This window comes from Hyaena hyaena, unplaced genomic scaffold (assembly GCF_003009895.1).
Source record: "Hyaena hyaena isolate Hyena2069 unplaced genomic scaffold, ASM300989v1 scaffold_545, whole genome shotgun sequence".
NCBI classification, from domain to species: Eukaryota; Metazoa; Chordata; class Mammalia; order Carnivora; family Hyaenidae; genus Hyaena; species Hyaena hyaena.
Window position 1 is genome coordinate 1,214,497 of NW_024081178.1, and position 142,615 is coordinate 1,357,111.

Below are 142,615 nucleotides of genomic sequence, written 5' to 3' on the forward strand. Positions count from 1 at the left end.
AGCGCACAGGCCCGTCTGTTTGGCAGGCTGGCTCGACAGGTGAGGTAGGAAAGGTTAACTGTAGGCGATCACGTGCGCCCCGTCCCTGGCGAGAGGCTGCTAACTGCGCGGAGCGCGGGCACCGAGCTGACCGCTAGTCCCGCTGAGTTCAGGTCTCCGTCGACGCATCAAAGCGTAGAGCCGTTGCCACTTTTCTAAAACACAGGAGTGACCCTTCGGCAATAAAAGCAAGGGGAAATCAGTTGCCGGATAGGTCCCAAGTGAGCAGCATTACCCTACACACCGCACACGGCCCCCCTCGCGCCCCAGGCAGCTTCCCGCCGCATCCCTGCTGCAGGGGAGAGTCGCCGGGCTGGGCAGCGGTCTCCTCGCCTCCTCACTTCCAGGACACGTGTCTCCTCTGCTCTCCAGCACCCGCCACCCACCCCGGGGGTGGCCTCCTTGCTGTCATCGTCCCAGGAGGCACATTGTCATCGACGTCCTCCCCTCTCCTCCCCCCCTTCCTCCTCACCCTCCTCATCCCTGTCACCGCATCAGATCCCATGCCAGACGCCTTCATATGCGATAGGCATCACCTGCTCGCTGGCGCTTTGGGCAGGGGGGCTGCTCCCGCGTGGCCGGCTTTACCGTCATCCCCGTCCCGCAGGTAAGGGACCAGCGTGCAGAGCCCCCGTCGTAACAAGGAGGCCGTTCATAAAACCAAGTTAAAACCACATCCACTGTGTATCTTCCATCGAACAAATGACCAAAATCACAAGCCGTTCACAAAGAGGACCTACGTGCAGGTAGCAAAAGACTTAAAAAACGCCCATCTGTACGGTAACTGAATGACTTCCCATCAAAAGGAATGGAAACGGACGGTCTGCACGTGCTGACATGAACGGGTTACGGTCAGGAGCTGCCAGAGGCCGCTGGTGGCGGGGCGTGCACGCCAAGGTGTGCGCGCAGAGGCAGGCCCAGGGCCGTTCGCTACCACCTGGGCTGCTTCCCATGCAAATAAACTTCTCATAATTCAGTGAATCGGGCGTTCGATTGAAATAAGTGACCGTTACCAACCTGTCCCTGTGACTCGGTCAAATTTTAAAATATTCACTAAAAAATAAAAACGAACAAACTTTCCTCAAAGGAAAATTTCAATATGAGAAGAAAGGCAATATGAATTATGGTGCATTGAGTAAACGGGTTAATCCTTGTATCTGTGTCATTACTATGAGTGTGGAAGGATGGTCAAGTGTACATGTGCTGTTGTGATGGGGAAAAACAGCTGTGCACAAGTTGCCATTTCTGTAAAAATACGATGATGATAAATTAAGAATTCAACAAGAAAATAAGCTTCCTCTCTCTCATTCCTATTCAATAGGAGTTCCTCAATACAGGGTTGTTAGCAAATTATGGTTTGTTTTGTTTTGTTTTGTTTTTTTATTCTTCACAAAACTATCTGTTGCTTAAGAAGTTACCAGTCAGGGGCAGCTGGACGCTCAGTCAGTTAAGCATCTGACTTCAGCTCAGGTCATGATCTTGCATTTTGTGGGTTTGAACCCCACACTGGGCTCTGTGCTGACAGCTCAGAGCCTGGAGCTGCTTCGGACTCTGTCTCCCTCTCTCTCTGACCCTCCCTCTCTGTCTTTCTGTTTCTCTGTCTCTGTCTCTCTAAAAAATAACTAAACATTTGGGGCGCCTGGGTGGCTTAGTCGGTTGAGCGTCCGACTTTCGCTTAGGTCATGATCTCGCGGTTCATGGGTTCGAGCCCCGCGTCGGGCTCTGTGCTGACTGCCAGCTCAGAGCCTGGAGCCTGTTTCAGTCTGTGTCTCCCTCTCTCTCTGACCCTCCCCTGCTCACGCTGTCTCTCTCTCTCTCTCTCCTAGAAATAAATAAAAATATTTTAAAAAATAACTAAACATTAAAAACAAATTTTTTTTAAAGATACCAGTCAATAGGGCACCCAGGTGGCTCATTTGGTTGAGCGTCTGACTCTTGATCTCAGCTCAGGTCATGATCTCACAGTTCATGAGATCAAGCCCTGCATCGGGCTCTGCACTGACAGTGAGGAGCCTGCTTGAGATTCTCTTTCACCCTCTAGCTCTGCCCCTCCCTGCTCATGCTCATGCTCCCTCTCTCTCAAAATAAATAAACATGAAAAAAATTTAAAGAGGAAGTTACCATGAATTGAGGAAACGGATGAACTTTGAACATACTCTATCCATCTCCTGCTGACACATCACCTGGTCTCAGCCTCTCGATGAAGACGCGACAACAGTGTGCGATTCCACCAACAGCGACTCGATAAATTCTTTCCTGGGTTACCTCATCTTGCCCCTCCTCAACCTCACTCATAAAGCTGAGTTTACTCTGACCTTGACTAGACGTTGGTGTGGCCCTCTAGTTAGAAATCATTGACCTATTTGTTTGCCTGCTGGGAAAGGGCCCCTCTCTGCACAGTAAGATGAATTCACATCCAGAATCCGCTCAGGCTCTGGGCCATTCCGGTCCCGGGGGACGGGAAAGCCGGAAGCCATACTCAGCGCATCTTCTGGCATCTTCTGTGCCCTGTGGCCCCGTTACCTGAGTTGGAGCTTTGTCCTCGGGCTCTTCACAACCCACCACGGCCACCGGGCTCTGCCGGTACGTCCCTCCATTAACTGCCTACCTAGGACCCTTCCACGGAAGCTCCCACGTCCTCCACCGCCCTGTGACGTCTCTCTCATCACCACTCCGGGAGGTCCGGGACGGGGATCAGCTCTTCCCCACCCTCGAGCCCCACGCCCCGGACCTCCCGTCCAGAGCCCCGGTGGACGCTGCTGATGCCAACTGCTTCCTGGAATCCCACCTGCTGTGCGGCCGTCCTTCCTGGGTCACTAAATCTTACCTGCCTGGTTTGACATCATTCCGTTACCAGCCGTTGGGTCTGTTCCCTGTAATGGGTGGAGGAACAGTAAATCCTAGCCCTTCTCACTTGGCACAAAGCTTGGAGGCCATTAATTCCTTCGTGCCTGGCGAGAGCTCAGACTACACTACAGATCTGTTTCAGGAAATCCATGTTTTGCGTGTTGCCGTGTGTCCTCTCATAAAACTTGCAGAGTCAGAGCAAGAGCAATATGGACGTCCAAGAATCACTGAATGTTTTAAAGTTAAAATCAAGCTAAGGAGCAGTGAAGTAGAATGTTTTCGAAACCCCAGCCTTAGCAAATATACTTCCGTAATATCCAGGGAGGTCGGGTTCTTCCTGAGAACCCTCCCTCTTCTCAGAGCTCTGCCTCAAATGTGAGGGTGGGCTACGGGGAGATGGGGTCCGGCCTTGTCCAGCATCCACCCCCAGGGTCCTCCCACACTGCAAGTGGCATCACGCACCCGTGTTGAAACCCACCCCTGCTCACCCAAGTTCTCTGCACCTGCTCATCCCTTAAACAGGTGCCTTTCGGGTTCACAGTGATGAGGAGAACTGTCCTCAGTCAAGGAACTGGGAAGGAAGTCCAAGTATCTCCAGAACAAAGACCGACCATCAGGGAACCTGAGGGCCGTGGTGGGCATGTCCCTGCGGCCCTGCGGGTCAGGGTGCAGCCTGGGAGGGTCAGGGCAGAGGCCCAGGGAGCTCCTGTCTGGATCCAAGGGCAGCACAGCTCACAGAGACCCAGTGTTTGCTCGCAAGAGAGCTGTCACGGCCACTGCGGTGTCTCCTTACTCCATCCTCCTGAAAAGAAGAGCGGCAGGTGCCCTGGGCCACCCCCCAAGTCTCTCTGAGGGGTGACTGCCTCTGAGTCAGCAAACAGCGACTCCCACTTGAAAGCTGGTCAAACTAGTTGATGGACCGGAGAAAGAAAGTCAGGTGACCAGGTCCTCTGAGCTCGGAGAGCTACAGGAGAGCAGCACGTGGGGCCCAGGGGCCACGCGGGGAAGCGGTGGTTACGGGTGGGCCCCCTCAGCCCCGACCCAGCTGGCTGGGGGGTATCTGCAGGGAAGGGGGCCACCCTGAGCGCTGCAACCATGGGAGGCAGCCCAGGGAAGGGTCTCTACAGAGACAGTGAGGGAGGGGCCTCTCCCCGCCCACGTGGGGGCCCAGAACCGGGACTGTATGGGGAAACCCCGGGCTTGCTGAGGCCAAGGTGTTTGACGGACACCCAGCCCCTTGACTGACGGACCCAGGGGCTCTCCGACCTGGTGCTGCAGCCTGAAGGGTGTCTGTGGACCACACGAGCTCGCGGGGATGCGGGACAGCTCAGGGCGGACCTGCGCCCAGACAGCACACGTGCAGGGTTCAAGTCCGCACCTGGCTGCAAGCGGGTAGGGAGCCATTCGTACAAACAGATGCACGTGTTCTGTTTGTGGGAAAATGTTTATTCAAAGGCCTCAAGTTATTCTTAAAGTGGGACGGACCATAACAGGCCTCGAGCACACGCCCTGTGGAGGTTCTGCTGAGCTGCACTCTTTCTTTGAGAGCTCTGTGCTTTTCCTGTCTTTTCTCCCTCTTATCACTTCACCTTTCACATCCCGGGGAGGAAGGCCTTCCACTCCGCACTGCGGGCAGGCCGGGACCCGCGCTGCGGGGGCGAAGAGGCTTCCCGGAACTCCAGTTCCGCCGGGACTTGCCCGTCAACCCGCTCTGCAGGGTGGTGTTGTGCAGAAGTCCGGAGCGCCTCTGTGGACACTTCTCTCAGACTGGGGACCAGGCTCCCTGGCAGAGCCTGCGAAGATGGCACCCAAGGCCCAGGGGGAAACGGACACAGATTCATAAAGAGGTAAAAAGACCTGCAGGCGCCGACAGCACAGCAAGCGAGTGGAGGAAAACGGTGCCTTCCCTTCCTGCTTCCTGCCTCTGCAGCGGAGGACTCGTTCCACGTGGATTCGGGGCACTTAGACTGCAGTCCAAGGGGTCGCCGTCCAGTGCTTTCATCTAATTAAACACACACCAGGACGGCCGAGACCAAAGCCGCTTGCCCTTTGTCTCCTTCCCCAGCACGTCCCAACCTCAGCATCTGCAGAATCCCCTCGGTATTTTCTTAAGACTTGCTCCAGTTTCCTTGTGGTCTCTGGGTTCCCCTGAGCTCAGAGATAAACTCGTTTCCATACTTCACCCCCACACGAGTTCACACCATGGCACTCACGTCTGTGTGCTGGCTTTCAAAATCATAATGTGCCCTCTTTATTTTCTCGTTGACCCAACTTCCCTTAGCTTCATGCCATTGTGCTGTGCAAGCTCTTGGAAACTACCTTGAAACAGTTTAGAAATGAGAGACAGGATAGATTGACTGGCAGGCTGCTTGTTTGGTAGATGACAGATTAGGTGTTTGGACGGCCAGGCAGACAGAAGGATGGATAGATAGATGATAGATAGATAGATAGATAGATAGATAGATAGATAGATAGATAGATGATAGATAGATAGATGATAGATAGATAGATAGATAGGTAGATAGATAGATAGATGATAGGTAGATAGATAGATAGATGATAGATAGATCGATAGATAGATAGATAGATAGATAGATTAGACGGATCAGTAGATGGCTAGATAGACAGAAGGAATGACAGACACACAGACTGGATAGATGGATGGATGGATGGATGGATGGATGAGATAGAGAGAGGAAAGGTTAAGAAAGTATTATTCTTCCACATGGAAGAATATAAGTCACAATCTTAACACTGATATGATCGCCTGGTTGGAGGGCTGAAAAAGAGAATTAAGAGAAGCAACTGGCATAAAAATGATAAGGGGTTTGCTTTTTTCCCACTTTCTAGTATTTGATGTTTTGCAATGAGCACTTCTATTTTCAATACTTGAAATATGACAGCTCCCTGTGAGGCTCAGTCAATTAAGTGTCGAACTCTTGATTTCGGCTCAGGTCACGATCTCACGGTTTATGGGTTTGAGTTCTGCATCAGGCTCTGCACTGATGGTGCCGGAGTCTGCTGGGGAGTCTCTCTCTGCCCCTCCTCTACTCTCTTTCTCTCTCTCAAAAATAAACATTTTTTAAATGCAAATAGAAATATATATGCTCTGTAAATGTAAATACAAAATAAGTGAAGCATTAGAAATATAAATAAATATAAGGTAAATAGAGGGTTGATATAAAGCACGTCCCTAAATCTTATAGACAAAATGCCATGAAGGCCTCACCAAGGTACATTCGCACCAACAGGGTGAAGGGACCCCCTTATCGACACGCTCACCAGCACTGTTGATAACCTGACTTCTGATCTGCTGTAACACGTCTCAAAAGAGACCTTGATTATAGACTCACTTTATATTTGGAAGATAGAAACATAAATAGATCATCTAAGATTTGAGGCAGAGCAGAAAGAGAACTACAATGGCTTTTAACCCACTCCTCACAGAAAACTTTAGAGATTTGTGGTTTCCTGCAGAACATTAACAGCATAATCATTCATTATTTTTGTTAATTACTTGACTTTTGCTTGCTTGGTAGTCATGATTTATGATAAATGATAGAGTCCATAAGATTTTTTTAAGTAAAATATAGTAATAATTTAGCAATAGATATATTTATATATTTGGTGGGTACCTTGATTTATTTTTTTTATTTTTTTTAAATTTTTTAATGTTTTATTTATTTCTGAGAGAGAAGAGAGACAGCGTGAGCAGGGGAGGGTCAGAGAGAGAGGGAGATACAGAATGTGAAACAGGCTCCAGGCTCTGAGCTGTCAGCACAGAGCCTGATGCGGGGCTCGAACCCACAAACTATGAGATCATGACCTGAGCTGAAGTCAGACACTTAACCGACTGAGCCACCCAGGTGCCCCTGATTTATTTTTAAATAATGAAAAATAGGGATATCTATAGGAAAAATGTGATCCATGCAATAAATAACTAGACAAATAAACATATAAACAAACAAAACATAGGATCTAAAAATGGTGCAAACAGACTTCTCACGTCCGTATTTTCTCCTAATAGCTCCATTTACATGTACTTTGACATAAGCTTCCTATACAAAATTTGATACCTTTGAGATACTATTTTAAAGAACGTATTTTTACAGCAGTTATACAATCTGTCAAAATACCACTTTATTTAAGGAACAGGAATTACACTGGATTGCAGAGAGTAACATAAAAGAAAGAGGCATTTGCTTTTTTAAAAGGTGATTATCCAAAAGTTCTGAGGCCAAATGCAGAGTCCTAACACACTGGGGGATTAGGTAACTTTGGCTCTCACAAACTACCCCTGGACTGAGGGGTATTTATAGAATACTGAGTTACATAAGACACGCAGATATAAATTTAATTAGGAAAGAACGCTGACAGCCGCATTCTGTCCGTCGGATCTGGCCGGACACCTGCGTGTGCTGGGTCACTCGCGCCGCGTTGCGTAAGCTTCTTCCGGACGTGCCAACCATGCCCACACCCCTGCCCCGCTGCCAGAACCCTGGCACAAAGTGTCTGACGCACAGCATCTCTTCATTAGCCTCAACCCAGGCTCGTGGCTTCTCTAAAAATAAAGGTACACCACCCCCGCCCTTGGGTGTGCGATGACAGCACCAGGCAGAGGCAGGGCCTCAGGACGGCTCGCACTTCCCAAAAGACAGAAATCAGATTCCTTTTAAGAAGGATGAACGTCTGCTCTAGGTGCATACGCTTCTCCTTATGGAAAATTGAACTAAGAAGATGTCAGTGCACAGTAACTCTCGGCTTCTCGGAAACGGGTGAAATAGAGTTCAGCGAAAAGAAGTAGAACAAAGTGTCGTCTGAAGTTGACAGAGTTGGAAAGTTCTGCAGGGGTGATGTCCAGGGGAATAGGGGACAGGGGCAAATAGCCACTGGTTTCCAGACCACGTTGGCCACACCTCTGCTCTGTGAACTGGGTCAAGTCATCTTCTAACTGCATAATAACTGTGCAAAGAGTTAGCACCTTGATTTCACAAATGGGGAGGTGAAGCCAGTGAGCATAGAGGTAATTTCCTTCAAGGCCTTAGCACCTGGATGAGGACGTAACTGGTTACAGCTTAGATCCCCTACTATCCGCACACCTTGTGATGAACGCAACACATTTTGTGCTGTTGTCATTGGGAACTTGAAACAGAAAACAGCAGGTTGGGGCCATGGTCTGTAAACTGGGATTGCTTTCTCTCCAGCGGCCAACAAGATGTGAAGACAGACCACGTTCTAGAAGGTTCCAGAAACAGTCCACCCTAACTGTTCACAGATACGTCTTTTTTTTTTTTTTTTAATGTTTTATTTATTTCTAGGAGAGAGAGAGAGAGAGACAGCGTGAGCGGGGGAGGGTCAGAGAGAGAGGGAGTCACAGACTGAAACAGGCTCCAGGCTCTGAGCTGGCAGTCAGCACAGAGCCCGACGCGGGGCTCAAACCCACAAACCGCGAGATCATGACCTAAGTGAAAGTCGGACGCTTAACCGACTAAGCCACCCAGGCGCCCCTGTTCACAGATACGTCTTGCACACCAAGTAGAACAGTGGAGGTCAGCACTGTTTACAACATCCCTGTATAACCACTTTCCTGTCACCCCACCAAAAATGAAATAGAAGATACCCTGTAACCATCAGAGACCACAAGGAAGCTATTTGCCCTGGGGTCTGGGAAAAGGCCAGGAGAATTATGTGGTCTGTGAGACCTTCCAAAGGGTATCGGCATATTTGCTGAGCAAAGTGTGGTGCCAACTTCAACAACAAATAAATAAGCCAAGATCTCGTCTTCGTTATGCCTCAAAAATGGCAAACTTTTATAACATGGCAACTTTCTCACTTTTATAAATTTAAGAGCACTTCCTGGGGATTTGGGATATAGACGGCATAAAAGCCATGATTCTCTCTTGCTCACGCTACCACGCGGAGAGCTATGGCGGACCTGGCGGAGCCACTTTACAATGTGTTTTTCACTGTGGAGGAAAGGTTTTGGATGCTTTCCTGTTTCCATGCGGAAGCTGCGAGGGTCAGAAAATGATATAAATTCCACTTCTCTTTGTGAACTTAAAAATGATCTGAAATAACTTATCCCAAAAAAGTAAAGAAGAGCATTTTCTCAATATCCAGCCTGTGCCCAGATTTCCTTTTCCGCCTGTCCTTTCTGCCTCTCCTGCGTTGCACACCCTCCCCTACGGCTGACGGACCACGTCCGGGGCCACTGCCTCGCCAGGCGCCCGACAGCTGTCCCGGAGTCACCGCTTCCCCGCCTGTGCCCCCAGGGCACCGGGCCCGCACGTGGCACACCTGCCGTACTACTTCCTCGAGGCTCAGCTGCCCCGGCTGCTCCGGAGGGAGGCTGCGTCGTCCTGAATCTGTGGCAGCGAGGAGGCAGCGGGGAGGCCGCCGGCTGCCGGGCTGGGAAGGTACAGGGGGTGTTGAGCTCACTGGCACCCGCAGCCCAGGAACAGCAAGTGGCAGCGTGGCCTCCCGCGGCCCTCCCTCCCTGCCCCGCGAGAAACGGCAGGGGGAGAGGAATGCGGAAGCCCAGCCTCGGGGGCCTCTGGTCCCCATGGTGCAGTGAGGGAGGGCGACCCTACAGGCTCAGGAGGCCACTTTCCCTGGACCCTGGGAGGGCTCGTGGCGGGCAGTGCGGTGCTGTCCCCATGCCCTGGGGTGCACGCCCTGCGCAAGCAGTGCCCTGGGGAGACCAGCCCTGACCAGTACCCCCAGGACCGTGAAGCCGCCATGCTGGGGGGCGTTGCGGACTAGGCCCTCCTTGCTCGCAGCTGATGTCGTAATGGGCGTGCCTGGGGAACGTTCTAGCGTGTGTGCTCAGCTCCTGGAAGGGCTGGAGAATTGTTCCTCCTCTTTGGACCTGCTTGCCCGAATCAGCCTTGGCTCCTTGGGCTGCAACAGGCTTAAAGTTAATGAAATAGGGTAAATCAGCTTCTAAGAATATTAGAAACAGGAGAGAGATCATCAATCAATTTTTGACTGATTAGATCAATTGCTCCTAATGGTGTCTCTCGGTGTTTTAATTAAACACAACACCAAGGTCCTCCGCCGGGGGTGGGGGTGGGGGTGTGTGTGAGGGAACCAGAGGGAAAGATTCTGCAGGCCCCTGAAAACCAGGGACAGAAATTTGAAGAAGTTTCTATTCCCAGATGGTCTCGTATGAATAGTCGTGTTTTCAGGTAAAGGTCAGACACAAAGTTTATACGGCCGGGGGTCAAGATGAGGGTCAGGGAAGAGAGAGCTTGCCCTGGGCCAGGCGGGGGTGGGTGGCCTCGTGACGGTCCTGCACCCTGACAAGGTGGCTTCAGAAACCCCTGGGAATGCCCAGAAATGCTGTCCGGCATCTTCCCAGGATGAAGACATGTACCCAGGGGCCCGGGGACAGCATAATCTCCCTGCTTCTCTACGAGCCAAGGCGCTCGGCAAACATAACCTTTGTTTTAATCTGTCCATCATTCTCAGCATGCAAGTGTCTGTGAGATCAAATCTCACCAACTGGGCAAAATCAGGTAGCAGTTTAATGGGACAGAAAATGAAGTTGTCACCGTTGACAGGTGAGTAATACGACTCCACTGACAGAGCTCTCGGTGAATATGTTTCCTGTCTGATGTCCCAGGGGCGTGAAAGGGGGTTAGTGAATGTGTGGGGGTCAAGGCTGTGCTGGTGAGAGTCCTCTCTGAGCGTCCGTCCAGCACCTCAGGGGAGGAAGCCAAGGTGCTCCCGTGCCCGATGACACTGCCGTCCCCTTGGGGCCTCCGATCCCAACCTCTGCACTCTGTCCACACCTGCACAGCGGCCAGCGTTACCTACACAGCAAAAACACAGAATGCAGGCAGGAAGCGAAAGCCAGCACTCACAGAGACACTTGGGGGCACTTTCTTCTTCTGAAGTGAAGAAGGGGGCATCTGGGTGGCTCCGTCGGGTGGTAAAGCATCCAACTTTGGTTTAGGTCATGATCCTGGGGTTCGTGTTCAAGCCTCGTGTCGAGTGCTCGCTTCGGCAGCACATACACTCAAGCCTTGTGTCGAGCTCAGAACCTGGAGCCTGCTTCGGATCCTGTCTCCCTCTCTCTCTGCCTCTCTCTCTTTCTCTCAAAAATAAACATTAATTTTAAAAAAAAAAAAAAAAAAAAGGAGGAAACTTTGTGTTTCCAATTAGTTTCCTCATTTCACCGTTTGTTTCTTGGTGACTGAGTCCCCCACTAGGGACAATAATAAAATCATTAGGCTTTCAAGTTTCTTTGTTTTAGTAAAAAGCGGTACCTCAGCCAGTGGGAAATACACGGGTTATGGTGTTTGGCTGCAGGAATTAGAAGGAAACAGCTGTATTCTTTGGTCCATGGGGCTGGAAGATTCTAAGCAGCCTTTTTGTTGTCTGTATATGTGGGTTTGGGGGGTTGTTTGGATTTTGCCTTCTTTCTGGTAAGACAGGCTGTTCAGAGATCTATGCGCACGTGCTGGGCTCCTGGGCGCTGGTTGATGCCCACACGCGTCCTCAGTGGTGGTGGCCCTTTGGTGCAGGGAAAGACAACAGTCACCGGCATATTCCTATTTCCTGAAGGATGAGGAGAAAGTTCTGAACTTATCTTCACCTTATTTATAATGGGGAAGGTGTTGCCTCGGTGTTTCTGCTCCCCCTCCCCCACTAAAAACAGCAAGAGAAAAAGGTCCCTAAGCCTTGGGCCAGCAGCTGTCCTTTAGGGAATCTTCTTTCTGTGGCCGCAAAAGGGAAATGTTATTTATTTCTTCTCCTCCATAAGCACATAGGTGTTAAAGTTTCAGGGAACATATGCTATTTGTATTAGTTGAAGAAATCTGTTGAAAATCAACTCAGAGCAAGGAAATGAAGTCAGGTGCTGCTGCAATACTACTTTTCCATGACACACAGGCAGGCGGCTCTCACCCGGAGAGTGCAGGCCTCGCAACGTGGGGAGCAGAGGGGAGCCAGGAGGGCTCCTGAGGACGTGCCCGGCTCCTGAGGCGGGACGCTTTCCCAGAGGAGTCCCTAGAAAAGCACTGGGTCCGTCCGGCTTCTCAGCAGACGGGAGGAGTGGGGCTCGGTGGAGTCACGAACCCGGAGGGAGCAGTGACCTTCCTCTTCCAAGAGCAGCCTCTCTGCGTCCGCCCCCCATGGAGGGAAAAGCCACGCAGACACGCCAGCCACCCCAGCGGCATTCACCGGGCTTTCACCCCCACAGGCGCCTCTTTGTTCTAGGCTTTTCCCTTCCCTTCTTTCTGCCTGTACAGCCTGTTGTCACGTGGAGTGAGCTGAGGTCAATCATGTTCGCTGCAGACCAGCTTCCTGGGAGTGTGAACAGAAGACCCCAAGTCTAAGAGCACAGACACATCGAAATATTTAGGTTTAAAGGTTCTGCTTACTTGGGGCAACTAGCGACTTATTTCTTCAAGTGGAACGAAGGCCTTGGACTCTCCTATCAGGATAATGATTCATAAGGCAACGTTGCCAAGGATCCTGTTGGGTGACAGACACCAAGTTGAGTGTTAAACAAAGGCCGTCCAATGGGTCCCACATAAGCCAGAAGGACCGGTGACACAGCCCCGGTTTACAGAAGAAGGTAGAACTGACTCCATCTGGCTAAGAAGTGGGGTCCAGGCCAAAGCTCGGTCTTCAATCACCAGTATCGGCACCCGTTCGTGGAGATCAACGGTTTCCTCCCGTGATTCACATTATCGTGTTGTGCTGTGCATGCAACTCATGTTCTTTGTCAAGGTAAGAGAGAAGGTTCACTGCCAATCTGCACAGGAGGAGTTGAGTGCAGTCGAGAACCAGGCAAGCGGGCCACTGGCCGCCGTCCTCCCCGCCCCGGGGTCTGACCGGGGAGCGCTGGCCGACCAAATTACCAAGGACACGCCCTCGGGGAACACGTTCAAGCATTGAGTGTCTGTAGCAGGCGCATTCAAGGAAGAATAGCTGAGTATCAGAGAGGTTCGTCTTCTCAGCCTCCACGGCAAATAGTGAACTCACAAGTTAAAAACACCTTGAGGGAATATCTGAGTCTGAACTGAGGGCAAAGACATGTTGATTGAGCAGCAGAGATGCAACAATAATCAATTTGGGGAACAGAAAAATTACCCCCCGAGGACCACGCCCTCCTGCTCCCTGCAGACAAACGATTCCGCTCACACATGGCATCTTCCAATGATGGGCAGTATCACTGGGACACAGGAAGGTGCAGCATCTACAGAAAATACCACTCGCAGCTTAGTAGTTCCAGAAAATTCCAGGGATGACTTCTGCCATGTTTGCACATGACCTCACTGATCTCACAGGAGCTCCGTACCTGCTGGCCCATTTTACATGAGGTACTATTGGTCAGTCAGTTTTTCTTTCATACCCTCAAAAGCTAACATATGGTTTACTCTAACTTAAAATATATATTCATTCTGAGAGATTCCCATTTGATCATTATGACAAAATATGTAAAAAATAAACCATAAAATTGAGCTAAATAGGGTAGAAGAAAAATAAACGTTATCAGCAGAAAAGTTAAAGACTGTGAGGGGCGCCTGCGGGGCTCAGTCGGTTAAGCATCCAACTTCGACTCAGGTCATGATCTCACGGCTCATGAGTTTGAGCCCCGCATCGGGCTCTGTGCTGACAGCTCAGAGCCTGGAGCTGCTTCAGATTCTGTATTTCTCTTTCTCTCTGACCCCGCCCCACCCCGCTCCTGTTCTGTCTCTCTCTCAAAAATAACGTTAAAAAAAATTTTTTAAAACAACCAAAAAAGACCACGTGTGCTTCCTTAGACGTGGGTGAAGACACTGACGCTGAGGCCCTAGTTACTAATTATTTTTATTTTCCCAGGTATTATTGATACAAATTGTAGAAATCAAAGGTGCACAAGTCGATGCTTATATGGGGACATTATGGACTAACGGACACACCACACTGATTAGCACGTCCACCCCTCCACAGTCATCACGTTCTTTCTTATTTTTTCTTTCTCTTGTCCTTGTTCATTTATTTATTTATTTGGTGAGTAGTTCTTAAAGTTTAAATGGCTATTTATTTATAAAGAAACCAATTTCTGCGCGACCATATCGTCAGGCCTGGATGGGACACTTGACTGCGATTTGAGGGGAAATCTCATTTCCTCGGCCAGATTGAACCGAGGCTACGCTGTTGTAGAAACGCTGCTGGCTGACTTGAATATAGAAATAGAAACGAAGTATGTTCTCAGGGGAACAGAACACGGTTCATATCATGTAGAGGGAAGGACAGTGTCGCCTCAGGGCCATAGACCCCAAACCGGAATAAGTCGTGTGTGTGGAAGGAACAGTGTTCCCCTGCCCCCCGCCCTGTCACCAGAGGGAGCAGAATTGCTGCTGTGATCTGGGGTGTCCATGGCCCGGGGAAGGGCACACAGAGAAACGGGCCTGAATTCTCAGATTTTTAAAGCGCTGGTGGGGAGGCCTCCACGTGGGGATCTTTTCAGGCAGGAAGTCCAGCAACATTAGGCAGAAGTCATTGCAAGGAAATATGGCTCATCCAGAGCAGTGATATCAGGGGCCAAAAGAGCGGTCGAGGGGAGAATTCTCTAAAGGTCCAACATATTTTCTCAGCGCCGTCTGTCCTTCCGAACTGAGAGAACCAAGGAGGCTCTGGCATCTTCCCAGGCGCCTCTCAGGAACTGCAACAAGAATGTGGGACGACACACGTGTACAAGAAAGGGGACACAGTCAGTGTCAAGATGGCTAAGAACACATACGTCCTTCGAGGAACGGAGAATGGGAAATAAAGTATGGGATCGGCACTCTGCCCTCAGATTCGATCAATGTCATAAAAAGACGAGGAAAAAACTGGATCCAGGAAAAAGGGATAGTATAAAGCTGCTTCGACTTCTTAAAGAGTCAAACATGGCTCCGTGGACAAAGGCACGGCCCGAGCTGGGTCCTTCATAAACAGAAGAGGGTAGAAAGAGAGAAGAGGAACGTTTCAGGTGACAAGAGGAATGTTTCAGCTCAAGGAAGTTCCAGAAGAGAAACGGCTGGGGGTGACCAGACAAAGATAAAACCATTTTTGCCAGAATAGAACATAGAGAAGCAGAAGCCACACGCGAGTCCTGAAGCCGAGCCAGGCTACTGTGAGCCGCGGGTGCATAGAAGGGCACGATGGAGGCCAGGCTCAAGGAAGCGGAATTCAAACCTCCAGGCAAAAGGGAGTTCCGCAAAGGTTTTTTTTTTGTTTTGTTTTGTTTTTTATATTTTTATTTATTTCTAGGGGAGAGAGAGAGACAGTGTGAGCGGGGGAGGGTCAGAGAGAGAGGGAGTCACAGACTGAAACAGGCTCCAGGCTCTGAACTGGCAGTCAGCACAGAGCCCAACATGGGGCTCGAACCCACAAACCACAAGATCATGACCTAAGCGAAAGTCGGACGCTTAACCGACTAAGCCACCCAGGCGCCCCCCGCAAAGGTTTTTGAACAAGGGATTTTCTTCATCACGGCTTCGCTTGAGGAGGAGCGACCCCGTGGAAGGATAGCAGAGAGTCGGTAAGAGGTCTTCAGAGCCTGAACTAGGCCTGCAGCAAAAAGGCCTGAAATGAGAATTTGGATTATATATGAGAGAGTCATTCTTCTCCATAGTCTCTCCCTCTTACAGATCCCAGCTCCCATTCCAGAATGTGCCAGGGCTTCAAGGGCGAGAAGTCCCTTTCACAGATGGCGTTCATCAATACAGAAGTCAAATATTAAGAAGGAAACAGACTCACAAGTAAAATCATTTAATTAAATAGCGTGAAGTCTGAGAAGTTTATATGAAAACCACCACTTTCTTAAGTTGTGTCTTAGACACGTCTGGGGTTAAAGGAAGCTCGTAGCACACGTTGCTACTAAAGTCATGTTACAGACTAGAAAATAACCTACGATTCACAGGACTTCCACAGACACTACCTCCCCGCATTGGGGAATCTGTGTGTGAGTGACGATGTGCGCTGCCCAACCTCTAAGCTCATTGTGTAATTAAAATCACAACTTCACATATCCTCTTTATATAAACACTCTTGAGGCCCCCCCATTTGAGAAACATGGTGCACAAGGATATTACAGAAAAATGCCTTCTACAAACACCTAGAAATACTTTTGCTATTTTTTTTTTTAATTCAAAGGACCGTGAAATCCATGTTAGCAGGAGGGGTGAGCCCGGGAAGGCAGGGAAGATGCACTGACGACAGAGGACCTTAGGGATCAAAAGCTGTGCGTCAAAACAGACAGGATCAAAAGCTGTGGGTCAGCACAACACACCTACGAGAATGGCTCCAAAGCCAGAACACTGACAACACCAAGTGCCAGCGAGGACATGGAGAAGCAGGAACTCCTGCTCACTGCTGATGGGGATGCAAGATGGCGCGACCACTCTGGAAGACAAGGATATTACAGTTTGGTGGTTTCTTACAAAACTGAACATACTCTTTCCTATAACCCAGCAACCGTGCTCCTTGGTATTCACCCAAAGGAGCTGAAAACTTATGTTCACATACAAAACCTGCCCACGGATGTTCACAGCAGCTTTATCGTAACTGCCAAAGCTTGGAAGCAACCAAGAGGCCCTTCAGCAGGTGATGGGTAAATGAACTGTGGTCCATCCAGACATGGGATATTCTTTAGTGCTAAAAAGAAGGGGGCCATCAAGCCATGATAAGGCATGGAGGAATCGTATATACATATTACTTAGTGAAAAAAGCCAAAATGAAAAGGCTACATACCATATGGGTCCAACGGTATGATATTCTAAAAAGTCAAAATTATGGAGACAGTGAAAAGATCAGGCGCTTCTAGGCATGGAGAATGCCGAGGGAGGGATGGACAGGTGGGTTTAGGAGGCAGTGAAATGATTCTTCATGACACTATAATGGTGCACACATGTCATTTTACATTTGTCCAAACCCATAGAACAAACAACACCAAGAGTGACTCTAATATAAACCGTGGACTCTGGGTGATGACGATGTGTCCGTGTGGGTTCATTGATGGTAACAAATGCACCATCTGGGGTGAGGATGCTGATGGTGGGGACATCTGTCTCTCTCTCTCTCAAGTATAAATATGTAAAAATTTTTAAAAATAATAAAATCTAAGAGGAAATTAGAATATAAGTATTGTAGGGAGTATAGATAAAATACTGACAAAGTCAACAATCACTTGGGATCTTCAAAGGGACACGAACAATTTGTGGCAACTAAGACAAAAGAACTTGGTTCGCCTGACAAGCGGTATCTGCGGAAAAGTCACCAGGAGCGTTACGTAGCCCAACATCAGGGACACGGGCCGTGCACGCCTGCTACTCCCCCTTCTCCCCTGTGCAACTGTCCCGGAGGGTTTAACCTGCCAGTGCATGAAGGAAAGTGAAATTTGTGAGAATCATAAGGGAAAGAAAGGAAATTGTTGTAATCTGCAGGCAATACAGTTCTGAACACAGAAAATCAGAGCACATCTACACAGCAGGCAGCACACGGAGAGGAGAGAGACAGTTATAACACACTTCCGTAGCCATCGGCCACGTCACATTGTGTCATATCAAATGTTTACAAGAAGACAGAGCAATAGGAGCGCCATATGCCGCTGATCACAGCGACAATCATTTCAGGGAGCAGTGTGACGACGGCCATGAAGCGGGCGGTGCGTAGTCCCTACACCACACACACCCAGTCCACTTCCACGCACATATTGTAGAAAACCCATAAATAGTTACAGTTTCATTATTGAAGATATTCGTTCAATACAGTTCACAATATCAAAGATTACAAACACCCTAATTATCCTGTACTAGGAAAATGTAGAGCTATAGACAAAGAATAAAAATGGGCATGAGAATTTCCAGTGACATTAGGATGTGGTTAACTCTGGAGCAGGAGAGGGGAGAAGGCTGGGCAGTGGGCTTCAGATCCAGCATCTAAGTGGTGTGTGTGTGTGTGTGTGAGCGCGCACGCGCGCACGGGCGCCTGATATACAATGTTCTGAAGTGTTGTGAATGTTTTAAATTTTTAATTATAAAACAATGAAACTAAAATAGACCTGTGCAGTGTAAACACGAAAGGAAAGAAGGGGTGGAGGGAGGGAAAACAGAGCAGAGTAACCCATCCACAAGTAACCGTGATTATCCCTTAACATTCACGAAGAGCATCATGACTCTTGATCTGGTTATGCAGACACGGACACGGCTCAACTTGTTTGATAAATTACAATATACATCTAGGTCTTCTGTAACACACACAGGGGCTGAATTATAAAACACGGCTAACAAGATGTTTTCTCAACCAACTCTAGTAACACAAAGTGGAATGATGAGGAAGTACCTAGCGGAGCCCCTATGTAGTTTGCCGCAACTTATTTATACTTTGCTTAATATCCGAGGAGCACCTGCCGTGTGCCGGGCGTGATTCTCGGGGCTGAAGGTGAAACAGTGAATTACCATGGGGTTCTGCCTTTGTGGGGCTGCCGTGTATGGAAGGTTTGGGCTTCCTGTGTCAACTGCTCACATGCTTCCAAAGTGGGCTTTCGACTTACTGGGAATCGGAGTGAGTGCAAATATTTCTCCTGTGATCTTGTTCACATTTATTATTTTGCTTAGGAAACCCCCACTCACCGATAATTCCATATATAAACTATTTTGGTGCCAAACTAGATTATTTTGCTAAAGGGATCCAAAACACTAAGATTTTACCAGCTTTGTGTATCAGTCAATGAAATGAATTCTTTCTGGAAAAATGCAACATTTACCCTTTTTATTGTTGTTTGCAAATGTCTAGTGAACAGCTATGATCTGTGATTTGTGCTCAATGACAGAAGAGCAAAATAATTCCTTGTGGGCACAGGTGCTTCTTGAAGTGGTGATGGGAAAAATGGATGAATGAATGAATGAATGAATGAGTGGTATAACGACTACTTGCATAGAGCCAGGACATAATTTTTCAAATGATTATAAAGCAATGGTGTAGGGATGGAAAATATTTTAAAACCATCCTTTCACTCAGGTAGCCTTGTTGATAAGTAGGAGCACTTGTTTTTTCTTCTTCTTCTCTTAATCTTTAGCAGGAGAGCATGGAAGTATGTGCCTGTGAGTTTTCTTCCATTGGGCAAAAGTAAAGATCATTCTTTTTATAGCTGAATAATATTCTATGGTGCGTATGTAGCACATCTTCTTTATCCATTCATCCAACCAGGGACGCTTGGGCCTGTTTCCATAATTTGCTTATCATAAATAATGCTGCTATAAACATAGGTGTACATGTATTTCTTTAAATTAGTGTTTTTGTACTGGGTGGGGGAATACTCAGGAAGCCTGGGGGGCTCAGTCAGTTAACCACCCGACTCTTGGTTTCTGCTCATGTCATGATCCCACAGTTCATGGTTTCGAGCCCCACATCAGGCTCTGCACTGACAGTGTGGAGCCTGCTTGGGATTCTGTCTACTTCTCTCTCTCTCTGCCTCTCCCCTGCTTGCACACATAAGCTGTCTCTTTCTCTCTCAAAATAAATAAATAAGTTTAAAAAAATCATGAAATCTTGCCATTTGCAGCAACATGGACAGAGCTAGAGAGGATCATGTTAAGTGAAATAGGCCAGAGAAAGAAAATACCATATGATTTCACTCATACGTGGAGTTGAAGAAACAAAACAGGCAAAGGAGAAAGAGACATCCTGAGCAGACTCCACATCGACACGAGAGACACGCGTGCTGACGTCCTAATGTGTTGGCTGTGACGAGGACTTGTGGAACCCTCCAGAACCCTCTGGACTGCTGGCCCCACCAAACGAACAACCCCAGGAATGTGTTGGAGGCGCACCTTTTTGGAAAGCCCCACACGCAGGATGCCACGGAGTGTCCTTGACGGGCAGGAACAGGCTCCTGAATGGGGCTCAGTGCGAGATCTGCCGACCCTGCTCCCCAAGGGGGAGCCGACCGGTGCAAGGTTGTGCAGCGAATCTCTCTCAGGGCGGGGGCTGGAGCCAAATGCTGTGTCTTCCCCGCTGTACTCTGTGCCGGTCTTTGTGTGATGGGGATGAGGTGAGAAGGGAAAGAAATCTCTGTGCTCCTGGAGAAGTAGACTAACATCTCGAATGAGATAAAAGCAGGTGAATTAATGTAACGACGAGTGAGATCAGGCCCGGAAAGCAGACGTGATATATCGGGAGGGGCGGGGGGGAGGTGGGGGGGCAGGTGGGACAGGCCTTTCGGTGTCGTAAAGCTGAATCAGGCGGCATCACTGGTCTCCATGGTAATCTGTAATGTGACCCTTTAATGTGCCTCCTCTGTATTCCCACCTGCTTGAGTATCATCGAGGCTCTACAGGTAAAATGATGCTTAAATGGACCCAATCTGTCTTGAAGCCAGTGAAAAATGAGATCATCACATGAAATCTTTCTTCCCATCACTGAACTATATCTCAAAAGAGCAATTAAATTAAAACCAAGAAATAGTGAAGGCACACAGTTAACCAAGCTTGCTCTCCATAAAAGACGGGGTGACGGCACTCCCTGGCGGCTCCCCAAGCTACTTCGGCCAAACACCCATAAGGAAGGTGCCCCTGAACGTCAGGAGCCAGCACGGCCGCTGAGCAAACGCGGAAGGACACGCAAGGACACGCTGGTGGGCGTGCTCCGTGACGGCCCAGAAACCCCTCGGCTCACACCCTCCAACCCCAACGGAAGTTCTGTGACATCAGAGGCTTCCTGGGAGAAATGTCCACACCGTATGATTTCCCGCTTTGAAAAATGAGCGAACTGGCTGCATCTGACATGCCTCTTTGAAACATGGAATATTTAAAATTCATCCCCCAAACCTAATGTATAGATATGTCACATGTTTTGATGACTTCCCTTATGTCACAAGAGCCTTGTAATATCTCACTAGGTGTGTCTTGTTCCTTCTAATGTGTATCACGTGAAGATTAAGAGGCTGTATTATTGCCTTCAAAATGACCTGCTATTTCCTGGAAACACTCATTTGCCAGACCTGTCCTTGTCACTGGGTGAGTATAATGCCTTCAATAATCTTCCATCCACTAAGTGAGGTGTTTGCATCAAGAAGATGGATCTGGGCTGGCCCACGCAGACAGGCCGCCTTCCGGAACCTGTTCTCTGAGTGCCATCTAGAGGTTGCACGGGACCTGAAAACGTCTCCACGTTCATTTAATTGGGTCCTAACACGGTTTCGTGAGGCTGGGAACAGATGCCTCTAAGGGCGCTACCATCATGTAACCTCCCTCCCAGTGGGGGCCGACAGGCACTCAGCGGGGGGCCAGCCTGGCTGGGGTGGTGGGGGGGAGGCTGAACCCCAGTCTGCTCTCTCCCAGCGGGAACGGACAGACGCTCAGCGGGGGGCCAGCCTGGCTGGGGTGGGTGGGGGGGAGGCTGAACCCCAGTCTGCTCTCTCCCAGTGGGAACGGACAGATGCTCAGCGGGGTCCAGCCTGTCTGGGGCGGGTGGGGGGCTGACCCCCAGTGTGGGGCAGGCTCTGCGGTGGAAACAGCACAGAAAACTCGCCAGCGAACCTCCCGCGTCCCTCAAGCTTGCACCTCAAAGGCGCGGAGGAGCCGGCCTTGGAGAGGCCTCTTCAGAGCCCCCTCTCCAGCACACGGGTGCGGGGGGTGGGGTGGGCTGTTACGGCTGCAGGTGCTTCTGGCGGAGCCCACACACTGGCCATCCTCATGGCCCGCGGGCCTAGAAAGCGCCACCCAACCTCCTGCCACCAGGAGGCCACGGCGGCCACGATAGCACTGGCCACGGCGGCAGGAGTCACGGAGGAGATCTTGCCCACCAGGCGGGGGGTTCCACGTTGAACTGCGTGTGGGGGTGTGTCAGGGCGGGTGCACTGGAATAGGGGGGGGCGCCCTGCTTAGGCCGAAGCCGTTCGTGTTACGTGTGCTGCTGTTTCAACACAGGCGATGGAGACGTGCATCTGACGTCTTCCTATTTCAAGGGTGGCCGCTGATCTGCCGAAAATCCCATTGTCTGCTGCTGGGCAACAAAGCCCTAATTCTGATGGAAACGCGGTGCAATCCCATCTCTCCAAGAGCCACGTTCTTTAAGGGAAAGTTTACAGACTAAGTGTAAAGACAGGAGAAAAGCATCTCTCAGTAGTTCTGCGTCTACACAGAGCGGCCCCTGAAGGACGGGAAGAGAACTCCTAACCCAGAGGAACACTCCCCTGAAGGAAACGGTAAAGAACAGCCTACAATTCTCAGGGAAATCACGAAAAGGATGATTGATAAAAGGCAACAAAGTGTGGATGGGGAGAAAGAAGAAAAATTCAAGTTAAAAATAATCTAGGTTAAATATTAAATATTAGACATTAATACTAGTAGTGCTAGGCATAATAAATGCATTTATGTAGCACCTGCTGTATACCAGGAACACGACCTGTGCTCACGGGTGTTCCGAAGGAGCCCTGGGCTGCTCCTGCCGCCCCCCCCCCCAACAGCTGAAGAATGAGGCGCAGGGAGACGAGGACTGTCCCCAGCTCCCAGGGCGTCATCACCAGGCCGGCACTTGAACCTCACAGCTCGGGAGTCTGGGCCCTCGGCAGCCTTGGGGGGCTGGCGGACATCAGCTGAGCACTGCAGACAGACCCCGTCCAGGGGTAAGAACAGAAGGTGGCCGGCGTGTGCCGCCTTCCTCTCGTGAGGCTGCCAACTTCTCCTTTGGGGGCCGCCTCCCTCGCCTCTTGAGCCGAAAGGTGAGTTAATGCCAGTCCACTGGGAACAAACCACGTTGGTCTGACCGGTCACAGGCGCCCTGCACACGCACCCCCAACCTGTTTGGAAGCCCCTCTTGGTAGAAATTCCTCCAAGCCAGAACCCCGGAATGGAAGAAAAGCTTTCTGTGAAGCACTCGGGTGATGGACTCCCCATCGACATACGCACAAACCTACCTTTATTTAGTTAATAAATCATTTGAAGCCTTTACTAAAAAAAAAAAAAAAAAAACTTTATAGCAAGTACCCACCCGCTAATGAAACACTCTGGGTACCTTTTGCTGCAAATGCGCATCTGTTCATTCGTTTAATGCCGTGCGCGTACTTTCTATGAAATTTAATTTCTAAATCTATTTATGGTTTTTAATTTTCCAAGTCATTAACGTTCACATGTGGACTCCCACTGCGCTCCACGGTTAAGACGTTTCATAGGGAGGGGAAGTACATGTTTTGCTGAAAACGTACGAGGCGCGTACTGAATGAGGTGCGTAGGAAATCCAATCGCTAGCAACGGTAGCTGTGTCCCTCTCGGCCATCAGCGTAAATCCCCAGAATGTGTTTCCTTCTCCAAAACCAGCAGGCAGCCCTGAACCACTGTAAGAGATGGGATTCCCGGTGATGACTCTTAATTAAGAAGCTAGCGGGGGTCCCTCTGGGAGCAACGGGTTTGTGCAAAGGGCCTGCGGTCCCCTTTGTTTCTCTGCGGTGCACCTCGGCGATCGGGGCGCATGTGACGTAAGAGGAGTGGCACTAAACGCGGCAAGAGGAAGTGGCGCGTCCCCGTCCCAGGGTCTCTGCCCACAGCACGTTCTACTTTTGCCAACAGGCCCTTCCGACGCAGAAACCAAACCAAACAAACACACGAGAAACCGCGATCCCGGAAAGGAGTCTCCAGCTCCCTTCCTGACTCACGCCCTTTGACTCTGGCCGCACCTGAGAGCGGGGAGGAGGAAGTTAAGAAGTGAATTATTTCTTAAAAAATAGGATATGAGCAATCTTAAAATTTAATTTTCAGAAGAGCAGAATTTTTCTGTTCTCCCATGAGTTGACAGGTTAGCACAAACTCCCCCTGCCCCGGTTTTAGGAGACAGAATCGACGGGTGACATCCCGTAAGGCATACGAGGTGCCGTTCAATATGTTGCAAGACTAGTACACTGCGGCGTCACGTCGCATAATTACGATTGCGATTTGTGGTGAGAGCTCATCGGCTCAGCCGTCTTAACAACGGCCCGGACACGGTCCCACGGGGCCCACGGGGCCCCCGGAGCTCACTGCTCTTAGAGCTTGCAGTGTGTTTCCTCTGGCCCACGCCTCCTGTTCCCTAGCCACCCCTGCTAGTGGGCGTTCGGCCCTCTGCTCTGGTGAACTCCCCGTATTACATTCCACGTGTGAACAAAACCACACAGTCCTTCCCTTCCTCCGACTTACCTCGTTTAGGACAATGTCCTCAAGGCCCATGCGTGTTGTCTCCAATGGCAGGGTTTCCCTCCTTTCTGTGGCTGAGTAATATTCCGTTGTGTGTGTGTGTGTGTGTGTGCTTGTGCACATCTTCTCTCTCCACTCATCCATCAACGGACACTTAGGTTGCTTCCACTGTGAATGGAGAAACGCGGCATGGACGTGGGGGCACGGGTGTAACGTGGCATGAACGTGGGGTGCAGGTGTAACGTGGCGTGGACGTGGGGGTGCAGTTGTCTCTCCAGGCAGTAACTGCATTTTCTGTGCAGAGACGCCCACAAGCGTGAACATCCGTCGAGTGACAGGCAGCTGGAAGGAACGTGGGAAGCTGCAAGAAAGCGTGCTGTGCGTGGCTGTGCCCTAACTGGCCTTGTCTCAGCTTTGGGAGCTGACGACTGGTGACATCAGTGGCCTGACGAACACAGGTTGTAAATGCGGGGTCACCCTTCAGCCGTCCCCAGCCCCACGCGCCCGCCCTGCTCGCCTCTCAGGCCGCGCCTGCTTCTGCGGCTGAGTTAGGGGACCTGTATCTGACTGTTCTCGAGAGGTAGACGGCTGACGAATCTCAAAGCCCCACTTCTACCCCAATCACGTTTCATGATCACACGAATCCTAAATTCACTCTTTCTGTAACTGAGCTCTCAGAACACAGACCCCACACCTCATGAAAGGCATCGTTTCCTCCATTTTTACAGATAAAAGGAAACAAGGCTTCAAGAGGCCAGTGACTCACCCATAATGAGAAAGCCGCGCGCCGGCCGAGCGGGGACGCAGGGCGGGATGCGTGGACACCGCACACCTGGCTGTGCTGGCGCGGGCGCGGTCGTCAGCCAGCACCGCAGGTGGGAGCGGGGCAGGTGGTGTCCGGGCCCCGTGTCTTTCCCAGGGCGACGAGCTATGAAAGGAGGCCGCATGGGCCCTGACGTCACCTTTTCAGGGGACCTCTCAACTCGCAACTCGCAGCGGGAGCTGCACGAATCGCAGCCGGGAATGCTGGCGGGGAGCTGGTGGAAGGGCATGTGCGGACAGCTCAGAGGGCAGACTCAGGAGGGAGGGCTGAGCGCACCGTGGAAGACTGAACGCTGTGGTCGGGTGGGCGCCCTGGTAAACACGGACATACGACTACGGAACGGCACGGGGCCAGGAGTCCGTGCGAGGGTGACAGGTACGGGCAGACGTGCGTCAGCAGTGAGCACGAGGAGGACCAGGAAATGGGCCCAGGGGCCCTGGAGCCACGGGAAAGCCCTGCGCAGCCAGGGACTGTCCGTGGCTACCATGTCCGGCGGGGGGGGGGGGGGGGGGGGAGGAGGACCAGGAAATGGGCCCAGGGGCCCTGGAGCCACGGGAAAGCCCTGCGCAGCCAGGGACTGTCCGTGGCTACCATGTCCGGCGGGGGGGGGGGGGGGGGGGGGGGGGGGGGGGGGGGGGGGCGGCACCGAGTGACGGGACACTCACCTGGTCTCCCAGTGTCCCCGCAGATGGCTCGGGGCCCGCAGGGACACACGGCCGCTGTGAGGTGCTGCCCTGGGCCCCGGGACGGACACACGGCAGCGACGGGCAGACGGCGCCGCGAGCTTCTGCATGGGCCACCGCAGGACACCGCAGCCGCGTGCCGGACAGTTTAGGTGTCCGCCAGACCAGCCTGCAGGGAGCCAGCACCCAGGTGATCGGGGCACCAGTGGAGAAACCCCGTCATCCAATCCGCTGGGGGCCCAGGGGAGCAAAGTGCGCAGGAAGGTGAGCTCACCGCGTGACTCTGCCCTTGGACAGGAGCGCTCCCGCCTCTCGGGCTTTCGGACCCAGGCTGACTCCCACCACCGCTCTCCGGGGCCTCCACATGCAGAAGCCGTTGGGGGGACTTCCGGCCTCCGTGACCACGAGAGCCCTTCCTGTAACAAATCTGCTCGTCCTGTCCCGTCTGCCATCTACCTGTCTATGTATCTATCATCTATCTATCATCTATGATCTGTAAATCGATCATCTATCATCTATTGTCTGTCATCTGTCGTCTCTATCATCTCTCATCTCTAATCTACCTCCTGTTGGCTGTGTCTCTGCAGAACCGTATCTAATGCAAATAGTGATGCACCCAGGGATGCAGAGCTTCAATTTAATCATCAGGAAACATCGTCAAACCCAAATTAAGGACGATTCTACAGGGGCGCCTGGGTGGCTCAGTCAGTTAAGTGTCCCACTTGGGCTCAGGTCATGATCTCACGGTTTGTGAGTTTGAGGCCCGCATTGGGCTCTGTGCTGACAGCTCAGAGCCTGGAGACTGTTTCAGATTCTGTGTCTCCCTCTCTCTCTCTCTGACCCTCCCCCACCTGAACTCTATCTCTGTCTCTCAAAAATAAATAAATGTTAAAAACAATTTAAAAAAAGAAACGCTCGATAAAATACCCGACCTGCGTCCTTTGAAACTAACACCACAGCTAAAGACAGGGAAGGGTGGGGAGCTGTCCGAGATTTTAGAAGTCAAGAGACGTGGTTACTAAATGCAGGATCCCGACGTGGGTCCTGGACTCAAGGGACCGTCTAGAACCGATGCCTAGGATGACCAGCAAGGTCAGATGTGGACTATGCATTAAAGTCTTGTCTCAAAGGTAGACTCCTTGTACTTGACAGCTGCACTGCAGTCACGTGAGACGGCACCTTGGTCTCTGTTCTCAGGCAACACAGCCACAGTGTTCAGGGACGGAGACGAATGATGTGTATGACACGTGCGCTTGGGTGGTTCTGAATATCAGGTTCTTCCTCCGTTCACAAAGCTAGTGCCCTCAGCGGGCCACCTTCGTGCTGCTCATGGTTGCCCCGGGAGCGCACGACTCACAGGAGCAGGGAAGGTTCCCAGGGCCCGAGGGGCGCTCCCTAACCGGGCCCTGAGCACTCCTCACCCCCTCCCGTCTCCTGATCCTAGCCCGGAGCAGTGACCACCCACACGGGGTGGATTCCACAAAGTGATGAAAGACAGACAACAGCGCTCCAGAGGCAAAGCCACTCGTTCCTAGACAGTTCATGGACGATGCAGACATCTTCCCTGGTACCTAGTCCTTCACCTTCTGTCTCCCAGGGCGTGACTGGGAGTCATACTGGGATCACCCATACTCTGTGGTAGCTGCGGAAATACAGCGGGTGCGAGGTGGGAGCCTCGGGGCTGCAGGGAGACAAGGGGTGCGAGGTGAGAGCCGCGGGGATGCAGCGGGTGAAGGGGTGCGAGGTGAGAGCCGCGGGGATGCAGCGGGTGGAGGGGTGCGAGGTGAGAGCCGCGGGGATGCAGAGGGTGGAGGGGTGCGAGGTGAGAGCCGCGGGGATGCAGCGGGTGGAGGGGTGCGAGGTGAGAGCCGCGGGGATGCAGCGGGTGGAGGGGTGCGAGGTGAGAGCCGCGGGGATGCAGCGGGTGGAGGGGTGCGAGGTGAGAGCCGCGGGGATGCAGCGGGTGGAGGGGTGCGAGGAGAGAAACACGGGGATGCAGCGGGTGGAGGGGTGTGATAAAAACTACAGAGGACCCCCGCCCCGGGCCTGGATTCCTGTCCCCTTGTCCAGGACACGGAGCTGGGGGGCCTGGAGAAGCGGCTGAGTGGGGGCTGGGCCAGGGAGGGCGCCAGGGAGCCTGCGGTGTCCGCGGGAGCCAGGATGTCAGGAAGCACTAGGAACAGCAGATGACGAAGGACCCGGGGGCCAAGCCCAACGGGCTCCCGAGGGCCGACCTGGCACAGTCTGGGCAACAGGAGACCTGGCTTAGCGATGGCGCGGAACCCCGGGCATGAAGGGGTCTCACGGGCCCACGTCCGTGCACACGAACGGCTGCATGAAGAAGGAAAAGGGAGAGGAGATGCGTGTTTCTTGCAGAGGAACCTAAATCCCGATGCAGACGCTCTCCCTCCATGAGGAGCACCCCGTCCCACACCCCCTCCCTGGAGGGCGCGCTGGCCCTGGGGACTCGGATGCGGGAACAGACCAGGAGAGGGGGCCAGCAGTGCTGTGGGGAGAGGCCAGACGCCCCGTCAGCACGCGAGGAGGTGAGCGCCGCCCTGATGTGTGGACGCGGGCACCTCCCGCCGGGGTCCTCCGGAAGCCCCCCCACCCCAGTCCCTCAGGAGGGGCCGTCAGACAAACCCAGACTGGACAGCATCCCAAAACCACCGTGCTCCGGAAAAACAAGGGGAGACAGAAAGTGTCGCCGACCAGACCGGGGAGGAGCAGCAGCGGGTGCAAGTGGCTTCCAGAGAGGGCGAGGGCGCCACCAGCAGGGGACCCCGACGCGCCTGCCGCGGACGGACAGGCTGCCTGCCAGTCAGGCTCCTGCCTTCCCACAAAGGTGAGGTGGAAACCTCGTGTGGGGGGGAGCTTTGCCGTCTTGGCAACGCCTGTGTGGGCCTCAGGTTGTTCAAAAGAACGAGCTCGTGTTTACAACAGTAACAGCCAAGGGGCGCCTGGGGGCTCAGTCCGTTGAGCATCCGACTTTGGCTCAGGTCATGATCTCGCGGTTCGTGGGTTCGAGCCCCGCGGCGGGCTCTGTGCTGACAGCTCGGAGCCTGGAGCCTGCTTCTGATTCTGTGTCTCCCTCTCTCTCTGCCCCTCCCCTGTTTGCACTCTGTCTCCGTCTGTCTCTCAAAAAGAAATAAACATTAAAAAATTTTTTTTTAAATATAAAATATCGTTAAGCTGAACTGGAAACAGTGAAGAGGTCGGTGGCTGCCAGGGGCTGTGGAGGAGGGGGGAGGAGGAACGGGTGGTGCACGCAGGTTTGGGCCAGGAGACCGCGCCGTGTGACGCTGTAACGGCGCACACGTGTCCTCGTACGTCTGTGCAAACCACAGAATGTACGACACCAACAGGGACCTGATGGAGACTGTGGGCTCTGGGCGATGACGACCTCGTTAGCGGTAACAGAAGCACCATCCGGTGGGGGTGCCGGTGGAGGGGAGGCTGTGTGTGCGGGGGGGCAGGGGGTGCACAGGAAATCTCTGCACCTTTGTCTCAAGTTTGCTGTGAGCCTAAAACTGCTCTAAAAAAATAAGGTCTACCAAAAGAAATGATGTGGCTTTAAGAAATTCACAACCATTTCACTCTTTCCCATGAACTACAATTGCTAAACAAAAAAGACTATTTTATTTAAACTAGAAAAGAAGCCAGTTCTGTTTAACTAAAGGTCAAATACAGGAAAATCTGTCCAAGCCTACCCGTGCCAAGATGTCGGAAATACCACTCCGTGCTGGAATATTAACAAAGGCGGCTACAGTTCACTGGCACAGCACAGAAGGCAAGAATACTCGCAGAAACTCCTCCGGACACTCACGTTACCTCCTATAAAGCCCTGTCCGCTGTCTGGCGTATCAGAGACATGTTAAATTTCAGTTTCTTAATGACCTTAGGAAAAGATAACACGATCTCACCGAGTTTGGATTGACCTTAATGGCAGAGAGAGAAAATATTCTGAACCACCAAAGCTTTTTCTGATAAACGCATTTTTACTATAAAACTATAGTATTGAGGTAGGATTTTTGTGCCTGAGGAATTTCAGCCTCGTCCCAGAAACAGGAAGAAAAAGTTGAGAGAGAGGCTGTGTTCACCCACTCCACCGCGAGGCTGGGCGGCTGCTCCGCTCCCTGCAAACACCGCCTCCTTTCCTGTGAGGCCTGGCTGACCAGCACGCTGAATAGGCTCACAGCCATCTGCCCGCTTTGCGCTCCCCTGCGGAGGTGTTGAGACCCACGCTGTGACGGCCATGTGACATTTCTAAGCCTGTGCGAGAAGCACGCCTGCTCAGGATGCCCGCCTGGCCGGTGCCCGTGGCCTGCCTCCACGGCTGGGAACCCCCCCACTCCCCGCTCTCCGGATTGCAGACACATGCATCTGTGCTCCTGGCCACGCAACCGCAGGAGAATCCGGAACTAGCCGGACGGAGAATCCGGAACTAGCCGGAGAGGCAGCGGATGGCGTCGGGTACAGCTGGGTACAAGAGAACCACACAAGTTGTCTTTTGAAGTTTTATTAGCTTACGGCAAGAGCGTGCCAGGTACCACGTGCATCAAGGCTCTACAACCAGGGCTTCGGGGCGGCCGGATCTTGTCTACAGCCCAGACTACAACCACCGGTACGCCGGGGGCTTTGAGCCCCAAGCCAGCACCAACGGAAACCTGAGGGGCCACCGTGCAAGCGCTCTCTCTGGGGGCCGCAGACATACGCTATTTCAGCCTCGTGCAAAACCTTAGCTTTTCCCCTCGGGCGAGCGTAAAATACCAATAACCAAACGCCAGAATTAAAAGCACAGCGCACGGTGGACTATGGGCACACGTGGCATCACTCGGGCCGCGGTCACTCACAGGGACGCACACGGCACCCACACCGCCCCTGCGGGCAGCTGCGCGTCTACTGGGCCATGGCGGAGGCAGACGCGGGGATGAGCTTCGGTTTGGCCTGCTGGGGTGGCGCCACGTCGGGGATCTCTTCCCCGTGCTTGTACACACTCACGGTGACGTCGATCTTCTCACCCCCGTACTTGTTCTTGACGCTGAGGCTGTACTTGCCCGAATCCTCCGATGTCACGCCCTTGATGGTCATGCTCACGTACTTGGCCTGCTCCACCTTGACCGAGAAGTGCTCGCTGAGCTCGATGTCCTTGTCATTCTTGAACCACACCACTTCGGGGTCAGGGTTTCCAAACACCGTGCAGGTCAGGTTCAAGGTCTTTGGGAGGGAAAACGGAGGGTCAGAATCAAAAGGTCATACGGGCCATCCTCCGAAGGGGATGGGCTCGGTTACACTCACTCAGTGTTTATCTATCCCCCACGTTGTTCACGTGGCCAACACACTCTTTCTATATGTAGGCACCATGGGAGACGTGTGGGGTCTGATCGGAGCCAAGTGTGCCGTTTCGTGGGGCGGCTCGTGAGAAAAATCAGCAATAATTTTTCCTATTTATTCTCAGTTTTTCTCCATGGCCTAACCCAGTTAAAGAATTCAGGGGAGCACCTGGGTGGTTGTCGATTGGGTGTCTAACTCCGGCTCAGGTCATAACCTCATGTTATGAGTTCTGGCCCCACATCGGGCTCCGTGCTGACAGCTCGGAGCCTGGAGCTGCTTCGGATTCTGTGTGTGTATCTCTCTGCCCCTCCCCTGCTCACATTCTCTCTTTCTGTCACTCAAAAATGAATAAGCATTAAAAAATTAAAAAAAAAGAACGTAGAAGTATTAAAGTCTACATTTTACAGTAGATACATTCAGCCTGTCTCTAAATTTCCTTTCTATCCCAACTAATGAATCCAGTTTACCAACATTTTGGATTTCCTCTGCCGAATCCAGAGAAAATACCATCTTCAAACCAGGAATCGGGGGCAGCAAATGCACTGCTGACAACAGGCACTGAGCCCCTGGGGCAGCGGTACCGCCAGCAGTGCCATCCCAGCCTTGTTGTGAGGTCCACGGTTCCTCAGGAACTCTCTAGAATTCTTTAGTTGCTCAAGAGAAGGCCCCTAAATTTTAGTGCTTTGGCCTAACACAATTCTCTCGCGTCTCTGTCCCTGACACCGAGGACACACAGAGGCTCTAATCAGACGTCAGTGACGCCGCTGACAGGCAACGAACGAAGACTCCAGTCAGTGGCTTCCGTGTAAGTTCCACCAGGACCCTGACCACTAGAGTCTCGCACTTGACCCGGGTGCTCTTCCACCTTCCTGCCGGGCCAGGCCCAGGGAGGTGGGGTGTGGGTGTGACCCACCCGGTCCTCGGCCAGTTACCGCCTCAAAGGGCCAGGACCCCGCGGAGGCCCAGGGCCCAGGAACCACACCTGCCATGCACCTGTGTGATACACGTGTCAGGCTCCGTGATCCTGGGGGCTCAAGGGTGCCGTCTGTGCCTTCAGGATGTTAAACTTGTCCGTCCTTGAGGACATGAGGGTGGCCAGGACACTAGGCACCGTGCCATCCCGTCCCCGGGCTCCCCCACGCTGGACCCTGAGGGGGACCGCGCTGCACTGCTGAAGCCGTGTCCCGCTGTCCCTCTCACCTTGCCCTCCATTATGGTCACCACGTCAGGTAAGCCACCGACCAACCTGCCACGATCTGTAACATGAAGGCCACGGGTGAGCAAGCCGTCCACGGAGACATTTCTAGGAGCGGGTCCCGTGCTGCACAGCGAGACAAAGCGACACAGGAGCGCCCCCACCACTAGGAGGGGCCCCAGGGCCGGGGAGGACTCCCTGGTCCCCTGAGGGACGAACTGAGGCTGAGGAGCTCGCCGGGGGCTGCACACAGGGCACCGCACACCAGGCTCGTCCCCGAAGGGAGAGGAGCCCCTGCGTCTGAACAGGACTCTCCCAGGGCAGCCGGCTGTCCAGGGTCTTTATTTTCTGTGCATCGCGACGCCTGACATCCCGGAAGCCTTCCTGGCTGGGAGGCAGCGGCTCCCAGGGCAGCCAGATCTTGGAGTCAGTGACGGCAATGAGCCAGCCGGTGACAGGCCACCTGCACCTATCCTGGTCCAGGGTGACACCCTCCACCCCTGCACCCCTCTTCCTCCACCCGCCCCTGCTCCCTGGAGGTGACACCCCTACACCCCTGCATCCTCCACCCACCCCTTGCTCCCGGGAGGTGACACCCCTACACCCCTCTTCCTCCACCCGCCCCTGCCCCCGGGAGGTGACACCCCTGCACCCCTCTTCCTCCACCCACCCCTGCCCCCGGGAAGTGACACCCCTGCACCCCTCTTCCTCCACCCGCCCCTGCCCCCAGAAGTGACACCCTGCACCCCTGCAGTGCCTCGCCCTGATCACCCCAGGGCCTGGGGCCAGGCAGCTAGGGGCCTCCCCTTCGGACCCAAACCCAGGAAACGGTTCCAGCTAGCCAGTCCTAAGTTGTCCCTGCCCCGCCTGCCTGCCCCACGGAAACACGACCACGGTCAGGGCCCCAGCACTCTCCACTCCTGCCCCGGCCGCCTGACCAGGGCTTCCCCGGGTGGCCCTGCCCGGCATGCCTGCCTCCCCAGCACCTGCGCGTGCGATCCGCAGGGACTTCCTGAGCCTCCTCCACCTGTGGCCGCACCTGCCTGACCATCTCGTGCACGAACACGGGGCAGGTGAGAGGGGAAGGCCACAGAAGTGACTGAGGAGGAGAGGAGGGCTCGGGGCGGGGGAGGGGGACACAAAGTGTCAGGATCAGGACGGCAGGTGCCGGGAGTTCTGGAAGGTTCCCCGGCCACGGAGCAGGTCTGTTTATCAGTTAACACAGAGCAGTAAGACTCTAAGGGGGGACCCCGCTGCCTTGCTCCAAATAACAAAGGGCACTTGATATCACGCAACGCGCACTTACTCTTCTCTGCAAAAGCGGCTGCCCTGGAGAGGAGAGGGGCAGAGAGAACAGGAAGACAGTCATGAGAAGACACTCTGGACAACACGCACCACTCATCACAGAGCTTTGCCGGAGGGGAAGCGAAAGGAGGCAGCACTGTGTCCTCCCCTTAGAAGGACACCCAGGGCCTGAGGAGCTGTAAGCCATGTGCATTCTCCTCTCACTGCCCCTGGGGGGCGGGGTACCCCGTCTCTCAGCAGGAGGAATCCCACAGAAGAGGCTGGCATTCAGGCTCGTAGGCTGCAGACATTTCTGTGTTCGCCGAATTCACCAGATGGCACTGGAGAGTTTTAGATATCTTGGAAAAGCCTGGCTTCTGACTCATCTCTGCCGCCTGTTCATCCGTTTAGGAAACAGTCACTGAAAAGCCGAGCACGGCCAGTGACCACTCTCCTTTCCGGATACTCCCAAATTCAGATACGCACTTGAAGATCTCAAGTGATCTTTAAAAAGGTGCTCTGACCAAGGTGATATCATTCAGCGCTAAACACTAGGGAGGATTCGAGCCAGGAGCACACACGGAGGGCACCAAGTGCGGGTCACTCAGCAAAAGCAGTGGCCTGAAAGCTCACGCAGCTCTGAGGCCGACTCTGAGCTTGTGTAGACGGCAAAACTCTGGGGACAGGGAAGTGACGGTGGCCAGCAAAGGGGAGCACAGAGGGGTTCTGGGCACTGAGAGTCGTCTGTAGGATACTAGTCATGGACACGTGCCACCGTACATTTGTGCAGACCCACAGGCACTTAGGGGGAACTGTGACGAACGGCGGACTCCGCGTGGGGGCGTGTCCGTGTGGCTGCATCGATGATGCAGCGACCAGAGGGGATGCTGATGGGGGAGGGGCGCGGGGAACTCCGCACCTCCTTCCCAGTGGGGCCGTGATTAAATAGCTCTACAAAAATAAAGTCTTCAAAAGCAACCTAAACATATAACATTAAAAAGCTGCGCTGCGCCATGTGTGACCATAATTATAACTATTTGAGAAATCCATCATTATGATCGCTGAAAGCAGCCCAGGGTCATGGGGACTCTAGAAAGTGTCTCTATAAGCACATGCTGGGTTTACAAGCACGTCTGCCCTCTACACACCGAGTGGCTTAAATCGCCACTTTCACATCAATGCCCAGGACAGCGTGCGCCCAGCACCCACCGATGTGCCCGCGCGCTTGTGGCCCCAGGGATGGACAGACCGCCACACACACACACACACACACACACACACACACACACACACACACATCTTACTTGAGTTGCTGGAATTCCGCAAAGGCCTCATCGAACGCTGTAAGGGAACGTTTCATACATTTTAATGGTTTTGGTGCCAGTGAACGGGCTTAATGAAAACTGACAAACAACCAAGGAATAAACTGATAATTTAGAGAGAACTTTCTCCAAATGAAAATTATAAAGCTGGAGTGCTTCCTCTCCCAGCATTCCCAGGGGGTCACTGAACCCAAGGTGAGGAGGCGCTGAAGAGTGAGTCTTACCCTGGCCGGACAGGTCGAGGGAGCGGTGATGGTTATCTTTGCCGTCATGAATCTCAAAGGTGTACTTCCCTTTATCCTTCTCGGTGGGCTCGCATATCTGCAGCCACGCCATGTCCCCGGTGCCGCCGGCCCTCATGTGCTCGCTAGAGGCGATCTTCGCATCTCTTTAAAAAGACACAGAAAGTCGGGGCACCTGGGTGGCTTAGTTGGTTGAGCGTCCGACTTTCGCTTAGGTCATGATCTCGCGGTTCGTGGGTTCAAGCCCCGCGTCAGGCTCTGTGCTGACTGACAGCTCAGAGCCTGGAGCCTGCTTCAGAGTCTGTGTCTCCCTCTCTCTCTGACCCTCCCCTGCTCACGCTGTCTCTCTCTCTCCTAGAAATAAAAAAAAAAAAAAAAAAAGACACAGAAAGGGGCGCCTGGGTGGCTCAGTCGGTTGAGCGTCCGACTTCAGCTCAGGTCATGATCTCACGGTTTGTGGGTTCGAGCCCCGCGTCGGGCTCTGTGCTGACAGCTCAGGGCCTGGAGCCTGTTTCAGATTCTGTGTCTCCTTCTCTCTCTGACCCTCCCCTCCCCTACTCATGCTCTGTGTCTGTCACTGCACAATGAATACATGTTAAAAAAACAAAAAAAGTAAAAAAAGAAAATACGGGCTGAAAATGTTGCCTGCACCCTCAGGTCGGGGCAGAGTCCGCTGGCCCTGTCCCGCTGCCGCGGCCGACGTCCCCTCCCCTGCGGGCGTGCGCGGGCCTCCATCCCGTTTGCTCAGAGACCTGCTTCTCGGAGCTGTTGTTCCAGAGACAGCCTTGGGGTGTGGGTTGGAAAGAGCCAGACCCCAGGGCCAGGGCGCAGGGACCACACGTGCCACGACTGTCACACGGTCGGAGGCTCTGGGAGGGCGCACGGCCCACCTCGGGAACCAGGAGCAGCAAACAAGACACAGAAAACCCGCTGTCAGCACAGGTTCGTGTTGGAACTCTGGGTTCCTTTGGTCCTTTTCTTGTTTTTTTTTTAACGTTCATTTATTTATTTTGAGAAAGAGAGAAAGCAAGCATGGGCAGGGCAGAAAGAGAAGTGGAGGGAATCTCAAGCAGGCTCCGCACTGTCAGCACACAGCCCAACGAGGGGCTCGAACTCACGAACTGTGAGATGACGACCTGAGCTGAAACCAAGAACTGGACACTTAACCAGCGGAGCCGCCCAAGTGCCTCTCCTCTTCGTCAAGCTAGTGAGGGGCCGACAGACACCCCAGAAACTGAGAACGGCCTCTACGTACTACTTTCCCGTCAGCTGTCTGCTAGACTGCAGAAAGAAGGTGTGTCACCCACGGAGCCACGTCTGGCAAAACCCAAGGGGTGGAGACAACGGTCTCTGGCACCGTCAGTCATTTCTTGGTCTCTCCTGTCCTTGAGGACCTCCCTGCCGCCCCGGGCCAAGGCCACGGTAAATCACACTGTACTCACTTGTGATACCAGTTCACTTTCATCTCTTCCGTAAAGTACTTCATGAAGCACTGGAGTCTTATTCCCTCTGGGGTGCAGAGCACCTTTAGCGGAGAAGCCGACAATCCTGCAGAAGAAAAACAGATTCAGGTCTAAGGAAGGCAGTGCGTGCACCATCAGAGTACAAAGGTGCGATTGCAGGTGCGTCTGCCACACCCAGCAGTACACGCCGCCTCATGTCTACACCCGCGTCCATTAGCGATACACCCCACCTCCCATGTCTACACTCTGGGGTCCATCCATGGTACACACCGCCTCACATGTCTACACCCACATCCATCAGTGGTACATACTGCCTCCCATGTCTACACTCTGGGGTCTGTCCACGGTATACATCGCCTCACATATCTACATCCACATCCATCAGTGGTACACACTGCCTCACATGTCTACACTCTGGTGTCCATCCACAGTACACGCCACCTCACATGTCTACACTCTGGCGTCTGTCACCAGTACATGCCACCTCCCATGTCTACACCTGAGTCTGTCAGCGATACACACCACCTCACATGTCTACACTCTGGCATCCATCAGCAGTACGCATCGCCTCACATTTCTATATTCCAACGTCTATCGGCCACATATTCTCGCAGTTTCTCCCATGCCTCAGCTGTTCATTAAACAAGCGCCTATATGAAAATCTCTGTGTCGAATACTGTAAGGGACACAGAACTCTTTGAAAGAGATCAACAAATGCCCCTCGGCAACTCAGCTGAAGACGAGGAGGGCAATTCTCGCAGACAGCTCGTAACACAGTTCATTCTGCGTGAATTGACCGGAACTGAAGTATTGCCGAAGAGGGATGGCGAGCCAGCAGAAGTGATCCAGGGCGGGGTCTGGGCGGGGTCAGGGAGACATAAGACTGGAGCTGGGCCTTCAAGCTGTGTCAAGACTGGATGCGAGGGAGAAGGCAGGAGGAGCGAAGGGTGAGGAGAGCCCAGGACACGAGAACAGAGCCCGCGTGTCTGGAGCAGGGACGCGGCCCGACATGACAGGGCACAGGGCCCGGGGGCCGCGAGGGGTCAGGACACGGGAAGTTGTGGCGAAGGCATGGCCTGGAAGCCGACATCGTTACTGGGTGTGTAACTGCAGGGAACGGACGTGAGCCCGGGCACTCCATCACCCGGAAGATGCTAGGCCCATCACCAGCAAAATAAAGGGAAACGATGCGATGGAGAAGGACCTTCTGAACGCACCATTTCCCAACCGTGGTAAGCGCCGCGGATACTTCCATTTTCACCCTGAAGTCACGGCACTCCACGCGGCCATGCACCTCTGGGGACTCACTCGAAAGAGCAAGTCTTGAAACAGGAAATGGGAACCAGCCTCTCTCCATCCGGAGGCACACAATGCAGCTTCCGATACTAAGGAACAGCTGCGCCGTCCCTACAGGGAAGGCTGTGCGGCGTGGCACCGTGCTTCCACGAAACACTACGTAATTGGAGGAAACCATGGGTACAGTATCTCTATAGAAGATGGACAATTAACATAAAACATGTGGCCAAAAACAAGCAACTGATTATCTTTATGACTTTATGTAAAGAAACATAAATATAAGTGTCCTTGACTGTGGTGTTAATTTCGGTCAACCGTCCAACTCTCGACTTCTTCTCAGGTCATGATCTCAAGGCTTGTGGGTTCAAGTCCCATGTCGGGCTTCGTGCTGGCAGTGCTTGGGATTCTCTCTCTCTGTCTCTTTCTCTCTCTGCCCCTCCCCTGCTCACCAGTGCTCACTCTCTCAAAAGAAATAAAAGTAAATTTTAAAAAAAAGAAAATGTTTTTTAAAAAAAAGGAAAGGTCACAGAGATGGAACCTCAGGGACTCATTCTGACTCAGGTCAACAAGTGAACATGTGCCCAGAAGGTCTTCTGACCGAGCAGGAAAGAGCAAAGCCACTGCCGATGAAACACAGACCAACCCAGGAAGAGCCACTCCAGAAAATCTCTGAACTCAAAGGCGAGGACCCCACCTCGCACTTTCATAAGTACTGCTCTGGTGCACGCTGCATAGACAGATGGGCCTCACCCCAGTGAGCAAGCCGGGGCGTCACTGTCTCTGCCAACCACGGGGAGGAAGGGACCCCAGGACACGTTCCCGGACTCAGAGCACATGAGCCTGATTTCCAAGAATGATACTGACCAGGGCAAACATAACTAGGAAGCCATCTTCCTCTTTACTGGTTTTATATCAACTGCATCACTATTTTTTTTAATGTTTTTTATTTATTTCTAGGAGAGAGAGACAGCGTGAGTAGGGGAGGGTCAGAGAGAGAGGGAGTCACAGACTGAAACAGGCTCCAGGCTCTGAGCTGGCAGTCAGCACAGCCGACGTGGGGCTCGAACCCACGAACCACGAGATCATGACCTAAGCGAAAGTCGGACGCTTAACCGACTAAGCCACCCAGGCGCCCCCAACTGCATCACTATTAAGCCTTGATTTCGAAGACATAAGGAGCATTTATATTTTATGATACAAAACTGAAGCAGACAGGTATTTAATTATGCAATACACCACACCAAATCTGATCTCTGCCGCTGAGGTTTCTCTGTCACCTATACATGCTTTCAGTTGTTTAGACATTTCAGAATTCTGTTAAGTGGTGAAAATGGAGGTGTATACTTCAGTCCCCTGTAGGTAATAATGCACTCTAGATATTTTTGGTAAGCGGTGATGGTTGCCTCCATTGCAGAATTGTGTAGACACTGCCTCAGAAGGCATGTCATGTCACAAAGAATGTCAGGAGGAGCTCAACTCCCGATTGAGGAACCCCGGTGGGTTTGGGCTGCTCTGTGCACTCTGCTGGTAATTAACCGAGTGACCTAGCACAAAACACACTGACTCAGTGCCACGACTTGTCACGTGCGTGCTTCGGTTACTTCTGGGCTGCCTCGGTGCATGTTGTTGACACAGTTAATGGAGATTCCCTAAAACCCAACTGAGGGGTTTGATCCGTTGACTGTGCTCCCTCCATATCAGGAGTCGGCCCGGAAAAGCTGAGATGCACATGTGTGGAAACACCATATGCGGAAACACATGGAAACATACGTGGAAAAGGCAAGGCGTGTGCAGGCGCTGCGTCATCCATGCCGGTGACCGTAACGTAGGCGTGTATTTTTACAAAGGGTTGACTTGCAGCCTGGGTGCTGAAGATCCGAAGCAGGAGCACCGGTCGCCCCGTCCCAAGCCTTTCCTTCAAGGACAAGGACGGGGGGACTGTAACGACGTCTCTATCTCCGTGCACAGCAAATTCTCTTTATAGCTAAACATGGCCTTTGACCTTTGGGACGCGGAGAACTAAGTATCTGGCTCCGTGGGCGTACTAGCTGGCGTGGCAGGAAAGTGTGTTCTCTCCATTGTCACATCTGTCACCATAAGATTCTGTGTGGGGCTGGGGGAGGGGGTGTAGCCTGAGGGCCTGAAGCCAACGTCCTTTTTTATCCGAAGTCTTTACTTGGCCCTGAACCTGAAACAAAGTTCGGGGGGCCCAGAAGAAGACGGAGCGGTGACTTCCTGCGACCACCAGCCTGCGTAGGGAAGGGTCTGAATGCCCAGCGGTGCACCAGGGGAGAGCGTGAGTGCCCGAGGAGCCGTGATCATCCCGCTTTGTCGGCTCTGCTGGAAGTTTCTCTCAGAGATGCCCCATGTCTTGTGCTGCTACATGTGACTCCCCAACAGGGCCCGGATGCCTCTCCTGAAGACCAGGACAGTCCCATGAGGACAGCAGGGGCCCGAGGTGTCCAGCACCCACACAGGGTGTGGCCCTGCGTGTCCGCCCCGCCCAGCGCTGACACTGCGCTCAGTACCTGAGCCCTGGCCCACGTCAGGACAGGATGTGAGCTCAGCTAGGTCACCAGCTGCACCGCCGCGGGGCCCCACTGCGCTCTGCGAGGCCGCGTGGCAGGGGACGGGAACTCACGATGCTCTGTGGGCTCCGGTCAGGAGGCTGCAGGAGGAGGCAGCCTCGGGCCTCAGCAAGTCCTCCACGAAGTGGGCGCAGGGCTCCTGAGGAGCAGACACCAGGCCGCATATGGATGGATGAGTGTGGGAGTGTGGGAGTGTGAGTCTGTGCATGTGAGTGTGTCTGGGTGTGAGTCTGAGTCTGTATGTCTGAGTGTGAGTCTGTGTGTCTGTGTGAGTCTGTGTTAGAATCTATGTGAGTGTGAGTGTGTCTGTGTGTGAGTCTGTGTGTGTCAGTGTATGTGAGTGTGACTGTGTGTTTAAGTGTGAGTCTGTGTGTGTGTCTGTGTTAGTGTTTGTGCGTGAGTCTGAGTGTGAATCTGTGTGTGTCTAAGTGTGAGTCTGTGTGAGTTGTGGGTGAGTCTGTGTGTCTGTGGGTGAGTCTGTTAGAAACTATGTGAGTGTGTCTGTGTGTGTCTGTGTTAGTGTTTGTGCATGTGAGTGTGAGTCTGTGTGTGTGTGTCCATGAGTGTTAGTGTGTGCGTGTGTGTCCGTAAGTGTTACTGTGCGCGTGCGTGTGTGTCTGTGTGTGTGTGTCCGTGAGTGTTAGTGTGTGTGCGCACGTGTGAGTGAGAGTCTGTGTGTCTGCTCTGCTGATGCTCCCATCAGACACTGAGAGAGGCAGGTGCACCGTGTCCCCGAGGATGAAGGATGGAGACGCCCCCTGACGGGCCAAGAACGAAGGCCCACGTTTTCTGAAAGCCAAGGGGATGCGGCGCCGGGTGGTGGGCCGGGACGAACCAGCAGGTGGCGTGGGAGCCCACAGACGTCGCTCCAGGACTAATGCAAGACCCGGACACCTCGAGGTCGTCAGAAGCGTCCCTGCAAGGGCCCCGCAGAGGAGGTTCCCGGGCAGGGGCGGGGCCTGGGAGGGCGGGCTGGGGCTGGGGGCATGGGGCGTGGGGCTGCGGGGAAGCCGGGTGTGCTGGGCGGACAGCAGACGGCCCCCCTCCCGCCCTCTCCTGCAGACGCTTCCGCACATGCGGCCCAGCCTCTCAGGAGAACTCCGTCTCGGGAGTGCCCCTGGCTGCCCACGTCTGTTCCCTGCACTACTCCGGCCCCTGCACACGCACGCTCACTTCTTCAAGGACTGCCATCAGCTGCCTCCCAGCACGTGACGTGACATCTTAACACAAGGTCGTCCCCAGGGGTGCTGGAGCACATCACCTTCCAGACGTCTCCATCCGCCCTCCCCAGGGGCTCCACAGCCACGAAGGCGTGTTTGGTCCACTGATGACCGAGGCTAAACAACGTGGTCACGTTTACTTGACCAACAAGCACAAGTAGAATAAGTGAAAACAGCCTGCAGAGCGATTTTGAGGAAGCAACCAAAAACAACATGGAGGTTTTGAGCAGAACATCCAAAAGCCTGCATGAGATGGCACTTGAGTTTGGAACCAGACATGTGTGACTTCCCTGGAGAGCCGTGGCTCGAGCCAGTGGACACCCACAGTGAGCCGGGTTCCTGCCACAGGCCTGGCCGCCTGCTCTGAAGACAGAACTTAGGGGAGTTCTAGAACACCCACAGTGGTCGTGGTGTAACCCTTAGCATAAAGCTCTACACGAATGCCAGCTACTGCTACTGAATTACTACCCCGTGTCTTCGTCCTCTGATCCATGGAAGGGGACATGGACAGGAAGAATTTATTTGTAAAGCTATAGAATGATCTAATGTATACAACGCAAAGCCAGAGGCTTAAAAGCCATTATTGCTGCTCAACATGGGTAAGAAAGATGCTGATAGCAATTACGGACAAAGCTATCATCCTGATGAAGCTGAGACAAACTGGAAGACGTGGCTAATCAGAAAGTCCAAACTGGATTTTTAAAAAAATACTACATAGATTCTAAATATAGCTCTGAAAACCCCCTTTGCAAAGCCTCTGGAGCAGTTGGCGGGTGGCTCTGTCTGGCCCCCGGGCTCCCCAGCATCAGCCCAGCGTCCGCACCAGCGGCCTCAGCCTCCCCCTTTGCGGTGCTAAGTACCCAACTCCGCAAAAGGGGTGTCCACACCCAAAATAACTCAAAAATTAGTAGGCATCTACGTACCGCAGACTCTGCTCATCGCCAAAACAATATCCTCGTACACTGAAAGGAAGAAGAGGATGTACCATTACCGCATATACTTTTATCAGAAAGCAGCATTTTCTTGTTTAATTAAACGGATACAGGAAATCATGACGTTCATTTGAAAAGTGAAACATTACAATGGTGACATTTACCCACTAAAGGTTCATGTGTGTCATAAATCCCCCTAACCTGTTCGCTTTTTTTTTTTTTTTTTAATGTTTTATTTCTTTCTAGGAGAGAGAGAGACAGCGTGAGCAGGGGAGGGTCAGAGAGAGAGGGAGTCACAGACCGAAACAGGCTCCAGGCTCTGAGCTGGCAGTCAGCACAGAGCCCGACGCGGGGCTCGAACCCACGAACCGCGAGATCATGACCCGAGCGAAAGTCGGACGCTTAACCAACTACGCCACCCGGGCGCCCCAGCATCCTGTTCGCTTTTAAACAAGGAATGAGAAAGTCTTCCTACACAGGAATCCAACTATACCTTTAACTGAATTTAACTTCCTCTCTGCTTCAATCATTTTCCCTACATTAGTAATGGGATAAAACCTGGCTTACGATGACGAACTCAAATGACATTTTGTAGGGACCCAAAGTAACATCACAGATTTTTCTAAAACATGGAAGCAGGTTGGAACGGAAATAAAACACAAATCGATTTTCTTCTACCACGTTACTGCTAAGGAAACATGTACCATAAGGATGCGGATGGATGTGCCCTCACTGCACATGGCATCCCCTTGGCAAAATGGATCCCTTGTTGGGGGAAACAAAGAAGGTTTGTTTTACCCTTGCCAGCGATCTCGAGGATAGACACATCTTGACCTCTCTCGTCTTTCAATGTTGCCTTATATTCACCGAGGTCCTTCTTTGACAACTGCCATAAAACATACCCCACATGCATGTAAAATCAATGCCAAGATGGAAAATGTAATAAACGCTCATAATTTTTTTGTCAACCCTGGGAATTCAGGCTACAAACTGGTAGAAAGCACAGGATTTACAAGTTTTAGAAAGATGGGCTTTTCTTTGGCCTCCACCCCCACGCTGTTTCACGCAACACGGTGTACCTTCGGTATGAGGAGCTGACAGACTCCCTTCTCCAGGTCAGGCAATGTCTCCGTCTCATACAGAACATCATCCTTCAGCCATTTGAAAACTGTCTCTTTCTTCGTGTTTGCAACCTACGGGGCAGAAATCTTACGGTTAGTATGTGAATCACTCCAGAAAAGAGTCTCTGGATTTTAAATCACACACTTAGAAAAAATACCATTGATTTTTATTACAGCCTCAGATAGAGGCTCATGGAAGAGCTGTCATTCCTAATAATGGCCAATCAACTTCTAAATTCCAGCTTCTGGAACAATTAAGCCCTCACAGTTGCACACAGAAGGACAAATCGTCCTTGCGCACAGAACTGGATGATATGAGGCACTTTTGGTTTATATGAAAGGCCAGTAATAAAAACATGTTGTAAGCAGTGTATTTTAAATTTGCAAATAATATAAAATATTCTGAGACGTCCATAAAACTGTTCTGTGGCTGCTTTTCGGCAGTAAGACATTTCAGATGTGTCTGTATGGAGGGAACAAGACCATAACACAAAATAAGCCCACTGGGAATGGGAACTCCCCTTCTACTAAAATTCCTGACAATTCAGTCTCTGATGTGAGCTTGAATTTGAAACTGAGCTTTGTGGGATTCCAAGGATGAGTAAGCATGTCGATTCACATGTTCTAACACGTACATCCCAAGGGTGAGAAAGAAGCCTGGTTCTGATGAACGGAACACACTGGCCACACGGAATGCATCAAATAGATTTACATCCATTTCCTTTACAAAATTCATTTACATCCTGTACGGACTCCACTGCAGTGACGTCAGCGCCAAACAAGTAAATGACAAGTATCCAGACAGTGAGACTGGTTCTGATAGCGTGGGAGCACGGCTCAGGACTTCCACGCGGGCCCTGGGCTGCTGTCGCACCACACAGCCATCCCTGGACAGCAAGGACTGAGTGAGTCTGCCCCTCACACCTGCACCCCAGGCCATGGCAACGCACCCACAAGTATCTGTTGAGTGGGCGGCGGACTGCGCCCCACCAGACCGTGGGACGGGAGCTTGGTTCTCAAGTCAGAACCAAGAGGTGACAATACGCAGCTGGATGGACTGCATCCAAACGATTCCAGCAGACAATCGCTGTCCCTAACCAAACCTCAGTGTCCATTTTCAGGGCCAACCCTACCCCTCACACCCTTCGCCTCATGCCAGTACTGCTTCCCCTGACTCTGGTGTTCAAGCTGCGGTGTCCTTGAGCGCCAAATAAAACCCTTCCCAAGGACCTCCAACCTCCATCCTCCATAACACACATCCTCAACTGGCGTCCTGGTCCAAGAGCTGGGACCGTCTTCTGTCCCTGAAGGACTATACTCTGTGATTTCTCCCTACTGCTCCTAAAATACGGGCGCTGAAAATGTACACACTTAGAAACGATAGAAGTAATGAGATCCCGAGACATCACATGGCACACACCTGACTCACTCTCCAGGATACAGCACCCTGAGTCCCCAACGTCTACTGTACGAGAACTTTCTAGAAGATTTTCTTCGGTTTCAGACTCAAGTTTCTTTTAGTATAAACTTTAATCTTAAAAGATGGTTTTTCTGGGGTTCAGTCGGTTAAGCGTTCAACTCTTGATGTCAGCTCAGGTCATGATCTCACGGTTCATAAGCTGCAGCCCCACATCGGGCTCTGTGCTGAGAGCGCTGAGCCTGCGTGGGACTCTGTCTTTCCCCCTCTCTCTCTGCCCTTCCTCTACTTTCTCTCTCTCTCTCTCCCTCACAATAAATAAACTTTAAAAAATATATACATAAATAAATAAAAGATGATTTTCAGTGAAGTTCTATTAAGAACTTATGTTCCCTTGCATAAATTTTCACCATGTGTTCTGTTTCAGAAGTAAATTTTGAAAAAATCTGCCAAAGTAAACAAACATTAAGGGGAAAACTATGTAAAATAATTGACAGAATCACAGCAGGTAGGGACACAAGTGCACAAATTAAGTGCATTCAACTGCAAAATACTCAAATCTCAGTTAAAATGTGCTCAGTTTCTCCAATGGCTGTGTTTAAAATCTTGCCAGTCACTATGGTCAGGGAATGTGAAGCGTCCTCACGTATTACACGTGTGGGCACGTACCGCTCGGATGAGAGCAGAGCACGAGGGGAGGAGGATTCTCATTTCGCCCTCGGAGGCACGTACTGAATGCCCACAATCAGAAAGACAACGACCCGACCACGACAGAGCCCCTCTGCCCCGCCTGGCCAACGAGAGTTGCTGACTGTCTGAAGCAGTTGCTGTGGTCGCAAACTCTGAAGATACACACCTTCTCTGCATTTGACACTCATCTGAACACACTGTTGTTTTTCTGATCCTGTTTCCCAGGTAAACAGCCCATCCTCGGCAACCCTGTGGAGTTTCCCTGTAAATACCTACTGTTTGCACTTGCTGACCAGACACTTGTCACTTCTGTGCCCCTGAGCAATGAGTTTGGGGTGCCTGGGGGCTCTGTCGGTTAAGCATCCCACTTTGGATCAGGTCACGATCTCACAGTTTATGAGTTCATGTCCCTAATCAGGCTCTGCGCTGACAGTCGGGGGAACCTGCTTGGGATTCTCTCTCCCTCTCTCTCTCTGCCTTTCACCCACTCACGTTCTCCCTCTCTTAAAAACAAATAGTAAAGAAATTTTTTAAATGAGTTTGTCCCTGAGTCTTCCTTTTAGGTATACCGGGGTAAGAAACTCACTACGAGAAGAAGGTGTCCAGGAGTTTTTCTGATATGACTTTACAGCAACCTTGAGTGTGTTAAATGCCAAAACTTTAGCCTCGGTTATTGTACACACACAAAAGAGCCAGGGACAGGAAATGCAGCTACATTTCAGCAGTCAGTCACCAACACTAACAATGAGCGGGGATGAGCCGGAAAGGTCAGTGTAAGCACCGTGTCTCAAGGCCCACCGAACGCACCCGGGGCGCCCACGCCCTCACGCGGCCGCACACCCACACCCGCCTGTCTCCTGCACAGGCCGCCCTTACCTCATGTCCCCTGTCCTGGGACCCTGTGCTCCCGGCCGCACATCAGCGCCCTACAGGATCCTGCACCTGGGCACAGGCCTGCCCTTTGCCCTGGCCCTTCATCTCCGGCATCCTGGTGCCCCCCACCACCACCGCAGCAACCACACGATCACCCGTCTCCTCGTGCCCCCCTGAACACCAGCTCGCTGCTTGGATGCACACCCATGGCCCACCTCCTCCTCCTCCATCAACACATCAGGCCAGGTACACAACTGGCTGACGACTAAACCACCAGCACGCAGGGCCCACTCTCCCCTCCTCGGCCCGGCCCCTCCCACCGTGGGCCTGACCCACATTCACTCTCCCCTCCTCGGCCCGGCCCCTCCCACCGTGGGCCTGACCCATCGTCCATTCACATCTCCTCAGGTGAATGCTGCTCCATCCTTTATCCCACTTTCCTTTGCTTTTACCTCTTATTGTTCCCAACTTTATTGAGATATAGTTGACAATAACATCATTTAAGTTTAAGGGATACAGCATGATAATACGATATATTCAACTACTGTGAAATGGTCACCATATTAAAATTAGTTAACACGTCCATCCCCTTCGCATAATTACTTTTTTTTTTTATATTTACGGTGACAGCACTAAGATCTACCCTCAGCAGTTTTAAGTGTATTATATGGTTTCTCAACTACAGTCACCGTGCTGTCCATTTACTATCCCCAGGACTTACTGATCTTACCACTGGGAGTTTGTGCCCTTTGACCAACATCTCCCCGTTTTCCACAATCCCGGCCCTTGGCAACCACATTCCACTCTGCTTCTGTAAGTTTGATTCTTTCAGATTCCACATGTAAGCAAGACCATACAGTATTTTCCTTCTCTGTGTGACTTACTTCACTTAGCATAACGCCCTCCAGGTCCACGCATATTGTCACAATGGTGGCTGCCTTTCCTTCCCAAGGATGAGTAATTCTCCACATATACATGCTGCATTAATCCGCTCCTCCACCCAGGACCCTCACGGCTGCCTCCTTCGGCTGTTAAGAAAATGCTGCTGTCCTCCTGGACACACGGATACCTGAGTTCCAGGTTTCAACTTCCTCTACTGAATCCCTTGATAATTCTACATTTAAGTTTGGAGGACCTGCCTTGCCATCTGCCGCGAAAGACAGCCGCATTATATCCGCAATTTGGCTGCTTCCAAGTTCCGTGTCTTTGTCCACACCCCAGACGTCTCCAGAGAAGTGAACCTGACCACCCGGTACCATTCCTGGTCTTCCTCTAGTGTCTGTTCTAGTGACATTTTCTGTTTCTGTTTCCGCTTTCTACTAGTCTGTGAGTGGCTGCATTACTGAACTCCCCCAGCGTCTACCACGGTGCCCGTCTTACAGGAGATGCTCCTTAGAGTCTGGTCCCCAAAACAGAGACCTTACAGTCAGTAGTAACTAAGGCCTACTTTAGTATTCCACCATTAAAACCAGGTGTAAGGGTCATCTTATTCCCAAAACATACCTTTTATTTCTTAAAGAAACCATGTGAGCAGCAGAAATTACCAGACGGATTTCATCACGGCACACCGTCCGTCAGTTGGCTCACTACAATCGTACGTATTCTAAGTAGCCTGCTTGGCTCGCCCCTGGCGCACTGCCACACTGCAGTCCCCTCACCAAGGTCAGGGACAGGCACTGAGGCGTAAGACTGCAACGTCCACGAGAGGCAAAGCCGCTCGGCGCACCCACGTGACAGATGGCGGGTGCGTCCCCGAAAGGGCCCTGGCGCCCCGCGGCTGACGGCTGACCACTGCCTTGTTGGAGCTGCGCCCTCACCTTACAGACCAGTCGAACCTCACACTCTTCTGTAACATCCCAGTGCAAATACTCAGTGAAATGGGGGCCTGGGGAGGAATAGAGGAGAAAAGTTTGTAAGAGGGGAAAAAATACACACCCACATGCATATATACACACGTATATCACACACACACACATATATACGTGTATATATCACACATACACATATATCACATGCATATATACACGTACCCATCCCGCACATGCACACATACACACATATGTATATTTATACATGTGAATGCGTTGTGGGCAGAATATGGCTTTTCTGTTTGAGACTGAGGTGGTATTTCTGATGGACGCAGCCTTTCCTCGTCACCACCCACCGCATCATTCGTGTGGTGAGTACCGAGCTCTGACCGGACCCGGTCCCCTGAAGTTCCAGGTCACGGCCTCCACAATGCCAGCTCAGGTCCCGTGGGCTGGATGTGCCACGGGGAGGCCTGGCGTCCAGCTTGGACTCTGCACAGGGCCCCAGATTGAAAGGGGGACCGTGGGAGACCGTGTGGCTCTGGGATGACCAGACTGCGGGGGGTGTGTGCATGTGTGGGAGTGGGGCTGTGAAGACACCAGCGAGCTCAGGAGAGACTAGCTGGTCCGCAGGTCAGCCACAGAGCCTGGGTACCTCTGGTCACCCTGATCATGTCCCTGATTCGCAGTGACAGGAAGTATGAACACTACACAGCAGATTCTGGGACTTTTAAAGGTAGAAGCAAGAAAAGAATACAGGTGAAATCCATGTAAAGTACAAAGAACAGAAAAATACCCAAATTTCTATAGATAAGAAACAGTATAACATCAAGATCATTTAAAACAGCATTTAGTCATTGGGCATGGACCGGGATCAGCTTTAAACTAACATTCAAATAAACACTGAGTCTGGGGGCACCTGGGTGGGGGCTCAGCCAGTTAAGCATGTGACTTTGGCAAAGGTCATGATCTCATTGTTTGCGAGTTCAAACCCCACATCAGGTTCTGTGCTGACAGCTTGGAGCCTGGAGCTGCTTCGGATTCTGTGTCTCCCTCTCCCTCTGCCCCTCTCCTGCTTACTCTCTCTCAAAAATAAATAAACGTTAAAAAATTTAAAAAAACACACATACACACTGAGTCTGCTCAGGGTTTGTGCTGGGGGGGAGAGTCGGTTACCCACCTTGCTTCCTGAGGAATTCCTTTCTTTGAAATTCAGCCTCGTCCAGGACAGCCTTGAATGCTAAATTCAGTATTTAAGGGGAAAAGAAATGAAAGATGTGTGCTTCTGTGTGGTCAGCACATTTTTCTTTGAATTTTCTTTTACAGGCACACAAACTAGTCAGTACTGCATACCATCTCCAATGAGAACCAGAGAGGACTGATTCTTGGCTTTTCCGTCATGAATCTGCACAGTATAGGTGCCTTCATTCTCGATAGTAAATCGGTCCATGACCATCTCAATAATGCCAGTTGCTTTGTCGCATTTAATTCTGTGTTTCTAGAAGCAACAGGAGAACAAGAGAAGTCTACAGTGAAATCCCATTCTCCGGTCTGATCCCTGACATTAGATAGTTGCATCAACTACTACATATACACAGAAACAGAATGAGATTTTATCCACTAAACCTCTTGGACAGCTGCACATCCACTAAGGGACACAAACGTCCCCTTGGTGACAAAGCCCACGTTCTGTGTGGGAGCCGATGGTGCCAGGAAGGCTCACTCCCAAGAACAAGCACCTAGTGTGAGAAAATTAAACACACAGGAGGGACGAAACAGTGTGCATGTCCACGTACTTCACACTGACCACGAAACCACAGGTAGCCAGCAACAATGCACCACGTGGTCCGCGACTCCGAGGCCGCTGTGTGGACCAGAGCCACGGACGCTGCATGTCAGGCAGGCAGAGATTTTCTGGAAGAGTGTGGAGGGACTGTGTGTGCCTCGGCAATTCTGGCAGCTTGCGCCCGAGTCCTGCAGGGACATGCCTCCCCAACAGGGGACACCTCGCCCCCATCCGGGTGTCCTCCCCGTCCACCCGTCCTGCTGGACGCTGGGTCCTTGAGAGTGAGGACTGTCCTCACCCCTTCCACCCAAACGTGTGCGCCCAAACGAATGTGTGCAGGACTCTCGCCGAAAAGTCAGCCTGTGCCGACTGGCTCCTTGTGCTGTCCATGGTGCTGAGCTGGCTGTGGACCCCGACTGCGCTGTAGTCCACTGATGACGACGTCTGACCAGGGACATGACCCCGTGCTGCCCAGCCCCCTGGAAGCTCGGCTTCCTTTCACACTCTGCTCCCATCTTTTGTGATGAGCTGACACACACTGATGTTTTATGGCGGCTAACGGACTCCATCTCATTCCGCCTCGGACAACACAGAATCTAGAACTAAGCAGGGTCAGGGAGGTGCAGGGAAAGGCAGCACTGAGGCCCTGGGGCACAGGATTTTCTCCTCCCTGGTGACGCTGCTCAGGAAGTCACGGCAGGGCCTCGGCCCCCGTGCCCAGGGTGGCCCACAGATGGCCCCCTGCCGGCTCTCATCCTCCCGTCAGGCTGAGCCGCTGGGGCTGCAGCCGGGACTTCCCAACCTGAATGACGATCTTGGTCCTGAGCAGGGGAGGCTCATGACCAAGGTGAGCAGAACACACACCAGTGATCTGTGGTCAGCAGCCTGTCCAAGGAAACCGCCTTGGCCCCCAGAGAGCGCACTCTTTCTGTGATGCCGCCCTGAGCTCACAGAGCCCTGCTGCTCGGTCCCCTAGCACCAGGAGGCCCACATCCTCCCCTCAGGGACCGGGTCCTCCAGCACCGGGAGGCCAGGCTCACTTCTCTGTCCCTGCTGGGCTGGCTCCGGTGAACCATCAAAACGACCTGCAAACATGTCCTCCTGGAGGCAAAGATGACTGTCACGTTCTCAGTGGTTAACCGTGACGCCTCGGCTCCTGGCTCAGCAAAGACACCTTTTAGGTTTTCAGTGAGTCAAACCTACTTCCTGGCCCTGACTTCCAGTCACCATTAAAACATCACCGTCACGGTTAGAAACTGCAATGCGATTTCACAGACATCCGGCACACAATACGTGCTCGTTTGTGGCTGTTTACGCTGTGCTAGAGGGGAAGCTGGTCTGCGGAACGTGACAGAAGACAGAAATGAGCAAGGAAGCCTGGCCCTGAACCGCTTCCCAGGAGAGAGAGGCCACGCTAAGAAACGTACTGATCACGAAACGTGGAGTCACTCCTGGCGGGAGAAAGAGGCCTGGGTGAGTCTCACGGGGTTTCTCCATAGTTCTGAGGATCTACTTTTGAGAATGGAGACCAAATTTCAAAATGATGACACATGAGCTATTCTTGTCTGCACTTCAGACTGTATGTAAGGGGGCTCTAGGGACCGCCTCACTAGGTCCAAGAAGTAAAAACACAGCACTCTCCCCCACTGGATTCTTAACAATACAGTAGCCTTTTCCATCTTCTCAGCTTCTGCACTGCGGTATCCGGGCGGCTTTTAGAAATTAATTAGGCTCTTTGCTACTGCCATTATGCAGCCAGATGAAGTTCAATGATTTTACGGGGGCCATAAATATAGGCTTCTATGTGACTTCCGCAAAATAACATCAATCTTCACACGGGAAAGTCACCTGTGGGTTGCTACTTAAGCAAGTGAAACGGGCACAGCCCTCCTCCGAGGGACTAACTGCACGGCAAAGACATCAGTTTAAAGCAAGTTCTATGCAGCAGGTAGGAAACGTTCATCCAAAGATGTTCTGCAAATAAAGTGCAATTACACTAAGTTCCTTTTCATCTCGCGTGGTCTCTGCTCGAAGAAAATGCCTCCACCTCCTCGATCATGCAGTACTATCCCGGTGACAAGAGTCACATTTCTGGCTTTTTTGCAACCAGGAAAAAAAGATGTGCTATTTGTCAGCGGATCCTGCCACATCTACGATTCTTGAAGCACGTCACTGGTTTTCAAGGTGAAGGAAGGTCACATGCTCCTCGTCAATTCAGGATTTCTGCCTGATACCCGCTCCCCTTTCCCAAATGCCCGCTGGGCACAATGCCCGCACTGGGAGGGGAGGAGCCTGGTGAAATGCACCTGCGTGCGTATAGTGTCCTCCTGGTGAAACGCGCCTGCGTGCCTATAGTGAGTCCTGCATTTCAACCATCCCATGAACGTGTGAGCAGTGTGCATGGGGATGAGGGCTCAGGAGTTAGTAGCAGGGTACACAGACCAAGGACACCCCACACTGAGCACCAAGGGGAGAGAGCAGAGGAGCTAAAGACCCCTCGCTGTCCACCCGACAGTAAAGAAAGGCCCACTGAGCCAGGCTTCTCTTTAGCTTCATGGCCAGGTGTGCTATAGTTAGAGACAAGGAAATATATCAAAACGTCATAGGGCCAAACAAGGAGTATTTAGAATAATTGTAGGATTCTCGCATTCAAAGAAGAGCAGAACGAGGGTAAAAGCGTCTGTATCCTTGCACAATACACACCACTGGGGGGTCTGCTGTTCCTTGCCCAGATCTGCCCTAAAAGAGAGCAGCCTACAAGTTCAGGGAAGGTGTAGAAATGGGTTTCCCAGCAGATGCCTGATACGGGAAGTTCTCGGCGGGAGGTGAACCCTCGGACAATGGGGCAAAATGCATGCCTTCGAAACCATGATCGAGAATGAATATGCCTCTCCATCAAGGTGTTCCCACACCCCTCATGTCACCCGAGCTTTTCAGAAAACCAGGCTCAACGTCTACAGGGGGGCCTGGGTGGCTAAGTCAGATAAGCGTCCAGCCTCGGCTCAGGTCATGATCTCTTTGCTCGTGGGTTTGAGCCCCACGTCAGGCTCTGTGCGGACAGCTTGGAGCCTGGAGCCTGCTTTGGATTCTGTGTCTCCCTCTCTCTGTGCCCTCTCAGCTCTCACTCTCTCTCTCAAAAATAAATAAACATCAAAAAACATTTTTTAAAAAAAATAGGCTCAATATCTCTAAAACATAGTGTATCATTTTTTAAGTTCTGGCAGGCTTGGATTTAAAGGGCTCCCAATCGCTTCTCTGGCCCAGCCCAACCTCTGAACATCCCAAGAATCAACCGTCACACATTCATCTTGCCAACCTGCCACACCCTGAGTTCTATAGCTCAAACACAGAATATGGACTTTAAGGAACTGACCTGCCAAAGTAAAACCTTCAAAGCCACAGATCACTCACACACGGACTCACCTCACTGTCAGAGACTTCTCTGTCGTTAATAATAAATCGGTAGCTGGCATCGGGTGATAAGTGCTCAGCCTGGAGCCAGAAGCGAACCTGGCCCTTATCAAAGATCTCATAAGCTAATTCTGATTTCAAAGGAATTGCTACAGGAAGAAAAGAAATCGAAAGTCAATAATGCATGAACCCTCGTGAAAAAGAACTGCTTCATATTGGAAGAAAATATCAACTCTAGTTATTAAAGTTTTTGAGACCATGAAGACCCGGAATATTGAATTGGGTTATGAAAACCAAAAATAAAAATAACCCCCGGGCCAGCCCATGCGAACTTTGTGTGCAGGTCAGCAGCCTCGCTTTCCCAGCGGATCCGATGGCTGCGGATGCGTGTGTTTCTGTGTTCAGTGCAACTCACTAACCAAAGACTCCACCTGACTGACTCACTTGGATTAGGGGCAGCGATGCTAACCCCCAAATTTTAAACATTCTCCAGGCAATAAAAATCTCTACAAAGTTACAATATCAACTTGTTTTCATTTTAAATGGGCACCTGACACGCCTGTAAGCTGGGAGTGTGAAATGAAGCTGCTCTTCCCCAAAGTGCCCCTCCGTGAGCTCCACGCAGCAATAAGCCCCACCCCCACCCCCGCCATTGCATCAGGCTGTGGGGTCCCGGGGTCACTTACTGGGATTTTTGATTTCGTTGCTCAGCGCCATCAAACGTTCAAGCTCTGAAATTAAGAAAAATGCACTCACCGGTTTTGACCTGTACGTGCAGAAATTTATAAACAACGGCAAGACTAACCGCGAGCAGAGATCGGACATCACGGAGATGTAACCTGAGGTTGTGTAAGAAACGTTAACTAGAAGTGAAAGGGCGAGAAGGAGTCGAAACGCCTTTGAAGGCTCTCTTCAGCTGGGATCCTCACCAGTTAATAACCCCGTCCTAAAGAGGGGTGGGGTGCGTGAGGGCGGAGCCTTGGGGACAACGGGTCTGGGGTGGGGGCAGCTTTGCAGAAGGGAGGAGTAAAGAAATCCATGCCAGACCCTCTAATTCTATCGGAGCCTCTTCCTAATATGAGTCCTACAGGCTGAGAAGGGCAGGTCTGTCATCTTCTTCCCTTTGTGAGGTGTCCTTCTTCCAAATGTTTCACCTGCCCAGGATTTCAGTGTCATGTGTTATTACCACAAATTAAAAAAAGAAAAAAAATGCATCTGTCCTGAGTCTCAAGGACAAGCTTAGAAAACCTGAAGGCTCCCAACCATTTCTCCTCTCCCTCCTCCTCTCCCTCCTTTCTTAATTAGAATTAAGAAATGTGGCCATGGCCACAAAGGTCCGTAGGAACACACTTGCTTGAAGTGAAAAACGACGTCGGCCTCTCCCCCACTGGAGGGTTGGCTTGACTTCCCAATTAGATCTAAGGGCAGGAATTTCCATAAATCAAATGAGCAAAACCTGCAGCTGCAAAGCTTCGCCTGAAAGACGTTTCAAGTCCCCACACGATAAAATATGCTGGAAACACGCATCCTTTGCAACTACTTAAAACTGAAGCAAAGATGCCATCTCGAAGCTTAACGCTGGTGCCGAGGAGGGTAGAGCACTCTTCAGGATTATCTAAGGAGGTGTGGAAGCTAAAAGAGCTTGAAGACCCCTGGGTTGGGGTCAGAAAAGGCACTGGAGCAGACCATGGATGCGCCCCTTCCCCTGCCTCCGGGCACTGGCATCCTGAGTGAGGACCCCGCCCGGCAGAGTCCCTGCAGAGCCCTCAGTCACCCACAAGGAGCGCCTCCCAGTACGGGCCCAGACTGCTCCGGCCCGCCCATGCTGGACGGCCGCCCTAGGTCAGCTTGCCTCGGAACCATACTGGCCCCGGCCGACGTGCCATGGGTAACCGCGGGGTGTGCACATCAGGCACCAGATGCATTTAATAGGGGCTCTGAGGGACTCAAAACTCTAAAGCCCTGAAGAAAGCTGTCTGGCACTACAGGTCCATCCCACATCACAGTGCAGCCGACCTTGACCTGTAGCAGGCGGGCAAGGGCTGGACACAGACAGACATAACCCCGGCAGCATCAGAGCCTGCCTCGTGAGGCCCCTCGTCTGCCTAGCGGGGTCACACCATCCCGTGCCCCCTGGCCGGCCACTTTCCTCACTTCTTTCTGGGCTCTCCGTCCCGTGCCCCCTGGACGGCCACTTTCCTCACTTCTTTCTAGGGTCTCCTACTCGTAGGAGAGCAAGAGGTATGAAACCCCATTTCACACACAGACAAGATATGTTTTATCATCCTGATTATTCAATGTTGGGGGGAATGTGTCTTACAGACTTACCTGCTAATATGCCACTTCCTGCTTGCCAAGGTACCAAAATGTAGCAAAACCCAATGCTTTGCCGAGGCACAAGGTTGGGGGGGGGGGGGAGTGGGCACCTGGGTGGCTCAGGCGGTTGAGCATCTAACTCTTGGTTTCGGCTCAGTTATGATCCCAGGTTGTGAGTTCGAGCCCCACATCAGGCTCTGTGCTGATAGACTGAAGCCTGCTTAGGACTCTCCCTCGCCCTTTCTCTGTCACTCCCCTGCTGACTCCCTCTGTCTCTTTCTCAAAATCAACAAATAAACTTAAAAGATAACAGCACAAAGGGAGCTATACAGGCAGTAGGTCCCGGGCCAGTGGCTCATGTGGTGGACAGAGTACAAAATTCCCACAGTGGTTTTAGCTTCTGTAAACTAGCCACACCCCAGCCTCCCCCCAACACACACCCCCTCTCGAAGTAAGTCTTTTCTGCCTCAGTGCCAGTCTTTCCAAGCATCACACACCAAGCCAGGCGAGCCCCCATCACGTGGACCTTACCTTCCTGATCCAAGACGAAACTAGAGGACACTCCATCGGTGTCGCTTACAGACACAGAGTACGTTCCTAAGTCCCCTTTATCCGGATTCTTAAAGTACAGCTTCGAGCTAAAGGAAAGAAGTGCAGGAAACGTCACCATTTGTGACCGTCTCCTGGAGTCCCAGCAGCCAGCTCCAAAGGGAACTTACTGGTCTCCCACCGTCTCGATCCTAAACTTCTCGTTGTCGCCAACCTCCTCGTAGGCTTTGCACCAAGTGAACTGGGAGGCGTCGGTCATTTCTTGGCAGTCGAAGCTCAGGTAGATGTTTCCTTCCTCATCCACGCCCGCACTGATCTCCTTCATGCCTGAAGGGCGAGGGCGCAACTCAATGTCTTAGGAGCTCAATGCCCTCTGCATTCTTTTTCCAGAGGGGACTTGTTTCCGGAAGGGGCTTGTTTCCGGAGGGGGCTTGTTTTACACCGATTCACCAGTTTGCACTCCACAGTCACCTCTGACACAGAGTCAGGCCCATCAGGGAGCAAACCACCACGGAAGCAGAGGGCAGAGCGGACGGGCCTTTCCGTCCAGTCCCCCTCTGTGTCCAGTCCCGCCAGGGAGAGCACAGTGGCCATGAAGACCCTTCTTCCCTCTGAGATCTGGCCCCTCACCCCTGCTCAGGCCAAGGCAGCCGTGGGCGCACCCCTGGTACTGCCACACAGGGGCCCCCTCTTCTCTTCTCCCCTGGGGCGCTACCCTGGGGGTGGGGGACTGCTGGTTATTTCTGGAGCAGGTGGACACCCAGACCAACGCAGGCCAGTCTGAGTGGGCCCCTCGGGAACTAGGGACACATCAGCTCCGGCAGGTGCAGAAAGAGGCCGCCAGTTACCGAGAAGACGGAGAAGCACGGGAGGAAATGAAGCCAGCCCCAGGGAGGGGAGGGCTGAGGGGGAACACGGCCTTGCCGCCGACCCACCCCTGCCTGCGGCTCAAGCACGCTCCCTCCCCGCGTGACCTGGGAGCTGCCCTCGTCCTCAGAAGTACCCCCTGCCGAGGCCACCTCCACGGGGCTTTGGCTGCTGGGGATCAAGAGCACCGTCAACGGTTTTATGAGTTCCTGATGGAGAGTCAGCAGTGTCATGAAGACCACGGTCGGTCACTCCCGCCTGCCGTGGCCCTCACTGACCCTGTGACACGGCCCAGCTCCTCCCACTGCGACCTGGGGGCCTGCCAGGGCAGGTGGGGCGCAGAGGACCCTCGGGTTCCGCTCACCAGCCAGCGGCTCCAACATGGCGACACGGTGCCGCCGTCGCTGCCCTCACGCGCACAGAGCACACGCGCCCTTGCCCCGCAGCCGGGCCGCCGCCGTGCGCAGCGATGTGCTCCCCTCTCACCTGGTCTGGCCTCCACCAGCACCGGCTCAGACGTATCCGATGGCTTCCCCACGCCGCTGGCGTTCACGGCCCGGACCCGGAAGACATAGGTCTTACCCTGGTGCAGGTCACAAACCTTGGAGAGCCAGAGAAAACATCCCATGTGAATTGACAAAGGAAAAGGATTTTATTATTTTTCACATTTTTCCCATTTTACTATGAACCTGCTTTAAAAAAAAAAAAAGTAATTCCTTTTCCAGCTGGAACAAGTACACACAAGGAACGAGAAAGGCCACGGGTGACACAGACTGACAGTCATCTCCCCCTCGCTCGGCAAGAAGAAACACATTCTCCTCCAAGTTGATGCATTCTTCCTTTTTCCTTTGCATATTTCAAAGCTGAATTAAAATCACATCCAGTTTGCAGCCTGGTTTCATACCTAATGAGATTATATGTGAGGAAATACTACTTCCACTGTGAATTCTAACTGTGCAAGACATCCCATCATCTGCGGACATCAAGCTAAGTGTCTCCTGTACATGCAGAGGTGCGTGGACTGTAGTCTGCACCGGTGGGCAAGACGTACGTGAGCTGGTTTCTCACTCCTTTGTTATATTTCCTGTACCGGTTCATTCAAAAGAGCCCACCTTGCTTCACGTCGTTGGGCTGCTTCCCGGGGCTGACACCCACTTATGGGTGCAGCTGTGTGCCCAGCTCAGGTGTGGCCCTTACGTACGGCTGCACACGTGCCACCCCACAGAGACCACAGTCAGGCCAAGAAGCCCCTGGGTGAGGCCCGCTGGGGCAAGGGGCCAGGCAGGTGACCCCGCGGTCCAAGGACCAGGGTCACAACCACCCCAGTGACAAGTGAACCGCAGGAGCTAGAAATAGAAACACTTGGAGGCAGGAAGACAGCGCAATTTTGTAAAACATACTAACGTGTGTGTGTTTCTTAGGCAGACGGCTATGAGCGTCACGAATTATTCGGATAAATTCCCAGGCCTGACGTGCAACTACACAGTAGTGCGGCCGTGCTCCGTGGCACCGAGCCATCGGAGCGGCTGGCCTGGCGGCTCAGGGCCCGTCTGCAGCTGGGCCACAGCCCCCCTCCCGGACGCCAGCGACCACGTGGAGGGACGGCGTCACCTTTAAGTAACGGTTGGCGGTTGCCGCCTCATTCACGGTGCTCCATTCTCCAGAATCCTCTTCCTTGCAGTCCACAAAGTACCCGGAAATGGGGCTGCTGCCGGAGTACACGGGCGCCTTCCAGAGCAGGACCAGGGACGTGTCCCTGACCTCGCAGAACGTCAGGTCATAGGCGGGACCTGCAAAGTGGAACGCACTCTGTGTCTGCGCACACACACGGCGGCGCGGCGCACCCGCCCGCGCAGCGGACCCTCCCTGCCAGCCCCACGCACATGCACGCACGCGGCGGTCTCAGAGCGGTCTCTTACCAGGCTCGGGCATGGTCCACGCCTCGCACTTGAAGAGCTCACTGGGGTCCGACGGCTGCCCGATCCCCGCCAGGTTGGCGGCCGCGATTTTGAACTCATAGAGTGAGCCCTCTGTCAAGCCGTCCACCTACGTGGATTTTGTTCAGGTTTACATGTGAAATAAAGCTGCGCTACAGTCTCTTCACGAAGGCGCGTGAATGAACCCTGAGGGCGGGCCGTGTCGGTAAACTGCGTGAGGTCCGGGAGGGCTGCAGATGCACCTGCCGCATTGTGGGTGCTCCGGGGAGCCTCACCTGCTTTACCGCACTCCCTCCTTCCATAACATCATTTACAGGGATGGCATAATGACCGCCCCCCCCACCCCCGCTAGCAAATAGGGCACCAGGGGCTCAGGGACACGAAGGCATGGAGGGTGAGTGAGCAGCAGAGCAGAGGGGCCTGCCCTCCAGCCCACATCCCTTCTGTGGACGCCAGCACCTTGGCCGCACAGGCTGGAGACCCGACGCCACTCTGCCAGACGAGGGTCTCACTCTGTGACACCAGGTAACCGTCACCGTCCCCCAGCACACTCACTGGAGGCCCCTTGGTCGAGACCTCAGGAGGGTCTGTACCCAAACGTAAGGGAAGGCCTTGACCCTTAGCCCTGCCTTGCAGCCTCCAGACAATATTGTCTCGAAAAAAGACAGCCTCCAAAGCAAGTGCGTTTCAAGTTCAATGGCTTCCTTCCCTGCAAGACGTGCCACCATCTCGGGGCAGCAGCCGGCGCTGGAGCAACGAGAGGGCGCTCCTCCCAGCGCCGAAGGCCCTCGTCGAGGACAGCCAGGTCCCGGCCCGGAGGCTGTGCGTGCACAGGTCCACAATGTCACCCCGAGCTTGGACTTTGGCCGTACGGATCACAATGTGCACGTGTGGACCTGGCGGTCAGCACATGTGTCACTCAGACCTGCATCACAGAGCGGGTCCTCGAGGGGACGGACGGACCGTGTGAGAGGCTCCCACAAACCGCCCGCGTCACATGACTTTGGGGACGCGCACAGAACAAGTGTGTCCTGCTGTTGTGAAGCCGTGTGTTGCAGGGACCGCCTGCCCACAGCCTGGTGCCAGGGTAAACACTGTTCTCACACACACACACGTGTACACCCTCACGCATATGCTTAAACACATGTACACACAGGCACGCACGTGCACACTCGTGTCTGTGTGCACAGGTGTGCACACTCACACATGTCCTTAAATATATGTACAGGCTTATGCACACATACAGGCATGCACCTGCACACCCACACAAGTGTTTGCACACGTGCACACACTCATGTGCACACTCTTATACCCATGTTCACACACGCAAACCTGCGGCCTAAACTGTGCAAACGGCGTGGGAGCTCAGGCAGAAGACAGAGGCCACCAGAGCCAAGGGTCCGTGCCTGGATTTGGTCCTGACCCTCCTCCAAACGCTTCCCACTCTCCCCACCGGGCAGAACACACGTCCGGGCGAGTGGCCCCCTCAGCGGCGGGGCGTGCAGCTTGCTCGGGAAAACGGTGATAAACAGGGGCAGGGGCGGGCCACCCTCTGACACATGCCTGCTGGGTGCCGACCTCGCCGTCCCCATGGAATGGCGGGCTTGGGGGGAGCCCCCACGACAGCCCCCAGACTGCCCGTCCCCCTCCACCTGCCCCTGCTCCTCAGAACAAAGTGCCTCCTGAGCTCCCGCGCCAGGGCCTCAGGGTCCCTGGAGGCTTGAATGTCCCGTAACCCACCCGTGCCCCCATGTCACGTCATGGTGTCTGAAACACGGGAGGAGGGACGCCACCCAGGAAGGGACCGCGCCCAGCAGATGCGGACAAAGCCGTGGGACCCACCGTCAGGATCCGCTCCTTCACAGGCGAGGAGTTGACCTCGTGCCAGTTCTTATGATGAGCCTCGCGCTTGTCTACGTAGTAGCCGAGGATGGCGGCCCCGCCGCTGAACCTGGGCACCTTCCAGCCCAGCGTCATCGAGTGGCCGTCACAGTTCAGAAGTGTGAGCCCATATGGCTGGGAGGGGGCGGCTGCAGGGACATGGCCCCTGCACGGGGGGGGTTGGGCCTGGGCGCCCCTGCACGGGGGGGTGGGCCTGGGCGCCCCTGCACGGGGGAGGGTGGGCCTGGGCGCCCCTGCACGGGGGGGTCGGCCTGGGCGCCCCCTGCACGGGGGGGGGGGGTCGGGTGTGGGCGCCCCTGCATGGGGGGAATCGGCCTGGATGCCCCTGCATGGGGGGGTTGGGTCTGGGTGCCCCTGCACTGGGGGGATCGGCCTGGGCGCCCCTGCACGGGGGTTGGGGTCAGCCTGGGCGCCCCTGCAAGGAGGGGGGTAGGCTGGGCACCCCTGCACTGGGAGGGTGTTGGGCCTGGGTGCCCCTGCACGGGGCGGGGGGGGCAGCAGCTGGGGGTGGCGCCCAGACCCAACCCATCTTTGTGAGTTTTCATCTCTTCCTCTGTGGAGAGGACGCTCCTGTCCTATGTGTTTATTCTATTCCCAAACACATCCTCCCAGAAATAACACGTCTCCCAGGATTTCAATGACACAAGGTCGGGGGATTACTGAAACCTGGCCCAGATGGCTGAAGACGAGCTTCCGCCTCCTCCGGGAAAGCCTTGGGGAGCCGTCTCAGCGCATCCATGAGCACACCTGTGGCCTTGCGACTGGAGGCGATGAACGTCAGAGGCCAGATTCACTCGAGTATGAACTCGTGCTTTCCTTCTGAACACCCCCCGCGTTTGGAAATGGACTGTCTTCTCCTAACGGGTTGAAGAGAGGCATGCCTCTGCTCCCCTACGTCCAGCCACCCTCTGTCACTGGAGACACAGGTGACCAGGGAAAGATCTCTTCTCGTCACAGAATAATGTAGACGATTGTTTTTTATTAAGTGGAAATGACTCGAAGAGGAAAGTGGTGATGTTTGCAAGTCCCTCCTGGGAAAAACTGAGAGATGAGAATAGTGACCTTAAAGCACAAGAATCATTGACTTTTTGGCTATTTTTCCCACCGGAGCACTGCTGACCTGACCCCCCTTGCTGATCCCGTGACGCCACGTTATGAACACTTAGAGACGGTAGGTAAGCCCACGGCTACTCACTGAGAGCAGCCTGGACCTTGATCACGTCTGACTCCTGAGAGTTTTCACTGGTGCCCACGGCGTTCACCGCCTTCACGCGGAACACGTACTGCTCGCCGGTCGTCAGGCCGTGCACCACGAACCTGAGGGAAACAGTGGTCAGGGGCTCGACTATGTGGCTGAACTGCTCTGCCTCCCACAGCACAGGTAAGTATGCTGGGGGCCATGCCAACATCTTTTTCATGGGGGACTAGACGGAACTTTACTTTCTGAGTAACACTGTGCACGCATCATGTACACCGTTTGCAGTGTTTTCAGCTCTCTGATGCAAACCAGCACACGGGCTAGGGGAGAAAGGGGGCGTGACGCCCAGCACACCAGGAGTGGCAGCAGCACGGGTCTGGGGCACAGAAAGCAAAGCCGCTCCGACCCTAAGTGGCCCCACGTGGCCTCCCTCTGTATCGGTCACTTGCTGTGTGGCTCCCCCTTCGTTTCCCCATTTATGAGGTTCTGTCTGAATCAAAGGTCTATTATGAAACAGCATTCAAGCCCTCATCTAAAAGAACCCATGTATGGAAAGCTTAAATCAGGCACGTTCCGGAGACGGAAGGGACCCAGGTCAGACGAGGCTCGAACACCGGCCTCCATACTCAACAGATCTGGGCCCCTAATCACGTGCCTTAACCTCGGTGAGGCTGCCAGCCCATCTGTGAAATGGGACATGGTTCCCCTCCTCCTGCACCTCTGCAAGCATCAACTGGGAAACCGTGAGGGAGGACCGACCTCGGCCGCCCCGCACAGGCTGGCGCTCTGCCCGGTCCGCGTAAGTGGTCACACTGGCCTCGCCGAGCCCAGAATGTGCTGTGACCTCTACAGAACTCCGGCCTGAGAACGCCATTTTAACTTCTTTGTTCTGAGATCTCTTTCTGCATTTGCTGCCCATGAACTCTACATGCGATCTAGCCCATATTCCCAGTTACATCTTTTCCTTCCCAGCCACGGCTTTTCCAATTATTACTGTTTTAAGAAGAGGGAAAAGGGAAAGGTGGCTGGGGCGTCACAGATGCCCCACCCCAAGCACAGAGCTGACAGCTGCCTCTGTTTTCCGAGAAGCACATCCCGGAGGGAGCAGATAGGGTTGGGCAATCTGCACATGTAGCAGTGAAGGGCAGGGACTCGATCCCAGGGGTGAAGAGGCTCCTCTCCGCTGCAGGAGCCCGCGTCCCTGCACCAGAGAGGGGACGGCCCCTGCCTTCATCTCAGTTGGCGGCTAGAGCGGCGGCTGTCAGTTACGTGAACAAAGCAATTTTAGAAGTTCGAATAACAATACGAAGAAACGAAACGCCTCTCACATCGCGGCTGCTACTTCCCTTGTCCTGCTGGAAGGGAAGCCTGACAGCCGGGTGTGTGGGGAGAGCCACGTTCTGGGGCTCCTCCGTCGTGGACACACTCATCACTTCAGGCACGAGCCAGGGGGCACCACCAGCCGGCAGCTTTAGGTCCCGTGCTCCTTACGCGGGCAAAAGACACAGGCACTTGTGCGGGGGCTCACGCGCGTGTGTGCCATGGCTTGGCCGCTAGGAGCGCTGCACGGCTCCCGTCTGCTGCTGCTTCCGGACTCCGCCCCCCACGGCGGCTCTGGCCCCCACAGCGCCGCACCTGTTGTAGCCGATGGGCTTGTGATTGCAGGGCTCCCAGGCGTTGGAGCCCGCCACGCAGCAGTCCACGTAGTAGCCGAGGAGGTCCTCCTCATGCTTGGGTCTGTCCCACTGCACAACCACCGATGTCTTGGTGTTCCGCGACGCCAGCACCCGGCCCGGCGCAGAAGGCACGGCTGTGCGGGGGAGACACGGCAACAATGGGGCCGGCATCAGAGTGGAGGAAGCTGCCCCGGAGACCTCAGCCCTCGTGTCCACGGGGAAAGGAGACCCGGAGTCCGCGCGCGGAGGGAAGGGGGAGGCCGGCTGCCCCCTGGGGGGACGGGCACGCTGGACTTCCTCTGTCCCCCCAAGTCCTGCCCGACTCACAAAGGAGTTACGGTCACCAGATCTCCGGCACCCCCACCAGAACCATGGAATAGCAGGTTTGGGGGCGCCCGGGGGGCTTCACTGGCTGAGTGTCCGACTCCTGATCTCAGCTCAGGTCATGATCTCACGGGTCGGGAGATGGAGCCCCACATCGGCTCTGTGCTAACAGCGCTGAGCCTGCTGGGGTTCTCCCTCTCTCAATAAATAAATAGAACTTTTAAAAAAATAAAGAGCATGTTCTGATGACACACACACTTTGGCTAACGGGGTAGGTAACAATTTCTGGAGAATGAAATTACTGATTTTAAGAAAATAAGATCAGAAACCATGAGGGGATTCAAACTCTAATCACGATTTGACCGCAGATTTTCTCACCAATGCGATTCAGGATTTCTGTAATTCCTACTTGATGTCTTCAGAAAGGGGATCTGAAGCCATATAGGCAAGAAACTCCAGTGTACGCAGGGTTTTTAAAAAAAATGACTAATGACTGCAAATATTTCTAACCCATTTATTAGTTTCATGAAAATAAGATAGAGGGACGCCTGGGTGGCTCAGTCAGTTAAGCATCTGTCTCTTGATTTCGACTCAAGTCATGATCCCATAGTTTAGGAGATGGAGCCCAGAATCGGGGTCTGTGCTGACAGCACGGAGCCTGCTTGGGTTTCTCTCTCTCCCTCTTTCTCTGCCCCTTCTCTGCTCACAAGCTTTCTCTCTCTTTCAGTCTCTCAAAATAAATAAGACAGAACTTTGGAGAAATGCTGAGTACCAACCAACACAGGGCAAAGAGATCTCCATCTCCTGCAAAATGAAATTTGCAGGCAGCTTGAACGTTAACTCCTGTACAACACGAATTGTCTTTTTCAACAGTGTGATGGCCTCTGACGTCACTGACCCGAGGCCTGTCCCAGCTGGGGTCGCTCACCGACACGGCCGCACTCACCGATTGTGTCTTGGGCCTGAATGGGGGCGGTGATCTCCGATGGGTCGCTCAGGCCGTGCTTGTTGGCTGACAAGACCCGGAAGACATATGGCTTCCCCTCAGCAAGGTCAAAGACGGCGTAGCGCGGGGACCGCACGGCCGTCTGGGCGTTGACCCGCTGCCAGCTCCCGCTCCCAACCACAGACTGCAAAGAGACACAGCATTCACTAAAGGAAGCGGAGAATGCCCCGAACTCGCGCTGAGGGGACCGTTCTGACTCAGGGAGCTGAATTAACCTCTGGGGATGTCTGATGGGTAGAGCACATGCTGGGCCGTTGGCAAATCTTTTCTGAAGAGTGGGAAAAGCGAAGCCCAACTGGGAAAAGTAGGTAAGAAATTACCCCCAGGCTTACTGGTAAACAGTCATATGTGAAAGCAAATAAACTCCCTACACAACTTAAAGGAATTAATACATAGGTTGTAGTGCATGTGTGTACATGTGTGCATACGTGTGCAGTTGTGTGTGCATGCGAGTGTGCATATGTGGGTGTGTGTCCGTGTTGTGCGAGTGTGTGCGTGAGTGTGCGCACATGTGTGTGCTGCTGTGTGCATACATGGGTTTCGTGCATGTATGTGCATGTATAAGTGTGTGTGCATGTGTGTGTGTGCATGAGTTTGTGCCTGTATGAGTGTGTGTGCATGTATGAGTGTGTGTGTGCGCATGCATGAGTGTGTGCCTGTGTTTATGAGCATGTGGCTGTGTGTCTGAGTGTGTGCACATCTGTGCATGTGTTTATGTATAAGTGTGTGCATATGCATGAGTGTGTGCCTGTGTGTGTGTGTGCATGCATGAGTGTGTGCCTGAGCATGTGCCTGTGTGTCTGAGTGTGTGCACATGTGTATGTATAAATGTCTGTGTGTACACAGGAGTGTGTATGTGCCTGTGTGTCTGAGTGTGTGCACATGTGTACGTATAAGTGTCCTGTGTACGCAGGAGTGTGTGTGCATGAATGTGTGCCTGCGTGTATAAGTGTGTGTGAGTGTATACACCTGTGTGAGTGTGTGCGAGTGTGTGCAGGACTGCAAACACAAGCCACGTCTCTACCTGCGTCCAGAGCTAGAGCCTTCCAGCCAAGAACGGGATCGCGTGGCCAGCTGCAGTGTGAATTCCTGTACAAGACCGCCCCCAAGTGGCCACGTGACCCCTGGACAAACGCAGAGCCCCAGCAGACTACCCCCCAGCCCACGTCTGACTCAGCCCTCAAGACTTGGGAGCTAGACTGTGGCAGCAGGAAGAAAACGTACAGATCCCCCATCTGGGTGCCTTCGTGGGGGCTGGGGCCAGCAGAGGGCACCCGCTTGCTCACAGGAAGGCAGCAAACCCCGACCCAGGACACAGCCCCTGTGGCCCGCTCACGGTGGGGCTCACCATGCATCCACAGCACAGCCAGCACCCTCAGCTCGACGCCAGTGTCAGGGATGGAGCCTCTGGGGGTGGCCCGGCTAACAGTTGCTCGTGTTTACAACACGGGGAACAGCTCAGTGTGACAGCCCGCGAGGCTCTGCTGGTTTGGGAAAGTGAGCACATGGTACCTTCTCGATGAAATACATCAGCGGCTCCTTGCCACGGAGAGCAGGTGGGTCCCAGCTGAGGACAACGTACGTCCTGCTGATCTCTGATACGTGCACATTGGTGGGCGGCCCTGGAATCTGCACGTCGCCTGGAGGAGTGATGAACTCAGTTAGTGCTGGGTGATGAACTCGGTTAGTGCTGGGTGATGAACTCAGTGCTGGGTGATGAACTCAGTGCAGGGTGATGAATTCTGTCAGTGCTGGGTGCTGAACTCAGTTATGGTTAGTGCTGGCTGATGAACTCAGTCAGTGCTGGGTGATGAAGTTGGCTAGTGCTGGGTATGCCCCAGGCTCCCTGTGCACTGAACCTGATCTTAGGAGCACTGTCCCTCAGGCCCATCACCCAGGCCCCCTGTGCACAGAAGCCCATCTCAGGAGCACTGTCCCTCGGGCACATCACCGGGCCCCCTGTGCACAGAGCCCATCTCAGGAGCACTGTCCCTCGGGCACATCACCGGGCCCCCTGTGCACAGAGCCCATCTCAGGAGCACTGTCCCTCGGGCACATCACCGGGCCCCCCTGTGCACCGAAGCCCATCTCAGGAGCACTGTCCCTCGGGCACATCACCGGGCCCCCTGTGCACCGAAGCCCATCTCAGGAGCACTGTCCCTCGGGCACATCACCGGGCCCCCTGTGCACCGAAGCCCATCTCAGGAGCACTGTCCCTCGGGCACATCACCGGGCCCCCTGTGCACCGAAGCCCATCTTAGGAGCCCTGTCCCTCGGGTACATCACCAAGCACCAAAGAATAGCCGTAGCAGTGCTGTCCTTTGCTTCGTGTCTATTTGGGGAGGTCAGCAAACTGCTTCCCCAGCCCAGTCTAACGCACTGGTTAAGATCACCTAATTAGTCTTGTTTATAACATAAGCCAGTTCACTAAAAAAAAGAAGAATCTAATCCAAAAATCTTCCAGAGTTTCAGCTGGAAAGGGAGGCAGGCAGATTTATCCAGAAGAAACACGGCACCCCACCAGAGTGGAGCGTCACAGGTGCTGGGATCATGCACAGAAGTTCCCGGCGGCCCGTGTTCTGGGGCCCGGAAGCCTGGTGCCAGGTGGCTGCCTTTCTCTGCTGGTCCCCTGGGCTACTTGCCTCATAACTGGAACCCCACACCGCCGTCTACAGTGCGCTGTTCTTCCCTCCTAGGGGCCTGAGCCACGTTCCTACACTCACAGGTTTGAAATTCCGGAGTGATATCAGTAAGCCTCTTGCTAATGACCGGATTGGAATATTTGCGGTCGGAGTGGGCTGTGGTACCCGGCTCCTGACACACCTTTGTTCTAACACAGGGATGGTGTTGGGGGCGTTCTGTCTGGAGGGAGAGCTTTTCATGAGATGTGGAGGTTTTCCAGACCTACAATCCCTGCAGTTGTGACACAACATATTACGAGCCTCGATTAGATTAGCACATGATTAAAATGGTTTGAACGCCCCAGGACCTCTCAGAGCCCTTCTCCATACCCCGCTGTGCCCTCGGGGCTGTGTGCCCGGCAAGGAACGGAAGGGCCGCGCGGAGACTGGGCAGAGGAGCTGGGTCCAGTGTCCGGGGAGTCCTGTTACAGACAGCATCACATTTTACAGGCACTCGGCACCGACGGGCAGTGTGGCCTGACACGGGAGCTGTCTGGCAAGTGGGCCGGATTTCTCCGGCAAGTGGGGAGTGTCTCCAGGAAGTACCGGCGAGGCCAGGGGGCGTGGGGCCTCAGGCCCCTGACGGGACCCACGCGCTGCATCCACAGCTGAAGAGATCCGGACACAGCCCTGACGGGAGGAGACACAGCAACTGCGCCCGGAGCCCCCGGGGCTGCAGCCTGGGTTATGTCTTATGTCAGAGGTGCTGGAGGGTGCGGGAGGCACCCCAGGGAGAGAGGATGCCGGGCAGCTGTGAAGGCAGGAAGGACACGTGAGCACCCGCTCACAGGGCGGCCGTCCACGCGCTTTCGGACCCGAGTGTGCCGCTGCCCTCAGGCCCCGCACGGAGAAAGTGTAGCAGGAAGCATCCCGTCCGAGGCTGTGGGAGAAGGAAGGGCCAGCTGTGTCAGCAGGGGACCCCTGGCTGGGGCGGACGCCTGAGTCCCAGAGCCTTCTGCCCTCATGCTGGCCGGCGGCGGCAGGAGCCTCAGAGAAGTGCCAATGACGCCAGCCCCAGACAGCAGAGGGGGGCCGGGGTGGGGGGCAAGGAGGGGCCACAGGCAGGACTGACCTCTGGTACCCGCGCCCCCAACAGCCGAGAGGATGGCAGAGAAACAAAAGCAAAAGGACCACACAGGAGGCTCCAAGTGTGTTACCAGGTTACCCTGGGGTTCCGCTCTGCTGGCGTGCGCGTGTCCGGAGCCCATTGTGCTCCCACACGGGCTGCAGGTCAGCACGCTGGGGCCCTCTCCTGGGACCGGCCCCAGCCTCCCCATCTCCCCGATCCCAAATCCGGCACTTTGTACCCCAGGGGACACGACCCGCTCAGGCTGCCTGGACGTCCCCTCCAAGTCAGTGAGACTCGAACTTCATCCTGTGACGACAGAGCCTGGGAGAATGTGCACGCATTCAGAGCACTCAGAGCCTTCCCCGGGCCACTGCCCGGCGTGCGGTTAGCAGAAGGCAGGCCGTCTGCCTGGGCTGCAAGGCCTGCTGGGGCTCTTCGAGAACGCACGGCCCGCCGTGCGAGGCAGCGAGTCAGGAAAGGGTGGGAAAGCTGGGCAATATTCAGAGAGGGGTGGTGCCCGTGTTCACACGTTTGCAAGGGGGGTGCCTGGGCGGCCCTGTCGGTTAAGTGTCCAACTCTTGACCTTGGCTCAGGTCACGATCTCATGGTTCGTGAGTTTGAGCCCTGCATCGTGCTCTGTGCTGACAGCCCAGGGCCTGCTTGGGGTGCTCTCTCCCTTTCTCTCGGCCCCTCCCCTGCTCATGCTCTCTCTCTGAACAAATAAATAAAAAGATCATTTGCAGGAAGACATAAAGATTAAACCCATTAGAAAAATGAGCAAAAGAACATAAAATAGCAGAGGAACCACAAAGGAGTATTTCTTTTTCATGAGAAACATGGACATCTACCAGCTTTCTTGCTAAAGCAGGGCTTCAGGAAACAGACGGGCTCCGGGAGAAGCAGGGGAGGGTGGCGACGGAGAACTTGAACCCGGGTGCTTGGGTACCGGACATCGTTCTCTCGCTGAGGAATTTCTGTTCTAATTGGCAGAGGTGTTGTTTGGAGCAAGACACCTGGACTCAGAACTTCACCAGAGCTGACGTGGCGCACCGGGTGCCCATCTTGGACCACCTGCCCCCGGCCACGGACACTGCGGGGTGGCCACGCGCACAGCCTCGCCCTGAGGGCTGGCGCCCCACGTGGCTGGACTCCAGGCATATCCTCAGCTCACCTGAGTGTCTCAGGCCCTGGCCCACGTGGCCAGCTGCACAAACAGAGCCTCAGGCATGTTGGCCATAGTCCGGAAGTAACACAGCCCCCATGATAGAGGATGCATTGCACAAAATGAAGGCACAGGCCCCCGGGGGCCAGGAAACCTGCCTTCTTAGGAGAAAGGAAGCATGAGAAGCATGAAAAATGGCATCTGTGACATCACTTCAGTTGGAAATAAGATAGATGTATCGTGTCTATAACTTCCATTTTATCAGCCAGAAAACTAAATCTCTTACAAGGTGGTATTTCCTTATTTGGCACTTAATAGCCGGCCATCTGCATCCACCACGTCTGTATCTATGCATAACAAGGGAGGCATTCCCTGCAGAAGGGCACGCTTCCTGCCGCGGGAGGGTTATTAGATTATTTCTCACTCCCATTACTTCACGTAATGCAAATTTCACCACCGATATGCAGCATTTGGGGAGCAGCTAATGGCTCCTTGTTTGGGGTGATTTTATTTGAATCCCTACATGCCCACTTTTAGGATGGCTCAGACAGTTCTCTCCTCGCCGACCCCGTCTGCCCGCTAGGCGTGAACAAGGGAACTTCCTTTTTCTCGTTCCTGTCAAAAGCGCCTACATTCCCCGGGCTGGGGTGCCCCAGGAACCTCTCCTCCACTCTTAGCAGGACCAGGTTTTACTCGTTCAAAGAGCGACATTATCATCAGTTATTCAGAAAGTCATAGTCAACTTTTCCTCAATTATTTTTCTTCTGTTACTCCTTCCCTGAGCATCTTCCCCGTTTCTGAGTATGTCTGGCAGCGGAGGTCTTCACTGAGCCTTTGGCTGTCCCCATGGGGCTCAGCCGGAACTCTTAAAGGGCATCCCTTCAGGCATTACATGCTCTTCTTGAGACACTAGAGAAAAACGATTTTAGGTGCAGAAGACTGCAAGGCTGGAGACCATCTGGGGGCAAATATGGAAATGGACCAAGGACGCCTATGTCCGCGGCTCCCTGAGGACAGAGCGCTTGGACCGCAGCGATTTTAAAGGAGAGCTCACTCCAAAGTACATGTCCTGAGGCTCCAAACTTAACTTTTATCATTTTTAAGTTTTCCACTGTTCTCTGTGAACTGTCCTTCTAAGGCCACATAAGACCTTTGGGTCTCTGGCTCACAATGCCAGGTTCCCCTCCTTGCAGTCCCTGAGAGGCATATCGGGGAGAAGTGCTTGTAAAATCCAGTATAAATGAGGGAAATGCAAACTTTCAGACCAAGGACACCGGTAACAAGAACTCAGTCCATTTCAGTTAAAATGCTGGCAATACAATCTTTGCTTAAAAGGAAAAACTAAAAGAGCCCTCCCCCGATGGAGCCAGAGAGAAAGGGCCCCAGCCTCAGCCGGTGACCAAGGCTGAGTCCTTTGACCTCCTCTGTGCGCCCCCAGGAGAACGCAGGAGCGAACCCTACATAGAAGCAACGAGGCCCCATGGGGACCCCTGGATCCTAATCCTCCCCCCACGCTGCCCTGCTTGTGTTTCCTGACTCCCACGGGCTATAAGCGCGTGGGCCTGGCCTGCGGGTTTCATGTTCACATGTAAAGACTGCACTGCCCGGCCGGGAGTACTTCCCGTCACACTCCTCTCTCATTCCCACCCTGAATCCCTTGGGCACATGCAGCTGAGCCAAAGTCAAAGCGGTGAAGGGCCACTTACCCTCCAGGTCATCCTGATAGATCACGATTTCTTTATCCCCCTCCAAATGGACCGCTGCAAGACAAAGGCCGGCACTCAATCTGGCATCCACAGGTTTCCTACAGAAGCCCAGCGCCCCTAACCAAGTACGAGATGCAGATCACCTCTGCGGCCTGATTACAACATGCTCACGACTCCCCAGGCATCAGAGTAGGCATTCTGAACAGTCTTAATAGCTACTGCCTCCCACATCTGTGTGCTGGACCAGAAAGACCACGGAGATAAGGAACACATGCTGGCTCACTTAACTGAGGGTCTGATCCCTTTCGGGAAGCTGGGTCGTGTGAAGTTACAATTCAGAAACAGCATGGCTTGGTTTCAAAGCCTTCTGAGTCTTGGCATGTGTTGAAATCATATCCCCAGTGGACTGAGAAAAGTCTTAACTCTGAACCAGTCTAACTGGGTCCCAGTGGAGGGCATCAGGAAGGCAGTGCACATTCGTGGGGACGCACGCATGCCCGCCTGGCTGCCCCACTCCCAACGCGGCCTGGTGGGCACAGGGACACCATACAATATCACCGCCCGTGCTCAGCCCTGGAAGGCGCTCTCAAGGCTCACGTACAGCCGAGCGTAGAAGACAAGGAACAAATCACACAAGACGGTCCCAAGTGTCCACAACACAACTGGAGCTTGAAATGTGTACCGCCTACCTTGTAACCTCCTGAGGTCCACAGGGTCAAGGGCGGCCACGGCCTCGGAGACCCTGGAAGGCCTGCTGATGCCCGCGCTGTTGACGGCCCTCACACGGAAGATGTAAGACCTCCCTTCAAAAAGGCCTGTCACGGGGTATTTGCAGATTTTCACAGGTGCGTCATTGCACTGAACCCAATTGTCTGTCCCCACTTCACACCTTCGAGTTAAAAAAGGGCAGAGAATAACAGATACATGAGTCTAGTAAAATCGTTCATTTACATCTAATAAAATGTATACATGCATTCTACACACATGTGATGTATCAAGGACAATTATAACAGGACAGTACTTCGTCTTGGTAGAAAGTGATGCTGGTAAAGTACTGATTTATATAAACAGTAGCATAAATAAACCTTAAAAGACAGAGTTACTTAGGCAATGTGAAGTAGATATATTTAAATATTTAAAAGCTTGATGATTTATGGCTTAAAGATCAGTTCCTGCCTCCAACCACTCAGTCTGTCCCGAAGCCAGCAAGGCGTCTTTCCAGCACGTCTCGTGTGGAATCAGCAAGTCTTTTGAAGACAGTAATGAAGTGCTGGCCAGATCCTGGAAATGCAGAAGAGACGGGCCTCCATTCTTCACAGGCTGAGAAATTTCAGCACCAAAACGTCATGTCAAGTCCCTAGGAGAACACAGCGGGTCCAGAAAAGTCCTTTCCGGAGCCGTGTGGAGCCAGGTTGAATGTGCGCTTTAAGGAAGCAACTCTCTAACTGTTCAGAATGTTTTAATGAAAGCACTGTGCCCCCACGTGCTAACCTGCTACGGCCAGGACGCGACATGGTCAAGGCTGAGTGTCTGGCAGGGAACCCGGCTTACATCAACACTGGCTGCTGCAGGGCAGGAGGGGCACCGGCTAAGAGCTGCTGCCCCCTCGCCCCCCAGAGGTGTCCATTCTCGTCAATGAAGGGGACAACAGATCACAAACTGAGAAGGGCCATGAAGTTGTTTTCGCCAAACAGCTGAAAAGATTTCCAAATGTCACAAGAAAACAGAAAATAGTTCTGGTTTTTTTTATTGTTGTTCTTTTTGTTTTTTAATTCGAGGCAGATCCCGACCAACGTGCTCTGCAAACTCTGACCCTCGCACTTGCAAATACTGTCCTGATGGTGAATATTTTACCTCAACAAAGAGATTTGTTGGTGTGGAAGAGGAAACTTAATACACATACTGCTAAAAAACCAGATTTGATTGATTTTTCTGAAGTTAACTCTTCTTCCACTGTGTTTTACACATACAGCATCTTAAATCCCTCCCCAGACACACCATCCTTCTATAGACCATAGCTTAGACCCTTTATCTTACTTCCAAATTCGTTTTCTTTGACTATGATTTTTCTCAGTGACTGACATGTATCATTGCGGCACAAAAAGCATGTGCAGTAAGTTCACCTGCTCTGCTTGTCTCCTTCTCAGGCCCTGAGCGCCACACCAAGTAAAGGAATAGGAAAGAAGTAAGACTCCAACACTTCAGGATGATCCACATTTAAGTTGTTCACTCAAAGGTAAAGTTCAATCTTTTGTATTTGAAATGTCAATATTTTTTCTACTCAGAACCAAGAAAAAATCTGATTTAATGGAGAGGAAGACTGGAATTTGGGTAGGAATGGGCTGGCATTCTTCCTGGCTATAGTTCATGCAGTCCGTCTTCTGTTCTGGAAGGAGGGGCAGGACTGAAGTCTCCCCGGAACCCACAGCCAGGGCTCCATGTGCCTGGAGAAGCTGGAGGGGACTCGGTACCGGGGGTGAAACAGGCACACAGAGCCCCAAGTGGGGCACACAGGAATGTACCCGCCCTAGCCCCGCCACGGGGTGCTATCTTCCAACGATCCGGTCAGGGGCCTTCAGTAACCATGTAGTGACGTACTGATCAAGAACGCTGCCATGAACTTGGGTTTAGAAAAATATCTAACGACACCATCTGTGCCAACACTAACTTCAAGAACGTTGCATTCCCAGAAGAAGGCAACAGGCACTCACCGATCGATGAAGTAGCCGAGGACGGGGCTCTCCATGGTGGTGTTGGGCGGCTTCCAGGTCACGATGACATAATCGCGGTTGGCGTCATGGCACTGCAAGTCCATGGGTGCACCTGGGGCCCCGGTGACCAGTGGGTCTGCGTCTGCCGTGGGAGACAGAAGGCGTGAGGCTGGGGGCACTGGAAAGCCTGCTGACAGCTTCCTCAAACTTGAAGTTGCATCTGCTCCATTCCATCCGACCCCCAGCTTAATCCTCACTTGTAAATGACCTGACTCTTTTCGACTATGGTGAATTGGTGACGAGAAACATAAACATAGCTATGAGTTTTCAAAGTCAAGGTGTTCTGTCCTCTATAATATACTCAAGTCTATGATTTTATGTAATTGTTTCCAAAACTGAAGGTCACTTTCTCCTGATGGGGGATTATCCCATAAAGGTATATCAAAAACTAACCAATGAAATGTTGATAATAGTGCAGCCTTTTTAACACCTGAGAAATATTACTGGAGACACTTTTATCTTTCAAAATCCATAAAAGATTGAGGACTTAAAACTTTCTTTTTCTGCAAGCTATGAGCAAATGTTTGGGTCCACATGACACTCACTCTCACGGCCCATTCGTGACCACAATGCACATAAGTTTTATTTTCAGCTTTTAACTACAGGAGCACTGAAAGCTATTCAGAAAGTAGATTCGCCAACCATTTAATTTCCTTATCTGCAATCTGTATTTATTCTGTAACCATGACTGTTACACTCTCTTGTTCCAGGCATTTAAAAGCTAAGCATTCCTTGACATTGAGCCAAATATTTTCTCTCCTGTTCAAAACCCTCAGAAAGTAATCAGAACGGTTAAACTGCCCGCTACGTGCATTATTTTCCTCCTGCTGGTGGTGCTGAATATACAAGGCAATTTCAGCCATGCTGTATTTATTGCATTTTTATGGGCTGAGACATCTTGCCAGAAGGCATACGGGAGAATGGGAGGGACACTTTAATACCAACCTAACAAAAATGGTAAAACTTTGCAAAAGGGCTAAGCTTTGCAGCCCTGCAAGTTTATGTCATCTTGTGGGAGTGAGGAGGGGAGGGTATTTGTTTTACATTTGTTCCTTTTCTTTTTTAAGTTCTAATACTCCCTGATGATACAGCCCTTTCTTGCACTCTGATCTAAGAGTTCCGGTGAGAAACAGAATATGCTGACTCCAGGCACACAGCCTGACTCGCCGCAGGCATGATGGTGTCAGAAACACTGAGTGCCGGTCAGGCTGGGCAGCCTGTCCGCACGGAGGCCCCAGGCTCAGGACAGCAGCGCTGACTTCTAGAACGAAGTGTTCGGGAATCTTTGGGGCGGCTCAGCTGGGCCCTGGGGAGGAGGGCCTCTAAGCTAGAGGCCGCAGGAGGCTGGGAGCAGATGCAGGGAAGACGGCTCCACCAGCTGAAAGAGAAGCCTGGGGCGGCTGAGTGTCCACAGGAAGGGTCCAGACGCCTGACCCCTGCCCCTCCACCCCAGAGAACGGCCCGGACACCTGACCCCTGCCCCTCCACCCCAGAGAAGGGCCCGGACACCTGACACCCTGCCCTCCACCCCAGAGAACGGCCCGGACACCTGACCCCTGCCCCTCCACCCCAGAGAACGGCCCGGACACCTGACCCCCTGCCCTCCACCCTGGAGAAGTCCCCAGGCCTCTGAGCCGCCATATCCGCATTTGGGAGCCAGAGGATAACAGCCCTTGCTGACAAAATGGGCATAAGAATGTCAGGTTATATATACGTGTGTGTGTGTGTGTGTGTGTGTGTGTGTGTGTGTGTGTACACACACACGTTATCTACATACAATACACATAGTTTCAACTGTGTCATGTGTCCTACGTGTCTATCTAGTACGGGACAGCTATAAGGTGTGTACACATGATACACCCACACACAAACGCGTACATGCAGCTACGTGCCTATGTGTGACAGGGGCTCACATGTCATGTATGTAACATAACCCTGTGGCTGGCGCACCATGACTTTGTCCTCGCTTCCACAGCATGGGGGTCAGGAGGCCCCGGCGGGACCCCTGCAGGAAGACAGGGGACAGCGCATGGCTGCGGGAGGCCATGCCCTTGCACGCACAGCGCCATGCAGGCGTCTCACACACACACTCACCGAAGTCAGCAGCAACAGTAACAGCGGCCCTCCCCTCGTGGCCGGTCCCGTGAGCGCACCCAGCGGCCCCGAGGGGCACCCCCCACACCCCGACTCCGGAGCCCCCTCGGCTCCTCAGTTCTCTCGAGGATTAGTAGTGCAGGCATGTGCACGCTGAGAAGTCGTTTTACAGATTCTATCAATTTAGCAACGGAGAGACAACAATTGAGATTCTGATCTGTGCCCAAGTCAGTCACGGCCTCGCTGTCAGGGCACGAGCCGGCGTGCGTGCGGGACAGGGATGTCTGGGTCGCGTCAGGAGGCCCCGGCGAGCAGGGAGCCTGGCCCTGCACGCGGTGCTCCGGCCCAGCCTCTGTGAGGCCCCAGCCTCCCGCCCTCCAGCCCGGAGGACCGTGTACCTCGCACAAACAGGAAGGCGCTGTGCTCGCTGATGCCCCCTCTGGACACAATCCTCAGGGTGTACAGACCCTCGTCGTCCTTGTTCAGGTGGCTGAAGGACAGGGAGGCCTGGCCTTCTCCGAAGAACATCTTGGTCCACTTGGACTCCTTCACCAGCACGTCTGAAAGAGAGTTCGACGCAGGATCGCTTCAGAGACCGCCGTGGAGATCAGATGATCAAAGTGGACAAGTGTGCCCTGGCCGGGCAGCGGGGCTCAGGGGAAGGGAGCCTCACCCTCCCCGCAACCTGGCAGCCGTGCTGCACGCCAGGAGCACACAGTGACCAGCAGGAGGGCGGGGGCAGGGCCGGCATTGGGGGCACAGACAGCGAGTGGGTCTCTGGGGACGGTGGGTCGACCGGGGCGCATAGCTCCCAGCCACATGCCTGCTGCCTCCCCCCCCCCCCCCCCGCATCTAACCATGTCCACTGCCACGGTCTCCTCGCAGGTAACACTCTCCTGGGCGGCAAACTGGCCGAGGGAAAGCCCCCCGCCCACACGCTTGGCAATACGCAGTAAAAGTACCGACAAACCACTGATCAGAGCGCTTGAAATGGGAAGGGCAGCTGCGGAAAACACAAAGCAGGCCTATGGAAACGTCCAACGAGGAAACCGAGGAAACGCCAAATGGAGAAAATAGCGATCGCTGTCCGCCTCCTAACCTGCCTGCGCCCACACTGGGGAAGGGCAGAGACCCCGCCCGCTTCCCAGGGGAGAACGGCCCATGCAGGGTGAGCACCGTTCAGAGCACAAGCACAAGTTCTCAGGACGTGTCCCAAGGCGATAGACACAGACGCACGGTGACGATTTCACTCCAGAACTGTCCCAGGGGCGCCTGGGCAGCTCAGTGCATTAAGCTTTTGACTCTTGACTTTGGCTCAGGTCATGATTCCAGGTTCATGGGTTCAAGCCCCGCGTCAGGCTCTGTGCTGGCAACGCAGAGCCTGCTTGAGACTCTCTCTCTCTCTCCTCTCTCTGCCCCTCCCCTGCTTTCTCTCTCTCTCTCAAAATAAATAAACTCTAAAAGTAAGAATTGTTCCTAATGGGAAAAATAAAAATCAACTCGAGCCCAGAGACTGAGGGCAAATACAGACCATCCGCAATGGGCTCAGGGCCCCAGGGCCGACAGCGTCAGACAGCTAGCGTCCTGGACATGGGCGTGCCTTGTGCCAAGTGAAGAAAGGAGATTTCTAGGTGAACACATCTTCCCTGTTTTAGCGTATATGCACATACACAGAGATACACTCTACAGCCAAGAGGTAAGAGTAATTTTTGGGTGAGAGAAATTACGGTTTGGGGTGTTATTTTTTGGTTTTGGTTTTTTTTTTTTTTTTTACAAAAAACAGACACTACATTTGTATAAGAAAACAAAGTTATTTGTATATTTTCAACTTTACAAACAGGCATATCTCTGGCTTGACTGACAGGCTCAGGAGTACTCTGTCCCCCAAAGTACTCTGGTGCGCACAGTAGGACTTTGGCCCCCTGCTAAGAGGCGAAGCCCCACTGAGCAGCACTCGGAACAGAAACGGGGCCAAAGTGCCATCAAGGGGCGCCTGGGGGCTCAGCTCAGCGTCCAACTCCTGGTTTCAGCTCAGGGTGTGACCCCAGGGTCGTGGGGTAGAGCCCATGCTGGGCTCTGTACTGACAGCATGGAGCCTGCTTGGGAGTCTCTCTCTCTCTCTCTCTCTCTCTCTCTCTCTCTCCACCTCTCTCCCTCTCTGCCCCTCTCCCCTGCACACTTCTCTCAAAGAAAAATAAATAATATTTTCAAAAAAAATTTTAAGTATCATATAAGTAGAAAATTTAAAAGATTTTATCACTTTTTGTCTCTTTCCCAGAGGAACTAGCACATTACTTGATATGCCATAAGTACGATAAAAATATAACGTGATTTAATACAAAATACAATTCCAAAGTGGACCACTCCGGAAAGGAGTGAGACAGGATGATGAAGTCATTGATGTGCATGCAGGGGGATGTCTCCCCAGTCCGCAGGCCAGGAGGGGGCTCCTCACGCCCGGGTCTCTGACCTCAGGCCTCCAGAAGTGAGGGAGGTGCATCTGACCTGTAAGCCACCCAGTGGTGGTGTCTGCCTGCGCAGCCGGGACAGACGAAGACCGCAGGCACACACAGCAGGAAGCTGTCCAGGCTCGGGGGCCTGGGGGCCTGTCCATCCCAGGCCAAGTCCCTCGGGCGTGTAAGGGAAACGCAGCACATCTGTATGTGCTCACAGGCACGCGTGTTTGGGACAGGGCCTGTCAGCTGGCGTGGTGTGTCCAGCCAGTAGCCGCGGCCAGAGGCCCACCCCTCCACGGGCTCCGTGACCCTCTCAGGACTCGTCAAATGGGCCTCAAGGGCACATCTCACCCAAGGGTGGGTCTCGGGTTCTAATATAAGTAAACGTGGTCTTCCCTTCTCTGACCAGAGTTCTAATCTGTCTGAACTCATGTCCCCAGCTCCATGTGGCTCGTGTGCACAGAGTGCCCGCGGCGCCCCATGGGGCGGCATTCCTTGGGCTGACGTCACCTCACAGTCCCCAGCTACCCCGGGGCCTCAGGGCTTGGTAATTTTAAGGAGTAAAAAACAATCTCCTTGCATGTTAACGTGTAGGAATAAGGCACCGGCTTCGTCTTGGGTAACGGAGCCCAGAAGATGTGACCGTGACTGTGGACAGGGCGCCCAGCTCAGCGAGGCCCCCGAGCACCACGCGGCCCAGCTCGCCGCGGGCAGAGGCCCGTGGCTGGTGCCCGGCTCAGGCGCTCCGCACACACAAGTCAAGGCCAGGAAACAGCCGTGCCACCTGATGCCAGGCCTTCTTCGTCACCAGGAAATGCTCCCGAGCTGACACCACTCTCCTTGGGGGGAAATAACGAAAATTCTCCTCAAATCTATTCTGTTCACTCCAGAAGGAGAAAACTAGAATCCTGGAACTTAGTGAGGCCTCGTGTCTTAAATTAGCACTGCAGAGGGTAAGTTAAATCCTGTCTGTCACCATAAAGTGGCTCCCTCTCCCTCCCTCGGCTCTGCTTGGACTGGACGCGTGGTCCGTGCCTCGTATTTGGCAATCGTCACATTCTGGGACATTTCTTACACTTTAACAAGGCACGGCTTTGTGTTTCTATGTTCCCGCAGCCACACTATAAATCCCTCGTGGGCAGGGGAACAGACGCCAGCCAGGCTCACCGGCTGCACAGAAAACCGGTTTGCGTTAGGAGCCCAGACAGGAAGGGAACCGGCTCGTGCCGTCCCCGCGCCATGCAGGACAGCCGTGCCCCTGGGACAGAGCGCAGAGTCTGTGCAGGAAGCACCTGGAACACGCCCCAGGTCTTGGTGCCCACGTGTCGCCGGGAGCCACACCATCCCTGCCTCAGGTCCCGACGGAAGTAGAGTGTCACACTCAGAAGAGAGTCCAACATGCATTAAATGCCCGGGGCTGTCTTAGCCAAGGAGGAACATGAAGATAGAGATGCCTCACTTGTTCTTTTCAACCTCAGGAAGGCCCTTCTTCTGCAGCTATCCAGGGTCTGTGACTCCTCTCAATCCGGGCACCCATGTTCACATCCCCACATCCCAGGGTGAAGGTCAAGGTCCAGGGCAAGTTCTCCCCAGTCTCCCCGCCTGCTTTGCTGTCTGCGGTGACCGAGGAGGAGACACGAATGCCAGATCCACACTGACATCTACAAGTCATTCTCAGCCCTGCGAGGCCAAGACCAGGGTTATGTGGCGCTCCCGGGGTGTACCTGGTTGGGGCGTTTGTCCCCGCACGCACTCACCGTCTCGGTACCACTCGGCACGCGGCTGCACCCTCTTCAGCTCCGGCGTCACCAGCAGCGTGCACTTCAGAGTGAGGGTCTCACCTTCTCTCCGGAAGGTGACTCCGAATTTCTCCAGAAACTGGACATCAAAGTGCATGTAGGGAATCACGGACGAAGGGGGCACTGTGCAGAGAGCGGGACAGGGTCACAGCGGCAGGTGCCAGCCCCGCAGCTCCTACTGCAGCAGACTCAACTTTAACAAACTAGAACCCGGGGATGGGGCCAGGGAACGGCTCCCGAGGTCCCTTCCAGCCCCACCCCTGCCTCAGGGCCGTCCTCCCCAGGGGTCTGCGTGGTCCTTGGAACCCAGGGGTCCCCTCAGACGTCTCCCAGACACACACATTCCTGGGCCCCCGGCCTCTCCACGTGTTGGCCCTGAACCTGTCCTGCTCACCTATTAATCGTCTTCAACAACCCTGAGGGAGGACACAAGCCAGTCCGACACGGACGGCCCAGAAATGAGCCAGAGCCAAGTACACACAAGCCCAGCGGCTGCGGAAAGGCTTCCCCCGGCCCCGGGCACCTGACCTGAGGTCGGGTCTTCAGGAGCACGTTCACACCTCCCCCTCCACTTGGGGTAAAGTCAAAACTGCCGTGGGGTCGCGCCACTGCTCTTTCGGATGGCAGGTCAGTCCTAACCTCATCCCCAAACCATGAAAAAGCCAGAGTGAGTCACTGAGTCAGCGTGCCCAGTCCTGGTCCTGGGGGTGCTGCAGACATGGCTCCCTTCCCCACGCTCCCCCACTCGGGCCGGCCCAGCGTCCAGGCCCTCGGGCTTGACACCAGCCCTGGGACTCGGGAACACGCGACTTCAGGTCACCTTGGAAACGGGCCTACGGGTGGCCTCCAGTCCCCCAGCCCCACAGAGGGGCTGAGGGCACGGCACACGTGTTCTCGGTGTGAGGGGAGTCGGGGAAGCTCTCACAACGGGTGAGTGAGAGAGCTGGGTGCCGAGTCCCACAGGCTCCGGGCATCACACATGGCAGGCTGGGCAGCGCCCGCCAGTTAGAGGCAGAGCCCAAGCCGGCCTCCGAGCACCACGCCACACTCATCATCACTCTCATCGACAGTGGCTCTTTGCCATCAGTGGGCAACTGTGGCAACAGAATGCATTCAGGTCGAGGATTTGGATTCGGCTTTTCCCCAAGACAAAAATGTTAAAGTCCGTCAATTTCCCCAGAATGTGAAAATTCCACCTAGCCACGGAATCACGTGGGGACAGCCTGTCAGCTTGCTAACGCCACCAGCAAAGTCGGAAGAGTCTTCTGAAATATGGTTTTAAAAAAGGAATCGAAGGGCACCTGGGTGTCTCAGTCAGTTAAGCCTCTGACTTTGGCTCAGGTCATGATCTCATGGACTGTGGGTTCGAGCCCTGCATCAAGCTCTGTGCTGACAGCTCAGAGCCTAGAGCCTGCTTCGGATTCTGTGTCTCCCTCTGTCTCTGTCCCTCCCCCGCTCATGATTTGTCTCCCTGTCTCAAAAATAAACATCAAAAAACTTTTTTAATAAAAATAAATAAAGGATTCAACCCTTAGGAAATAACTTCTTAATTCCATGCTGTGTCGCTACCCATTTTTCTGCACAAACAGGAAAACAGTGGACTTACGTCCAATCGGGAGTCCCACTGAGCGGAACGGCTCCTCATCTCCGTGGAACCCTGCAAGACAAGCCGGTGAAGGGCACGGAGGACGGAAGGCGCCAAGGCGTGCCCGCACCCCGGGAGGGCAACTCACGTCTCACGACCACGGCAGCGTTGGTCGACACCTGCCCGTACCCGTTCGTGGCCACGGCGGAGTAGGTTGCTGTGTCGTCAAAGTTTGCCCTTGGAGGAGAGAGAGCAAGGTCACACCCTAAGTGCACCCTGGGACCGTTCGCTGCTCTGCAGGGGCCGGTGACCCAGAGTGGAACACAAGGTTCCTCGAAAGCCTTGTGTGTGACCTACATCCCTTGTTCGTGAGTGATTTAAGAACAAAGCCAGCTCTATCCTTGGAACAAGGTGTTAATTATAGACACGGCAAGGTCTGATCCCAGACCACGGCTGGCTTCGTCCTTGAGGGAAACAGTATGTACAGACCCTTGTGAATCATCTGTTTCATTCTCAAGGGAAGTCCACAGTCCCCTTGATTCAATTTTTCTTCCTCTATAGAATCCGCGGCTTTGTTTTGCCAATGGGAAGTCTCCACTGACCTCCACCACCGGGAAAATCAACTCCACCGCACTCCCTACCAGCGGCTCCCATGTGTAGGGGACAGTACGTCCCAAGCCCCAAAATAAGATGATCACCTGGATAGGAAGCGCCCACCCCAAGGCGTTTCAAAGGTGTCGAACTGGACCACCCAAGGCAGCCATCCACAGAGTCATGCGGAGGGTGGAGGCCCACCTCCAGAAAGAACCGTGCCCCAGCAACGACCAGACCCCAGCGTCTCCAGGCCGGAGCCCCTCTGCACCCCCCCAAAACGGATTTGGAACAAGCTGAAGCTTCCCAGCAGGACACACAAAGTGTCCCTGAGACCAGGGATGTAGGCAGGAGGAGCTTTTTACGTAAATACTTTTATGTTAGAGTGTTTTGTCTGATAGCATCCTGGAAAATAAGCACTGTTATCTATCACGATGGTGAGAAGCTGATACTTGAAGAAGCTGGGAAAAGAAGGTCCGTGTAAGTCTAGAATCTGCACCCTTTCCGGTCCTTTCTGCAACCTCTCTGAGAAGCTGGCCGGGGGACCACAATACTCCCCTGGGAAGAGAAATGGCACACAACACCCCTCAGAAAGAGAAAGCTCACTCACAGCTTCCTTTGAAGATGCATCACGGAGCCAATGCCCCAGAGACAAGCCCATTCTTGAGGGAAGCTGGTAACCTTATTTTCTTCTCTATTCCACTTGGAGCTGAGACTATTTTCTTTGACCAAGATGTACACGCTCTCTCTTCCTGGAAGAGCTCTTCCCTTCTTCCACAAAGCTCGGTTTCAATTTGCCAGGTGATGCTACCTGACCGGTTTACCTGCCACCACTCAAGGGAGTCGCCCAGGTCCATCCTGTGCATGTTCAAATGAGGTGCCCTGTCGCCAGGGCCACCTCAAAACAGCAGGGGCTGGGCTACGGACCCCGTGAACAAAGCCACGGTTCCAGTCTGAACTTGGTACAAGCCACTTTGCCAGGCACACTCCGCCTACACGGCAGGTGTCCCCGGACACAGAGTGACAGGGAGGAAACACACAAGACTCCCATGGGAAGGTGCTTTCCCCACCACTAGGCATTAACATCCCGTGGAGACGAGCGTGCGTACATGTTGCCCCACGGCACGCTGGCCCTGGGAGCCCATCGGGAGCAGGCTCGGGGCTGGGGTCCAGGCAGAGGCAGGGTCACCTCTCGTCCTTACCCCCCGCCATTGCTTGAATTATTATTGGGTCTTTTTGCCCATGCGCTATTTCTTCTGAACAATTAAAACATTATATTTCTTTTAAGTTTACTTATTTATTTTGAGGGAGAGAGGTGGTGCAGGGAAGGGGGCAAAGAGAGAGGATCCCAAGTAGGCTCCACACTGTCAGTGCAGAGCCCAACATGGGGATCCAACTCACGAACCACAAGATCATGACCGGAGCCGAAATTAAGAGTTGGACGCTTAACCAACTGAGCCACCCAGGCGCCCCAAGCCATTTTACTTTCATAAATGCATTCTGCACACAGGAACGTATCCTTCCTCTGGGATCGGCCCCACACCTTTCTCTAGGCAGCACCCTCGCTGGCAATGTCACGGCACAGCCAAGGTCACAAAGAGAGACACACAGCAGTCTGAGAACCGCGGGGCCACAGTGTCCCGACCTGGAGCCTGGGCCACAAACACGGTGACCAAGTCTCAGAGGAGCGATGTGCCAGAGACAGACGTCTGCACAGAGCGCGGTGGGCAGGGCTGGGCTGGCCGTGACCCTGTCCCTGCCCCAGGTCCCGAGTGGGGAGACCAACCACTGCACGAACACGGAGTCTCACAGAGCGGAGTGGAGAGGCCACTTAGCGCTGTCTGGTCGGGCACCATGAATCCCTTTATCGTGCTTCTCAAGCTGTGCCCTCCGGGTTTTCAAACTCAATCTTCCCATTTTTTCTTAAATATATATTTTAGCAGTTTTTAAAAGTGCAACAGGGGAGCCTGGGTGGCTCAGGGGTTAAGCGTCCAACTTCAGCTCAGGTCATGATCTCCCAGCTCATGGGATCAAGCCCCGTGTCGGGCTCTGTGCTGATGGTGTGGAGCCTGCTTGGGATTCTTTCCCACTCTCTGCCCCTCCCCCCACCGTCTCTATCAAAATAAATAAAACTTAATAAAAAGATTGTTAAAAAGGTGCAACACAGGCACTGAACAGACGGGTGGCAGACAGGTCAGACCCGCGCCTCTGTTCCATCCACCGCATGAGCTCATCCACTGACTTGGTAACGAATGAACAGTATCTGCCTTAAACTTCTCTAGTACGGCCACCGAGCACCCACACCTCAGGTGACTCTGCCAACCAAATAATGTATTCGAAAACACCTTGTAATTGATGGGACCATCCTTCACTCGTACATTAACTAAAACACATTAGCGGAATTTCTGGGCCCAAGTTCAAAGACGCTTCCCTATTCTCTCCGTGACTAAGGCCCTCTCCTCTGCCTCCACATTCCAACAAAGTAGCACAGATTTCTAAGTGTTTTGAGAACAGCAATTAATTGCTCTTTCATTGCTCCGTGAGTGGAACAGCCAGAAGGGATAGAGGAAGGGAATGAGCCTTGTGACAGTGGCTGGAAACAACTCGGAGCCCGGGAGAAGGGAAGGAAGGGGCAGGAAGCATCCTACAGAGCAAGATCTGCCCAGAGGGCGGCTTCCACAAGGCTTTGGGCTCCTGTCTCAGGCGAGAATAAGACAGAAGACGCAGAGGAGAGTCCTCTAACGCATTAGCACTGACTGCTGTCAAGGGACCAATTAGCACTTAGTACTTAGCGGCAGGGACGGGGCTGGGGAGGAGGAAGCCGGTACTTAGGAGCCGGAACCTTCTTCATGTGTGTATGTGCTCGAGTGCATTTATCCAGAACAGGGTCCATGGCGCTCAGCCGGGGTGCAGGAAGTCCACACCCCCGGGTATTCAGACGCCTGACTGAGGGTCACCGTCCTGCGGAGAGTGTCCCACGGAGGCAGCGCAGCACCCACTGGGTGCTGGTGAGGCAGCACTTGCGCTTACGTTTACTATCATCTCGTTGGTTTTGTGTTTCTCCTTTGCAAAAGTTTTCTATTGTATAAAATACACAGGGACATCAAGAGGTTGTGAGTGTCCCTGCGTGTGCGGGGCCCCACTCACACGTGCCGCCCGGTGCTGGTGCGGCGTGCGGGCTGCAGGGAGGACGGTGTCCAGGGCCCTGGGGCAGCGGGTGGCCAGGCCGGGCACACAGACTTGGAGAAGAATGTGCCTGACTCAGAATTCTGTCCAAGCTCTGACAGGCCAGCAGGACTGTGTCTCCTTCCCGAGGCTGCCCGGGAGGTGGCATTTAGCGGTCCCCTCCCCCCTGCCCCCCACCCCCACGTAGAGCCTGCTTCTGGCCTGTCCTTCACACTGCGAAAAACTGCAAGCAAGTGATTAAGAAGCAAAAGGTTTTACTTTCTGTCTGGACGGAGGCAGTTTCCTTTGGTCTCAATTTGCTCGAACTCCCAGGGGGCTCTTACGCATCTCCCAGTCTCCATCTGAAGTGCCTCGCAAACGACTCGTGACGCCGCAGCTACTCTAAAGCGGCAGGCGACTACTCCCGTGGCTTGTGGCCTGTCCGGGCCCCTGGGCCCAAGGTTCCTACGCGGGATTCACGACTTTGCTCGCGTTAGAGTTTGGGTGGTGAGCCCAGCAGGCGGAGAGTGGGGGGGGGGGCTACAGTCACATCTATCTAAATGCTCCCACGACACTACGAGAGAGGCATTAAAATTCCCTGAAGAAACCGGACACGCCTGATGAGTCCCCAGAGAAAATCTTACGAGCGTATAAAATAGTGTCGATTACGGCCTGAATCTGATCAGCACCAAAGGGTCAGAAGCGTCCCTCCCGGCACTTTAAGAATCCAGACGGCTGCCAGGGAGTATTCCTGGAGGGGAACGTCACCCCTGCGGCCACCAAGGAGGAGCTCAGCCTTGGCCGGGCGCACGGGGCCAGCACATTCCCCAGTGCTCAGAACGGGCACAGATCAAATGATAGCAGGTCAGCACTTTGGAATGAACAGCTGAGCCCAGTGGCAGCTGCGTCCACCTCCCCCAACCCGCCTCCATCCCTGGGGCTGAAGAAGGTTCACACGGCATGTGCCCAGAGGGTCCCAACCAGAAGTCAGCTCTGCCAATCCAAGTGTATCTGGGTTCCTGAACCACGGATCCCGGCATCCGGGACCCTTCATGGATTTATCAGTCCGCTTGGTCCAAAGCCTGTATAAATTAACACATTTTGGGGCCCCTGGGAGGCTCTGTCGGTTTGAGTATCCAACTCTTGATTTCAGCTTCCGACTTTGGCTCAGGTCATGAGCTCATGGTTTGTGGGTTCAAGCCCCATGTCCGGCTCTGTGCGTACATCTCAGAGCCTGGAGCTGCTTCGGATTCTGGGTCTCCCTCTCTCTGCCCTTTCCCTGCTCATGCTCTGTCTCTCAGAAATGAATACACATTAAAAAATATTTTTAAGCTGTTATCACCACAGAGCTTGGAAGCAAGCTGGCTGCAACATCGGCCTGGACATCCTGGCCCTCAGTGGCCGCAGTGGCCCCCTGGGTTACAGAACACCTGAACACACGTGCTCCCCAGACAGGGGCGAACATTCTCCTACACAGCCTGGCTCTCCGTCCAGTAAAATTTCCAGGAATCTTGGAAGCCAAAGGAGAGAAAACTATTCTCTGAAAATCGCAGCAAGCGGCCAGGGCATTTCAGGCAGAGACCCTGACCCTCAGTGCGTGTTTGTGCCTGGACACCCCCCCCCAGCCTTCGCCTGCTCATCTCAGTGGCACCCCTCCCCACCAGCGCCCGCTTCCGGTCCGCCACACTTCCTGTCGGTCTCCCTCCAGGACCCGTGTGGAGCCCACACCCTTCTCGCCAGCCACGGCGGGGCTGCCAGCACCCAGCCCCGCCTTCTGCTCCGAGCCGGGCTTCGGAGCCTTTCACAACACGGCAGATCTTCCGCTGCCTCCCTCAAAGCCCTCGGCACGCCCACAGCGTCCCTGGGACCCGCACAGTCCCAGCTACATCTCTGATCTCCTGTCCCTCGCCAGCACCAACCAGCCCAGCCCAAGGGGCTGAGACACCGCCTCTCAGAGGCCCTGTGGAGCTGCCCCCTCGGGCCGGGGCCCTCGCGGCTCAACCCCTGGTTTGTCCATCCTCCACCTCCTGCAAGCCTTGCTCTGAAGAGGTCATGTCAGTGAGGGCCGGCCTGGCCACCCCCACTTAACCCCATAACCCCGCCCACCCCACACCAACAGACCCCCCACTCCCCACTCCCTGTACCATGGCCTCGTGATTTCCTATACAATTCACTTTTTCATTACGCTTACAGTTCACCTCCTTATGCCAGACTGTAAGACTGCAAAGATGAGGACCTCAGTGTTGGACGTATATCCCAAGCATCTGGACCAGTGCCTGGCACACAGTAGGCTGTCAATAAACAGCACAGTAGGCCCGTAAGGCCAGAACCTCCGGCTTTCTGAGAGAGCCTCAAATTTACCTAGAAAAACAGGGTAACAACTTATCAAAACTTTCACGTTCACTATAGCCTTCCGTAGGTGGAAGGACAGTTCTGGTGATGGAGAAACTTCCAGGCCCCGAGAGGCTCACACAAGGCCACGTGTGACTGATGAGGAAGCCAGCCTCACGGGAGGAGGCGGGGGACACAGAGCCTGGTGCTGCCGGCCAGCCAGTGCCCCGTGCAGTGCGGTCCTGGGAGTGAGGGCTGGGCGGTGCCTGGGGGTCAAGCCTGGGCTCCCCCAAAGCCAGAGTTGGGAGACAGGGAGAGAGAAGACAGGCAGGGGGCAGAGGGTGAGACAGTGGGGGCGAGGAAGGGAAGTAGCAAAAGGAGGTAAAACTGATGTCCCACCGGGTAGGAGGGGGAGCTAGCGAAGACTCCCGCATGGATCAACCGGGGTCAGGCTCTGCCAAACTTCAACCCTGGGCCTCATCCTCATGGCCCGGATGCCCACTAAGTCCGCTCAGGGAGTCCCCAGTCCCGTGTCTGACCGAGCTCCTCACCGACCCCCCAAGGAGAGCCGACTGCCTGGCCCTGTGAGGTGGGTCTGGCAGAACCCCGGTCCCTGATGCTTCCTCTTAGTGGTGTCCCTCTGCGCCCCCAGCTGCCCCGGGGTGCAGCCCCACTGCCCTTCTGGGGTGAGGGCCTGGGCCCCACCCACTGGCTGCCAGATGGAGTGCCCTCAGAATCAACTTCTCTTTAAAGGAACCAAGGTACAAGAGCTTTGAATAAAACAGGAGAGAATCTGGGGCACCCGGGTGGCTCAGTCGGTTAAGCGTCTGACTTCAGCTCAGGTCATAATCTCACGGTTCATGGGTTTGAGCCCCATGCTGGGTTCTGTGCTGATAGCTCAGAGCCTGGAGCCTGTTTCAGATTCTGTGTCTCCCTCTCTCTCTGACCCTCCTCTGCTCATGCTGTGTCTGTGTCTCTCTCTCTCTCTCATTCTCTCAAAAAATAAATAAAACATTAAAAAAAATTTAAAACAGGAGAGAATCCCCTCGGTGGAAGAACTGCATCTGGAAGATGGTGCCAGGTAAAGGCGACGCTGTACTGACTGCAGACTTCCACAGTCACCGTGGGAATTATTTCACTGGAACTATTTTGCTCAGGATTATTTTACTGGGGATTACTTTACCTCAAAGTAAACTGACCCTAATTAGGACGTGGTTGCTCTACAGGGTGGTAATAATAAAACCGGTAAAGTTATACAACGTCTTACTGCTTTTTTGCCTTTATATGAGGAGCCTTTATCTTTTCCTGGAAAGGACTTGATATAACTTACTACACACAACACACACTCACCACATGTTTATATCATGTATGTAAACATTCTTCTTTGGCCCTCACAGTAGGCCCTTTAAGCTAACAGAGAAGATAAAATTTTTAACATCCCTCTCTTGGTAATTATTTTCAAACAAAAATACTACAATCCAGGAGGCGTTGATGACCTATCCGAAGTCACAAGGTCAGTGGTAGATAGGGATCTGAATCCAGCTCTCTGGCTCCCACACAAGCAGGGATGTGTGAACTACAGGGCATCAGGTAGCACAATTTATTTAAGAAATCAACAGCAGAGTCATGGGAAAATGTCACAATAACTGAGAGAAAAAATGGATTGAATAATGTTATGATTTTCTCGTAAAACAAAAATGGTGTATATAAACAGTAAAAGAACTACAGAATCTTTCATAATATATACACATATGTATATACATATATACACATGCACACATAAGTATGTATGTATGTTTATGTGTGTGCATGTGTATGTCCACGTGTAAGGAAATTGAAATGCTATCCATCCAGCAAAATACTGATGCCAGCTGTGAGAAGTATGATTTTTTTCTTTTACTTATCTGTATCCTACATTTTTTTTCAATTTATGAGAAAAAATATAAAAGTTGTATTTCCTTGAGGAGCCTGGGTTTAGGGACTCCTCCTCAAACCTGGTAGGAGATGCAGCCCCGTGGCCAGGCAGGTGTGGAGGAATCGTCTGCATCCACCATAACCTTTCCACCTGAGCGTCTTCGTCTGTCCTTAAACCACTTACTCTGCTCCCACAGCAGGAGTCTGGACAAAACCAGTGAGTTTCCTCCTCGTGGCTCGACACCAAGGATAACAAGGGAAGCTTCTACCACAGATTAACTCAGAAACACCACCGAGAGCACATGGAACTCTAGGCAGTGTGGTGTAACCTGACCTCCTGGTTTTAAACTCAGTTTCTCTCCTGCATGAGAAGCACCAATTATTTGGAGCAGGTGTCCCAGGGCATGTGACCAGGCCCACCGAGACCTTACCTGTTGATCTCCAGCGTGTGCACGCCATACTTGCTCTCAATTCTGTACTTCCCTGGCTCTCCTGCTTGGCAGATCAAACTGCCATTTTTATACCTAAATGAGGGAAACACTTATTTTAGTGCAAAGGCGGAGCGGACTTTGGCATTTAGTCCCAGCCTCCTTTATGGCCCTTCAGTGCTCTATTCCCTGCCTGTGCAAGCCTCATGCAGGGCCAGTGGGCGCAGCAGAGCAGCTAGGGGAGGGGTCTAGGGCCCATGTCTGTCCATCTGTCTAGGAGAGCGAAGCCCATCTGGGTGATCTTCAACCTATGACAGAATGTCAGAAGGCTCCTTGGACTTTGTCAGGAATTCAGGAAAAATCCTTCCATGACAGCAAAATGTTGCCAGTGTTTACTGGGGCCCAGGCCAGGCTCTCCAGAATTCCACAGGATCAAACCCCACTGGAGCCTCCTCACCCCACACAGGATAGAGGGACCTCCTCTCCCTGAGACCCCGGTGGGTCTCAGCCTCCCCTACCCACCAGGCAAACGGGCCTCATTTTTCTGATCCGGGCTGAGCACCCCATCCAGGGTATGAGTAAAATGCTTATGGTTTTTGCAGCAAGCTACAAACTGGGGAATGTTATTATCCGTTCCAGCAAGTGGGGAAACAAGCACATGTGGGGCCTGGAGAACTGTCTCCGCAGGGCAGGGTCGGATCGACCACAGCAGAGGGGTTCCTGTCTTCCGCAGGGAGCCTTCCCATAGTTAGAGGCAGAGCCGCTCGTGTCAGCACAGGCCATCAGAGAGAACTTTCTCCAGTGGAAACCCACGGGAAGGTCAGCTGAGTCGGTTGTACTGACACAAAAGTGCTGCCATGGTGGGTGTCACGGGTGCCCTGGGAGTTCCTAGAAACCCATCTCCCCGGGAGGCTCCGCAGGTGGTCAGTGGAGGGGGCTGTGCCGGGCGCTTCCTTCGTGTGGATCTCCCCCCCCCACAGGGGTCTCCCCCCCCAGGGGTCTCCTTCCGCAGGGGTCTCCCCCGGCAGGGGTCTCCCTCCTCAGGGGTCTCCGCCCGCAAGGGTCTCCCACCCGCAGGGGTCTCCGCCCGCAGGGGTCTCCCTCCTCAGGGGTCTAGGCCGCAGGGGTCTCCTGTCTCCCCCTCCAGGGGTATCCGCCCGCAGGGGTCTCCCCCCAAGGGTTTCCGCCCGCAGGGGTCTCCCCCCCGCAGGGGTCTCCGCCCGCAGAGGTCTCCCCCCCGCAGGAGTGTACCCCCCGCAGGGGTCTCCCCCCACAGGGGTCTCCCGCTGCAGGGGTCTCCGCACGGAGGGGTCTCGCCCCGCAGGGGTCTCCCCCCACAGGATCTCCCCCCGCAGGGATCTCCCCCTGCAGGGGTCTCCCCCCACAGGATCTCCCCCCACAGGATCTCGCCCCACAAGGGTCTCCCTCTGCAGGGGTCTCCGCACGGAGGAGCCTCCCCCCGCCGGGGTCTCCCCCCACAGGATCTCCCCCCGCAGGGGTCTCCGCACGCAGGGGTCGGCGGCCTCTCACCAGACCGTCACCCGCACGTGCAGGGGCGCCCGGGCGGCTGGGCGGGCGGGTGCCTGGCGCTCGATCTCGGCCCAGGTCATGGTTTCACGGTTCGGTTCGTTTGACTGAGCCCCATGTCTAGGTTTCTCCGTCCCTGTCTCTGCCCCCCACCCCCCGCTGGCACACACTCTCTCTCAAAACTAAACAAACATTAAAACATTAACTTGAAGGCAGCGCCAGGGCAGGCCAGGGGTCCCCGGCGGGGCGGCGGGGCGCTCACCACTGCACCACGGGGGTCGGGAAGCCCTGCACGGTGAAACACAGCTTCACGGCCATGCGCTCCCACACGGTGTGCGAGCGCAGGCGCACCAGGATCTCGGGCGCCCGGCGCATGCGCTCCTCGTGCGAGTGCCACTCCCCGGACAGCCTGTCCTCCACCTGCGGGGCGGGGAGGGGGGGTCAGCGCGCCGGCGGGGCCGCGGGCCGCGCGCACGCCCGGGGCCACCCCGGAGGGCGCATGCGCCGGCCTACCATCTGCCGCATGGCGTAGCTGTCCAGCGTGGCCTGCGCCTGCGCGCGCGCCAGGTGCACGCTCTCCTCCGCGTCCGCCAGCTCCCGCAGGAAGCGCTGCCGCTTGGCTTCTCCGTAAGCGGCCACCACAGACTCGAACCTGCGGGAGAGACACGGTGCGGAGGCCTGCGCCGCGGACCCGCGCTGCCCCCGGCTCCCCCCAGCGCGGCGGGGCAGACGCTCCTTCCCTTCCAGGTCTCCCGCGCTGGCGAGCGGGCCGCACCGAGCGCGCCGACGACGCGCGGGGAGGACGACACGGGGGCTCGTCGCCTTCACCGGGACGTGCGAGCTTTCAGCCGTCCGCGCGCCGGCGCTGCGCTTCGGGACGCGCTGTGCGCAGCCGCGGCCCCCCCCCCACGCGCTCGGGGCGGCCGCGTCGCTTGGGGGGGTAGGAGGGGCGTGGCGGGGATCAGGGTGCCCAAGTGGCGGGAACAGACGCGGCCCCAGAGCCGGAGACCCCTTCACAGCAGGGACTCGGGGCACTTGGGAGGCGTCAGGGTCAGTGAAGTGTCCGACTGCGGCTGGGCCGTGATCCCACAGCCCGTGAGTTCGAGCCCCGCAGCAGGCTCTGCGCCGACAGCGTGGGGGCTGCGTGCGAGTCTCTCTCTCCCCCTCCCCTGCTCTCTCTCTCTCTCTCCCCTCCCCCTCACTTTCTCCCCCTCACTCTCTCCCCCTCCCTCTCCCTCCCCCGCCACACTGAGGAAGTATCTCGGCTGCTCTGTGAGGAGGCGGCCGGCGTCTCTGGCCGTCCCGGCACCCGGTCACCGTGCACCCCACGCTGACACTGACGAGCCCCGTGCGCAGCCTGTGTGACACCCGGACGCCCGTCTTCACTAGGGCAGCAGCAGAGGCATCCAAGGGCCGCTTCCAACCCACTGTACCCAGGCGGTGCGCCCTGGTTTCCACCTGACGTGAGGACAGAGCGGTGACCCCAGCGCACCCACGGACTCCCCTTCGCGCCCACCTGTCCCGTGCCGCAGGAGGTGAGGAGCAAAATGGGCTGGAGCGACACGGGTTATAAGCCACACACATGCCCTGAGTCAGTTTCCCCCTTCAGGAGAGTAGCCTTGTGTGTTCTAGAAAGATTTCCTACAGGCGGGATGGTCACCAAAGTCATTATCGCCGAAGCCACAGGAATCCCTGACTTCTCAAATCCACAGAAGCTGACACTCCCCCCATTTCACTCCTGCGACAACTGTGGAGTAGAGAGTTCTTGTGGCGCGTTCGAGGGCACCAGGGGGGACTGATGAGATTATAAAGCTCTAGCCTCCTCACTCCCCACACCTGAACCCTGAATATGGGTAGAACCATTTTTGTAATGATCCAATAACAGAATTCAGATTTTTATAATGTACACATTTTTAAAATCTTTTAAATATTTATTTTTGAGAGAGAGAGAGAGTACGTGTGGATGAGGGGCAGAGAGCGAGGGAGATACAGAATCCGAAGCAGCTCCAGGCTCTGAGCTGTCAGCACAGAGCCCGACGCAGGGCTCGAACCCTGGGACTGCGAGATCATGACCTGAGCCGAAGTCAGATGCTTAACTGACGGAGCCACCCGGGTGTCCCTACAATGTACACATTTTGAAGTGATTCTCTTACAAAAGAAATCATCACTTTATAATAAAAAAAATCTATAAGGCATTTAAAAGATTCAGAGATTAAAAATAAGGGCTAACCTCTTCAGCCCATTATTTTACATTTATATTCCACAGATCTTTCCATCGTGAAATTCATCAAAAATGAAACCTGTTTACCAAAACCTCACTCTTCTTTTAGGTTTTCCATGTGCTAGAGACATAGAGAAAATTTTTAGAAATAGGAGGGAGAGGTGAGGGGGACAGCAGGTATTGAACAAAGCACTCATGGCACGCCTAACTGTTCCCTTCTCGCACCGCCACCTGTCTGCGATCTGGAAATAATTTTAAGACTGACGTCCCTGTTAATCTGTCTCATTCCTGTGACATTTTCCTCATGAGCTGAGTGCACTGACACGCAGGGCACGGCCGTTTCCAGGACCTTTCCGACCGGTGCCACGCCCACCCCACCAGGACAGGCCAGTGCTCTGCTCTCACAGCTCAGGAGGCTGCCGCCTGCCGCCGCCGCGCCTTCCCCATGCGGTGGGGGAGCTCGCGAGCGCCGCCTGGGACGGCAACAGGGACCTGACACAGGGCGCCAGCGGCCCTGTCTGCACTGCTCCGTCTTCTGCAACACTTACCCTGTTGAGGGTTCACTGAGATGATGATGCTGACGAGTAAGCAGGGGGCGGGAGCTTAGCGCTTTTGTAAGAAGCAGGGTGACCCAGGGCACCAGGCGGGCTTGGTCAGTTCAGCGTCCACTTCAGCTCGGGTCATGATCTCGTGATATGTGGGTTCGAGCCCCACTCGGGCTCTGTGCTGACAGCTCAGAGCCAGGAGCTGCTTCAGATTCTGTGTCTCCCTCTCTCTCTGCCCTCCCCTGCTCATTCTCTCTCTTTCTCCCTCTCTCTCTCTCAAAAATAAACATTAAAAAAATTCTTTAAAAATAAATAAATAAGTAAATAAAAAGAAGCAAGTGTGACTTCCAGGCTCTCTCGGTGTGCTTCTGGCCACGGCCCGGTCACTGTCCCCGCTCCGGCCCCCCTGGCCGAGGCGCCGTGACCCCACAGGCTTGCAGAGCCACCAGCCTGGGCAGGAGGGGCGGGTGGGGGGGCGGTTACCTTCTCTTCTTGTCCTGCTCCTCCTCCTCCAGCTCGGCGTTCACCCGCTTGGCACAGATGCTGCACGTCGCCCCTCCGACGGACGCCTGGCTGGAGCTGGAAGCTGTCCGCGAGGACGCCTGGCTGGAAGCTCTCCGCGAGGACGCCTGGGTGGAGGTGCGCCTTGGGGAACGCGCAGGAACCCGGCGCGTTAGAGGAGTGCACCCACACGGGGCGGGAAGGAAAAGTGAGAGAAAACAGAGGGAGGCCCACCACGAGGGGCTCCTCCATACGGATGACAGTGAGGGCTGCGGGAGGGAGGTGGGGGAGGGGCACTGAGGAGGGCACTCGTGGGGATGAGCACTGTCCTAGGTAAGAGAGGAGTCCCTGGGTTCTGCTCCTGAAGCCCAGACTGCTCTGGATGTTAACTCCCTGGAATTTAAGTAATTTTTTTAATGCTAAAAGAAGGGGCACTTGGGGGGCTCAGTCGGTTAAGCGTCCGACTTCGGATCAGATCACGATGTCATGGTTCCCGAAATGAAGCCCCACGTTGGGCTCTGTGCTGTCAGTGCTGAGCCTGCTTCTGATCCTCTGTCTGCTCCTCTCTCTGCTCCTGTCCCACTCACACACTCTCTTCTCTTTCTATCTCTCTCTCTCAAAAATAAATGTTTAAACACAATGCTAGGGGCGCCCGAGTGGCTCAGTCGGTTGAGAGTCCTATTCAGGTCACGACCTCATCGTTCGTGGGTTCGAGCCCCACGTTGGGCTCTGTGCTGACAGCTCAGAGCCTGGAGCCTGTTTCGGATTCTGTGTCTCCCTCTCTCTCTGACCCTCCCCCGCTTGCACCCTCTCTCTGTCTCTCTCAAAAATAAATATTCAAAACCAGTTTTAAACAATGCTAAAGAAATAATAAAAAATGAAATCTTAAAAAGCATACAAAGTTAACGTAACAGACACACCTTGTTTCGGCACACCACAGGCAGCCTTGATGCATGCGGCACACAGGCATGGCTGCGCATGCACAGGTGTCATGCACAGGTGTGCAGACACAAACGGGGTGTGCATGCTAACAGCTCACACACACATACGTGTGCATGCACTGGTAATGTGCGCCCCTGTGCGGGGCACTGCCCCCGTCTGCACTCGCTCACTCGTCCTCAGAGGGGCACGCACAGGGTGAGCTGGCCTGTCCCCTTGCCATTTTCCATCAGTGCAGCCAGTGCCTTGCGCGGGGCCCCTGGCCTGACGCCACGATTATATATATCTCCCAGGATCTGAGGCTCCGGAGGCTGCCGGGAGCCGCGGCTGTTTGTCACCCGGATGGCAGGACATGGGGCCATAGGTGCATCTAAATATAGGTGCCGTGCCCGCACCGGCCCCCCGGGCTGGGGCTCGGCACACCCCACGGCATCCGTCCTTCAGCAGGCCTGGGCTCTTTGGACAGGCATGTGCCGCGGGGCCTGAGGATGCTGGCCGCACACACCGCCGGATCTGAGGCTTGACGCCAGCCGGCCAGGAAGCGATGAAGTCCCTGTTCTGCCATGTGTATTATTATTGCAGCAAAAATATCGGCCCCGGCCCCCATGTGACCTTTCCTCTGCTCCCATGAGCTTTTCTCCCAGCGACGTTCTTCCCCTTGCCCTGCTCGTCACCTTTTGCTGTGCTGACTGGCTTTCTCCTTTTTTGTTTTTTGTTTTTTTGTTTTTTTGAGAGCAAGAGAGCGAGCTGGGGAGGGGCAGAGAGCGGGAGACAGAATCCCAAGCAGGCCTCGCACTGTCAGCGCAGAGCCTGACGCAGGGCTCGATCTCACGAACCGTGAGATCCTGACCTGAGCTGAAATCAAGAATCAGACACGCAGGGCACCTGGGGTGGCGCAGTCGGTTAAGCGGCCTCTCGCGGTGCACCAGTTGCAGCCCCGCGTCGGGCTCTGTGCTGACAGCTCGGAGCCTGGAGCTGCGTCAGATAATGTGTCTCCCTCTCTCTCTGCCCCTCTCATCTCACACTCTTGTCTCTTTCTCAAAAAAAAATAAACATTGGAAACAATTTTTTTAAAAAGAAGAATTAGACATTCAACCGATTGAGTCCCCCAGGCACCCCTTAGTGACTTTCCAAATCCTAGTTCCGGAAGACGTGTAAGGAAGGGCTAAGTCAAGGAGCACTTACTGAAATGTCTCTGCATTCTTCATCTAAACTAGGGGCTCCAGGACCTTCCAGGACCAGCCTGGAGCTTACAGTGGAGCAGGAGAGCCAGACTCGCCCTGGGGCGCTGGGCGTGGGCCTCGGGGGGCCTGCCATCTCTGAGCCTCCCCGGCTCCCATCCAGGCTCAGGGGCCTGGACGCCAGACCCCCGGCCCCACCCTCCCAGTCTAACTGCAGAATTTCAACTTACTTTTTGGCAGCATACTCATCCAGAAGGTACCTCGTCTGAACGTTGCGGTAGGACTGGTCGTAGTGTTTGTGTCGCTTCTGGTAGAAGGGCACCGCGGCGAGCGACATCTCCGTGGGCACCTAGGAGCAAGGAGGGCGGCGGCGGCGCTGAGCTCCTCCCCACATGCAGTCCTGCCCGTGCACTGTCTACACGAGCATGCGGAGTTGTTCCAAAGGGGAAAGTCAACTTAGTTCATAAAACCCCTCCGGGGGAGGGAGGGATGGAAGAAAGCTTATGTAAGTGAAAATAACCTTGGGCTGGGAGTGCGGACACCCACCGAATTCCCTGGGACCTGAGGCCATTTTTTGTTTGGTTCTATGGAAACCAGAAGATTGGGCTGTCAGTTTCTTTTCATTGTGAGCTCACCAGATGTTTACACAAACCCCTTTTATCCAAGGCGACATGAAAGGCAGTGTGAGTGAGGATAAAAATAGGTAAAACAGATTAGAGAAGTAAACAGATACTTAGAATACAAGATAAGAGTGGAGAGAGACACAAACGCTCTGGGAAGCCAGGAGGGGCACATGTAACAGGAGAGAGGCAGCCTCATGAGGTCCCCTGAAGTAGGTGACATTTGAGAAGAGCCTTGACAGATGGACAGGCTGACAGACGGAGATGGGGTGGACAGAAGGGCATCCCATGCGCACAGGTAGGAGGCAGGATACTTGAAGAGACATAACCAGAACTCTCTCCCGAAGGACTGTAACCACATACAGGGCTTTGGGACCTGCCAGGGGTCTTCATGGCTCCAAAGGGGACCTGAAAAGGGAGTTCATCTCCAGGCGCTGTCCAGATCCACTCTTGTAAAATCACATTCCACAGGGTAGGTGTAGACGCCCACGGCCAGGTCGGGCAGGGGCAGGGCTGGCCCTGGGGGACGTGGGCAAGCGAGCACGTCTCGGTTACCGTCTCGGGAAACGAGCAGTGCCTGAGCTCTGTCCTCAGTGTGGAGTCTGGGAGTCTGCAGCCCTGCTGGCACTGGACACGGGGCCACCTGGCACAGCCCCACCCACAATAAACAGAGGGCCATGTCTCCCTGCGCTATTTGACTCTCTCTGAAGTGGAACGCAGACTTGTGTTCCCAAATCTCAGTGGTCACTAACTTCCCAAAGAGAGGGGCGAAGGAGTTCCAAATCTAGCTCCACTTCGGTCTTTTGTGTTTAGAGTAGAGTTATCTGCCCCAGTTTGGAGAAGAAACTCGGAGGCAAGGCCCCAGTGCGCGGTGCCAGGGGACAATAGGGTGGAGGCCAGGAGTGCCCAACGCAGGTGCAGCTCTGGGACGAAACAGCCTCACCTCTGCCGCCGTTCAGATCTTTGTGCAGGTGTTACAAAACCCTCCAAGCGCACTCCTCGTGACCAATTCCCTGTAGACTGTGACCCCCAGAATTGCAGCATGACAGAGCTTGGGAAGGTCCCTGGGGATTATCCAAGCCCCCCTCCCCTTGTACTGGGGGTGGGGACCGGATGCCAGGGAGAAGCAGTGATTCCCCCAGAAACATGTAGCAAGGGCATCAGACTTTCTAGGCCTTTGAGCCTCTGCCACAGGAATATGGATGTTTCCTCTTAGAAATCAACTGGTCAGCCAGTTGACTCCAGGGGACTCCACACGTCCACTGAGGGCCGGACCTGCATTGGACATCATGGATCTGAGTATAAACACATGACAGAACATGGCGTCTAACGGGACATGGTGAAAACAGCACCTCTCCATTCCACCCCAGCTTTGACAGGTGTTAAAGTGCCGAGGCCAAGACCACAGGTTTGGCATCTGGCAGACCAGGGTCTGAATCCTGAACCCCACACGGTGACGTGGCCATGGGTGACTTTCTCACTGCGGTAACTCCGGGATTCTGATTGGATTCTGTGGAATGCCTGGCATGCAGTCTCCAACATCCAATATCAGTAGCTGTCCCCACCATGCTATTGCTGCGGCTGCCGCTGGTCTTCCGCTGAACACTGTGGATGGGAAAACGTATCTGAAAAAAGCCCATTGTGTCACTTTAGTATCAGAAATGTCCTTGACAGCGTCTCAGTGGATTCTCCGGCGAGCTCCTCGAGGTGAATCTTCAAGAAAAGCTCCTGCCCGTAACTGCATGCCTTCCATTGATTGTCTCCAGAATCCATCGAGTGCTGTGGAGCACTCACAAACAGAGTGAGGCCAGGGTTGAGGGACACATCGCCCCACTCTGAACCAGCTTCCTGTCTCCGACTCCTCCCGCCACACCTGCAGGGATGGAGGAAATTCTACGGCAGGAATCCAGGATGATGCCCGCAGGCGCTGCGATGCCAGTTGGTTATGTCCCATCCCAGTGCGTACTGACGCGTCCGCTGAGTTAACCTTCAAACGTGTTTGCCCTTCTCAGTGAAGAGCCCAAAAATGGCCAGATATGCTCTCCTGACCAGATAAGGGACGACACGCTCTCTTGACGTGTAAACAGTGGCAGCTAGCAGCCCAGAAGAGGGTAGAACACACTCAAGGGATCCGCAGTTTTGTTCTCAATGTGAAATGGCTCATGAGGCTGGCTTCCCTCACAGCCCGACGACCACCCCCTTCGCCTAGCTCGCACTGCCCATCCAGTGCTCTGTGAACAATCAGCACTCAGTGTATCATGGACTTGAGTCCACACGTGCTAGCAAGGAGCATACCCTTCGTAATGATCAGTGAGGTGGAGCTGGACTCAAGGGCATACGGCACCAGTGGTCCTTGCTCTGGCTCGTAGACCTGCTAGCACTATTTCCCACACCCAGGACAGCCGTGGCCGTGCCAGAAAGGAGCACTTCACCGCACTGGTTCCTACATTGACTCTGCTCACTTGCTGAACCACTGTGCGGAGGGCCATCACAATGAGGAGCTTTCAAGGGCTCTGCAAAGGCGATTATCTTCACTGCTATCCACTTTTCATTCCACAACCATGCAGAGCACCCGCCCCGTGGCAGCCACGCCTGAACCACAGAACCGTTGCATTTCAAGGATGGGACCATCTTAGAGCCCCCCTTGCTCCAGGGAGGATGGCAAGCTCCCATCTTCCATACATCTGTGCCTTGTGCCAGGGTGTCCTCAGCTCCCCTGGACTGTGCTGGCTTTTCCCCATCCCCTGGGCGATCCAGACAGAGCGGCAGGACCACCACGCGGCCCATGTCCACGCCCAGGCCACCCAATCTCTTCCCCACTCCGTGGACCTCACGTCTCAGAGCCTCCCCCGTTGTCCCTGACCGCCCCAGATGGCATGCTGAGATCTCTTGGAAGTGTGCTTCCTGCAGGCTCAGCACAAGCTCACGGCTGCAGCCTCGGGTCGCAAGGCATTTATTTGAAACCACAGAGAGATTCCACAACTTGCCACGGATGATGTCATTCTGTCCTGGGTGAATCTCAGCCTTCCCTATGAGGAAACAGTTTCAGGTGGAGAAAACCATCTGCCCAGGTCACTGGCTCATCGGAGATGGAGCTGACGTGCCCCCTTGTGCCTGTCACGCTGCACCCAGCCCACCTGCCCGCCCCCAGCCCCGCTGCTTAGGGAACACTTCTGACACGTTTGGGAATTATGACACCGGAGTGAAACTCGAGACTGTCCTCAAGTACAGGAGACCGTGTGTCTGTGACATGCTTAGACCTAATCCCTTCCTGCCAATGGCATTTGGAACCTGCTCTTCCTGCCACCAAGAAGAAATTGAATTTGTGGACACATTTCAACGACCATGCATTTAGTTCCATTTAGCAAAAGAAGCCGTGGCTTGTGCAGCTAAAACAGTCAAAGTCAATGAACGGACCAAGTGAAAGCTTTTCTAGAGGAAGAAGAGGATTGGCTGGTACCCACAGCAGACCAGTGCCCCCAAGTAACTCAACCCTCAGACCCCAAGACACGTTCCACCCACCCTCCTTCGCGCCAGGCTCTACTTTCCCCAGAGCTTTTTCCAAACGACTTAGCACCAAAGACCACTGAGCACAGAACCATCCTTAATATCATCCTCACTATAAATTTAATACGGTTTGACATCTAGTATCTGGTGGTTGAATTTCTCCAATGTTCCTCCGAATCATCTTTCAGAACCTTGATACGAGTGGCAGAGGTCTGTCCTCACAGCCACAGAGCTCTCCAGCTTCCAAGGACCCTGCGTCCCTCTGTCCTGGCGCTGAAGCAGGATCAAATTCGATCGAGCGACAAGATCATGTGCAGCTTCCTGGACAAGAGAACTTTCCAGCAGCCCAGACGGCTGCTGTTTCTCCACAAATTCAGAGAGTTACAAACAAATCAACATTTATAGAAATATTCCAATTGCATGAACTTTTACGCACAGAGTCTCCTGGGGTTTCCATGGGTGAAGGTCCCTCATTCAGCGTTAGTTTCCGGTAAATTTGCTGCAAACGTAACCCAGACTTCACTTAAATGATCTTTGTTCCAGTTGCTTTTGGACGCCTGTCCCTTGTGCCCATGAAGCGAGAGCTGAGACCTGGGAGGTGGGAAAGTGACCCTTCCCCCTGTGCCCAGGGCCCCAGCGCCCTTCTCAGGGACGCACCGCCAACAGTGTGAGGAACACACCAGCTCCGTCGAGGGCGCTGAGCCCAGAGACTCTGTGGGACACAGAGAAGGCAGCCTGGGAAGCTGGCATCTCATGGTGCAAGCCTGCAACCCGGGGGTGGGGGTAGGGGTGGGGGCGGCCTTCTTTACCCTCCCCCAGACACCAGCGCCCAGGGTCAGCTAACGACCTGTTTCCTCCTTCTCTCCAAAAACACCCAATTTCAGTTCACACCTTTCCAAATCCGTGCTGTCTCCACAGACTCCTTCAGGCTCAGCCTCTGCTGAAAGCGCAGATATCTGTGTGCGGGCTCCCAGCCACCGGGAAAGGCCGTGGAGCCCGGGTCCGAGGGCAGGTGCCCTGAGTGGGGTGCACATGATAACACTCGCGACCGTGACCACGGAAGCAACAGACGTGGTAAAGTCTGTCCCGGGGAGGACAGGGTGCAGACCGAGCCGTCTGCTGTCTGTCTAAAGGAGCGCAGCTGACTCTGCCCTCCCCCCAAACAGGTCCACCTCGGAGCCTGACTGCCACCGGCCCTGCCACCCGTCGTCACTCCTTCCAAAGCCCCAGGTTAGGAAAGGGAAGAAAAGGGGACTCACTCAGAGAGAATGGAAAACGGCAAGGAGGAGAGACGGCAAGGAGAGACGCCCGGCTCGCCCACGACGCGCCTCTGGCTGAGGAAGCCACAGCTATTTCTCCCTCCAAGTGCCCGGCCCTTTCTCCCATTTATGGCCTGGGGAGGCGCTATATATAGCCACAGGGACCGCCTCGCCCTGACTAATACCTGCACCATAAGTCATCAGCCCGATCTAAAAGGGAAAAGTCTTTGAGTCGGAAAAAATCAAAATCACAAAGTGCGAAGTGTCCGTCCCGAGCCACAGAGAGCACCTGTCTCTTCCCGGGCATCAGTGTGACAGTTCGGCCAGCGACCAGGAAAAGAGGGAAGGGCTGGCTCTTCCGACTCATTCTAACTTCTGCACATGAACTCTCAGCCTTCTTTTCCAGGCTGGGGAAGCGCAGTCCCCTGGGATGTAGACTGCCGCTTCCTGAGGGGTCTGACCGCAGCCTGAGCGGCAGCAGGCATGTTGCCCCTTGACCCCAGGGCACTCGAGTGCTTCTGGTCCTGCAGGAAAGGAAGGTGACCTCTGTGCCCTTCCGGTGTTTGCATTTGTTTTGTGTTTATTCCAGAAATGATTCAAGCTTTCACTGGTCTCATCCTGAGGTTAATTTAGCAGGAACGGCCCTCCTAAAAGACGAGCCACGCCCGGTAGGCAAGTTATATCTTATTTATAGTTATTACCACAGACGTGCACTGTATCTAACAACCAGATAACTGCAGTGCGCCCATCTTCTTGCACAGCATGTGTCCAAATATAAATAACACATGCCTGGCACAGCCGCGGCCTGTAATCTGGCACGAATCGCTGGGGGTTGGGGGGTCATGTGGCCGTGCCCTCGACCTCAGGATCTGGAGGACTGCGTTCCCACCACAGCTCACCACGGAGGCCGTGTGGCCTTCGGTCTACCTCTCTGTTTCCCCATCTGGAAAGCTATCTTTACGTTTGTCACAACAATCAGAGAAAATACTATCCTGGGAAGGCCTGGGATAAAAAACAAAAACCTCTGTGTTCACACAGCTGGGGTCTCGGAACATAGTCAAGGCCCAGCAAAACAGGTCAGTGGGTGAGGATGTTAATTACGACGAAGACACAGAGTGAGAGCCACTTAGTTGCTCACCAGGGAGTCCCAGGCACAGTTCATAGGGGCCACACACTTTTATTTTGTCTGATTCGTCTCTAGTGTTGCAGTGGCCTAGCTTTTCATCTAATAAATGCTTGTTAAATGGGATCAAATAAACCCAGGCAGTTGGTGTGTTACCTGTTTATGACCTTCTTGAAGAAGACCAAGCCTGGCCTCATGCGTGAGGCCCTCCAGGACTGCCCATAGTGGGCCCTGCCCCCGCCCACAAGTATGGCCCCTCAACGCAGAAAGGACGAGGACAGGGCCCCGTCTCCCGTCAAATGGCATCTCAGTCATCTGAGTCCCAGGAAACCAGCCTCTCCCAAGAACACAATCTCATCCCGCGGAGAGACCATCTCCTGACGGGACCCAGAGGCAGGCCAGGCCCTCGGGCTCCTCACTGTCCATTTCAGCATTGCTCCGGGCCCTCCTGTACCGAGGAGGCTCACCTCCTAGAATACTGCTCTGGAAGCACGGACTGTCTTAGCCACGCTATGCAGGGAAGCCAAACGCTGATCTGAACAGAGCAGCCCCGACAGGAAGAGAGAGTCGCCTTCACTGAGGGGTGAGACCCGTCTGCCTCGGTGTGGCCGTCACTGTCCTCTGGAGAGGACGCCATGGCCGCTGCCCGCATGAGGGGCACCTGCAGACAGCCCAGGGCGCAGCCTGTGTGCTCAGACGTGCCACACGGCATTGTCTGCCAGCCTCCGGGCTGCGGGACCACCAAAGTCCCCTCCACTGAAGCTCCCCGCACCCGGGCTCCTATCCTGTGCGACCCAAAGAATCCTGAGTGACACAAAGGAAAACACTCAGAGATTTTATCTCCAAGCCCACAGCCGGAGCTCATGCTGTGCTGAGGATAAACGAAATCAGCATCAATGACAAGTGTCAGATGATGTTAAGAAGGACACGGGAACCTAATGAGTGGCATCAGATGTTTGCCATGAGGGGAACCCGGGTACGGCGCATGGTTCACAGGGCAAAGTCAAGTCCTCAGGATTTCATCAAACTCTAGCGTGGGGCCCAAAATTGATGTTCAGGCCAAAATCTACTTGAATATTTGAGAAAGACCAAAATTGTTCTTTATTTTAAAATTTTTTTTAATTTTTTTTTTTTAAATTTCTGAGAGAGCAAGAGAGAGACACCATGAGCAGGGGAGGGTCAGAGAGAGAGGGAGACACAGAATCTGAAACAGGCTCCAGGCTCTGAGCTGTCAGCACAGAGCCCAATGCGGGGCTCAAACCCACAAACCACGAGATCATGACCCGAGCCGAAGTTGGACGCTTAACCGACTGAGCCACCCAGGCACCTCTAGACCAAAATTGTTCTTAAGGTATTTTGCTAACTTCCATATACTCTGTCTTACAAAGCAACAACAACAAAATTGGTCTAAGGTATGTTAGAAAAGTTCTATTTGACAGCCTGGCTATTCCAAGCTGTTCCACGTTACAAAGGACGAGGCCTCCCGGAGAAGGTGCATCAGGGCTCCAGGAGGGTCGTGGAGTGGGTGGTACATTAAGGTGGAAACATGGCCCTGGAGACATGGGTTCACAAGACACGGGCCCAGGACACATGGGCCCAGGACACAGGACACATGGGCCTAGGAGACACGGGCCCAGGACACAGGACACACGGGCCCAGGACACAGGACACACGGGCCCGGGAGACACAGGCCCAGCACACCAAGACTTCCACCTGGCTCAGCTGCCATGAGCTGCATGGCCTGTGGGATGCTCATTGCCTGTATTTTCTCATGGCCACAGTTTGTGGCCAACCACACCAAGACCCTGACGGAGGCAGGCCGGGGCGCGGACCCCAGCCCCAGGCTCCCCTGCCCCCACCCCAGACTGGTCATCCCACTGGCATAGGGGCTGTCCGTTTCTGCAGGAAAAGCATGATCCCTGTGTTCTGGCTGCAGTAGGGAGGGGCTGCCCCAGCCGGCAGCTGTCATCTAAACAGGCCCATGGGGCCACACCCCCTCACCACAGCCACTAGGTCTCGGCGCCTTCCCCTCCTGGCCCTTGAGCATGAGGAGCTCAAGGCTGCCCCCATCTCCCACCCGCCCGCAGCACTTGGACCTGAGCTAGTGCAACTCTAATAGAGACCCTCGCAAGTGCCACATGGCCATCTCTGCCTCAACCCCATTTTAATCTGCTTAAAGTATCAAACTTCTACATGAAGTTTCTTAAATAACAATCTGAGTTTTAAAATAGGCAAAGGTGGGAGTACCTGGGTGGCTCAGTCTATTCAGTGTCCGGCTTTAGCTCGGGTCATGATCTCACAGTTCACAAGTTTAAGCTCCACATCGGGCTCTGTGCTGACAGCTCAGAATAGAGCTTGAAAAGACATTTCTCCAAAGACGACGCACAGATGGCCAGCAGACACATGAAAAGATGCCCAACATGGCTCATCATCAGGGACGTGCAGATCCAGACCACCAGATACCACCTCACACCTGTTGCAGCGGCTAGCATCAAACCACCACCACCAACCCCAGAGGACAACAGGCACTGGCGAGGATTGTGGAGAAGTCAGAACCCACGTGCACTGTTGGTCAACGTCTTTGTATCATTTTCGCTGTGATCATTTCTGACACTTTGCTCTCATCATGCCAACGGGGAGAGCCAGCTTGGAAGACTCGGTGGAGAGGTTTCCACATCGTTTCCCTGGGGTCTGGGTCTCAGCTGATCTCCCTGCCAAGGCGAGTTCCTAGTCTTTTCCTCCTCTAGATGTCTGAAGTAGACTTACACTTCTGTACATAGAAGTAGATCTATTACACTTCTATCCATAATAAACTGCTTCTGTTAGGACAAGACTCTTACCCAGAATGACTAAACAGTTCAGATTAAATATAAATAGGGAGGGGCGCCTGGGTGACTCAATCGGTTAGCGTCCAACTTCTACTCAGTTGATGATCTCACAGTTCATGAGTTCAAGCCCCACATCAGGCTGTCCGCTGTCAGTGCAGAGCCTGCTTGGGATTCTCTCTCTCTGTCTCTCTCTTTCTCAAAAGTAAACATTAAAAAAAGTTTTTAAATATAAATAAGGAAAGAGATGAGAAAGACAGAATGATGTATGATTGAGAAGATAGCTGATAGATGATAGTAGATAGACAGATAGAAAGATAGATAGTAGACCAACAGATAAGACAGATCAATGTGCGAAGTGAAGCCCCGAGAGAGAACTGAGTCTTCCTGCACACTTTGAGGGCTAGGAAGGGAAACAGAGACCCTCTCTAAGAAGCAGAGAGCACAGCAGAGCTTTCTAGCAATGGCACGGGGCCAGGGAGAGAGCAATTGGAGCCTGAGTCGGAGGATGCATGCAGGATGTGAAAGGCCAGGATGCAGGAAAACGGCAAGGTCCACAGATGTGAGCCCAGGGCTTGGCATGACCTTCACCACAACGAGAAGCAGACAAAATGTAGTATAGAGGCAAAGCAGGGTTTGTGGTGGGCCCATGGTGCCACCGAGACCGATACTGGGGTGTAGGACCCTCCAAAAAGGTTGGGCCTTATTAAACAACCCAGGTTCTCCTCTGGGATGCTGAAAGGAACCACCCTGTGAGCAGAGTGGGGGCAAACTGGATGCAGAGGGCCCCCCACTCCTCCAGCTGGCTTGCTTGTCCTTGGGACCTGGCGGATCGAGGTGCTGCCTCCCCGCCACCATTTGGGATGGGGGACTCCATTCCATGAGACCAGCATCACTCAGAATCTGGACAATATCTCTGAGGTAACTTCAGTCACTCAGGCCAGGTTCACTAACAAGTTCACTATTGTTTGCCAGGGCTGTTGTAATGACCATCGCAATCTCGGTGGCTTTACAACAGAAGTGTCGTCCCGCCCTGTTCTGGAGGCCAGAGGTCAGCACTCCATGTGGCAGGCGCTGTGCTTGCTGCAGCCTCCAGGAGGGGTCCCTTCCCCTCGTCCACCACCATCCACCACCGTGGATGCCTGTCTCAGACACCTCGGGCTCTGTCTCCACGTCACCTTTCCTATGTCTGTGTCCTTCTCTGTCCCTCATCAGGGCACTCGCATCGGATTTGGGGTCTACCATAATCCTGGATGATTTAGAACAATCCTTCACTAATTGTATCTGCAGGAACTTTACTTCCAAATAAGATCACATCACGTGTGACTCATGGGCGTGAATGGGGTTGGGGTTGGGCTATGCAACCCAGTATAAAGACATATAGAATAGACTAATCACAAGGGGTGCCTGGGTAGCTCCGTCAGTTAAGGGATGGAGTCTTGACCTCAGCTCACGGTTTGTGGGATCGAGCCCCACCTCGGGCTCTGCACTGACTGTGCGGAGCCTGCCTGGGATTCTCTCTCTCCCTCTCTCTCTGCTCCTCCTCCCTCCATCTCTCTCTCTCAAATAAGTAAATAAATAAGTAAGTAAGTAAGTAAAACTTTAAAAAAAAGAATAAACTAATCATAGAAAAAGAGCCCAGATTTCCAAGTCACTAGAACTATCATATACATTTTAAAAAATGAAAAAAAAATAAGATGGAGAATTTCATCAGAGTACTTTTTAAAGAATAGCGTGGATATTTTTTGTAATCTACTCCTTATCCTTTTTGAAATAGACTTTACTTTTTAGGTCAGGTTTAGGTTCACGGCGAAGTTCAGTGGAAAGCACAGAGGTTCCCACAGGCCCCGTGTCCCCGCATCTGAACAACCTCCTCCACTATCAAAATCCCCACCAGATGGGGCATCTGTCGCCATTGGTGAACCCACATGGACACATCGTCATCACCCAGAGTGCATAGCATACATCAGGGCCCCTCTCGGCAGGGTGCCTCCTGTGGGCCTGGACAAATGTATAACGGCACTTGTGCACCATTACATGTCACACGGAACAGTCCCACTGCCTCAAAGTCCTCTGTGCTCCACCTGTTCATCCCTCCTCCACCCCCAACTGCTCGTTTCCTGACTTTTCCAGACTGTCAGAGTTGGAATCATACCACACGCTGTCTTTGCAGACGGCCTTCCCTCACTTGGTGTCTGCAGTCAAGGTTCTTCATGTCTTTTCATGGCTTGATGGCCGTTTCTTTTTAGTGCTGAATAATATTTCATTGTCTGGATGGACCAGGGTGTAGCCATCATCTACTGAACCATTATGGTTGCTTCCAAGTTTGGGCAATTATAAACAAAGCTGCTATAAACATACATGTGTAGGGTTTTAGGTGAACATAAATTTTTAATTCATGAGACTTGTTTTCATGAGTTTTCAACTCATCAGCACCATCGTGGGATCACATGGTAAGAGTATGTTTGGTTTTATAAGAAGCTACCAAACTGTCCCCCGAAGTGTCTGCACCATTCTGCATCCCCTCCCGCAGTGAGGGAGAGCTCCTGGGGCTGCACTTTGTCACCAACACCGGGTGTGGTCAGTGCTCTGACTCTGAGCCTCTCTAATAGGTGTAAGGTGACATCTCAGTGTTGTTTTACTTTGCGTCACTGTAGCGACGTGTGCCGTGGACTATCTCTTCATCTGCTTATTTGCCGTCTATCTTCTCTGCTGAGGTGTCTGTTCAAGTCTTTTGCCCATTTTTTTAATCAGGTTTTTCATTTTCTTGTTGAGCTTTACGAGTTCCTTATATATTTTGGATAACAGTCCCTTATCAGAGATGCCTTTAGCATCTTTGTCCCTGACTGTGACTATCTGCCCTATCTCTTCACAGTGTTCTTCACAGAGCAGAAGTTTTTCATTTTAATGAAGTCCAGATGATCAATTATTTCTTTCATGGATCATATCATTGGTGTTGTGTCTAAAAATCATTGCTGTCCTCAAGATCATCTAGATTTTATCCCTGAATTTATTTTTTAAGAGGATATGGGACACTTGGGTGGCTCAGTGGGTTGTGTCCGACTTCAGCTAAGATCATGATCTCACAATTAGTGAGTTCGAGCCCCATGTTGGGCTCTGTGCTGATGGCTCAGAGCCTGGAGCCTGCTTTGGATCCTGTGTCTCCCTCTCTCTCTGCTTCTACCCAGTTTGTGCTGTCTCTCTCTCAGAAATCAATAAACATTAAAAAAAAATTTAGAAAGGATAAAAAGAAAATTCTAGATCTGAAAAATACAACCAATGGTTAAGAACTTAATAAAGAGTTTTAACAACACTTTCCCCCTATGGTCCACAAGCCCTCCCATGCACAGACTCTGCTCCCTCGTGTGTAGGAATCCCCGGAGCTCACAGAAGGTCTGGAACGCTCTAGATGCCCCTCAGTCAGGAGGGCGAGTCCCTCGTTCATGGGACATCTGCACTGACTCGGTGAGGGGTCACCATTAGCCCCATGAAAAGGTGGCTCTCACATGTCCGTGAGCTCAAGAAGGTGGAGCACAGATCGTACTCGCTGAGTAACACAAAAAACATTAAGAAGATCCAAGTCAAACTTTTACATGTGAAAACGGCTACGTCTGAGATATCTTCAGTGCGCTCATAGGGTTAACAGCATGTTATTTCAGAAGAAAAGGTCAGTGAACGTGTTAGAGATATAGCAACAGAAAACATGCATAATAAAACAAGCAAAAAAAGGCGTGAAAGATGAAAAGAGCCCCCAAGGTAAGCCTGGCCCCAACCGCCGGTGGCAGTCAGGAGGCAGCAGACCCCTCTTAGGCCAGCATGGGGACCCCGAAGACCCCGCCACACAGGAGCCAAACAGGCTACAGGGCCCCTAACATCCTGCAAAGTCCCTCCCCCTGAACTTACGCAAGTCACTTCTCCTCCACGGGCCCCGCCCCCCGCACCTGCCCTGAGGTCTTCCCGTGTCCCTACCCTCTCCACCACTGCCTCTCAGCCCCCCCCCCCATGGGTGCCCATAGTCCCCAACGTCCTGCAACCTCCCAAACCCTTTCCTCGGCCACACATCCCGCTGCAGCCGCTGACCTGTCCTTCCAGCCAGACCTTGGAAAGAGCTGTGTGCGGTCACAGTTTTCCATCATTCAGTGTCCCCGAACCCTCTGTCTGGTCCAGCCTGCCTTCCGCTCCTGCCACATCACACCCCAAAATAGCTCCAGGTCACCATGGCCGGCCCGTCACCGAATCCAGAGCCTGTGTCCTGCCGTTCCCTGCTCCACCTCCACCACCCTCTGAGCCCGCCCACTCCCCCCCCCCCGGAGTCCACACCCCTGTCCCTGCGGGGCTCCTGTCCCTCAGGCCCCCTCCCCACCAGGCCACAGCTCCTAGAGGGGCTAGAAGGGCAGGGCTTCAAGTCAAGCAGCCTCTGCACCTTCTTCCAGAAGACTCAATAGAACCTCAAACCACACAAGTCAGACCCACCGCGTGCTCTCCCTGCCGCCTGCCTGCGCCCGCACCGCCCGGGCGCCGCCGTGCCCCGCCTCCCGCACCACACCCCGCGCCCCAGCCGGCTGCAAGGTGTCCTCACACTAGTCCCACACGAGTGTCTGGGAGCGCACACCTGGGCGGTCACCCCGTGGCGGGCCTTACTGCCCTCTGTGCCACCCACGGCCCCGCCTGGCCCTGCCTCCAGCCGCACTTGGGCCCCCTGCCTGCCCCGTCTCCGGCCTAACCCCCATCAGACGCCCCCTCAAACACCCGTTTCTCAGATGCCCGTTCTGACCCCAGAATCTGAGTTAGATTCCCGTGCGACACGTTCCCGACAGCCACGTTCCCTTGTCCCAGGGCCCCTGCCTCAACGGGCAACCGCACACTCCTCGTGGCCACGGCCCCGCACGGCCATCTCTCCAAGCCCACGTGAACACGGCGTGTCTTCCCTCCATGGAAGGGCAGAGACATCCCTGCACACATTCGTGCCCTGAGCCAACAAACCAAACACACTCACTAACGTGCCTACTTTCTGTTAACAAGAAAGTGAGTAGTGATAAGATGGATAGCCTTCCCAAACATCAAAGCAACTAGACGGGTCGGTGTTCGGGCATTACTCAACGGCTCTGTACTGGAGCCCAAAGTTTTTCCATATTTTGTAAATCAAAACATAGCCTAGGAAACCTGGCAGCGGCAGGTATCATGTGTGCCCTCTGCCCGGCCTGACCTCCATCGTACCCGTCGACCAGGTGGGTGCTGGCGGCCACACACCGAGGGCCGTGGACACACGTAGCCCGGCTCACTCAGCGGTGACGAGTTCCTCTCTGACTCACGAGGGTCTTCTAGACGAGTTGGAGGATAAGCATTTCCTTAGCAGAGAAGAAACCCAAAGGGGGTGTGAATACCCAGATGGGAAGAAGAGAGGCTAAGACCGAGGTCACGTACAGCTTGCGGAGGCCACTGCAGCCTTCTACACCTCGACAAAACTCAACACGAGCACCGAGTGATGTACGGAAGTGTTGAACCATTGTATGACATGCCTGAAACTAATAGAACACCACACATTAACTGTACTTCAATGTAAAAGATGAAAATGTGGCCCTTAGTGCAAAATGCCTGCTTATGTTTAAAACTGTAAGAATCGTCCATCTGCTGCCTTTCTTCCAAAGGAACTGTACCCAGTGACCACAGGTTTCTGTAGAGATAGAAGCGGGTGCAGATCTGTCCCCTGACTTTGACTGAAATAGAGCCTCGTACATCATAGAAACCAACAAGTACCTTTTTTTATCCTGTAGATTCTATTTACAGGTTTCTATTTACAGATACGGACCTCCATTAATGGGAAGTTTATCTCTACAATGGCATTAAATAATCACAGTGAGGCTAGAGAGCCCGGGATCTGGCCACCAAACCCGAGCCGGTCGTCAAGGGCACTGGCTCCGGGCCTGGCTGGTGAGATTGCTAATCTGCTGTCAAGGCTGCGTGACCCGGGCAGAATCTCTCCGGCCGCCCTGGGCCTGGGCTTCCCGATTTGTAAAGTGAGAGTTGGATGACATGATCCCCCTTTAAGCCCCAATACGCTACAGTTTCAGTCCTGAATGATCACGCCCGGGGAAGGGGGCGTTCCTGTGCATGGACGGGGTCGCCAGCTGCCTGGCTCAGAGCAGGATCCAGGAAACGGGAACCAGAGCACCAGGCGGCCGTGCCAAGAGGATTCCGCTCTGAAAGCGCTTAATGGCGGAAAGATTACCAGCAAAGGGGCCCAGCCTGTGCTTGTAGGAACAGTGATTGTAACAGAATAAAAGTGGATGGAAGGCACTCCTATGAGCACTTTCAGCTGGCGGAGCGGGAGACCAGCCACTGGGCCCTGGGCGCCGGGACAGGCTGGGCCGGCCGAAGACAGACACAGGCAAAGCTGTCCCAGGTCACAGGGCTGTGCAGTGACTTTGAGCCAAAACGTAAATACTTTGATGTCCAGGCCATCACTATTTAGCCTCCAGGGAGAGGTGGTTCCCAGGTCAAGGTCAAGGGGATGGCCATGATCCCGTTCAGCACTTGACTGGCCAACCCCCCAGAGTGAGTTATGGGGTAGTTTACTCATGGGCACCATCTGCTGAGATGTCACGCTTGAGGCATAACAGAAACAGGCTCTAGGGGCAAATTCTTCAATCACGAATGTCAGAAATGGTCACTAGAACCCAGCGTCACTGTCCCGGCATGTCTAGGCCCAGCGGGTGGCCTGCCCTTGCACGCTGTGTAGGGCAGGGCTTGTGCGATACACTGGGCCTCGTGGCGAGCCATAGAAGCGCCTCCCCCAGGAGGCTCACTCTGATTGCTTGGAATCTGCTGGCCCGTGGAAACCTTCAGAGAGTGCCCTTAGCAGTGGCCCCAGTCCCCCCAGTGCAGCAGAGATGGTGGCTTTTCTGGCCCATGTAATGATGTGGGATGAAGGAATTTTCTTCTCGGGGTTGAGTGAAGGTCAAGACAACACTCACTGCCACCCTTAGACAGCTAAGCCTCTGAACGTGCCCAGCTTAGAACGAGCCTGTGCTGCAGCACATTCTCAGGAGCTGGGTCCACACGCCGTCCCTGAGCTCCGGGTGTGTTTGGTGTGGAAGCTGCCATCACAGCGGCCCCTTCTCCCGAGGGGCGCCGGCGCCAGCTGCCAACAAGTCCCTCTTGGCCCACGGCCATCATTCCAAGATGCCCATTAATCCTCAGGCAAACTGGCCAGAACAGAGAATAAAGCCAAATAAACGGCCATACACTTGGTACCGACTGACACGCAAAGCTTGTGTCATTGATGAGGACACTGATGACCCCTGTGGCATTGGATAAAGCACAGATGCAGTTCCCTAATGGGTTACTGGCGGTGAAAACACAGTAGTCAAAGGAATCACCGAGATCCATGTCACCTCCAGATGTCTGTGGCTGTTACGGTGCGGGGACCTCACAGCTCGTGACCCACATGGGGACCACCTTAGCAGGGGGAGAAGGGATGAATGAGCAATACTCTGGGGCAACAGCATATATCTGCCCTCACCCTGTGACGGGTCATTTTCATGTCAACTTGACTGGGCTCAGGGAGGCTCAGGGAGGCCCGGGGGGCTTGTGATTTCTGGAGTGTCGGTGGGGGTGTCCCCAGAAGAGATCAGCATGTGCGCAGAGAAGCCTTCTGAAATACAAGTGGGCAACATCGACCTGCTGAGGCTTGAAGGAGCCAAAGTCCCCCCCTCACCCCCACCCCCCGCGGGGCTGGGACAGCCGTCTCCTCCTGGCCTTGGGCGTCAGTTCCCTGGTGCCCAGACCTTCAGGCTTTGATGGAGCCCCTCAATGCGCTCCTGGGCATCCAGCTCACAGACGGAGCATCGTTTCATGGGTCTGTTGGCCATCTGGATGTCCTCTTTGGAGAAGTGTCTGTTCAGGTCTTCTGGCCATTTCTTCACTGGATTATTTGTTTTTCAGGTGTGGAGTTTGGAAGCCTCTAATAAAGTTCAGCACCTTCCAGGTTTGGGACATCTTGCCAAAGGGAGAATTCAACTTATATCCACCAGATGGAGCTCCAAACCCTCAAAACCATCTTTGTCCTTCTAAGGGGAAAAAAATCTACTCATATCAGTAACTTTGAGAAGAAATCCAAAAGCACTTTGTAAGAGAGAGGAAAAACATTATAAAAAAGTTTAAATAATTTTCTTTCTGGGGCTTCTGGATGGCTCAGTTGGTTGAGTGTCTGACTTGATTTCAGCTCAAGTCATGATCTCACGGTTTAGGAGATCAAGCCCCACATTGGGCTCTGTGCTGACAGCTCAGAGCCTGCTTGGGATTCTCTCTCCCCCCTCTCTGCCCCTCCCATGCTTACACATGTGTGTTCTCTCTCTCTCTCTCAAAATAAATAAATAAACATTTTTTAAAAAAAATCTATTGCCAACAATCTTTTGCAATTTTGGAAAAAATTATATTAATCCTAACTTGGCTCCAATTAGTCATAGGAATAGTATCTAAGCAAAAACATATCACTGTAAAGAACTCCAAGTTGAGTTAAGGCAGGTTAGTTGTTTATAACAACTCTTACATGGAAATTAAACTTTGGAATATCTGAAGGGGTGTGTGTGTGTGTGTGCACGCGCGCATGCTGTGATGGTTAACTTTAATATCTCTACTTGACCTAGATGCTTGTTCAAACACCAGTCTAGATGTTGCCATGAAGGTATCTCTTAGACGGGATTAACATTTAAATCAGTAGGCTTGGAGTGAAGCAGATGACCCTGCGTGGTATGGGTGGGCCTCAACCTATCAGTTGAAGGCATTGACAGAGAAAAGACTCACTTCCTCAGAAAAGGAAATTCTGCCCGTGGATCACCTTCAGACTCAAACTGCAGCTCTTCCTGGGGGCTCCAGCCTGCTGCACACACTACAGGTTCCGCACTTGCCGAACCCCGACAACTGTGGGAGCCAATACCTTACAATGAATCTCTCTCTAGGCCTGGTTTTTACGTTTGATTTTACGTTTGACCTTCTGTTGGTTCTGTTTCTCTGGAGAATCTTTATTCTCTCCCTCTCTCCCACGCACGCGTACACACACACACACACGCGCGCATACACACCCACACACACACGCGCATACACACCCACAGAAGAACTGACCAGGAATCCCATAAGGAATACGAGCCTGAAACAGAAAGGAATAATAAAGTCCTACAAGATGAATATGGAAACAAACAATTTTTCCTTGATGGCTTCTTTTAATCACAAACAACAACAACAACGCTTTCATTTGACAGCCTCACTTTGGAAGGCACAAATAAAACTCCTGTAGCCCCAGAGGGCGCAGCTCAGGGTGAACACGGGGCAGCCTGCAAAGCCGCAGCCTCGGGTCAAGTCCCCGCACCGTCAAGAGAACCTTATGCCTTGAGCGTGGTTGAAGGGGGTCCTGGGTTAGGGGCCCCACCCATGCTCGCCTGGTGCAACTGCATGTTGGCAGAAAGGAAAAGGCACCTCATCGGCAGGAAGAAATTCCTCCTACAGACAATCTTTCAAACACAATCCCTAGGACACTGTCAAAGGGAAGGAGAGATGCCTGAAAACCACCTCGTGCATCAGAAACAACAGACGCAAAAGCAGGGTCTGGGAGACTCCTCTGATCGCCGGCACCAGGCAAACGCATGTGCTACAAACCGGAGAATCACACCCATTGAACAGATGTGCTTCCAGCATTCGCCGCCAGGGAGACGCGTGTGAGACACACTGGGACCCCGCAGCTCCCCCGCTACGCGGCCGCGACGGACGAGGCTGAGCGGGTGGCATCGCGGAGGCCCCGGAGGAGCAGCACCTCACACGTCTCTGGTCGGAAGTATAAACGACGCTCCCACTTGGGAAAACAGGCTGCGGGTTCTGGAATCACCCGGCAAGTCCACGTTGGACCCCACGCCGCTCCCAGGTACGTACCCGAGAAGGGAGTCGGGTGCCCGCACAAAACCTGTGCACCAGCACTCGCAGCCGCGTGGCCATCGTGTCCACAAAGGGGCACCCACTCAACGGCCCCACAAATGCTCAATGGCTAAAACAAAACGTGTCAGCTTGAAGAGCACGTACTGGGCGACTCCATTTAATCAGGAGGCCCGTCCCTGGAAGCCGAGAGAACGCAGTGGCTGAGACGGGGTAAAAATGGGGAGGGACCCCTGGTGGGGACACGGCTGCCTCTGGGGGTGAGGAAGACGTTCTAAAGCTGACCACATGACAGGTGCCCAGCCCGATGAATGTGCTACACACCAGGAAATCATACACCATAAAACATATAAAGTATACATACACATATAAATAAAACCTTGGATTTCAAGTCACTTGTTCCGAGAGTGTTCTGCAAGATGAGAAAACATTTCTAGTAAATTTTAACTTCATCAATGAGAGGATGTCTTACCATACTGGTCATACGTGATACCGGGTGTCACGTGATCACAATGGAGTCAATGGTTCTTGAAATTCACTTTAATATACAAGTGCTTTGGATGACCAGCATGTTTCTGAAACAAATTATGCTCACAAACCAAGGTTACTGTATGTGTGTGTGTCTGTGTGTGTGTCTATGTGCGTGTGTATCTATATCTATACCCATATCTATGTCTACATCTATACCTATATATCAATAAAGCCATAGGGCTAAAACATATGATGAACTATTGAAATAAATAAAACACAATTCTGAAGGGATCTAAGATAACAGGAAACAGTGAAAAGGTGCATATCAGATTCTTTAAATAACTAAATAGAGCTTTCAGAAACAAAAATTAAGTAGGCAAAATCAACAACGCAATGGGTGAACTTAACGGCAGATTCAACATGGTTCATGAACTTGAATGTGAATTAAAATAAATTATCCAGAGACCAAAAGGCTAAGAACACAGAGAACAGCGTGAGAGCTCTAACAGGCAGAGAGGAAGACAGTCTAAAAGCTGCTTTATTAGAGACGGACACAGAGCCCAGCTGTGAAGAGATGATGACAGTTTTCCAGAACTGATGCAAAACCCCAATCCAAGGATTCCAGAAAACTCACAAATGCCAAGCAGAAGGGAGACGAAGAAATCCAGACCCAAACTGACTGCAAGAGAGAGAGTGACCCCCCACGGTGGCCGCAGGGGCCAGCGATGCGCGAGTGGTGTCCTCTGTGGCCGCGGGGAACTGCGTCTAACAGCCAGCGCGATCTCCCGAGAAGGACAGCAGTGCGGGCGGCTTTCCAGACAACCCGCCACGCAGACACCTTCCCAGCAGCAGAAAGAGCGAAGGGCCTAAGTCAGACGGAAGGAAAACGAAGGACACAGAAATATATTTTTTAATTGGGGTGAATTTTTCAGACCTCGAAGACATACTAATGGGACACGCATGGTGGCCCCCATCACTGCCATTTGCTTCCTTTTCAGGACACACTCAACTTAGGGGAAAGCACGCTTGTTTTTGTACATGGCCCAAGTCCAACGGCTTTTACGTGCTTAAAGGGTTGTAGAAACACAACCAGACATAATAAAGGCAAATGCGTGACCAAGAGCAGTATGCCCAGCAAACCTGAAATATTTACTGTCTGGTCCCTTATGGAAAAGTCTGCTGACCATGGGTGCAGGTCACTGGGTTACAGGCGGGGCACTTTGGATTTGCTTGCTCTTATTTTCCACCATAGGTGAAAAAATATTTTCTTTTTTTTTTTTTTAATGTTTTATTTATTTCTAGGAGAGAGAGAGAGAGACAGCGTGAGCAGGGGAGGGTCAGAGAGAGAGGGAGTCACAGACTGAAACAGGCTCCAGGCTCTGAGCTGGCAGTCAGCACAGAGCCCAACGCGGGGCTCGAACCCACGAACCGCGAGATCATGACCTAAGCGAAAGTCGGACGCTTAACCGACTAAGCCACCCAGGCGCCCCAATATTTTCAATTAAAATAGCACCTTGTTCTTCTCGGGCAGGAAAATGGGGTCATAATGGGAGAATGTGGTAGGAGGGGACTTACAAATTAAAGCACAGGAGACACGGATGAGGGGCAGGCTCCTGGCCTCGTCTGAGAAGAGCTTTCCTGTCGTGGGTCTGTCTTCCACGAGGAAGGCCACACTTTCCTAAGAAAAGCGAGTTTCTCCTCAAAACAAAATTTAAATCCGTGGAGTTTGAATGACTGGACAGAATTGCTGGTATGCGTGAATTTATATTTGAAAATTTCAAATGGACCCAATTAGAGATAAATAAATATCCCTTATTTTAAAGATGGAAGCCTTTTGAGAGAAAGCCTAGACTCTGCTGGAGCGAGTCCGTGCATGGGGAGGGGGTGGCGGGCATCCTGGGGACAAGCCCAATGCACACAGCTCGTGGCCCCCATGCTGCCGTGGCTCAGCGTCCGGGAAAGCCACAGGGACCCGGGCCACGGCCGCACGAGTCTCCCACCCTGACGACCACCATGTTGTCTGTCCGGTGTTGCCTGCGTTCCAGACAAATCTCCTGGAGGAGCCAGGGGTGGCCGTGAAGGGACGAGCCCGAGAAGGGGACTGTAAGACAGGGGACGACGCTGGCCTCGAGGCGCCGTGCTCGACACCGAAAGTCATGGTGTGTCCAGGACGCCCTTGGGGAGGCCGCGAGGCCCAGGACCGTTCACGAAGCGGCCGGTGCCCAGCACTGGGGTGTGGACAGCGCAGGGAAGGTGCCCTGGAGCCCACCAGGGCTGTGATGTAGGCAGGGTGGTCCTGGAGAAGCTTGTGAGAGGGGACTCTGGAGTAAAACACAGTCCTGGGCATAAACTACAGACAGGCCTCTCTTCCTCCACATTAAATGATTCCGTGGCTGCTAAAAATCACATTTCATACACTCTTCCTCTCAGATTGCTGATTTTTTAAATGTTTATTTATTTATTTTAAGAAGGGGTGGGGAGGGGCAAAGAGAGAGGGAGGGTCAGAGAGAGAGACAGAGAGAGAGAGACAGAGACAGAGAGAGAATCTCAAGCAGGCTCCACGCTGCCGGCACAGAGCCCGACGCAGGGCTCAAACCAATGAACTGCGATCATGACCTGAGCCAAACTCAAGAGTTGGACGCTTAACCGACTGAGCCCCCAGGCGCCCCATCAGATGGCTCATTTTTTACATTGTAAACCTTAGGTATAATTTTTCTGTCTATAACTCTAGGCTGACGTTTGAGATTCTCTAAAACGCTGCTGATCAGAGGAATCTACTATGTTCACTCATTATAGTGACTCCGTACAGCACAGCACAAACACAGAGGGACCCATCGTGCGTTATATTCTTCACACAAAGACGTGTCACCGTAGGACTTAAGTCATGCATGACCTTTGACAATAAAAATGCATTTGAACTCTTCAGTTAACCAGCATTTACTGCATGATGCTATTTAATACAATATTAAATGTATGTAAAAGGGTTTGGAAAATACATTACGTGCCATGACTTATAGTAGCCGTAAGATCACTTAAAATATTTCGGTTATTTCCCTAATTCAATGTCCGGAATATTTTCCTGTCCCGGAAGTGTAATGCCCCGTGTTCCCCAGCAGATGGCGGCTTGGAGGCACACAGGCCTTTTCCAAGGGGTAGACAGAGCCCGAGTCACAGCGTCTGCGTCCGACCCACGTGTTCTGCGGTGAGAATCCAGACCCGAAATGCAGCGACAGTGGCCGAGGGGCCGCCTGGACCCTGACGGGAGCACGACGAACAAAACCCCCGGGCCTGTGGGATGCGGCGTGGCGCAGCCGCTGTGGACGGCAGACGGGTAGTTCCTCGTCAGGTCGTGCACCGAGCGGCCGTCAGAGCCAGCAATTCTACCCCTGGGAGGCGGGAAGACAAGCGTCCACACGATTCTGTGTGTGATGTCCAGGGCGGCACCTGGACAGGAAAACAGGCGAAACGGCCAACATGTTCACCAACAGATGACGGACAAGCAAAATGCGGTGTATCCGCGCAGTGGAGTGTTACCCAGCCTGAGAAGCGGTGTAGCCGAACGACACCGAATTACCTAACACTGCTCAACTGTACTCGTAAAAATGGCTGATGTGGTGATTTTATGTCTATTTTACAATACAAAATATTTTTTCATAGAGCAATGATTTCCTAACGTGTGTCGGTTAACAGGGTACCTGGCGGCTCAATCAGTTAAGTGTCTGACTTCGGTTCAGGTCATGATCTTGCAGTTTGTGAGTTCACGCCCTGCGTCGGGCTCTGTGCTGACAGCTCGGAACCTGGAGCCTGTTTCAGAGTCTGTGACTCCCTCTCTCTCTGCCCCTCCCCTGCTCATGCTCTGTCTGTCTGTCTCTCTCTCAAAAATAAATAAACATTAAAAAAACTTTTTAAAAAGTGTGTTTAAAAAAACCCAGTAATCCTAAACATAGTTGACAGTCAGCAGGACAACAGGAAAGATCACAACTGAAGGATGATGTTCCGGATATTCTCAAAGTAGAGAAGAGGAAACATGGAAGAAAATGACAAATTCAACTAGAGCCAAGCTACTGAAACCAGAGCATTTGATGTCCACAAGGTGTTCTTAGAACACAGACTTGCAAATACAAAGCAAGTTAAACTTTATAAAAATAAATAACAACTTCAACCTGCAGTTTATTTAACAAAATGTCCATTTTCAATTTTTACCAGAAGCAGAAAAACAGGATCACCATGTAGTAATCGGAGACAAGCAATTTCGGATAAGTGAAAATTTTCCATTTTATCACAATTTTTCATTTAGAGTCTCAGATCACATCTTGCCCCCTGTGTACAACACATGAATAAATAACATGGCGGAGAGGTATTCAAACCTCCCAGGATCTGGGCTGCAAAGAAAATTTAGGGAATTCCATCTTCTTTGTACACAGGAATCACGTCTCTGCCAATTTCACGTTTGCCTTTTAAACCTTCTTGCTAAATGCTAGCTCTTCTCAAATAGATGCACCGATTTTATTCACTGTTTCTCAGGAAGGATATGTGCAATCCAGTAGTTAAAGAAGGTCAGGAGCACTCTGGCATGGTCTGCAAAGCAAACACAAAACAAAACCAAAAATAAAATCGAACAAGAAAGCCCCAAAATAAAAATTATAACATCATTTTGTAGACATTAGTCTTTAGGCTCAAAGTAAAACCTGCAATAGGCCTAATAAAAGCACAATTCTGGCTTAAAAACGGTGCTGAGAGTGACATGTGACACCATGAGTCCTACAGAGCATGGAACGTTCTGGACGTCTGTGCTTCACGTGGGTGAGAGCCCCATTGGTCTACCAGCTGTTGGACCTTCAGAACATCCGGGTACAGTGTCGCGTCAGCCACCTGGACCTTCAGAACACCCGGGTACGGGATGACATTGATCACTTGGGCTCAAGGAAGAGCACAGGCAAACTGAAACCCAGTGTAGACAGCCGTGTGTGTCACAGGTGAGGGGCTGCTAGCAAGTCAGAAGCAGGATCCTAAGTGAGGACGCGGGGACGCGGGCACCACAGGTGCTGAGACGCAGGAGCGGCCCGCGTGCGCCTGGGCGCCCACAGCCTGCCTCTGGCTCCACGGGCCCTCCCCTGCCTCACAGCCGGTCCATCTTCCAGCGCAGACCCTCCCAAGTGCCAGGCCTCCAGTCGCTCTGACACGTCGTCACAGGCTGCCACCACGCACAGCGGCCTCCCTGACTCAAGCCACCTGCGGGCCAGGTCGGATGCAGCCAGGGTCCCTGGGGGGCCCATCCGCTCTGAGCAAAGAGAGGCACCCGGCCAAGGCCACTCCGAAGGCGCCCTCCGGCCGGGCCAGCAGCCTGACCCCTGAAACCTGGTCTCCTCGGTGAGAACACTGGCCCCCAGTCCCCTGCGAGGCGTCCAGCAGGGCTGCGTGGCAGACAGACACGCACTAGTGGCAGCCGATACTGGTGGTAACGTGTGCACGCGTACATGGTGCATACAGTGTAAACACACACGCTGAGCTTGAGAGCAGACTGTCCAGGGTCCGGGCACGTGAGACAGCCGAGCATAAGCAACAGTGCTGACTGAGCCGGCGGCAAGGGCCCTGTGCCCGCTGCCGGGACGCTGCCCCCACGCCCAGCCCACGGACCACGCACCTGCTCTGCAAGCCTCCCACACCACTTCCACGGAAAGGTCTGGGACGGACATGCCAACGTTTGAAAATAAACCTTCACCGTTTATAACTTCTTTTTTTATTTTAACAAAATAGCTTGAAATAGAAACATTTTAAATGCAGGGACACCGCAGTGGCTCAGGTCATAGTCTCACAGTTTGTGAGTTCGAGCCCCACATCGGGCTCTGTGCTGACAGTGAGGTGCCTGCTTGGCACTTTCTCTCTCCCTGTCTCTCTGCCTCTCCCCTGCTCACTCTCTTTCTTAAAACAATCAATAATAAATAAAAAACTTAAAAAAATTTTTTAAGAGTATATCCTTCAGACACAAAAGGGAATCCATTTTTTTTTTTTACAAATAGTTTATTGTCAAATTAGTTTCCACATAACACCCAGTGCTCATCCCCACAAGTGCCCCCCTCCATGCCCATCTCCCCTCCCCGCTACATCCATCAGTCCTCAGTGTGTTCTCAGCATTCAAGAGTCTCTCATGGTTTGCCTCTCTCCCTCTCCCCCCCCATTTCCCCCGTTCTTCTCCCCCTTGTTCCTCCGTCAAGTTCCTCCTAATCCTCCTATACGTGCAAACATATGATATCTGTCCTTCTCTGCCTGACTTATCTCGCTCAGCATAACACCCTCAAGGTCCATCCACGTTGCTACACAGGCCAGATTTCATTGTTTCTCATTGCCATGTAGTATTCCATCGTATAGATAAACCACATCTTCTTGATCCATTCATCTGTTGATGGACACTTAGGCTCTTTCCATGTTTTAGCTATTGTGGAGAGTGCTGCTATGAACATTGGGGTACACATGCTCCTATGCCTCAGCACTCCTGTATCCCTTGGGTAAATTCCTAGCAGTGCTATTGCCGGGTCACAGGGGAGTTCTATTGTTAGTTTCCTGAGGAACCTCCACACTGTTTTCCAGAGGGGCTGTACCAGTTTACATTCCCACCAACAGTGTAGGAGGGCGCCCGTTTCTCCACATCCTCGCCAGCATCTAGAGTTCTCTGACTTGCTCATTTTAGCCACTCTGACTGGCGTGAGGTGGTATCTCAGTGTGGTTATGATTTGTATTTCCCTGATGAGGAGGGATGCTGAGCATCGTTTCATGTGTCTGTTGGCCATCTGGATGTCCTCTTTGGAGAAGTGTCTGTTCATATCTTCTGCCCATTTATTCACTGGGTTGTTTGTTTTTCGGGTGTGGAGTTTGGTGAGCTCCTTATAGATTCTGGATATTAACCCTTTATCTGATATATCATTTGCAACTATCTTTTCCCATTCCGTTGGTTGCCTATTCGTTTTGTGGGTTGTTTCCTTGGCTGTGCAGAAGCTTTTAATCTTGATGAGGTCCCAATCATTTATTTTTGCTCTTGATTAAAGGAAATCCATTTTTAAGAAAAGTGCTTCAGATGTAAGTTTTAGTTCTACTGATCACTGAAAGAAAATGCACTCCTAGAGAAAACGTGTCCGATGGGTTTGGTATAAGAAACCAAGAGATGTCTTTCAGCTAAATCCCCAATTACTGCCGAAAACCCTTCTGACACATTTCAGAGCAATGAATAGGAAAGGCCTCTGTGAGAGAAACACAACAAAAATTTAAAAAAAAAAAAACATTTTTAAATGTAGCTTATATTATTTTTTTATTTTAGAGAGAGAAAGAGAGAGCGTGCCCTGGAGTGGGGGAGGGGCAGAGAAAGAGCACGAATCCCAAGCAGGCTGGAGCCTGACTTGGCGGTTGACCCCACGACCCTGGGATCATGACCTGAGCTGAAATCAAGAGTCAGATGCTCAACCAACTGAGCCACCCAGGTGCCCCCAAAATTTAAAAATTTTTATGTGACTTATTTTTAATCTCATCAAAACTTTGTATTTGTTTAGCTTAATAAAACTGGCTTTTCACAATTTGAGAAAAAAACTGCTTTATGGAAATTTAAACTCGTTAAACGCTCAGTCTAACAATGAGGGTGGGCGCTGGGCTGCCTTCTCTGCGGAAGCTATGGCGCCCCGTGCCCCCAGGCCCGGCTCCTCAGCAGAAGGGCCCTGGGGTCTGCGGCTCGAAACCCCTCCCTCCAGGCCCCCTCCCGCCTCCCCCTGCAGCGGCCCCCGCGGGGTCTCCAGCCTCCACCCTCCTGCTCTGCGAGGGGCCCCACCCAAGTCCCCAGCCTGGGTGTCCGGCCAGCACGTGCCCCTGCCTCCCCCCAAGCGTCACAGCTCACGCCCGGTCACCAGGCTCCTCCAGGGACGCAGGCCCCACGTCCGGTTGGCCGGCGATGCCGTGGGCTCTCACTGCACAGCCGACCCGAACCCACCACCCGTCCGACGGCCTCTTTCAGCCAGAGAACGAGCAAAGCCCCGGCCTCCTGCCCCTGATGCTTCACTCCGGACTCAACCTGACAGCTGGGGTCTTGCTCATGCCTTGGCTCCACTCTGCAGTGGGGCCGACACCACCGCCAGGAGGCCCTCCATCCTGCCTGTCCACACCCAGCACCCGACACACTCCATCCCCGCACATTCGTCCCCGGCCGCAAGAAGGTCCCTCCTTCTCTGCCGGCTGCTGCCCACCGCGTACACGGCGTGTCCACGTCCTCACCTCGGCTTCGGCCCCCCGTGGGGACATGGAGCCCAAGGGTGGGCTTTCGTCCAGGCGGGTGTCTGAGTGCAGACAGGAGCGAAGAGGAGCTCCAGCAGCCAGCTCCTCCTGGACCCGGCTCGGTGACGGAGCTCCTGGACGCGACGATGAGCTCGCGGTCCCCACCACTCCCCCGACCGCAGCGGCGCCTCCCTGCCTCGGGCGCTGTCCTTTCCCCTGATGGGACGTCTGGGCTCTGGGGCTGCGGCCGAGCGCCTGGGTGGGACCGGCATTACGGCTACTTCGACGATCCCTCAGAGAAGTCGGCAGGGCCCCTTGCCTTCATTCCACGCAACACGTGTCCCCAGCGCCTGTTCGGGGTGTGCGGGGTGGGGGGGAGGGGTGCGTTCCGGAAAGCACCCCGATTGTCTGAGGTTCAGGGTCTGCACGCGCGTGTGGCCTAGCGTCTCCACGCAGCCCATTTCCAGCTACTAACAAGAAGTCACCTGACAGCTGCTGTGGAGTGGGCACCCGAGGTCGCGTGAGTGCACAGGAGAAACCCCCCGATCCACCTTTCTTCAAGGTGCTCAGGGGGCAGGAAAATTTACCTTCTGGAAATGAGGGGGGGGGGGGGCCAGGAAGAAAGGAAGGGGCAGTTTTATCTGACGGTATACGGGCCCAGGAAACACCGGTTCACAGCTCACCGATCTGGAAAATCAGACTGTACAGGCTTTTCTGCATCTGTCATGCCAATTATTAGTATTAGTTTTTAAATTTATTGATTTATTTTTGAGTGAGGGAGGGGCAGAGAGAGACAGTGTGAGAGGGAGGGGCAGAGAGAGACAGAGGCCAAGCAGGCTCTGCCCTGTCAGCACAGAGCCCAGCGCGGGGCTCGAACTCCGGAACGGTGAGACCATGACCTGAGCCGAAGCCAAGAGTCGCGGCTGAGCCGACTGCGCCCCCAGGCGCCCCCGACGTGTGCATGAGTTTTACAGCCAGCAGGGACACGAGAAGCACGCTCCTCTGTTCTCCCAGCGGCTCGTGCGGCCCCCTAGTTTCTGAGTCTTCACTGCCCTGGGGGAGCGTGGGTCTGTGGACGCGAGTGTGGGCGCCGGCGCGGCGGCTGCGTGCTCAGTACCTACCCGGCGGCAGCGTGCAGCGCTCCGGGAACGTTTCGAGGGCTTGCTTCAGTCCTTCTGTGTCTTGCAGGAGTAAGAGCCGTTTCATGTGATCCAGCAGGAGCGCATCTGAGGGGGCCAGGCCGCGACTGTCGAGATGCTGGAAAAGCCCCTGGGCGGCTTGCCGGAGGAGCGCCGAGCCCGGGTCCCTGCAGAGACCTAAACAGAGCCAGGACCGCTTAGAAACACGTCTTACGTTTATTCTTGCGGACGGAAGGCAAGCTCTCGCCTCCTACGAAAGCTCCCAGCGTAACGCGGTTCTACTTAGAGCGAGCCGCCGGGGATGCGCTGGGCGGGAGCCAGCATCAGAGCAGAGCACTGACCCGTAAGCGAGCCACTCGCTGAAGGGCAGAGGGGGCCGGCGTCCCCGCGCACGGATCTCCCGCAACACCTGCCAGACACGCAGCTGGGCCACGGGGACACGGCCGAGCTCTGCAACGTGGCCGAGGGCCCGAGGGCAAAGGCCCCCCATGTGTCAGACCCCACCGCCCCTGGGGGTCCTTTCTCGCTGTCACTGATTTTCACAGTCTGAGCGCACCGTGCTTTGGGCGTGCTGTCTCCACCTGAATCCTGCTTCAATTCACACAGCTTTGAGTCGACGACTCGACACACGTTGAAGGGCTCTTGACGGTCACACCTGGACACGAGCCCCGTGCCCTGGCCTGGACTCCAACCACACTGTCCCTTGTCCTGGGTACAGCGCCTGTGCGCTCCTGCCCGCCTCCCCCCTTCCGGACGCCCCCCGGCCCGCTTCCACCACTACTTCTCTCGTGCTGAACCCAAGCTGCTGTTTACACCCAGCGCGAAGTTCTTGACTTCAGTTATTCTGTTCCTCGGAATTTCCATGTGCTTATCCTAACAGACTGAGATTATCTGGTGAAATTCTCTAATTCCTCACTGTTTTTCTCCATCTCCCCCTATTTTTGTGAGCACCTTAATCAAGCCCTTTGTATTCCCTGCTGGTAACATCAATGTCCTCCACAGCTGTGGACGCGCCCCGCTTGCCTCTCTCGTGTTCTGGCCTGGGCTCCCGTCCCCTGCCTTGCCCGCCGCTGCCCCAAGCCTGTGGCCCTGGCGCTCCAGCGGCCAGCCCCGGTCACTCTCGTCAGCACCTCAAAACTGCCAAGATGTCTTTGCTCCTCGCCCCCCTCGGCGTGGAGTCTGGAAGATTCTGAGACCAACAGAGCTCGTGGTCCTCCTCCTCCCCTTTCTCAGCAGACCCTACGTGCAGACCCGGCAGACTGCCTGGAGGAAAGGGTGGCTGCGGAATGCTGCCTCGGCCCTCGCGTGCTGCCATGTCCTCTAGGACCTGTCCCCTGAGGTGCTTGTCCCCAGAACCTCGCGCACGCCCTGTGCCGGCCGCCCGCCCGCCACACGCTGTCCTGCACACGGGACCGCCCCAGGCGGACAGCTTCACAGCCTCCTGCCCCGCGCCAGTCCCGTCGTCCCGTGAGCGTCACTTGGACGTTTGTGAAGCATGTGTTCAGCCTGTGAACACAAAGTGCTGACAGACGTGCTCACGTGGACACGGTTACGCGGGTCTGGGGACGACGGCCCTTCCGCGCTGTGTCAGTCAGTCCCTGGCCTCCCACAGCAGCGCACGGCCAGTCTCTCTCCACCTCGCGGGCGGCGACGGGGTGCGCCATCCACGCCCGGGCCGGCTCAGGCTGGGAACGGTCCATTCCGAGGGCTCTGTCCCGGGTGTGCACGCGGCGGCTCTGCGTCCGCACCTGCCCCTTCCCGGTCCCGGGGTCGGTAAACCCCAAGGCTCCTGCCAAGGAATCGCCTCCCGCGAGGATAAAGCTGCTCTGGTCCTTCCTCCCCTAGATCAACAGGTCGCTGCTCAGAGCCGCTCGCCGAGAACCCCAAATCAGCGAGTCACGCGCGGGGCGCGAAACCACGCGGCCCCCGAGGAGACGGCCTCCCGCTGCCTCCCTGCCGGCCGAGGCCCGCACGCCGGACTCCCCTTCTCTTCGGAAGCAGCGCCGAGGGCGCCCCCCGCCCTGCAGCCGGCCGTTCGAGGACTCGGGACGGCGCGGCCTCGGCCCTGCTGGGGGCTGTGCCCTTCGCCCCGCGCGGACGAGGCCGCGCTCCAGCTCTGGGGAGGGAACTTAAATGTTCTCATTTTTGCCTCAAAACTCATGATTTATTTTGACTACTGAATATCTTAATAAGTCTTGTATTTTAAACATTGAAATTTTGTACTGTATTTGTTTGCTTTTCCCACTAAGTGGATGCCATTATTCAAAAGAACAGTAAAAAACATACCGTCATAAAAGTAAATTTCTTGCGTTGATTTTAGAAAACTTAGGATCCCAGCTGCCTTTTCATTGGTACTTGTAACATCTTCCTCACTGTTGTCTTCACGGTTTTCCTCACCGCTGTCCTCCGCGCGGGCGGCCGCGCCACGCTCCCGAACGGCGTCCACACAGTCTTCCGCGCGGGCGGCCGCGCCACGCTCCCGCACGGCGTCCACGCAGCCCTCCCCATCACTTTCGTGCTCGGTGTCCTGCTCGCCGCCGCTCTGCTCAGGCTGGTACAGGAAGCTGACGCCAGAAGCCTTTGTGAGCAAGCCGGCTGCTTTCTTCCTTTTAATTTGCTGTTTCTTTTTCAGTTTCCTTTTTTTATTTTTGCTGATTGTGGGACCATCTGTGCGCTGTGGTTGCAATTTTTCTTGCAAAAGACTCTGCTGTTTCTCTAATTCTTCTTGTTCTCCATGAATATTAGTGGGATTTTTAAAATTTTTCTTTGATTTATGCTTCCTAGCTCTTCTTCTCTTTGGTTGATTGTGAGGATCCTGATCTACAAAAACAAAGATTCAAATGCAACCACTTTCTGTACAATGGAAGAGTAACAAACAGATTAGCATAAATAAGTTTTCCCTTAGAATCTTGCAAATTCAGTAGAAAAAAATTTAAAATATTTACTTCAGTGATTCCCACCTTTATCTCAACTAATTACGTGATCAAGGAACCTGGGACTTACCGTTAAATAAATGAACAGCTGAGTGCCCTTCTAGAAGGGTCCTATATAGATGCAGACACACACTCACTGACCGTTGCTACGATTATGACAAATGGTGAGGTTGGGAGTAAAGTTTCAGTATTGTGGCCTTGGGGCAAAAACATTAATTCTTTTTACTATTTTTTAAGTTTACTTTGGTGCCTTCTAAGAGTTCACCGGACGTGAGAATAAACAATAGATAATGGCACTTGCCCATGGGAATCAGCAAGTTTGGGCCCTTGGTCTGCAGCAATGGGCTGGCGGTGAGGAGAGCGCTAACAACTGGGTCTCTGTCTGGAAGCGCCCCGATGGCGGACACGGCCACTGAGCAGAAATCGTGACCCTGGAAATCCTGGATACGTGGAGCCCACAAGTGCACACCGACCGCGTCGCGGCCAGCCAAGGACCCTGCAAACCTTGCCTCAGCAGACCCGCTGGCCAGAGAGTCTCATTTTCAGCAAGTTCTCGTCAGATCTGTCCGAGCAGCACCGCACCGCCCACAACAGATTACGGTGGGAAGTGACACTGCGTGTGAAGCTGGCGAGACACCGGGCACAAGAGCCAACTTTACTGTGCTGAAGTCTGCTGTAACCATAGCACGATTAGTATACTGAATACAAATCTCTTTCTCCACTTTCTACTCAGGGCTTCCTTTCTGCCCTCTGAACTTGGGCAGAAAATGTCTAATTCGTGCTGCATGTGGTGATGCCTCAGGTGGCTTTCCAACGTGACCCAGCGCGGGGCTCCAGGCAGCCCTCTGACGACACGAGGGATACGAACCGGCAGGTGGTGGCACCGTGGGCACCTCAACAGTACAGCCACTCCCTGTGGCGCTCCGGACACTGGGGTCCACTGCACAGCCTGCAACCCGCTTCTCGGCCGGGCGGCCGCAGAGCGCTGCTCCCTGAAAGCGTCTGCTCAGGTGAGCGTGAGCCCCCTCTCTCTCAGGCGACACAGATGCCCCGCCCTGCCAGCTTTGTGCCATTGTGAAATTGGATGCCGTGTTCTGGAGATGGGAGAAAACAATGCTAAATTCTGAATGACAGTTTCTCTTCTTTCTCTTGAGATACACGATGGCCACACCTGCTAAATCCAGTGTGACTTTGAGCTTGGCATGGAGCCAAAGTCACTCCCTGTGAAATCATGACACAAGACGGCTGTCCAGTCCCGTGATCAGTGTGTGTTTTCTCTCCTCTATCACCAAGGAGTAACCGAACACGGTATTTTTCTATTCTGTTTGATGTAAACGCTGCTTATGGAATTCCTTGTTTGTTGTTGTTTTGGTTTTTTTTTTCTTATTTTTATTTCCCAGGTCCAGTTGAATGAAGTAACTAATTAACTAACTAACATTCTCCTCACAGTTGTTTATTCAAAATATGCATGCTTGCCCTTCATTAAATCTGGAGAAAAGTAACCCATTCTGTGTTTTATCATCTTATGGTCTCGAAGGAGCGCTGCCTGGGGGGGCCGCAGGGCAGGGCATTAGGGGCACCCTCACCGTCCGCTGTGCTGCGCCCAGAGCTTGTCACTGATTCCCTCGGGTCTTGGTGAAGCCACATGTGTACCTGGTGGCTTAGTTCTCATTCTGGGTGCTGAGCACATGCGTGCCCGTGGTCCCGTGTTAACAGTATGAAACAGGAACGAAGAAGCTGTGAAATGATCAGTACATCACACTTTACACACACACAGGTGTGTAATGTGTGCACACACTTTTAAAAAGGAAAACAAGGCACATCACAATACTGTGAGTCTACACCCAGCACGTGAACGGTGCTACCTAGGGAGGTGCGAGCATGGGCTGGTTTTTCCTGCCGTACTTTCCCGATTTCCAACTTTAGGGCAACGAGTAGATACTGTTTTTGTCACACACACAAAAAAAATAACTCATTTTAAATTTGATGAGATTATAACATTTCAAGATATATAGGATGCCAGTAAATTCTACTTAAATGGGAATTTATAGTCTTGAGTGTATCAGGAAAGAAGAGAGCTATAAACCGATGATGTAAACACCTGAAGAAGCTAGAAAAACAGCAAATTAAACACCACGAATGTAGAAGAAACACCCAGATGAGCAGAAGATAGAGAGCACAACGCACAGCCCAGCTGGCAAGTCTGGGTGAGAAGGGCAGGGAGGGGTCAGTGAGGGTGTACCTGCACCGCTAACGAGCGAATGAGGCTATGCAACTAACAACTTTATGAAATGGAGAATCCTCAGAAAAGCATAATTTACCAACATGGACACGTGAAGAAACAGAATTTTCTCTCTCTGTTTAAAAAATCTAACTTTAGTTAAACATAGTCCCACAAAAGCACTTCAGGTCTAGGTGGGTTCACCTAGTAAGCACATAAGGAGAAAAGGGACCCCCAGTGTACACAGACGTTTCCAGAGCACAGGCAGTGACACTGTCCTCACTCCAGACCCTGACGGGGACCTTCGGACAGAGGCGGGTGTGGGCGGTCCCTCCCATAACCCTGCACAAAGCATTACTAACAGACTCCAGGGATACGCCGTTAACAGGGCGCCTGGACGGCTCAGTAGGTTAAGCGTCCGACTTTGGCTCAGGTCATGATCTTGTGGTTCACGGGTTCAAGCCCCGCGTCGGGCTCTGTGCTGACAGCTCGGAGCCTGGAGCTGCTTCAGATTCTGTGTCTCCTTCTCTCTCTGTGTCTCTGTGTCTTCGTCTCAGGACCCTTGCACTGCCCCAAACACAGCGACGGCACAACACGGACTCGCACGTGGGACCCGTGAGTGGTTCCCACGCACCGTGACCTGGGCTTCGGGGAGGACGGATGGAGGTGGGAGGAAGGGCCGAGGGGAGGAAGGCGCAGAAGGAAAAGAGGTCTGATGACCCCAAGCCCTGTTTTGTTTTCATTCTGTTCCAGGTCTGCTGAGGCACAACCGACAAACGACAATCGCATCATGGAAGGCGCGCCACGTCCAGAGTCGATGCGCGCACGCGGCACGTGCAGGCCTGCCCTGGCGCGGGGCACTGGGCACACCGCCCCCACGTCTCGCCCCGCCTGTCCCCCCCCCGCGCCGGCGCACCACCCCACCCCCACGGCGGACCCCGGGTCCGGCCGCGCCTCAGGCCAGCGGCAGTACCAGCACCTGGAGGGGGGTGACCAGGAGTCCAGGGTCCCAACCGGACAGCAAGGCAGGTGAACGCTGAGCACGTGGAGGATAAAGGGTAGGAGCCTCTGCTGCCAGCGCATCTGGAGGACGGGGTGCAGCACCCCCCCCGGGGCCCAGGAGCAGTGTAGACGGAGGCGGGAGGACCGAGGACTGAACCCTCATTTGCAGGGCCTTGTGCGCTGCGCATGGGGCCACCATCAGCCACGTCCCCGTGGCCGCCCTGCTCTGTGAGGCAGGGCCGGCCCCTCTCCCCGCCTCCGTGTACGCTGGCCAGCTCGGTCCAAGGGTCCCTCCAGACCCCGCGGGAACAGGGCCACCGCCCCCCAGTCCGGACGGCAGCCGTCCCACAGCAGGGAGGGTGCGCCACGGACGGCCTCGCACTGACCTTGTCCCTGCTGGTGAGTGCCCCCCGGGCTCAGGCCGCTGGAGGAGCCGCCCCACGAGGGGCTCGGTGGAGGGACCGAGTGCAAGGACGCTTTCCCATTTCCTTTAAACGTCCTTGTCCTTCAAAACGGTATTTTACAATGGAAAATACCATAAACGCTCATCTTCTGTGACGTGGCCCATCTCGACTTTCCATTTCACAAGAAAATCTGAGGTGCAGCTCCTTCAAGTGACTTTCTCCAAACGTGCTGCTCTATTGATTCTAGAACGTTCTGTCTTCATGGGCCCACTACACACCTACAATCTTGCCTTCTTCAAATCCTCACCCACAATAAAAGCTATAGGAACATTTATATTAGGGAACCAGCGGCTTGACTATTTATAAGCTGAGAAGCACACTAATTTTGAAAATCTGCCATCCCCAAAACATACCTTTCAGACATGCTAATTTTAAAAATAATCACAATTTGTCAGAATTCTCACAGCTACTATTTGGTACCAACATCCTGATGAACTGCTGTAGTAGAAATAGTTAGATACTAAAAATAGCCATAGTCTCCAGATTATTCCAATTCTCACAGCTGTACCATGTTGCATTAAAAAGGGCTAAGTATTGTAAAGGAGATGTGAGTTTTATTCTAGACTCAAAGCTAAGGCTACAAATGCATGTGATAATTACCTTCAGCGATCAGCGTCCTGTGGGTAAGTACAAAGCAGTGAGCTTGCAGTTAGTGCTGAGCGACACCATTTACATCAATGTCATTGTGAAGACATAAAGGTATGAGGGGCTTCTCGTCTCTTTCATATCGTCTGTATGCCTAAAACTCAGGACGGTACTGTTCCCTGTAAATCTAAAACATGGATTCTCTCTCTCTTTTCTATTGGTTCTGGATATCCAGAGCAGAAACTTCCAAAGACAGCGGGGGGAGAGGGGGAGGGGAAGCAGCTGTGACGGGGGAACAGGGTGGAATTCTGCCCGAGCTCTGATTTGGCTCCAATGTATAATGTAGCTCGTAATTCCAAATAAAATCAAAAGAATGCACGGGGCCTGCATGTCACAGAAAGGGCGGCTGGCTTACAACATCACAATCTAGATAATAAATGTTTCATGACTGTAAGTCTGGAAGCCTGACGGCCATCTGATGAACTTCGCTCTGATAAGCAACGATATTCTTCTCTGTTGCCACATTAAGTATCTACCTCACAAGAACATAATAAATAATCTTCAGCCTCATTACTTCTGCGTTCTTTCCTGAAACAGGTTTTGACAATGGAATGATCTCCAAATTTCCTAGGTTAGTTGTGAGTAGGCTTAAATTCTAAGTTTTCTGGAAAATGAAACTTTACTTTTCACGTCCACATATCTGGGTCTTGAAAACTGAGAAATAGCTGTACTGGTCTTACTCAGACACCGTCTACAGAGCAGGAAGGCCACACAGAGAGCGGGCAGCACACGGTCGGTACTTGGGTCGACACGAGCACATTCTTGGCCCCACAGCAAACACATGCGTGGCTGGGTCAGACCTAAGCGCAGATGTACCCCAGGGCCAGAGCACACCTGCGATGGAGCCGCTGAGGGGCTCCCCAGGGCGCTGGGGGCCGCCTGGACAAGGGCTCCCCGCCAGCTCCCCGGGCGGCTGAGGACTCTGGCTCTGACACCACACGGGACGTGCTACGGCTCCCCCGCGCCCTGGGCCGAAGCTCCGTCCTAGTGAGGGAGCCCGGAACGTGCGGGCAGCAAGCCCAGCGGCCACACGCAGGTGCAAAGGCCAGACGGTCACCCCTCTTGCCCTCAGGTCTTCCCTAAGTTACTACGTAGTCGACTTGCTGGTGCTGGGAATTCACAGTGCGAGTCGATGGTCTAAAGCGCTTCCTTGAAAAGCAGTAATGATTTGACTTTTTCTTCTTTTTCCAATCTCAGCTCTCATGTTCTCTTTGCTAAAAATCACAAATGAGAAGATCCAGGGCTCCTCCAGCTTCCAGGTTTGCACACGTCTGCCTGGCGTGTCCTCTGGCCCCACGGGGGGGGGGGGGGCGGGGGGGGCATGTGTGGCTATGCAGCCGCGTGGGCCCCAGGCCGTGGCGAGATCCTGCCCGCACGGCCCCGGCGCAGCACCGCTGGTGGGAGGCCTCGGTGAGCGGTGGGGGCTAACACCTTCTCCAACCTCATCGCCTCCAGTGCCCTGCGATGGCCCACTTCCTGGGCTGACAACGAATGGGGAGAAAATATTTGGGAAGCATATTAAGCAAAGTAGATGGAAACATTTAGCCGCCGGTTACAAGTGTTCAATAGTGACAGATGCGGACTTCCCCGCCTGGATCTGTATTCAGTGCTCTTCTGGAGAAGTGGCTGTAGGAGCCTGAACTCACAGGGCCTCTAGAAAGAGCCATCTCTTAAAGCCAAGCCGTGGTTCCTGTGGAGGTGAGCGGAGCCGGTGAGGAGCCGCAGACCCGAGTGGCAGCCAGCCGGTCGCACAGCGTCAGGGCCCAAGTCACCGGGAGCCCAGACGAAGGTGAGGGCGAGTCAGCGTGGACACAGCAACGTGGACAGGACTGATCTCAGGGACGGACCCGTCTGCTCTCTCCTAGGTGGGTGGTGGGCTGGGCGCCCCTTGCGAGTACCATCCCCCATATCATCACCCCCTTCCCAGAGAAAGGAAGACTCGTGGAAGGTTCTCTCCACCCTGGCCATGCCTAAAACAGGTAACAGAGGAAAAGACAAACTAACAGATTTTGCCTAACAAACACCTCACAGAGACGCTACACAACTTACTATTGAACTGTCAGGTCCCCATGGAGCTTAAAGGGAATGAGTCCCAGGTCCTCAGTCCCCTGGTCTTTCCTCCTTTGCTCTCCTCAGCGCACGGCTGTCAGGGAGGCGCCATGGGCTGGCCGCCCTCCTGGAGAGCATCTGTCCCCCTCGTACAAACATCCTCGCCTCCCAGGAAGGTGTCCCTCCAGCTCGGAGCTCACCGGTCACAGGAGACTCAAGCCTCTGGCGCTGGGGTCCCTCCCACGGCCCGGCCCACGCTGGCCTCTCGGCAGGGCTGACCGGGCGTGGCTGCGGGCGAAGCAGACACAGCGCACAGCGCAGCGGCGCGGGAGTGAGTCCAACCCAGTTCTCACTGAATAGACTGAGCACGCGGTGAAGTATGCTCCCCGAAGGAACTCATCTTCAGAAGAACATGGTTAAATTTCCTAATGAAATAATCTCTTTATCTACTAATCACATTCCAAAGATTTTCAACAGGTTTGAAAAGATGGATAGATTATTCCTCACCTACCCCAGTTTTGGTTTTATGGTTTCTGGTCCTTCAGTTAGAAACTTGGAAAGATCAATGTACAAAGAAACCCATTCTGTTGATATTTATAGTGTAGAGTTTCTGAGTTTACACTGGCTGAAACTCGTCTGGGTTAACAGCAGCACATGCACAAAACAGTCATTCAATTCTTCCACAAAAGTGAAGCGAAGTAGGTTATTTCCATGATAACAAAACTGATATATTATCCTAGAAATGCTGAAAAAAATGGAAAATCAAGAAAAAAGTTCTACTTAAACCAAAACAAGCACCATCAACATGTGACACATTTAACAGCAGCACAGGTGATTACAGCCACGGTCGGGGCCCAGCTGAACCTCCTCCGGCCTCAAGTCTGTTTTCCTGTCACGATGAGTTCGGTGACATCACCTTTAGTGACTGCAGGACACAAACCAGCCCCTGGGTAGCCGTCCAGCGACCCACTCGCCAGCCCTGTCACAATAAATCTGGGTGGAGTTAACCTGCAGAACCATGCCTCACCTGAGAGGTGGCACTCTCCTCCTGGGTCATCGCTGCCTGAGCTGTCGTCGGAGGCCGGGCTGGCCTGCGGCTCTGGGGGAGCTGGGGCGTAGCCCTCAGGAGGCAAACTCACAGTGTAGAGCCGCCTCTGAGGAAAGACTTCGGGGTCTCCACCTGCGGGGGACAAGGGGACTGTGAACAGGGCATTCTGTGGCGGGACCCTCGGTGGCCCTGGCCCTTCCCCAACCACATCCACTGCAGACATGAAACCCAACAGCTCACGAAGCCCAGCCATGGCCGTCACGGATCTCGGGGCACCAAGCACTTCGCCGGGGCAGCGGGGCAGCCCCAGGTCCAGCCCGGGATCCATGATTCACTAACCTCTGGGTTTTTATAAGGATATGAAAGTATAATTCATGAGCAGGAAGCAGAAAAAAGAATATTCTACATAGCATACCTTCCACTGATATAACATGAATCTCTTGACATTTTGGTACACTACCTGGAACTTCTCCAAGTGTGCAAACAACCCGCATACACTGTGTATACACACACACCTTAATGGGATCCCGCTACACGCATTTTATTATTATACATATGTATATTATGTGTATCATATCATTCAAAAGTTAACAGAACATGACAAAATAATATGTTAAGATATAGTTACACCTATGTGGTCTCCTAATGGCTACATAATATTCCATGTTTCTGGCAAGTGAAAATGTAACTATAATTCAAGCATTGTCCTAGACTTCACACATGGAGGTTAACTCTAGATTTTCACTACCACAGACAGCTGCTATGACCATCCTTGTTGTACACACTTTGCACACCTGACCATGGAGTTCTTTCAGACAGAGTCCTGGAGAAGGAACTGCTGGCCCAAAAGGTGAGCACCTTCTGCTGGCTCTTGAGATACATGGTCCAGAATGGCATCCCCACGACCCCGGCTTCCTCCCATGCTCTTTCCAACAGCAGGTGGCATCACGTACAGCTGACACAGCATGCTGCATGCATTCACAGGTACCACGTGTGGACTGGACCTCTGTACGTGGCGCTCCACTCCCGGGACAGCCACGTGTGGACTAGACCTCTGTACGCGGTGTCCCCGTGGTGTCCCGCTCCTGTGAGAGCCACGTGTGGACTGGACCTCTGTACGTGGCGCCCCGCTCCTGGGACAGCCATGTGTGGACTGGACCTCTGCACGTGGCGCCCCACTCTCGGGAGAGCCATGTGCGGATGGATCTCTGTACATGGTGTCCCCATGGTGTCCCGCTCCTGTAAGAGCCACATGTGGACTGGACCTCTGCACACGGTGCCCCACTTCTGTGAGAGCCACATGTGGACTGGACCTCTGCACGCAGTGCCCTGCTCCTGGGAGAGCCACGTGTGGACTGGACCTCTGCACACGGTGCCCCACTCCCGTGAGAGCCACGTGCGACTGGACCTCTGCACGCAGTGCCCCACTCCCATGAGAGCCATATGTGGACTGGACCTCTGTACAGGTGCCCGCTCCCGTGAGAAGCGCAGTTACCATCTGTCAGCACACGGCGGTACAACACTATGGACTCTGCTCCCCGTGCTCCACGTCACCTCCATCACTGGACCACACACAGGTATAAACTCCAAAGGGACTGAAGACCCCCCGCCGTCAGGCCGCCGTGTGTGTGGTGTTTGCCCTGGCGCCCGGGCTGAGCGGGAGGAGGCTCAGAACATATCTGTAGTCCCATGCTGGGCGTGGCTTTGTTTTCTCACGTCCTGTGGTTAATTGTGGACTGATTTTACGTGTCCCCAAGGAGAACGTGGGCCTGGTCCACACCCTGTTCCTGAACGAATCATGCACGGCAGGTCCAGGAGCCCCCGAGCTCAGCCAGGGAGCCGCGCGCCCGCTCACGAGACAGCTCCAGTCCCGCTGCTGGAACCCGCTGAGTGCACGTGTGATGGCCTCCAGGGAGAGTGAGACGAGGCCCGGCCAAGCTCCAGAGTCACCTGTGGCCTCAGATCTTGGCTCAGCTTGCTGAGCAGCCTGTGGTCCGGCCGCGCTGCCTCCTCGGGATCTGAGCCTCGCCCTGGAGGGGCACTGCCTGCGTGTGAGCAGGGACAGGGCGGGGGTAGCGGGGCAGCTGCAGGCAGTTCCGGGACCCGCGTGGCTCAAGTGGAGCCTGTTGGGGGGAGGTCACCAAATGTGCCTGGGTGTCCAGTCTGTTTAGCTCCTTCCTCGGACCTGGAGCGGCTCACACGCAGGTCACTGAGGCCACTGAGCGCCTCCTATGGGGCACTGGACACCGTGACACATGGCAGCCTCATCTCTGCCCAGGAGGGAGCCGGTAACACGGTGCTCATGGCCACGCAGGGAGTCACCACGGAAACAAGCACAGGACATGGGGGCAGCTGGCCGGAGAGAGGCCCCGGCTGGGACTCTGTCTCGTGCCTGAGGAGCAGCACAGACTAGGGAGAAGGAAAATATGGTCAGAGCGGGAGCTCGGGTGTGCGTCCCTCGGCACCTACCGGGTCCCCACCCCTCGGCCTGTCCTTCACGGAGATGCGCCTTCAGGGGTGGCGCACTCGATCCCTGTATCTCCTGACGACAGTCACGGTGGTGCGAGCTGGTTCTGGGTGTCCGACCCAGACCTCAGCACAGAGCCATGACCCCAGCCAGGCTGTGAGAGGGCCAGGTAGCTTCCGTCGTCGACCGAAGGAGACGTTTCTCACCGTGCCACCACTCACACTGCACGCCCCCGGAAAAACTGGTTTGTTTCCTTCCTTCCGTTACACACACAGCAGGTGTGGCCATTAGGTACTCAGATTTCTGACTTTCAGCTCCCACAGAAGTAAGGGGTGTCAGCCCCCTTCCAGTCTCTCGGGGAATGATCGAAACGTGGTGCGACCACGTGGCGTGGGCGGCCCGGAGCCTTCCTAGATCCCTCACGAGTCCTGGAGGGGACGCCCTGTCTTTCCCGCGCTGGCCCTGGCCCTGGGCCTGGGCTCCGGCCTCTCCTTTGTCCCTGTCATTCCAGACACAAAATCTTTCTACACGTTATCCACTCCAAGCACCTCAAGAGCTGAGGAATTAAAAAATAATCTTTTAAGACTTTACATTTTTAGGTTTTAGGTTCAGAGAAAAACTGAGAATGGCACAGAGATCTCCCCACACGCCTCCGCACACACGCACCACCCCTCCCCCCACCAGAAGGTACATCTGTTACAGTCAGAGGTCCCACACGGGCGCACTGTCGGTCCACAGTCCACGTGAGGGTCACTCCTGGTGCCCAGCGTTCGGTGGGTCTGGGCTCCCGGCACCCACGTCCCTGTCCTCAGAACCCTCTGTGCTCCGGCTGGCCACCCCCACCCCGGCGCTGGCAACCACTCGTGTTTTTCCTGTCTGCCTGGCTTTGCCTTTTCTAGAATGTCAGGTAGTTGGAATCCGGCAGTTTGTAGATTTCTCAGACAGACTTCTTTCGCTTAGTGATCTGCACTGAAGGTTCCTCTGTTATCTTTTCACAGCTTGAAGGCCACGGAATATTCCATGTCTGAACGGACCTCGGGGTTTATCCATCACCCACTGAAGGGCATCTTGGTTGCTCCCACACTTTGGAAATTACCAACAAAGCTGCTGCACACATCTGTTGCAGGTTTCGTGTAGACAATCGCTGAGTCAAGTGAGTGGAGTTTTGAGAGCGGATGCGGGGTCGGACGGCGTCCGCACGCTCTTTGTCATCTCGGTACCGCTGCCCCCCCCCGCTTCAGACAGAGTTCTTCCACCTGTTCTGCAGGTCTTGGGGCCACCAACACGTGTCCGTGCGACTCAGGCAGGCCTTCCTCCTAAGGGGTGAGGGAAGTACATCCGTCAAGCACACAATTTCCTCTGGGAAGGGGTCCGATTCAGGATGTGCTGATGGTTGGTACCTGCATGGAGCAGACAAGGGGACGAGCTCTGGGCTTCAGCGTTTACAGCTTTGGGGAGGGCCGGGGCAGCCTCTGCCGTGGACATAATTCTGTACGAACATATGAGAGAGAGTCCCAAGCAGGGTCCACGCCACGCATGGAGCCCAACACGGCGCTCGATCTCACGACCCTGGGATCATGACCTGAGCTGAAATCAAGAGTCGGACGCTCAACCTACTGAGCCACCCGGGTGCCCCAAGGAAGACTTCCTAAGCCAGACACAAACAGCACTAACCACAGACTTAAAGACTGAGAAACCATACCCTATGAACTAAACAACAGAACACATGGCTGTTTTTAAAAATTAGGACAATTCATGGAGAGAAGGTATACAGATGGCCAAGAATTGGGATTTGGAATATGAAAATAACTGAAATCTGTCACATGACAACCAAGAACAACCCAAAAGGAAAATGGACAGACGGTACGGTGTACACACACGCTCAAGCCACTGAACCGTTTGGCCTCGCAGACACTCAGTAAAGTGAAGTGCAGGCTCCTTCCACGCGGTTAGCTGCCCCTGCACAACACGGGTGTGAGCTGCTGGGGCCGCCTGATATGGAGGCTTATTTTGATACATACAGTACATACCGTAAACATATTTTCTCTTCCTTAGAATTTTCTTAATGACGTTTTCTTTTCTCTAGCTGACTCTGTAGTGAGAATACAGTATGTGATATGTATACAAATGCTAGTCGACTGTGTTACGGGTGAGGCTTCTGGTCAACAGTAGGCCACCAGTGGGTAAGTTTCTGGGAGTGAGAAGTTACAGGCACATTTCTGACTGCCGAGGTCGGCGTCCTGATCCCTGGCTCATTCGAGGGTCAGCTGGACGACTGCTGCGTAAGGCCCGGGCAAGCAGGAACTGGCGGGTCACTTGAGTGGGTGCACGTCTGACAGGCAAGTTGGCAGAATGTACAATAAACCTGAAGCTACTTCTCTGGGGACACGTGCTCAGAAAACGTCCATGTGCAAAGAAGAGGGTGATGGTGACCCAGCGTATCTTTACTTCTAGAAAGGCCAGAAGAACTTACATCAGGCCAACCTGATAAACAGGTTCCAGATGCTGATCCCCGAGGAACAGGACAGGCCATGAGCCTGAGGCCACAATGGTCCATGGCGGAGTGAGCTCGAGGATTGGGGGTGGGACCTGGCAGCTGGGGTCCAGGGAGGCCCAGACGCCTGCAGGCCGTAGGCAGTGTCCTCGGGAGAAGCAGGCTGCAGAGAGCAGGCCCAGGGCTCCTGGGGGCCCCTGTGTGTTCTGC

The 142,615-nt window shown here is 53.6% G+C and overlaps 2 protein-coding genes across 3 annotated transcripts in view; both read right to left on the reverse strand.

Annotated features, from left to right (window-relative positions):
- Nucleotides 1-30,041: 30,041 nt before the first annotated feature.
- On the reverse strand, nt 30,042-98,298 carry MYOM2 (myomesin 2). 2 transcript variants are annotated; one of them, XM_039255779.1, is made up of 36 exons: nt 98,192-98,298; nt 95,824-95,985; nt 93,088-93,226; nt 92,837-92,994; nt 91,051-91,143; nt 82,767-82,855; nt 82,640-82,690; nt 80,992-81,156; nt 77,177-77,338; nt 74,625-74,766; nt 72,603-72,802; nt 71,914-71,967; nt 66,808-66,935; nt 65,236-65,419; nt 63,925-64,099; nt 62,287-62,408; nt 61,032-61,219; nt 59,172-59,298; nt 58,864-59,042; nt 57,739-57,853; nt 56,556-56,712; nt 56,368-56,474; nt 54,207-54,251; nt 53,533-53,669; nt 49,677-49,821; nt 49,504-49,563; nt 48,333-48,400; nt 43,494-43,607; nt 43,213-43,300; nt 42,406-42,444; nt 36,358-36,463; nt 34,898-35,061; nt 34,656-34,692; nt 33,374-33,396; nt 32,073-32,128; nt 30,042-30,755 (listed from the first exon to the last, which is right to left on the reverse strand). In XM_039255779.1, the coding sequence occupies exons 1-36, from the start codon at nt 98,296-98,298 to the stop codon at nt 30,438-30,440; spliced, it is 4,404 nt and encodes a 1,467-aa protein (XP_039111710.1). In that variant the 3' UTR covers nt 30,042-30,437. The 2 variants fall into 2 exon arrangements, with proteins under 2 accessions (XP_039111710.1, XP_039111709.1); XM_039255778.1 differs by lacking the exons at nt 82,767-82,855; nt 93,088-93,226; nt 95,824-95,985; nt 98,192-98,298 and having other exon boundaries at nt 92,837-92,924.
- A 23,454-nt stretch (nt 98,299-121,752) lies between these two features.
- ERICH1 (glutamate rich 1) overlaps nt 121,753-142,615 on the reverse strand; it is a gene marked incomplete at its 5' end in the record, with an annotated part of 25,214 nt that continues 4,351 nt past the window's right edge. The window contains 4 exons of the mRNA XM_039255777.1: nt 121,753-122,268; nt 127,065-127,259; nt 129,369-129,902; nt 137,424-137,576. Of these exons, the coding sequence (XP_039111708.1) occupies nt 122,201-122,268; nt 127,065-127,259; nt 129,369-129,902; nt 137,424-137,576 (950 nt within the window). The remainder of the gene's footprint in view (nt 122,269-127,064; nt 127,260-129,368; nt 129,903-137,423; nt 137,577-142,615) is intronic.

Bases quoted from the DNA above. Each gene is read 5' to 3' on its own strand.
- MYOM2 (XM_039255779.1), bottom strand. From the start codon at position 98,298: ATGTCGCTCGCCGCGGTGCCCTTCTACCAGAAGCGACACAAACACTAC. The intron at 71,968-72,602 runs GTAGGCGGTACA...TTTGTCTTGCAG, and splicing joins GGACCTCAGGAGGTTACAAG to CGGTCCATTTGGAGGGGGAT. The intron at 59,043-59,171 runs GTAAGAGACCGC...TCCACTTTGCAG, and splicing joins GTGGACCATGCCCGAGCCTG to GTCCCGCCTATGACCTGACG.